Source organism: Hippoglossus hippoglossus, chromosome 4 (assembly GCF_009819705.1).
Source record: "Hippoglossus hippoglossus isolate fHipHip1 chromosome 4, fHipHip1.pri, whole genome shotgun sequence".
Lineage (NCBI taxonomy): Eukaryota > Metazoa > Chordata > Actinopteri > Pleuronectiformes > Pleuronectidae > Hippoglossus > Hippoglossus hippoglossus.
The window spans coordinates 5,477,474-5,597,273 of NC_047154.1; the positions used below are offsets into that span (position 1 = coordinate 5,477,474).

The window sequence follows — 119,800 nt, forward strand, 5'->3', positions numbered from 1 at the left end:
ATACTGTGATGAGTCTCTCCAAGCCTCATTCACCCCCATCCCAGACCCCATGAGACTATCACATTCTCCGTCCATGTCCTGTCACTTGCTACTGTCTAATAGACGCAGAAATGGTTGAATTGTGTGGATGTCAGACAAGGAACCATGTACATTTCTTTAAAGTTTTTGATGCCCAATACATTCAGCAACTAGGGGTAGAGGACTGACTTTTAACCTGATCTGGTCTGATGTGGTTTCTTTCTGCAAACAGTAGCTAATACTATACTAGTGCAATTTTTGTACAGTTACACATCCATCTAAATTACTCATTAACCAAATGATAAGAGTTGAGCATTTGAATTCCATTCATCCCCTTTTTCTCAGACGATTGTTTTGATCGAAGTTGTTTGGCTCTGAGTTGGTATGTACTGTATCCACTGCACTTTCATGCAGCCAGTACAAGAGGCCATGTCAGACCTGCTCACCTCATAGACATGCTGTTATTGATGAGCTCAAGCCCAGCTCACACGCTGCATACCAGATTTCATCCACAACCTATCTCAGAATGCTGCACCTCCTGACAATCTTGGCAAACCCTTGATCTATGTAAACATTGGGCTGCTATGTTATCGCTGCAGAATCAATAGTCTCACAAAGGAGTGTATTACATTGTTTACTTTTAATGGTGTGAAAACAGACCAGTACTGGCTGTTTTGCTCATTCTAACAGACTTACTGGTTACTCAAACGAAGGAAATGAATTGTAGTTTGCAGCATTTTGACTTGCATCCAATTCGAGAATAAAAGAGGGGAATCTGGTTAATGTCAGTTTATTTTAACTTGAACTTAATGTCTTTCCCCTCGTTTCCTGAACACATTTTTTTCTGAAGTTGTTTAGAAAGGGCTATGGCAGTAAATCGCGTCGTGTTTGCTTTCCAGAGTCAACTTGATTTGTCGCACCTTTTTCATGACTTTCTACTTCTGGAACTGATATTTTTGTATGTGTTGTTTGTGTCTTACAGCACCAATGGGTGCTCATTCTGACAGCTGATACTTTTACATACAGTAGGAGGCAAACTACAGTTGATATAATTCATGTAGCATACAGTAACTTACAGCCCTTCCTGGGAGCCACATATAGGTATCTATAATGTGCAGCAGAGAACAGAGAGCAGTAGCAGACCAAAAAGCTGTGGTATGTTTTAACAACTGGCACTAGGGTATAACAAAACATAAATACATTTCAGTCAGACAACTCACGTTCAAATGTTTATTGCAACAGTAGAACATGTTAGTGTTTGGCGTCTAAGCTCCGACTGAATCACTCCCCCCGATATGATAACATTGATATGATGGAAGTGATGAGCAAATACTTGTAACCCCCCCCCCCGTCGGAGCCTACAGGTGGATGCTGGGATGGTGGAGGGGCTGAAGGAACTGGCAGCAATAGTGACGCAGCAGCGGGGCAAGCAAAGGGAGTGATTGGAAATTGTATCTGCTAAAATAGACCACCTATAGGATGGGTGTGTATTATATATAGATGATTGTGGAGTGTGAGTCACATGTCACATGATTGGAGCAGCGCAGCTCGAGTTGGCTGCCTGAACTAGTTTGCAACCGTTGCTCCATTTTCATTATTCACAAATAAACAAAAACTATAGAGAACTATTGGCTGGTCTTGTTCCTTCATTCTTATTTAAGGTTCTTAAGAGAGGGGTCTTCAAATAGGTCTTAGAAATCCTCTAATGGCACGCCCTCCTTTCTGAGCAGCCCCCTACCCTCCCATCTCCCCACTGTTATTTGTGCTGCAGCTCCCTCCTCTGTACTCATCTTGCTGGACCAATCAGCAGCTGTTGATACAGTGAGCCAAAGCATCCTCCTATCTGTACTCTCAAATATGAGCATCTTGTGTCTTGGCAGGTACAATCCTCTTTATCCCATCCCTTCCCCACAGGGGTACCCTAACATGCAGTGCTGGAGCCCCTTTGCAATATGCACTACTTTCTTGGGTCCAATTATCTGTTTACAGAGTCTCTCATATCACTGTTATGCAGATGATGCTCAACTATACCCGTCATTCCTGCCAGATGACCCTATAGACTCGGCAAGGATCTCGGCTTGTCTTTCCGACATTTCCAGAATTCTTCAATCAGCGTAAAAGGTTACATGTCACTTTGCTGGTCATTGGCCTCCACTATATGCCCATGGCCTCCAAACCTAAACTCAAGCCACATATTGTTTAAGATTGTGACATCTGGATCTGTAAACATTGACTTGAACTCTATTATACAGGCTTTTTTTCTCCTCCTTGGCACCTGCATTCCTCCTAGGTACGTCGTCTGGCACTGCCATCCCTGCACACAAGGCAGTCACAGTCCATAATGTTCTCATTTGTGGTTCCCTGATGGTGGAATAAGCCACCAAATGCTATCAGGGCAGGGGTGTCCCTCTCTATCTTCAAGAGACTCTTGAGGACTTATCTTCTCTGAGAGCACCTCCTCTCCTAACACCTCTAACACACTAACATGCCTAACTGGCGCTTACTGTGCACGTTTGGTCCCGTCTTTACTTGATCTCCTGTACTTTGTCTTATATAACAGCACTTGGTACTTACATCAAGGCCTCCAACTGTACGGACGCTTTAGTGTTAACACTTAGAAAAGATGACTGCCAAATGTAAATCTAACACAGTGTGCAGTGGTAAGAATATACAAATAAAGCAATGACCCACTCACCCCACAGTCATCATTTTATGACTCATGACCAAGTGACACTGAAAGTACTGCAGTGGACTTCAAATCATCATAGGATTCAGCTAAATCTGAGCTAGTACTAATAATGAGTTAGATATTTCCCAATTGTTCTCAGAACCAGAGATTACCTAGCTGTACAGGTTAAGGCTAGTTTTACAGTATACTACTACACTGAATAGACTTTCTTTTACTTTCTGTTGAGCCTCTGTTCTTGTGTTAAAAATAAAATGTTGTACGGTGTGAGCAGAAAACCAGAATATCGTGGTTAAGTTATTTAGAAACATATGCTGGGGTGAAATATATTTTCTTGCTGAGGCTGCAGGAGCGAAGCTTCCTTTTAAATCCCTGTTTACTGGTTTTCAGTCTGTGATTTGGTTGTGTTTGTGTTAGTTGTATCCTATTCCACTTTGTTACCCATATTACTACATATTAAACACATTGTTAGTTCTTCTTCGGCTATAATCTGGCTTCTTGTTAACATTAGAGTGTAACAGTGATCGCACAATTTTAAAATGGCTCTGGTTCCAAAAGTTAAAACCCCATTCATTTTCTCCATTGACTTTTTAGAAATTCAAAATAAAGAGTTTTAAGCAGGGAACCAGGCCAATGACTTCCAGCGTGCTTCTTTGCTAATTTTACGTTGTTGTTAATATAGTAAGCAATATATTGTAGTTTGTGTCTTGAATATATGTACGTTTATTGCGTTTCATATAGTGTATAGTTGTAAACTATCGTAGTAATGCTGAACGATCCGATCGTAGCCGATTCTAGTGGTTGTGGGAAACATTTACAGGGAAACAGGTTGCTCCACCAATGAGAGATGTCACGTGAGGCTTGTGTGTCATGTAGTACTTCTCCTTGACATGTTTTTCTTAAAACGCAGTTCATAATATATGGACTTGTGGTCTCTAAGGAGTTCATAACATTGTTTCTCAATCTCGTAGCTTGTGGTAAGTCTACCTTGGATGTTTAATATATTATGGATGATAATCAAAATCTATAAATTTTTACTTCTGGAACCATGCTGTTGAGCTCTGCATCAGCCATTTTGACACTACAAAAATAAACACTGGTGTTACTAATTGCGCGTTCCATTAAAACTTGGAGCTCGGAAGTTGCAACTGGAAGATGCAACTGGAACGCCCCCTCAAGTCGGAATTTCGACTTGGAAGGACGAAGGGATCTCACCAACCCCGACTTCGAAATCCAAGATGGCCCCTCCGTATATCAACAGTAGTGAAAGCTGTAGTTTTTACTGTCTAGTAGCACTTCTGTCATTAAATGTGTAGTACACATAGTACTGTCCCATTAGTGACTGTGTTCGATATACTACGGTTTTAGTATGCATGAAATGCTGCGTAATGCGTGTCTTAAACAATGGGTAGCTGGCTAACGTAAGCGTTTTTCCTGTGCAACTGGAACTCTATCAACTCAGGAAAATAAAAACATAACAGACCCTTCATTCATGGCTGCCATGAAAAGGGTCTATTCTGTTTAGATTTGAAAACCAGTAGCTCTTTGCTTATATTTAACACCAGTAGCACTGTCTTTGCTTGTATTTAAAACAAGTAGCACTGTCTTTGCTAAGATTTTAAAACCAGTAGCACTGTCTTTACTTGTATTTAAAACCAGTAGCACTGTCTTTGCTAAGATTGTAAAGCCAGTAGCTCTTTGCATATATTTAAAACCAGTAGCTCTTCGCTTATATTTAAAACCAGTCGCACTGTCTTTGCTTGTATTTAAACCCAGTAGCACTGTCTTTGTTAAGATTGTAAAGCCAGTATCACTGTCTTTTATTGTATTTAAACCCAGTAGCACTGTCTATGCTTAGATTTTAAAACCAGCAGCTCTTTGCATATATTTTTAAAATCAGTAGCTCTTCGCTTATATTTAAAACCATTAGCACTGTCTTTGCTTGTATTTAAACCCAGTAGCACTGTCTTTGCTTAGATTTTAAAACCAGTAGCTCCTTGCTTGTACTTAAACCCAGTAGCACTGTCTTTGCTTAGATTTTAAAACCAGTAGCTCCTTGCTTGTATTTAAACCCAGTAGCACTGTCTTTGCTTAGATTTTAAAACCAGTAGCTCCTTGCTTGTACTTAAACCCAGTAGCACTGTCTTTGCTTAGAGTTTGGGCTCTTTATATACAGTCTGTGGCTCGGGGCCTTGCTTTGCCACCACAGTAGAGTTTGGAGACTGGATGGGGTGGAGGACACTGGTTGCTATGACAGGGTTTAAAGACGACAGTTGGACATTTTGTGAGGACCCTGCTCACTCGGTAGTGTTCTTGCCTGTAACACCCCCTCTCTCTCTTTGCCTCCTCCCCCCTTCTTTCGCCTCTTACGCAGAAAGCAGCGGAGGGTTGTGATTTGCCGGAGCCCCCCTCCCTCTCGGGGGGTAACTTATTACTGGAGCCGGCGGGCGGAGCCGCTTCCTCACACGGATAAATTGTGTGTGGTACAAGTGACGGAGACGGCTACGAAACGGTCCTTTCGCATTTCCTGTGGGGGACAGTCGACTGCATTCTGAGCTAGAAGTTGCCGGAGCCACAGCCGCGAAATCACACTCAAGTGAAGCAGGTGGGGGACAGTACCGAGGAGCTAACATGTCTGCAAACAAAGACAGCGACGGCGGATGGAAGAATTTTGTGTGGAATTCAGAGAAGAAGGAGTTCCTGGGACGAACGGGCTCCAGTTGGTGTAAGTACTCGTTCGACTGGTTCCCCGTGTTTGTCTGTGAAATGAACGGCGCTGTGGCCGGTGTGTGGCAGGGAGGGGACGTGTCGGTGTTTCGAGGGTTTTCTTCGGTCTGTTTCTGTGTGTGTGTCCGGACTCTCAGCACCTGTTAGAGCCCAACGGCTCCGACATGCTGCGTCGTGACTTCGCCTTTCAATGGAGTCTGTGGGGAGAAGTTGGTCTGTTAAATCACAAACTCCACCGTGGAACACGAACCCAGCTTCTCTCCCACACACATGCTACAGGTGGAATTTTCAACACTATTCAACACTTAAGATTATAACTAGTTATAACACGAAACTACTGATTTACACCGACTGCTATGTGATGTGTGACATTTAAAATGGACATGTTTAATATATGCTAGTTGGAGAGGTTTCCCTGAGGCGGTTGCACACATGGAGCCGTTCGTTAATAAACGTCCTTTATGAAAAGGTCACCCTGAAGGACAGTGGGTGCAGGGCCAGGACTTTTCCAATCAGCCGCCTGGTGAAAGTTGGCTGCTGTGTGTTCTCACTGGACCACCTCTTTTTTAAATATAGGAGGAGAGAACCCAGAGGACATTTTATTCCTCCGTGTTAATGAACAGAACCGTTAATCTGTGGCTCCTGTACAACAGGGGCCCGGTTACTCTTCAAGCCGCCTTTCACTCAAACCCCAGATCAGCGGCTCTCGTCGTTCTACAGGCTGTTTCTAACACTTTTAAGACGAGCCTGCTGGAGAGAGTTGATTTGACAGGATAACTGCACATACTGTTATATAGTGCCCTTTAATCTCTTTAGACCGGTTTACCAATTAGGACTCGCTTTCCCCTCCTTCCCCGTGTAAAAGACAGCCGGGTGCGTCCAGGCACCGCTTGGCAATATGGTGCTGTGAACAGATCACGACTCACATGTCTCAAGGGCCGCCCCTCCTTCTCCCTGCTATTATTCATATATTTCCCCGTGAAGGCGAGGGAGACGTCGATCGGCGCGTTTTCACCAGTTTAAACCTTGCATGCCTGATTCCATATGTTAGTGTAAAGCTAAAATGAGCAGTTTGATGATTCCCAGTATAATGATTCCTTGTGTGTGTGAACCAGGTTGGCAGGAAAAACCTGATTCTGCTGTAGTTGTCGCCCTCGTATCTGCCCTGTGCTCGTCAATGGCGAACTTCAAGCTAATTAAATGTGGTGTTTTAACATTGAAGTGGTGCTACAGATGTGTCAGTCAGCCCGTGAGACTCAGGGAGAGTGATGTCGCACTATTCCAAAGTGAGCCATGTTGTTCTAAAAAAGCAACAGGTACGCACGTCCGTGCCCTTGAGTTGCTGGAGCCATGGCGGCGGATCAATGCAGCCCATTGGAAAAATGAAATGTGCATTCATCAGATTGGAGTCAGGTATTAGTATTTCCGCTGTTTTCGATGCGGGAAATGGTTGGAAATGTCAGCCGCGCTCATTTCTTTACGCGTGTGTGTCCATGTCGACGTTTGTAAGAGGCAGAGTCTGAGGGAAAACACCGCAGAGCTGTCGAAACGTCAAGAAAAGACGTCAGTAAAAGTCTGGAGACATGAGTGTGGCGTGGACGTGGTGATGGTCCCTTCACGAGACGCTGCAGCAGTCTGGTGGGGGAGGTGCTCCCCATTCAAACTGCCTCTCACCACTAGTAGGCCAGCTCCTGCGCTATTTACATGTGTGGGCAGCAGTGTTGATGTATGGCCTCTCTGACTACAAAATGGTGTTGCACCCACACCTAGCCCCACACGTGTTCTGACACAAAAATTGATCCCTTGTCCTGTTAAATCTCAAAGTAATTGGCTATAAATGTAATCGTGCCGCTTCAATGCCCTCAGAGGCAGTCAAATGAGCGGTCGCCGGGCAGAAAATAGGAAACACTGACACCTTCTAAGAAACGGACACACTCCTGATTTTCACTTCCATACAAAAATGCAATTTGTTTTTCAAATAATACAACATAGGCTGATTGTAATAGTTTTTTTCTCCTCTTATTGGATCACATGTAAGTCTGCACAACTCTTCAGCACGAGTCAGTCAGTCCAAAGTTTCCCCCTGAACGTGCAACACACAGAAACCACGTCATACATGAAGACTGTGTGATGACAGTGCACTGCATGGAAACATGCCAGAGTCAATTCAATTAATCAATCAATCAAGTATAGTCATGTTCACAAATTGCAATTTGACTCATAGGTTTGAAGGTGCTTGCGACATCCTCTGCCCTTAACCATCAACAAGAGTGAGGAAAAACTAAGAAAACTTTTAGCACAGAGAAACCTCAGAGAGAGCCGCAAGTGAGGGATCCCTACCCCAAGTGCAATAGATGTCGTGCGTCAAAAGATTTGAAAACTCTTGGAGGGCACTATTAATGGCATTTGTTAAACAAGCTTCTCTATGCATTAAAGGCTATTTGAATTAAGAAGCAGGTTTTGTGGCAAACTGTGGTGCAATATTGAAACAATGTGTGCAGCATCTGAGAATTAAACATAAGGATGTTGCTCTCCATTTTATGTGCAGGAAACACTGCTCACGTGTTCTAAGTGCAAACACTGGCAGTCTCAGAGCGGCATGGACGGGCTAGGCCCGAGTGAGTCTGAGATGAATTTCCTCTCCACATTTTACAGTCGGTTTCAGGATGTTAGGCTGTGGAGCTGAACCTGTGATCAACCAGTCAAACTGGTTTCACAGTTGCTGTGGTGATGAAAGTTTTACTACTGACATGTGACACACAACCTTCCAAGATCACACATAAGAGTGTATTTCTCGTCCACTGATCTTGAATGAGAGTAGGCAAACAGGAAATGCTAATTTCAAGTTTCTCTCTGCAACATTGACGTGAATAAAGCCAGGTTCATTTATGTGAGCTCAGTGTTTTTATACCTAACCTGTTGTAAGTGGTGACAAAATGGGGGAAGGGTCTGCTGTGACGGGAATGACTACTGACTCATCCAGTTGTACCGGAAACTGTGGCACTCCTGCTGTTGCATAATTGGGGTCAAATTTAAATTGGGTGAAACAACTTAGCATTGTTCTCATGTGGCTTTGACAATGAGGAAAAAAAGGGACAATGTGTGGAGGCTGTTTGTCGAGGACCTAATTAATGCCATTCTCATGGTTCTCAAGTTTTTTTAAAGATTTGGCACAAGTGTAGTGTCTATCTGGGATAATGAAAGCTTTACTCAATTGTTGTCACATCTGGTATATTCTCTTCATTCAAGACAGGAGTTGATCTTATTCTAAGATGTTTAATTTAAAGCTCTCACAAATATTACTTTTTGTTCTCTGATGTTTATTGGTTATGAATGAAAACTAGTTTCTCTATTGCAATAGTCAAAAAGTTAATTTATTAATTGGGTTTACTAGAATGACATAAACCATGGAATAGCAGCAAACTGTCACCTTTGAAAAGCTCAAATCAGAAAATGTTGTTGTATGCCCCTTCACTGGATATAGCCGTGGCTGGATGACTTATTGTTTTGGCTCGTTCATCAATCTGTCTGTCTCATGAACACGGTATCCCAGGCACGCTTTGAGGGAATCTTTTCAAGTTTGTCACAAACGGTTTTTCGGGAGTCAAAGATAAACTTGGGCCAATTTCACTGTAACCTAACAAATCGTTTTTGGCCATAACTCAAATAACAAAATACACTTAATACCTTTTTATTACATTTCTTTAATAAATGACTCCCCTACATACTACATGAGTCTGGAGAGAGGCATACAACCACAATGCAGTAATTCTAGCTGCTTAAATTCCTGAAGCAATGAATCAATAATCAATGTAGTTGCTGATAGATCAGTTAATCTACATTTATGTTATTAAACATGTTTATATTTATTTAAGCCCTTATCATTGTACATGGATTTTAAAGACATTCATTTTCTCCTCTACAGTTAAGATCTTAGCGTTCTACGTGATATTCTACGGATGCTTGGCTGGAATTTTCATCGGGACCATTCAGGCTTTGCTGCTCACATTAAGTGACTTCAAACCCACCTATCAGGACAGAGTGGCTCCCCCAGGTAAATATAATCTAAAATGATTTATTCCTCTACCTTTGCCCTTTCAAATCATGTGCAGGATTGTGAAATGACCTAATATTTGTGTCCGTGGCTCACGCTGTTAAAAATGACTGTTGGGGTGTGCCTTTAAGCAGTTACTCTATCAAGTCTGTCTGACCTTAGATAAGTTCAGCCATTTTGTCCTTCACTACTCTCTGCCAGTCAATGTTTCCCCCCTCGGGCAACAGGGGAACCGTTGAAGCTTACACCCACTGTGACTGAAACAGCTCACGTGTGCTCTGATCATGCGTCACAGCCTGCGTGTTTACATATTTACATATTCATGCATGGCAGCCGGAGTTTGTAAAGAAGTTTGTAAAAAAAGGTTTAGTTTTGTCGCAGCTTAGAGGCCACTAAGCTTGTTTAGCTGGAGGAAAATTCCAACCTGTAATCTTATGAGAACAACACCATTAAACACTGCTACAGTCACACTACAAGAGTTTCGAAATATCCCGCAAGCTTGGAGACGGTGCAGATTTTTTTAAAGTGCCGAGCCTTGTCTTGTTTGCACAGCACATGCTGTAGCCTCAGTAGTATTTTTAGCAGCCATTGTAAATGAGTGGCTGCATGCACACGAGTTAGTTTGCCTGGCGTTTTGTCTATCATCTGTCCACGACTGTTAACAATCAAAGAGCAGCCTGGCAAAGCAACAAAGTAAGTGTGGAGCGCTTTGAGCTGAAGTGAGTTTCCAGCAGTGGCATGATAAAGGAAGCAGAGAGTCTTTTTTTTTTTTTTTCAGAGCTCAAGTCTGCCTCTCACTCTAGGGCTAAAAGTTTCCATTGTGAGAGAGACACACGTGAGTGTGGCGGGGTGGGGGCAGGGGATTGGTGAACTTTCACAAGGCTCCAAGAGAAATTGTAATGACTAAATGTTAGTTCTCTCTCTCTCTCTTGTGCACATTTAACGTCGATCTCGCTCATACCTACAGCAACAAAAACAGACCCAATAGTAAAGCTGGAAAAGTTTCACTAATGTTCTGTTTCCTTTCACTCCTCTCACCCATCTCATTCTCTTCATGCCACGCCTCACTGAGGCCTTGTGCACAAGGCCTGTGGAAAATTACTGCTACAAAGAGCTGACAGAGACCTTCTGAGGAAATCCCCAAGACCCTACATTGTGTTACATTGTAAATGAGCAGGGACCAGTATCTCTGGGTCTGACAAAGAACAGCTCACATGATATAGAGTGCAGCTCCTGTCAGGAAATTCCCTCCTTTTATACGCACTGCCTAATATATATAAATATATATAATTTCTCAAGTTGTTGCATCAAGTTCTCTTTGAATCATTGCATTTCCCTTTATTTTGTTGTATTTTATCAAAATAAACTATCTGTCTTTCAGGTCTGTCACACACCCCACGCTCAGAGAAATTTGAAATCTCTTTCAAAATGTCTGATGAGACAACATATCATAAGTACACCAACAGCGTGGACACTTTCCTTCAACAGTACAACGAGAAGAACCAGACTAATCAGACGATATTTGAAGACTGTGGAGGCAAGTATAAGCCAATCATCATTCAGGGATTGTCATACTCTGGCTGATCCCTGATGGGTATGTAATAATCGTCAAATCAAGATTTCTCACTGATATGCATTTAGATCCATTAACTAACTCATTAGAGTGCATACCTCCGCCAAGGCCCACCCTTATGAAACCACCTTTAAATTCACAAGATTCTGAATTTTATTTGGATCCTCACCAAATTGAACACACTCATAAGTAACTCACAGTTACCTAAATATGATGTTTTTGTCTTTATCAAGATCCATGAATTATTCTCTAAGAAATCAACAAACATATTGAAAAACTCCTCATCAAAAATCCTGGATATTCCCCCTAATCCGGATTCGGTTCTTCCTTGGGTCATGTCCCACGGCTTCATAAAATTTCACGGAAATTGGTCACGTAGTTTTTGCATAATGCTGCTAACAAACAGATGAAAACATAACCTTAGTGGAGGTAATATGTTGTCATAAGAAACAGTGATATTTCTAAATATGTCATCCTAATTTTGATCTAAATACAAGTAGGTTTTTGAAAAAGATCTAATATATTTACAACATCTGCAGACGTTCCTGAGACGTACATGGACCGCGGACCTCTGGAGCATGGTGAAGGAGTGAGGAAAGTCTGTCGCTTCCGCAAGACCTGGCTCGACATCTGCTCAGGGGAAAGCGATCCCTTTTATGGCTTCAAGGAGGGAAAGCCCTGCCTTATTGTCAAGCTCAACAGGATTGTCATGTTCAGACCAAAAGTAGGTATACACTTCCAACACAACAGCTCTGTGGGTCTAACAGACATTCTTTAAACATAGAGTCTAAAAGCACTCACCAACCTGATGACACATCTGTTGGGATCAACGGATGAACCAGGCATTGTTCACACCTGTAGCACACATCCTGGGTGTTTAATAATTAAAAAGGCATTTCTAGATCTCTTTGAAAACCTCAATGTAGTATAACAGTAATTTTCAAAGTACATCGTTTCTGAAGACCATGCAGACACTGAAGGTTTTTCTGAACATGAGTCAGTTCTTTTAAAGGGACATTTCACTGATTGTACATATAAAAGTCTGTTTCCAGATTCACATTTTGTTTCACCAGAGGAAGCTGTCTGACGAATTACCTCAAGTGCTGTCATTAGAGTCAGAATTGGTTGGTTCTTAAGACTACAATTTTGAGAATAAAAACATTTTATTAAGAATGGACTGAGCTGACCATACATCCATAGCTCGCCTCTCATAGCCGTTTTCAAACATGACCTGCGGGTAAAATCCGGAGAATTAGCTACTGAGTTTACCCAGAGTTTTCCTTTCACACTTGCACAACATAGTGGGCGGTTCTCTGCACAGACACATTCACAACAGCAACAGATCCTCAGTATTATTCAGGTGAGAGTTGGAGCAGCAGGCAGAGGCAGGAAGTGACGTATTAACTCCGCTGCGGAGATCACGTGATTTTCTTGACACCGGCGTCAGCTCTTATCACAATCTCCCTTGACATCTTCGTTGGTGTCTTCTATGTGTATGAAACCTCTTTTTCCCAGGGAGATATCCGTTTTCTTTTTCTTAGTTTTTTTTTTAGGGGGTTTTGTTTTATCAAAATATAATACTATATAAGCCAAAAATACACATTCAACTCATTTTATAGGGGCTGTTTGTGTCTTGTCTTTTAAACACCAACTAAAAAAGTTGTTAATTCAGGCTGTTTATCTGATCACTGGTGCTTCCCTTGTTCGATTAATGATAAGGAAGAATGTGTGGAACAAAAAAGTCAATATGTGCACTTCTGCAGCATCAATATTTTTCATCCTGCACTCTGAGTCTGACACTGTTACCGAGGCGCAGTACTAAAATAGTAGACAACTCTTCTATAAGGACAAACCTTGGGATTAGCAACCACTAATACCTCAAATTGTATTATATCCTCAATAATTAATTAGTATGATCCATTGCAGCAAAGTAACTGTGCTGCATTCAAGGTGGCAACATATTTTCTAAAGCCCCGTTTTCCACTGGTCATAAAACCCACTAACATCAGAGTTTTTTCTGCAAAGGGAATGGATACAATCGATGTTCACTCCCTGGTCAAATGACTCTGCAGTAGAAACAGAGTTTCTTTAGCTTTGGTTCCAATCGGCAGTTACGGAAATGCGACACCCGGGTGAACGTGCTAATTTGGTGAGACAGCGAGATGAGAGAGCACCTCAGTTCTCGTTGCGTTTGTGACGTTGAAAATGAAACACTGGCGGGAAAAACAAAATTCATGGGAAAGGACTTTATAGTCTTTTTATAGAGTGTAAAAAATGGTGTAAAAGAGGTATATGTTGCGTGCTAGTTGCAAGATTTAAAACCACTCCTACCAGCGCTGTGTTCCGCTAACTTAACCACCTACTCAGGATCTGGCTAAAATACTCTCTCTTTTAGGTTCCCTCTAACAATCAGTCACTCCCAGAGGCTCTGCAGGGCAAAGAAATGCCCAACCTGATCCCCATTCACTGCAAGAATAAGGTACGTTTGATGCGACATCTACCCATGATTTATTAGTCCACTGTAAAAAAGTTTGACCTAAAATCCAACTATCACATTTGTAGAGACCAGAGGATGCTGACAAGATTGGAGAGATCAAGTACTTCGGCTTAGGTAAAGGCTTTCCTCTCCAGTACTACCCGTACTACGGCAAGCAGCTGCAGCCTCGGTACCTGCAGCCTCTGGTGGCCATCCAGTTCACCAACATCACTTTGGACCACGAGCTCCGCATCGAGTGCAAAGTTTATGGAGCAAACATTGACTACAGCGAGAAAGACCGCTACCAAGGACGTTTCGATGTTAAGATCACAATCAGCTCGTGACCTCAGCCGCGACGAGCACTCTCATTTTAAAAAACTAAAATAAAATGTAGAGAGAATTAAAGAGTTCAGATATACACCACTAGTCTTTGAACATTCATAATATACAGGACCTACACTTAATCTGTGTGCTTTACACTAGCTTTTCTGTGTGTTTGTCGAGGGTTAGAATGTAAAATACAAAAAAGTAGCAATAGCAAATATTTATTCTACTGTAAATGAAAATATTCCTTGAGCCATGGGATGTGTTCATCTATTACTGTAAAACCGCGATTCCACTACTGACGTGTAGCGAGCTGTGTTTCTGTCCCCAGAGTATTTCATCCTGATGTGGTTGCTATATATTTTTGGAGTGTCCAGTGCTGTAGTCTTGTCCTGTTGTAATCTCTTTTGTCTTATGTCAGCTTTAGTGGTCCAAGGTGTGTGCGTGTGCGCGCTCGTGTCTGTGTGCAGGTGTGTTAGTATATGTGAGCGGGTGGAGTGTTTGTTAATGTGCTCTGTTAACTGAAATACTAGCATGGTACTCTGAACCTTTAAGGCCCATGTATGAGTAAATGACTGCGCTCCATGGAATCTTTTTGTTGTTGTTTTTGGTGTGTGTTTGTGTTTCTTTATCCAAGTTGTTCATGTTGACAGTGGAAGGATACACGTGTACACCTTTTCTTTGCCGTTCACTTTAGCTGTAGGATTTGGTTTGATGACATTTCTGTTTGATACTCTTGCATCTGTTCATTCTTAATTCTTAGTGTAGAGCTTTGTGGGTCCAGCCTAGAAGACTGTCACCTCCATGGAAACCGTGGCAACTCAGTGCTTTGAAATCTGTCTTGCTGGCGACATCACGTGACGTGATGCAACTTACTATTGAATGTTTTAGCCATTTTCATGGTGGAAGAATTTTATATTTATGCAGTTGTACATTTTTTTTTCAAAGTGTAATGTATGAATCCAATACCAAAGTCGCTGGTCAAAAGGTTAGAGAATATCAGAGGCAATGCAGTATCCCGTGTAATAAGATGTGTAGTTGGTGTGAAAATACTTAATTCAGTGTTGAAGATCAAAACACTTGTCAGGAGTCTGCTCTTGTCACTATTTAATCTGCATAAGGCTGAAACAATAAACAGACAACTCTCAAGTCTTTGTGTTTGAAGTGAGTGTTTTATCTTCTGCTCATTCGTCCAAAATCTTGAAGAAATACTGCACCTAGAAAAAGAAATAAGAGTTTATTTAACAGCACCCACTGAATCAAACCTTAACCTCAAAGTATCAGTTAGTCATCCATTGTGCTGCAATCAGAGCAGTCAAGTTTTACAGCGTCATTTCTCCTCTGGACACAAGCCCCTTTCTTGGCCACTATGTCTAAGTCTTGGGAAAATGGCAGCTCAGTCTGGCTAATGTGTAACAAGGGGGCATTTGTCCAGGCCACAGATCAGGAGTTCTCCTGAACAATGACGCTCAATGGGTCAGACCCACTCTCCGTTAAACAATGGTTTTGTTTCAAATTCCTCTGCCATTCTTGTTCTCCTCAAAACCAGTGTGATCTAAGGTTGACCCAGCCCACAGAGCGGAGTCATGAGACTCGGCTTCACAGAGCTGAGGGGGTTTCGCTCTTGGCCGAACGCAAGGTAGTTACTTATGCATGAACTGAACGACAATGAGGAAACCTATGTGCAGGGGCACAACACAGTGGGTGTACTCAGTTGTACAGTGTGTATGTGTCGGTGAAATGCCACCCACCTCTAGAACACCGTCCTCGGGGAGGTCCGTGCAGTGGACGCTGTTCTTCACTTTGTCTTTGCCATAGAGAGCACGCAATGTGGCTGGACGAAGGTGCCGCGCAATTTCCTGTTGAATGAAAACATCTGGATTGATTCACTGATGAAACTGACAAAGTCACATGTATTAGATTCAACTAAATATCCCAATATCAGGTTCACAAGAAGGTGTTTTGAAATGGAACATCCTGTTCTGTTGTCTGTTCCTCACACAGTGATTACTCAGCAGCTGAACATGTGATATGTAGAGGAAAAGACAAAACACTGACACTCTATATTTTACACTGAATGTAGGAAGATAGATTAACATGACCTCTTCTTACATTTCATAATGGAAGACAAGCTAACATCTAATACGGCGAACGGGTATTGATAAATGTCCTTTAGTACTAGTAAGATAACTATATGATTAATTACATATTCCATATTAGTTTATAAATATATATGAGATTTTCTGGAGTTGCAGCTTAAAATGTATGTGTGCCTCCACCTTCTAAACAAACCAGACACCATTCCATACGGTTTAGTAGGTTCTCATCACTACACACTAAAAATATAACTAGTTGTTTATTTCACAGCTAAGCACAGACTCCGGAGTTCTGCTTTATATTGCTCGTAAACATTCAGCACTTCCTCTTCTCACGCGGCGTGTTTCCTTTCAACATGAGACACGCCCAAGGTCAAAGCTGGGCTCTGTTGCCCTTTGCTACTTGGTGCCTCCAGGAAACGCGACCCTCCCACAGGGTCCACCATCAGGGGAGGGACAATGTGAATAATTAATTCACAGAGATGGCTATTAACTCCAAAGGAATGTTGACATTATGTAACATAGTGCTTGTGTAGTGCTTAATACATTGGGGAAAGCCATGTTTCACACGCAGGTTAAAAGGCTGGCAAAGAAAATACACTGAAAACCGATGAAGACGAACCACTGTGAATGGCTTAAGTCTTTTTTCAGTTTTTCAGAGATAGATATATACAAGATAGAAATACAGTTGTTAAACACCACCAAAGAGAAAAGAATCTGACGGGGGCTTGTGGCAGCGGAACATTTCCTATGACAAGCTCTTTATTCTCTGGAGGTTTATGAGAGCGCACACAAAAGACAGGAATAAGGTTCAAGGTCATAAATCCACTGAGCCTTCTTCTCAAAGCCTTATTGTCTTTTAAAACGAAAACCCTCGAGGAAAACATTCTCCTGGTTTAAATAACTGTACCACACAACACGGAACTGACAATGACACAAAGGATCATGTGAACTGAGGAAGGATCCTGGGAACTGTGGATCGCCGGGATCAATTGGGTTCTATTTTAAGTGTGGGAAAAACATTATTTTCATCTATCCATCCATAATCGATATGGCTTATCCTGTAAGAGTCGCAGGGTGGATGGCTGGAGCCAATCCCAGCGGCCAACATCGTAGACAAACCACCATTCAGGCTCACATTCACATCTACGATCAATCACCCCTTATCCCTCCATGGGTTTGGACTGTGGGAGGAAGCTACCCGGAGAAAACCCACACAGACGATGGCGAGCATGCAAACTGGTTGTGAGACGACAATGCTAACCACTACATATTTTGTATATTTTATTACAATGGCCAATAAAACACAGTCTCACAGAGCTGAAACTTTTCATCACTGTCCGTGATGAAAAGGTGCAGCGGCCAAACAATTTGTCCGACAACATATCTACACATTGGATAGTATATTAATTGGTATAATTGTAATTATCACTGAGGTTGTGTGATTAAGTAAGGCAGTGAGAAAGAGGAAACAACAGCAGGACTCCCTAAAATGGTGGTTCAGCTGTTTAACTATGGTGTTTTTTGTCCTATCTTTATTCAAGGCTTTCAGTTTGAGAGCAGGACTTATTGATTTCACTCGCACTCAAATATACCCTGCCTGTGCTTGGATTTCCTGTGCTCAGCTCTTCTCTCCACGCTCACGCTGCTTCTGTGCACGTGAATCGTCTGCCTCCAGACTTCTTCTGCTCTCAAATCTTTTTGCGCAACAAGTCTGTCAAAATTCCCCAATCAATAGAATGCCAGGTGAAGAGATGACGAATAAAATGACCCCGCCCTCGTTGTGGCTACTTTTGCTGTTGGTGGCCATAAAATAAGAGGGAAAGAAACAGGGCGACGTCTCTTTCTAAGCACAAGCAGGGTCAATTTGAATGCGAGCGCAGGGTTTTGAGTGTGAGCATTACAAACTGAAAGACCACGCTCTTGAATCAAGAGAGGGAAGGGAAAAAAAAAACACGAGACATTCTCATAATACGGATACAAGTCTGTTCAGACTCAGTTTGTGTCTGACAAAGCTAAACACAACATCCTGTGCAGGAATATCTGCAAAATGTGTCCAGGCAGCAGCATGTCCTTTACATGTCCCCTGCCACGTGAGACTGAGGCCGAACACAGCAGGGGGAAATTAGGGGGAGAGCTACCTAGATAAAAGAACTCTTTTCGAAGCTGCATTCTGTGTAATTGAATCAGTTTCCCATGAGTGACCTGCTGTCAGAGTTTAATTTGATTTTAATGAGTCCCATAGGGTGCTACACTGATGTCCATGTAACAGACTGGCTTTTGTGGACAGTGATGTCTGGGGCAGAGTGACTTGTGGTTACACGACCGTCCATTAAAAAGTCTGATGTCCGGTCCTGACTGTGTGAGGGAGACACTGAAGCCTATAACTGTGCCCTTTTCTACTGGGAAACACCTGTGTGAGGTTTTTGTTTGATGTGATATGTAAAAACCAAGCACTTCTTTATCAAATGATTCTCCTCCCCCTGGTCCAGGTACTTATACACATACATTGCCCCCCCTCCGTACATACTGGTAAAAGAGAACCGCTGCTGGAGACATTTAAAAGATTCTGGTTTCCTCCATAATGTAACCAAACAAAGGGTGCTCCCCCCATACTTCACAGAAGAAATACCAAGGCAAGCCTACAGCGGAATAAAAGTATCACTGACATCTCAACGACATATTTCCTACTTACACATAAAATGAATGTGAATGTTGTACAAATGCTTCATAGAGCATTATAACTGATAACGCTTCTTTTAAAGAAAGTAATAAAACATCCTTTTTACTTGTGCTTTTATGACCATTATATTGTTTTTATTCATTTATTACTACCACTACTACAACTGTTAGCATATTGCCTCCTCCGCACATTTTTATTCCTCTCAGTGACTAACTGGATAAAGAGCCGCAGCCTGTTTTGTTTTCTGTATACAACATGATGTGAATACAAAAGCCTCCTTATGAAGCAGATATTAAGTCACAGTGGAAACTATTTATACTTACTTGACAGTAGTTATAGTTTCTCTTAATCAGCATCATATTGTTGGTTTAATCAGAAAAAGTCTACTTGCATTTCTACTCAGATGTATTTTTGAGACCAGAGCACTAAATTTAGCACAGGAGCCACCGGGTTTCACAAAAGCATCACGCAGATGGATCAAAAATCAATGAGCAAAACATATTTAATGTTGGCCTCATATAACAGCACATTTAGGGCCTACTTGACCATCTATCTCTGTGAGACAGTGAGGCAACACAACATGTTTTGACCACTGCTAATAGAAATGTTTATGTTCTATTAAGTGGCTCATTAAAAGTTTGTGTAGAAAAATAAAACCTTATGGAAGAGGCTGGGCCAGGACTGTCTAACAGAGGACTGCTGTGTCCGTCCACTCTGATATCAGGACACATCACAAGACAGAATACACTAGGATCCTTTATTGAAAGATGTGTGGCCCCTGTGCTGATTACTTCTTATGTCATAAATGTTGATTGCATCTGCTCGCTCCTGTAAAATAAACACAGCCATTTAAATAGTCCACCATCAACTCCAACATGATGAAGTGTTTGAGGTCACTTCATCCAAACGCCCAGCTGTACAGTCATACGTTTCTTCACACACGACCTGTGCTATTTATGGATTGGTTGTTAGTCAACTGGAACGGATCAATATCCTGTTCTCATCACAAAAAGCAAACACTAAAGCAGACATAGACATTCTGACCTCTTCATACAGTCTGAGGTTACACTGATTGTCCAGTCCAATCTGTCCACATGATAATGACGTCTGGAGTGTCGGCACACACACCAAGTTTAAAAACAGTCTGTACTTTGGTATTTTATCAGAACAATGTTACATGGCGTCACACATGTGCCCTGCTGGTGACTCATCAGCTCGCCTCTCCCACACTGATCTAGTTTGTGACTTCTCTTATTTGGAGTTCTCAGGGCTGCTGTGACTTTCCGCTTATCTCGTGGATCAAATGACTGAGCTCCGCTGAAGAGTAGGAGTGTGAATGTTTAGGTTATTTGTAAGATAATACTGAGGTGAGTCTGAGGTCGTGGCAGGATCGACCTCGCAGTTAGTCAGTCAGTCAGGTCTGAAGCAATCAAAGAGGTTACAGAGGACGGAGAGAGAGAGGGCTGAAAACAAAGTGGAGCAGCTGAAGGAGGCCAAATTACGCACATTTAAACATTCATTTATAGTTAGAATAATATTGTTTTAATTGGTTTTAACAACCCACTGGATTAAAATATAATTTGTGGGTGCATCATTGTGATTATTTAAATGTTTCTATCAATAATAAATGACACTGTCATTTATAACACAGGGTTGGTAATCCTGGAAAAACAGTGAAAAAATGCAACAGATACATCCCACCCCCTCCCATTGGTCCTCTCGTCTAAGCCACGCCCATATGAACGCTCACTGCCTGACAACTGTCAGAAGACATATTTTCTTTCTTTTTTCGCACACAAATGTATTTATTGAGGGGGATTTCAACAAATAAGATAAAAAGTGTTTCAGAAACAACTTAGCAACCCTACCCTAAATCTAAAAGATGCAATGATTACATCAAACTCTACACACACGGGGCTTTACAGTGCAAACCAGGGCCAGGTCTGATGTGGGTGACTACTAAACAGAGGGCAGTAGCAACGGCTTTATTATTTTGGCGTCAATGAGGTGTAGGGTCATGTGACCTAGAAATCATTAGCTAATTAACAAAGTCCCTTCCTACTCAGCAGCTTCTATGTCAGTAACATTTTGTCTGTGGTCTGCACGGCTGATGGTTAAGCAGAGAATTTCTATAAACAATGTGACCAAATAAAAAAAATAATCACAAACAGAAAGGAAAGCTGAGTCACAGACAAACACTGAACATGTAGGGGAACTGTGCAGGTGGGTGCAGTCCCTCATTTTTAGTGTAAGCACACAATGATTAAAGGCAAAGCCTCTTATCATTAGATTTCACATCACGCACCGGCACAGCCCTGCAGCACTGGTTCCACAGCACCCAGGAACATGCATGAATGTGTGTTTTCACGCACACAAGCACACACTGGCACCAACACACACACACAGTTTATTTCACAAGCCAACTCTTATCTAATCGCATAAGCCACAAAATGTTTACAGCGTACACTACACAAGGGCTAACAAAAACTTCCAGTTCCTCACAAATGTCGTCTGATACACCATTTCTTTAAATGAATGAGCTTGAAATCAAATATTGAGATCAGCTCAAATTCAGGAATGTGGAGCTCCTCATACACCTACTGGTCTGTTTTTTTTACTGCAGATTTATCCCAGATTACATAAACTCTGAACATGTAGCCAGGCTTATGTACAAGACAGAAGGGATATATTGTCTGCTCTGGCTTCACTCACATTCACAAATAAAAAACAAGGATCTGTACAAGCCTTAAAACAGGACAATAAAAGACTAACACAGCTGATACTTTGATTAAGGTTAACTAAAGAAATGTACGCAGTAGAAGAAATGGCTGGAAAATATTAGCTCTGAGGACCGACTAAACGTAAGAAACATGACAACCTTCACTTGTCAGAGAAGCATCTAGTTTAGAAGAGAGTGAGGAAATAAGAGACCATTTGGAATATGTTTTGACTCACTGGATCAGCAGGGCCACAGAACTCCCTGAATGTCTGCGGCGTGTCAGTGCCATGGATCTCCAGGACCATGCAGGGTCCAGAACATAGCTGGGTCACCATACTCTGCAGGTGGAGGTGGGAATACAGTCAATACTGTGATTATGTGACTTTTTATTTAAAATAAAGAATTATACTTCTGAGGATAATAAGCTTCATGAGGCTACTGACAACATCTGCCACACTTTTAGTGACTGTTTAAGATCCTGACAAAAGAAGAGATGTTTGTATTTGCATTACCATCAGAAGTAGCAATTGTCAGATCTACGATGCAGGTAGCTGCCATGATTGCACAACAACGTAGTGTTTATACTCACAAGATACTCTGTCACAACACCTTTGTAAACTTCATAGAATTCTTCTGCATTGGCTCGGTCCACATTGAACTGTCAGGATATAAAAAGAGTAGAGGAGGCAGTGAACTTTTCTTAATCAAGCGAGAAGACTGTGTGTTTTGAATTGTAAGAACAGTCCAATTATCATAAAATAACTCTTGTAGTTTCCATAATGCATTAAGAACATCAAAGATATGAGATTGGATCCTTAGAACAAATGTGCTGCATCAATCAAAGCACTAATTCTAATCCCATTACATTATCCCTATGTGCTACAGGGATTGATATACTTTTGTGCTGCCGACCAGAATGTGCATCACATCTGATGTGGCAAAACGAATGGACTGTGAGAGGTCACCGTTGGCAGCAGTGACGCTGACTTCCATTATGATGTCAGGCTGGGTCAGAGCAAATCAATACAGGACACAAACAGGTTACATGAGTATAGCTGAGATATATGTGGACGTATGAGCAAACTAATTAACTTTAGAGCAGATTTACATGAACACAATGAAAGGATGTATGGCAGATCAAAGCACAAAGACATGAAAAGTTAAACTTTTACCATCTGAAGAGCTGAGATTTCAAATCCAGCCGCAGATATGGAGTTTAGGATCTTCCCCGTCAAACCTGTGAACACGTCAGAGCTGTTGATGTCTGTGAGCTTTTATGAGCTTTTCTACAAGTTAACACATAAACTGACAAATAAATAGTTTAGTGCTTTAATAAACTCTTCAGTGTGATATATAAACAAGTCTGTGGAGCAGCAGTCACAGTTCTCATTACACAATGAAACATTGTTCTTATTCTTATTGAATCACTTAAGTGGTAATTATCGAATGTGCTGCTTAAGAAGTGATTATAATGCAGTATTATCATACAGTGCAACCACCTCACATCTCAGTGTCTCCTTTGGAAAACAGATGTCCCGTCTATCAGAGGAGACATTATTTTTGTCCAGTCAGTCAACACATTACAGATAGAGAGTTTTATCTCTCGACACTGTGGCCATGCATTAATGTAAAATTGGTGGAGCTGCAGGGACAGTGAAGGTCAGACTGCTGCAGACACACACACACACACACACACACACACACACACACACACACACACACACACACACACACACACACACACACACACACACACACACACACACACACACACACACACACACACACACACACACACACACACACACACACACACACACACACTAATTGAAAGTGGGTGCTAGTCTCATAATCTCAGCCAGACATCGTGATAACAAGTGGCCTGCGTACTCGTCAGGCAGCACACCGACTGTCTGCATTTTCCGTTCTTTCTGGAGGCGGCTGTTGTGTAATCGTGACTTTCCGTTTGGACCAGGTGCCGCACCAGCGTTGATGAGCTTCTCTTATTTGAGTAATGGTTCAGTCACAGCTCGGTTGCATGTGTTGGAGGCAAGTAACCACCCCCTGAGTCCTCTGTGCCCTCCCCAGGCAGCAACCTGCAGAGGATAGGCACACACTCGACAGCTCCCAAAAGCAGCTGGTGCTGTTGCTAGGAGATCCTATTCTGGGTGCCTAGCAACAGAAGCTTCTCTATTCCAGTCATGTCTGATTGCATTTTCAGACACAACTTCCTTTGTCAGCACCGTGATTGGGTGCGCCCTGCACACGTAGCTGTGGCGTACATTAGCCTCTTAAGTGATCTTGAGGGAAATCAGAGAAAGCCTTCTGATTGTGCTGGTCTCAGAACTGATTTACGATCCCAGTTTGGGCTCCGCTCGACCAACCACCCACACTGAGTTACTATTTTGGGATTAGACCACAAGTGTCAGCACACGTCAGAAGGTAAACAGTGTGGTCAAATTAAAATATAGAAAATACTGTAATCAGAGCAATTTATGACCTTTCAACGATGCAACTCAAAAACAAAATAATTAAGTCCTCCATTTTCAGCTTGACCTTTTTAAGTGAACCAACAAAACTCTAAAAACAGAAGTAAACAAGAGAGAGCTATGAATATATATTCATATGGTGACACAAATCCTAATTTGAAAATTGTCAAATTTGAATCACTGATACCATGGCGTATGTCTACTCTATGTTTTGGAGAAATGTATTATGCAGGTGATTTCGAGTTCGTGCCCTGCAGCAGAATAAAACGTGTCTTTACTTGTGTTTGTTTTTTAACGGTTCCTCTCTCAAAGTCCTTTCTCACACGAGACATTTTGACTTGTCAAAACAGGAAAAGCACAGGTGTAACTCCAGTAATAACACCAATCGTGGGACCATTCCATTTAGGTGTGGTAGAAAGTCATTTTCAACTAGCAGTGTGCACAGGATCAGGGTCCTGGCACACCTACATATACACACGAGGAGGAATTAAAGATTACACAACATTAAATGGTCCATTCACATGAATACTAATATCAAGTCAATTCTGCTTAGTCCTTTTTATTAATGTATTTCCTTTCAGATGTCCCTGTTAAATAGACAGCTCAAGCTAGGACAAAAGTCTCCTTATTAAAATGTCTTCTCAGCTCAGAATGTTCAACTTATATTTTGGCATGTGTTCTTTTGAAAAAAAGAGAAAAACAAAGCAAAAGAACATGCGAGGAGACTAAATATAAACCTAGTTCCAATCCTATATCAAAGAAATTACTGCCGAGGATAAACACTCCAGGATAGGACCATAGGTCAGATTAATTTATATGGGAGCAGGCTGAGCCTCTTGACTTTAATGAACTGTGTCTGGTCTCAAACTGTATGTCATGAAACCAGTCCAGCCAACCACTCTTTGTGTGCATACTTCAGCTCTATACAGGGACTTTCACATTTCACAGGTCACAGCTCCAGTGGCATGCTCCATGAACACGGATCAGTGCAGGGATTTGGAAAAATCCAAAGTGAAATTTGGTAACCATGTAGTGCCTCTGTGTGACACAAACACATTAACAGCCACAGGTAGAAGAGCTTATACAAGTCAGTGGAATTCGTTTTATACAACATCTAAATCTGAAACTGGGTTAATTATGGATTTTTACACAGCTGACATTTGTGAAATGAGTAGGTAGATGTATAGGCATAAATAAATACTGCTAGTTTTAGCTGTAGTATTATGGATAATGAAAATCTTTTTACATTACTGTAAGTATATGTGCTCCTTACCTTCTGATATGGCATGAGGTTTGATGATGCAGCATGTGCAGTCTGTATAGAGGGCTGTGTTAGAGGGACCATGGCCAATTGTGGATGGGAAAAAAAATTCAAGCTCCTAATAAAAAAAAGAAACAGAAAAAATGTAGGTGACAATATCTGACAGTGTGGAGCATGGGCTACATGGGCACATATGAACATGAACATGTACTTTTGCTGCTGCAGCAAGTGAGTCAGAGCCGTGTCCAACGTTTTTGATGCCATCTGTTCCAAACTGGGCACGGGCACTCTGCGGTGCCTCCCTCCGTGCCACAGCCGAGTCTGTGGGTCCCACGAGCTTCCTCCAGATAGACATGGCCTCATCACCCATCAGCTCCATGGCAACTACAGGCCCCGAGGACGCAAACTGCACCAGGTTACTGCAAAACAAATTGTTCATTTAAAAGGGCATATTTACAGGCAGTAGGCCAGCTGCATTAAATGTGTCCAAATGTCACCACAATGTCATCAGGATCATCTTCACGGGTTCAGTTAATGATACTGGCCGGCTTTAGAAAATCTTCTATTGCTGTTCGTACTCGCTCAGAATTGGAAAATCATTTACAAGGGCACTCACTTGAAGGAAGGCTTTGACTGATGTTCCACATAAAACTCTGCCGCTTCTTTCCTGTCATTTAAGAAAACCATAAACCACGGAGTTAATAAGTGACCAAATTATCTCAAGTAGTCAGTAAAACTCTGTGTAACAAACTAATGACAAAGACATTAACAAAGGTCAATAGTATTTATGAGTGGAATTGGATTCGACTTTCTTAATAATAAAAAGAAAGATGGAACTGAGGTGACAGTACTTAAATAAAACGTTTTTTTCTTTACCACCACTCAGGACTTTGAGGTCATGTCCTCAGATCTTTGGGGTGAATTATGGCAGTTTTAGCAACCTGCTGAGAGTTTACATAGTAAACACTTTATTTCAAACGTTAGGAGATTCTACCTTTCTGGAAAGAGATTCTGTAAACTGGTACTAATTATAGAGAAAACTGAGATAATATTCTGAGAAATTAGTTAATTATCTCAGGTTTATAAGAAGTTAGTGATTTCAGAGGAATTGCTAAAATATTAGATATGAACCAGAGTTCAGATCCTGTAAAATATCACAATCTAGTGACTCTAGTACAGGCAAATTTAAGTTAAGTTTAAGTTAAGGAATATGGCAATATATACTTAAGGTCAAAAGTCCTCATTATATCAATTCACATTTTAAAGACATTTACTGGTTCAACAAAGCAATTACATCACGAGTTAGAAATTAATTAAATGCTACCATTGTTTGGCCCTTGCAAAGCCATATGTTCCTAATGAGTGTGAGACAGCCGAGCCGTCCATCTGTTTATGTGAGAATACTGGCACCACACAGCCTGTCTGCCTCTGCGACAAGAGTTTGTCTGATACTTCACTTGTAGTATCATTAGACTCTGCCCAGCGGGACTTTGCCCTTACCAAGTGAGCTTTGTCATCTTGGCTTTGGTCACAATCAGGTTGGAGGAGTATATCAGTTCAAGGACATCTCCGATCTTTGTAACTACGTCTGGCTTTATCAAAGCAAGAGTCCTAGAGAAAAAGAGAGAGAAGGAAAAATACGCCACATAAGGAGAGAAAATGCATCAGGGCGTGAAGGGATCATATCTGATACTACACATAACAGGAGACAACTTATCATCTGACATCATGACAGAAACACTTCCACGCTACAGTAATATAAATATATTTTGATTTCATAACATATTTACATGTTTATTTATCCATTATTTAACCAGGAAAGTCCCATTGAGTGTCAGGGAATCATGGTCAAGATGGGCAGCAATGAAATAAAACTTTTCAAATATGTATTACAAACAGGGACAAATAACACAAAGAAATAACATAATAAAACACAGCAAACATGTAGAGATTACTAGTATTATCTGTATTTTACCTCAATATACATTGGACAGAAGTGTCAGAGCATTTAACAGAGCATTTTCACAAAATATGTTGCAGCCAATCAAGAAATGAAATTGATTTCCCGGTGTAACAGGCCAAATTAACCCCTGCCCAGATTAAACCTGGGTATACTTTGGCCCAGGCCAGAGTATACCCCGGGGATAAACTGTCCTAGGCCAAACTATACCCGGGGGTGTAAAATAGCCTAGGCCATACTATACCCCTCTAGGCCAAACTATACCCGGGGGTGTAAAATAGCCTAGGCCATACTATACCCCTCTAGGCCAAACTATACCCGGGGGTGTAAAATAGCCTAGGCCAGACTATACCCCTCCAGGCAGGGCCGGTCCTTCCTATAGGTGACAAAGGCGGTTGCCTAGAGAGCCACCTAGAGGGGGGCGTCAAAAACTGCGCCTAGCAGTCATCAACAGAACATGCACTTTATCTTGAAAACAAGCATGATCATTTTGATGTTGTTATCAGTGTTTAACTTTGAACATTTATATTGTAGCGAAGACTTGCTAGTCTTAGAAGTTGAAGTTTCAGGACGTTATGACTTTTATTATATTATGTTACAATTGCATTATGTTTTGGGTATGTGCTTTTATTTTAATGTGTAACACTACTGAGACGTGTTGTAGTAATCTTTGATCTTTGTGGATGTTTTGATGTTGTTATCAGTGTTTAACTTTGAACATTTATATTGTAGCGAGGACTTGCTAGTCTTAGAAGTTGAAGTTTCAGGACGTAGTAATCTTTGATCTTTGTGGAAGTCTAATATTTTTTCAGTTTTTCTGGTTGAAGTAATAAAAGTCTATGTTTTAGAGTTTTAAGATTTAAGTCAGTTAGCTTTCTCACTTAACTTACCTGACAAAGCTGAACCCCCAATAAAATGTTGAAAAATTAAGTAATTCTTGTGTATATCACTCAACACTACTGATATCATGGGGGTATAATCTGGCCTGAGGGGTATGAATTGGCCTCGGCCAATTTATACCCCAAAGTATAAATTGGCCTAGGCCATAATTTACCCGGGGTATAATCTAGCCTAGGCCCCTTTAACCCCAGGTATAGTCCGGACTGGGGGTATACTATGGCCTGTTACACCGTCTCTCACCATTCGGGCATAGTACACTGAACAGAACATATAAATAATGTTCGAAGAAAGATTATGAGCCACACTTGAAAGGTTTCATTTCAAGTGGCATGTAACTGGAGGATATTTGGATAATGTGGACTTATCACATAAACTAAACAACCATACCTTTCTTTTTTGCTGCCAAGTTTGTTTGCTGTGTACTGGTCCCCATAGTCAGTCAGATTAAGCTGTCGTGAAAAAACGTTCACTCGATTCCCAACAAACAGGTCCTCCTGATGGATGTCGTCGTATTTGGTCCTTCTCAAAAATACTCGCTGGTTCTTTACATCAAACTACAAAAAACAAAATCATTGTTGGTGGTTTTAAAAAAAATAAAGTACTTCAAAATTCAGCAATAAACATGACATCTTGTAAATCTAAAATCTGTCCTCATGCTGTCAGATGACATTTATATCTTGTTTGGTGAACTTCCTCTATAAGTAACAAATGTATTGTTGAATGCAGTAGTAAATATCTACCATTTCCACTGAGCCATCTTTGGGGTAGTAGAACAGTTGGTAAAGCCGCAGGAGAGCAGCAGTGGGGTCATACCACTCCGCATTAAAAGCAAAGCGTTCCTCCTAGTAAAGTTAAAGACAAGATCAAAATCAGATTAATGAAGAGGCACAACATATCTAATACACAGGTTTAAAAAGACAAAAAGTAAAAAAAAAAACATGAGGCTCTGACTCAGTAACAAATATGATTAAGATTTTTATATATGTTTAGACCTCAGTCCCAGAAAGAGATGAAAAGTCATTTCACAATAATCTTAAATGAGAACAAGAAAAACACTGATTTGTGTGAGTCAACCATTTGAAATTTAAGTGATATTCCTGTCAGGGTAAACAGCTCCATGTTTTTTGTAGTAGACTTACCAGTCCTTTAAGTTTGTAATACTAAGTCCTTTAGTTTGTCAGTAATGTTTGGGAAGTTTTATTTCATTTACTATAACTCACATGTGCTTTACATTGCTGTGAATTATTTTCAATGTATTGTTTTGGCATTTCATGTTTTTTGACGTGTCTTTTAGCCTCCTTATCATTAATCACTTCTGAAAATCTATTTCAGAGATGAAGAGATGAAACTAGTTGGTACAGGACAGTGAACACCATGTTACTTTTAGAAAATACTGTAGTAGACTTTTCAATCTAACAATCAACTTTACATCCACAGAGCAATGACTAAACTTTCACAGAACTAAAACGTACAACTGATGTGAATTGTGTTAGATTACATAAGAAATGCAATGCAAGTTGATTTAAAGCATACAAAAACACCAGTATGTTCTTTAAAGAGCTAAATTTAGTCACGTAGCAGACTAAGGCAGGATTTCTTTATTTACAGTAGCATGTCTGGGTTCTTACAAACTCAAGGTTAAAGGTTTTTTTAAAATCGGCCTACTTCAAATCAAAGAGATGCTATCAAATGACATTTGTTTTGTGACCGTTAACAAGTTAGAGTGATTAAGGAATTATCTGATATGAACACTTGTGTGATGACAGATCTGACATGATTTGTATTATCTACCAAAAACAATTCGGAATTGTTAGCACTGTCACAGCGGCCTGTGTTTGGTTCCCTGCACCGTCTGTGCAGACAGTCACCATGGGAGCTCTCGTTTCTTGCCACAGTCCAAAGTCACGCAAGTCAGGTGAATAGGCGACTTTATCCTGACCCTGACCCTCGTGTGAGTAGGTTTGTGTCTGTGAAGGACAATGAGTGTCCACAGTGCTTCCTTGTATTCTGCCCATTGTTAACTTGAAAAAGCTCCAGCCCCTATGACCTTGAGCCCACAAATAAAATAAACAACGCCTCTCTCCTGCTCTACAAACACACTGGGATGATCGTATTGAACTGACTGTCCAAGAATGAGATGTTGTGTCTAGCACACACAGATTTACAACCTATTGGGGATATGTTGTGTTTTATCCTGTTCAGTTTATCCATTATTACAGGAGAGTCAGAGTTAATGCACACTGAAGCCACTGCCTTGACATCAGTGTCTTGCCAAAGGGCACTTCAGCAGAACAGGCGCTCTTTGTGATTGTGTTGCTTCACTGAATCAGCCACATGTTTTCTTTTTGTCTACAAGTTCCAATGACTATTAGTGTTTGCCTGCAAGCTAGCTAACTGCAACAGTTTGGTTCTTTGCAGTGAAAACCATGGACAGCCTGACCGACCTACGTTGTTTTGTGGAAGTTACGTGGTAACATTTAGACATTAAGATAAACAAGAGATCTACGTACACGTCAACGTGAGTAAATAATGTGCAGATAGTAGCTTATTATAAGCTTTTGCTATTATTTACCACCAACTGTTGCTGTTGCAAAGATGCATATTAACACTGTGTTAATTAATTCAGTTACTCCAAAATGCTAATATTGATAAAGCATCTAACTATAGAATAGCCTAGAGTAGTTATAAGCTAAAAACTAATAACATTAGCGTATCTGCTATGTTATCCTGTGGTTGATATGCTAACATTAGCAAACAAGCTTCCGTATAAGCACACCGCCGTTTCTCCCGGTATCGTATAGTTCACAAACTACGTTCACACTATAATAGACGAACAGTGTATGTTAAACTTACCATTTTCAGAAAGTAGCGACCAACTACACCACGATCTGTTGTCACGTTGCTAACGTTACCAGTAAGGGCAAGCTCAAACCGTGGCAGCGGCAGCTCGTAGAGGAACTTCCGGTGTCAACAGAAACTGCCACTGATGTGTAAAGGAAGCTGCCTTTGGTGTCACACTGTTTAAAGGCAGCTGCCTCTGATGCCACACCGTTTGGAGGCAGCTCTCACGGTTGCCACAAGTGTTTGGGGGCTGTTGTAACTTCGAACAATTGGAGGCGGGAAAATAACGATGCAGACGTGAGGAGGGGAACTAAAGCAGATTATTGATCCACTTCATCATTAACGTTAAAACCAACTAAGTTATTCGTGCTCGTTGTATAAGAACCTTCAATTGAAAAAGATATAAATCAACTAAGTAAATTAGGTTCAGAAAAACAGCTGAGCCATTAATAGTGGAATCAATTCAAGGGTTTAAATACTGACACCACCTTGTTTTATCCGGTCTGGGAATAAAGTACACAAGTATCTTTATTAGAAGTACAAATTCATTCAAACTCCAAAACACCTCAAATCAGAAGAATGTTAGATCATAAAACTGTTGGTTTTATTTTTTTTATTTCCCTCATCCTCGTGTCTTCTATAAATCTTGTCTTGTAAAACGTGTCCTCGTTTGATTTACAGAAATTCAGTCACTGAACATTTCAAACAGGTGAAAACTGAAAATACTCATTTCAATACAACATTCACTTGAAACACAATACATTTTTGGAGAGAAATGTGTTTCTATTAAGTTTCTGCTTCGTCTTTCACTTCTTTTTCTTCACAGACGTCTTTCTCCTGAAAAACATAATCGTTCATATATTTAAACGTCAGTTTGAGGGAAACTGTTGCTGCTGAGTAGAAACACACAATTCACTGTTTAATATCGGAAAACCTGAGGACTTCATGTTCTACTAATCAATTGTACCTGGTGGTTCTAAGGCTGAATTTAAAACTTTCTGAATTTGAAATCTTACTTTTTTAATTTCAAATGATAACAGTAAAGGAGGGTTGTTGCTCCACATGAGTAGAATGCTCCTAACGGTGTGAAAATATGTTTTAAATGTTTTATGAATATCTGTGTTTTTTTGGGGGTTGATTAGTTTTAACCAAAAGTGTCTACAGTCCTGCATCTGGAAATACAGAACAAAGGAGGACAAAGGAGGACCAAGGAAAGACATGAGCGAACGAGGAGGTGAAGCACCTGGTTTGATTCGTCCTCCCTCTCCTTCCTCCTCCTCTGCTCCATCTCCACCATGCTGTAGAAGTCGTTCTCGGCTCTGACGATCAGCTGATCAGGACTCTCCTCTCCCTCCTCCTGACCTCCTTCCTCCTCTTTGCTCTGCTCCGATCGACTCCTCTCCTTCAGACGAATCTCTCTCTGTCGAGCCTCCAGGATCTTTTCTCGCTTTGTCTCGCGCTCAAACATCTGGAAATACAGAAACACAGTGATGCCTGAGATGTTTCAGCTTGTTTCCACTTCACGGTGGAACATCTGGGATGCTCCACAGGTTGTCCTGCTACAGTAAGATCTATCATTTACAGTAAACTGTCCTGAGCTTCACTCCTTGTGGTAAGTGAAGCCGTATTTGAAGCCGTAACAGTTTCATCACTTTTTCTCCGAGGCCTCGTCCACATGGGAATTAATAAAGATGGTTCTGCATCGAGAAGAGGGAATGGATTCTGATGCAACTGTTTTTCAATATAGTGAAAGAGTAACTGTACATTTGAGTGTAGAGCACTTTTCAAAATCTAAGTTTTAAAGTGCTTTACAAGGGCAGCAAAATAAAACAGACCACAGCAACTAGGACTCACAAATATTAAAAGACATTATTAATTTAAAAGACAACATTCTTTTAGATTAATTTTTTTAAATTTCAGGTAAAATCAGGAAAGGCTCTCTGATAAAAGTATGTTCCAACAAGGGATTTAATTAATTTAATTCCACTGACTCAACTGACACTGACTCAGCTGACCCTTTAGCTTTTAATCTGGAACACACAGAAGACCTCTGCCTGAGGTTGTCTGGAACACACAGACGACCTCAGGCAGAGGATCTCATTGTACGTGACAGCTCATAAAATAATAAAAGGTCTGATATGTAGCTGGGAGAAAAGCCATGGAGACCTTAACATTTAAAATCAGTAAAATCTTTCTAAAACATCAGGGAGCCAGTGTAAAGACGCTGTTGAGTCAAGGCGTGATGAAATAAAAGTATGTAAAATCGATTAAAATTAACTTTTAGCCTTGATGTGACCCAGGGGGAGCATGAAAATAAAATTGGACCCAAAACCGACCCCTGGGGCACACCACTAAAGCGCCTCATGTAAACAAAGGAGCACACTTGGACACCACAGGCCAAAACCTCAGTGTTCCCTCTCCAAACGACAGCACTGACATTGAGTTTCTGAACATCTTCACCCTGGACGCAGTTTTCCTAAAGCTAAGATTAGGGAATTAAACATGTATCTGCAGGTGTTTCAGTGTTTCTCACAGCAGCCAGCAGATTCTTCTCGTTCTTCTGGAGCGTCGACAGTCCAGAGCAGATTTCTAGCAGCGTGGCCTCGCCCTGCTGAGAACCACACGCCACCAAACGCCCGTTATCCTGAATGCAGAGGCTGTTCAGAGCCTTGTCACACACCTAAGGACGACCAGGGACAACAAGAGCGACAACATTAACAACAAACAACAATGACATTTACTTTTTTATGGGGGAGATAAGAGCACCTTGAGACTGAGTGTGGGGTCGTTCTGTTTGAAAAGGATGTCCCAGATGTCCAAGACACCATCCATCTTTACTGTGAAGAAGACAGAGGGTCTGACTGGACTCCAGCAGGCATCTGTCAGGAACGACATCTGATATCTGAGGAAACAAAACTGGATGTTAAAATCTTGACCTAGTTTGACCCAAACTGAGCAGGAGGTAGAGTGGAGGGTCTGAGTCCTACTTGGTCCACATGATGGATGATTCCTTGATGTCCTCAGACCAGATTCTGGCCGTCCAGTCCCCCACGGTGAGGAAGTTTTTGGGAAAGAAGGGATTCCTCTGCAGGGCGTAGATGGGTCCGTGGTGACCATCGTACGTACAAACAATTTTCTCAGCCGGTGTCTTTGCCTTCCTGTTACAGGAGACGACGACACCCTGCTCTGTCCCCACCATGAACTTAGTGGGCTGCAGAGACATAGGACAGAGTAACAAAGACAGAAACACAGGGTCTGAGATTAAACTGCTAAAACTAATTTTAATCTGTTGAACTACTTTAATGCAACGTTTCATCAATTATGTTTTGAATCTCGTTTTTTTTAAAGATCTCTGTTTCTTTTAAGTTATAAGGGCTTTCTCTTTTTTTCAAATGTTTTCTGGGTGTTGGTAGAACCAAGAAAATCTATGTTATCCATTATTGTGTTTCCGTCTGCATTGATCTTTCTTTATTTTTGGAATATTTACATTTACAAAACATTTATTGAATTTGTTTACCATTTTATTTACATCTTAAATGTCTGAATTGTCTTTAATTATATTGCATTAATAAGTTATTCCTCTACTTTCTGCTAATGAATCGTATGAGATGACAGCTGCTTTTGATTGCTCTGCCCTCCTTGGTAATGTGTGACAAATAGATATTGCATCCCTTTGAATCTTTATGTTCTCACTGGGCAGAAATCCCATCACTTTCTCAATGAGATCTACAACTATTAACTCACAGCCAAAGGGGGGCTGGAGCTAATCCCAGTGTACAGTACATTGGTGGATCCTGGGCAGCGGCCCATCTCAGGGCCAACATACAGAGAACAACTAAACTAACTAAAAACAACCATTCACTCTTATCTTCTTACCTAACCCTATTCTCTTTGTCCTTGGTCTGTGGGAGAAACTCCACACAGAAGGACTCCGGCTGAACCAGGATTTGAACCAAGAACCTTCTTGCTGTGAGGCAACAGTGCTAAAGGACACAGTACATGGGGGACTTGTCACATCTTGAGCTCCATGCTGGGTAGAATAACAGAAACTCACCATGGTGGCTTCAAATTCCAGTGAGATGGCTCCTAAAGCCCGATTTAGGTTCCCCTCCCTGCCCAGGTCCAGAACCAGACGCTCTGTGGGCTCGCTCAACTTGCGAACATCCCACCACAGAACCTGACGGATAGAGGAGACTTTTAGTAGAAGTCTTTTTTAAAGATTAGTTCCCTGGTCCTATTTAGGCCTCTTCAGCCTAATAGGCTAATTCAAACAATCATGAGTCTACCTGTCCGTCCGTGGAGGCAGAAAATGCATCAGTTCCAGTCTTGGACTGCAGCCAGACGATTTTGTAGACCGGGTCCCTGTGACTGTGCTCCACAGAGGAACACTCCACAGGCTGGCTGCCTCTCCGGGTGTCCCAGTAAGCTAAAACAAACACAGTCGCATCTTTATAAACCTTGTCACAGACAGAAAATCACTGTCTGTCAGTCTGGACCTGAACGTACCGATCTGCCCATTGAAGCTGCCTCCTACCAGAGTGTGTGAATCTTTGGGATTATAATCCAGACAGATAAGTGGAGATGTCGGCTTGAGTGTCATCTCTGGTCTGTTTGGGTTCTCTGAAACATACAACATCCATCTGTGAACAGACTGAAATCTGTGGTGCTTTTGAATTCAGCTGCTTTCTGACCCACCAATGTCCCAGATGTAGGAGTCCAGGCTCATGTCTTTTGAAGTTTTCTGGAACTCGAGGCAGGAGTAGGCGGCCGCCAGCTTTCTGCCGCTGTCCGGATGCCATGACAGACCAGTAATGGTACGTTTCACCTCATTAGGATCTCTGTAGGCACAAAGGAGAGGGAGTGCAATGAACAAAACAACCTCAGCGATCAATCGGTCACCGTCTGTACATCAATTTGTTGCAATGACAGTTGCACCTAAAAACATTGATGGTCTTGGCGGAGGGCGGCTCCTGAATTCCCTCCTCCTCTTCCTCGTCCTCCAGGTACTCCTGGTAGATGTCCACAGCATTGTTCTGTCTGATGCAGTGCTCCATTACCTGGACCAAACCATGACATTACATGGTGACATCATACAGTGACATCACGGCCGTAGACACGTTCCTCTCATCTGCTGACAGCCACTTTACTCACAGTGAAAGTAAATTAGAGCAAACCAAAAGTGACTCAATGTCAACTGAGGTGAACTGGGTGGATGTGGACTGATGTGGACTTGGGTGGACTGAGATAAAGTGGATGAATGTGGACTGATGTGGACTGAGGTGGACTGACGTAAAGTGGGTGGATGTGGACTGATGCAGACTGAGGTGGACTGAGGTAAAGTGGGTGGATGTGGACTGAGGTGGACTGAGGTAAAGTGGGTGGATGTGGACTGAAGGGAACTGGGTGGATGTGGACTAATGCGGACAGAGGTGGACTGAGGTAAAGTGGGTGGATGTGGACTGAGGTAAAGTGGGTGGTTGTGGACTGATGCAGACTCAGGTGGACTGAGGTAAAGTGGGTGGATATGGACTGAAGTGAACTGGGTAGATGTGGACTGATGCAGATTGTGGTGGACTGAGGTAAAGTGGGTGGATGTGGACTGAGGTAAATGTGGACTGAGGTGAACTGGGTGAATGTGGACTGAGGTAAAGTGGGTGGATGTGGACTGAGTGAACTGGGTGGATGTGGACTGATGTGGACTTGGGTGGACTGAGATAAAGTGGGTGAATGTGGACTGATGCGGACTGAGGTGGACTGAGGTAAAGTGGGTGGATGTGGACTGAAGTGAACTGGGTGGATGTGGACTGATGCGGACTGAGGTGGACTGAGGTAAAGTGGGTGGATGTGGACTGAGGTAAACTGGGTGGTTGCGGACTGATGCAGACCCAGGTGGACTTAGGTAAAGTGGGTGGATGTGGACTGAAGTGAACTGAGTAGATGTGGACTGATGCAGATTGTGGTGGACTGAGGTAAAGTGGGTGGATGTGGACTGATGTGGACTGAGGTGGACTAAGGTAAAGTGGGTGGATGTGGACTGATGTGGACTGAGGTAAATGTGGACTGAGGTGAACTGGGTGAATGTGGACTGAGTGAACTGGGTGGATGTGGATCTTACACTGGCCAGCTGCAGGACGCTGTTGATGTAGCTCTCGTCTTTTTCCACCTTCTTCCTGAAACGGATGGTTTGCTCCATCTCCTCAGGGTTGACATCTTTGGGCCACCCCCCCTCCACATGGTTAATCCCACAGCTGTTGGACTCAAAGCGCTCCGTGTTCACCTGTAGAATTTTACTATTTAATACAGAGGTAATCTATCACCTGTCATTTCAAGGACATTAATTAATTTCTCCAGGGTTTGACCAGCCATGTCCAGTCACTATTGGTGTTTCCCAGGGCTCTGTCCTGGGGCCCCTTCTGTTTATAATCTACTTACTTCCTCTTGGCATATCTTCTGTAAATTTAACATTAATTTACATTGCTATGTGGATGACACCCAGCCCTACCTGTCCTACCTGTCCAAACCTACTCCATCCTCCTGCCTACCTCCCTCACTTTCTGAAACTCAACAGTGATAAAACCGAGGTTCTCCTTATTGGCATCAAATCCACCTGAACAAATCAGAAAGTTTTTCAGACAGGTGTCTGTCACACAGTGTGTCACACAGTGAGTCTCACCTGGTGCTCGGACATGTCGCGGCCCACCTGCTGGGCCTGTTCTCTGGGGGTTTTCAGGATGAACTCCTGACCCAGACTCGGCTCCGGGAGCACGTCCACCAGCAGCTCAGCAGGCCGGTCCGAGAACAGACACTGGCGGCCGAGCTCCCCGCGGAGCTTCGTGTAGACGTGGACGATCTCCATGGAACCTCCGGTACCGTTCTACCGTTCCACTGTTCCACCGTGACCCGCGGGAATGCTATGCTCCGTTTCTATAGTAACGGTGTTGAAAAGTCGAGGTGCGTTCAGGACTCACTGTAACGCTCCGTTCAAGATTTGGAAATACAACTCAACTAATGAAATAGCTTTAATATACATGAAGGTTTTATATAAATAGCAACAAACATACTGTAGCATCCGTACATGTTAGGCTCCGTTAGTAACATGTACATAGAATATAAATGAAGTACATGCGTAAAGAAAATGTCACATTTGGGAAAAGCCCGACTGGAAGGTGCTGTGGTCTTGTTCACGTGGTGATTTCACATGTCAGTGACAGAAGTATAAAGTCACAATGATTCATTCATTCATGAGCTGAATTATATTATGATAAAACACTGTTCGTCTTCCGCATGTGTCACAGCATTGTGTAATGCGACATCTAGCGGTGATACGGTACAAGTGTGAAGACCGGAATCGCCTTAATATTTAAAGTTTCGAGCCACTGTAAACGCACCATTTCCCCCTCCTCTGTAACCCGGAACAACAACAGTTTACAAAGCGACCTCATGTGTTTGATCCATCTCACTGTATGAAGTCAGAGTGTGTTTGTCAGTAGTCTGTGTTATGATAATAGTTACAACCCAGACAGACGTAGATAGAACCAGTGTTTCTCTATGGCTTCACGTCTGAGAGCTGACATGGCTGATCATCAACCTCTGATTCTGGATGGTGGACTAGCGACTGAACTGGAAGCACAAGGAATACATTTACAGGTACAGCTTACTGCTCCATACATAAACACTCTTGCCTCCCAGCCAGCAGGGATTTCACATTTAAATATGTATGATCTTATTATGCAGGTAGGCTGCACTGCACAGTTTCATGTTTGTAACCAGCTGTTTTTATGTTATTAGGCCAAAATATCTCTGTGCATTTTAGTACCCTTACGTCAGATATAGCTACATCTTTATAAATTCAAATGTGGGATTATGCACTTTGTATTCCTGCTGAGATGACCAAGTAAACACTGCTGGAACTAACTCAACACAATGAGATAGCATAAAGCTGTGTTTCAATGGTAAAAGTCAATTTGAAATAGTAGAATGACATTTTTAAAAGAACTATTAGGAAAATTCTCTCAAGTGTAAATGGCAATACCAGAATCTGATGGTGAAGCATTAGAAGTAAATGTTAAAAGTAAAACTTCTAAAATCTAAATGAAATGTGTAAATATTGATAGGAAAATGTAGCTGAGCTGTAGAGTAACAGTAAAAGTACTCACTATGCAGCCAAAATGGCTCTGTCAGTGTTTTATTATTGCATAATACGGGTTATTAATATTGTTGGTGCAGCAACATGTATGCTGCTTTTTATTGTTTTTTCCTGCAGTACAACTAATATTACTCTGCAAAGCAACTACAGCTGCTGAAATTTGTTTAATGGAGACAAGATATAAAGTAATACAAATTTGAAATGTCAAGTATGATGCTGAGCTACTTATTCTGTATTTAACTTCAGTAATCAAGTAAATATAGAGTAGTTACGTTTCACCTCTCTGAAAGATAAAGGGCTGCATGCTTCCAATGATAAAGGTTCAAAGGTTGTTCACTTACAATAAATATCACCCAGCTTGTGGTTGACTATCAGCTAATATTGTTGAATATGATGCCATGTAACAATTTTATATGCAAGTAGATATGGCTGGGCAATAAACAATATCAGTTATTATTGTAACAGTAGCAATATAACAAAGGTTCAATACATCAATACAATGCTTATGCATTGTGCAAACACAGTGAGGAGGTATAATACATCATTGATCGACCTCCGATTTCTAAAATATTTTGCTGTTTGTCAAGTCTTTGTCATTCTCTGCTCATAAAGAAGAGCTTAAAACCACAACCTTCACTCAGGAGCAAAATTCTTTCTTAAAACTTAAGAGAAATATGACATTTGTTGTGATAATTATTGATATTGACTGATATGAACAGCTTTATCTTGATATAATTTTTGGCCATATCGCCCAGCACTACAAGCCAAGACATCCAACTCTGTATAGAAAAAGGGATTAATAGTTTTATATCATCAGTGTTTTAAGATATAGACTGATGCTTCTTGTGTGTCTCACACATAGGGAGATCCTTTGTGGAGTGCCAGACTGTTGCACACTAATCCCCAGGCCATAAGAGAGGCTCATTACAGGTGGGTCCACGGGAAGTAGTCTGGTAGCAGAGTCAGTAGAATAGAGGTGTATAAATAATAATCAACTGCAGAAACCATGTGTTTTTTATTTTTATTTTACCACAGTTTCCTCCGCAGTGGAGCTGATGTTATCACCACAGCCACATACCAGGCAAGTATCACAGGGTTCATCACTCACATGGACGTGAGCTCTGAATGTGCCAGAGAGCTGTTGATGTCTGGTGTTCACCTGGCCAAAGAGTCAGTGAAGAGATTTGTCTCTGAGAGCCGTGCAACAGGTACAGACTCAGACACTCTGATATCCTCTGAGCTGAGTGGACCCAGTGTGTCTTTGTGCTATTTGAATGTTGTGATTTGTTTATCTCTTAAGAGCAAAAATGTCCCCTGGTGGCCGGCTCTGTTGGACCATACGGGGCTTTTCTGCACAATGGTTCAGAGTACACTGGGGCGTATGCAGAGAAGATGAGTATTGAGGTGAGTGGTTCTTCTTACTGTGCTCATACTGGTTCATTTAAAGTCCTGTAGGTACTGAATCGAGTTCAGGTAGTTCAAAGGTGACACAATAGGTGGATGGATGAATGGATGGATGCATTTTTTAGATAATAAACAACATAAATATTCATAAACTAAATAGTAAAATATACAGGAAGTTACCTTCATAAATGATGTCAACAAAGCATCTGAAGACACATTTCTCTCACATATGTCACCACCAAACGTTAGGGGCCATTAGGAACTAGTTAACTTCAAAAACAAAGTGAGTTAGGGTGCATAATAGACAGACATAAAACAAAGGGTAGAAATAAATTCCTAAACAATTGGCACAATCAATTTAAACAAACATACTGGTGCATAGCAACATGTTCTCAAACAAAGGGATTTACTTGGATACAGCCACACCTTAAACAACCTCCCCTTCAAAACTCCTCCCCTTGCCCAGACCCTGACCTCACACAATGGGCCTAATTCTTGCTTGAGATTCATTAACAGGGTTCCTCCCAGGCCCCTTCCACCATGTTTCATGGAAATTTGTTCAGTATTTTTGCATAATCCTGCTCACAATTAGAAAATGCACAAGGATGAAACATGAAACATAACCTCTTTGCTAGAGGTGACTGTAACTTGATAATGGTGTAATTCCCTTGATTTTCAGAATCTCAGGTTTTTCTTTTCTCCCCAAAGGAACTTAAAGTATGGCATCGGCCACAGATTGGTTGCCTAGCAGCAGCAGGAGCTGACCTCATTGCTTTTGAGACAATCCCAAGTATCAAAGAGGCAGAGGCTCTGGTGGAGCTGCTGAGAGAGTTTCCCAACACCAAAGCCTGGCTCTCCTTCTCCTGTAAGGTAACCATTGTACATGAAGAGTATAAAGTTAATGTTGATCCATTAGTGTTTTAAAGTGACTCACAGTCTGTACAAAAACTGTCAGGATGGGAGGTGTATATCAGACGGCAGCCTGTTCACAGACGCAGTGAAGATTGCTAACACATCCACACAACTGGTCGCTGTAGGAGTCAACTGCTGCTCTCCAGCACTGGTGGAGCAGCTGCTGGACTCTGCAGGCTCCCTGCTGAGCCCAGATATGAGCTGGGTGGTGTACCCCAACAGTGGAGAGGAGTGGGACACTGAGCAGGGGTGAGTCCGAAGTCATGAGCTGTGTCTCAATTCAGGGGCTGCATTTAAAGACTGATTACGTCTCAGCGGCAACACTGGCCCATTTTAAAGGCTCCTTCAAATGCAGCTGAGAAATGAATTCTTCCATCCACGAGAAACAAAGGATCCTTCCCGGCCCAACCTATCCCAGGATTCATTGGGCTTCAGTGACAAACCCTTTTCAAAGAGGTAATGGCACTGGCAAGCAACGATCCTGATACTCAAGCACGTTAGCATCAGGCTTCATCTCACCTGAACAGTTAACAGTACACGTGTTAAAAAAACAAGGGGCATTAAAATGATTTCGTAGTGTTCAACTCCAGCTCTGTTGCTAGGCAACCACAATCTTTTTCTGTCGACCAGACCGTCTCATTTCAGTGGGGACCCTGAAGGAGGCAGTGTTTTTAGGCCAAGTAGACACATCCCCGAAGGATGCAGCCCCTGAATTTGAACAGCTATGGAGTTTTAATAATAAAGTCACAGCTTTAACAGCCTCTGTATTTTTATCAACAGATGTGACATGTCAAAATTGGGCTCTTGTGTAAAGGCAATGTTTTCCTCACCACCATAGTAGCTAATTACCCCTGTATCAGTCATTCTGCGTTTTAACATTTCAGCTATTGATTGAAAACAGATCCCGAACTAAGAATCTCATTCCATTTGGTGAATAAGAGACTGAAAATCTTTCCCTGAAAATAATACAGCATCTTACAACAGGATAGTCAGGAAATCCATTAAAGGAAACTTGAGATACAAAGATGTTGTTAGTGAGGCTGCTCTCTGACTTGTTTACTAATTTGAACTCATTTTAACCCAAACATGCTCTTTGCAGCTACATATTAAGGAAAATACTGAATAAAATATTTCATGATTCTCTGTATCAGAATATAGTTAAAATCAAATGATCAGAAATCTAATTTAACTGCCTTGTGACTTTCCAATGAGAAATCCTACATATCGTTCAGATTTCTTTCAGTCTGTCCTTCGATTTTCTCGACAAACTTCCATCCAATCAACTAAACTTACTGGGTGTGTTACCAGAAAGTTTTTTTTTTTTAAATACTAAACAAAATTGAAAATACAGACTTGAGGCAGATAGTGCAGTAACCAGCGACGTCTCAGAATGTTGATTTGTGAGTTTGTGAATAGCAGCCATTTTCCTTAGACTTTATTAAACAATGCCACACACTAACAGACACATATTCACAAACCACAATTTGCCTCATCGGGCTCAACAATCTGTACAAGGTGCGACATCCTCCTGTCTTAAACCCTCGACTAGGGTGAAGAAAAACATACTTTTAGTTACTATTTGTCTTTTCCAATGTGCACAGAGGCACACAACAACATCCGTTTCTTTTTTCCTACAAAGGTGGATGACTCCAGGAAAAACATCAGCATCAATACTTGAACTCAGTCATACATGGATGAAGCAAGGTGCCTTTTTGATAGGTAAGAAGAACTGTTTTCTCTTCTCTTTTGTCTTTTCCATCAGTCTTTTACTCTGAAGAGCTTCTCTCTCTCTCTCTCTCTGTCTGTCCATTAGGAGGCTGCTGCCGTATTGGTCCTGCTCACATTAAAGAGTTACGACAACAGTTAAAAGGAAGTTGTACCTCTGCCGCCTCTGCAGTGTGACTGGACTGAAACTGTAACAGTGATTGTGACAAAGAAGTCTGTCCTGGGAGTTTGTAAAAATCTTAATTTATTGTAAAATAAATTAAATATACCACTACATCAAAACCATGTGGGTACACGATGACATCCGTATTGGGTCAAAGACAAGGACCTTCTTGGTAAAAGTGTAAGAATAAATTAAATCTGTACATAAACAGAAAAAAATCAAACCATGTAGTCGTTCACATTTTGTTTTAGAGTCCGTGAAGGATTCCACCATCACTTCTGTACAGATCCTGTCTTTTAAAAACTGGAAGGGTCTATGCAACTGTCTCACTGAAGGTTTCACTAAGCACAACAGCTGCTTGAACAACACTTGGGACTGGATGGCATTTCCACTGAACTAACCACTGTACGTCAGGCACAAAACAAGCCCACTCACTGTACCTCTACTATGGAATATGGAAGGATGATCTTTGATCTGAATTTACAGCAAAATATGTCATTGCCATGTTTCCCAAGACAGCATGAGTTGAATATAATGTACTCTAATACAGTATCCAAGCAGTGAGGTACAGACGATGTGATAGAAACATAACTAAACACAAAGAAATGGGTTTGATAAAATGAAAATAATCCTGTAGTGTGACTGTCACATGGGAATGTAAATACACGGGTGGACAAGATAAAAGAAACACCTTCCAGTGCTGTAGAAGTGTTGATTCACTGATCTTCATTTTTAAGGGTTCAATGTTTGGTTCAGGAGATATCTACTGTCTCTCTTTAACAGTGAAGTATTCTTCTGTTTGCAATGTGTCACCAGGATTTTAAAGAAAGACTGCACTATTTGAAACTGATGCTCAAGCAATCCAGACAGCAACCATCTGTCCTCCATGGGCCTGCAAGGTGTCTTCCTCCGCCCTCGAAAGTCAGACAGTAATAGTTCGATCGATTTAATACGGCTCACGTGTGTAGCTGATTGTGTAACTGTGACTTGTATATGGTTGCTGGTGCATCAGCTCCAAGTTTACAGCCCCTCACCAACACTACCTTCCACAAAATATTAAATTCAATGCAAATTATGTTACAGCCTCAAACTGACAGTTGAGTTGAATCTAAATCTAAAGTTAATATTAAAAGAAATGCTTGTGTATCCAGAGCTCATGCCTCTGTACACAGAACTCTATTATTGCTCAGATATGTCAAACGTTAATTCATTATAATGAACATATACAGTGTCGTTTATTTTGCCATTATGCTGGGGGGGGGGGGGGATACCTGCAAAAGCATTAACTGTATTAATCCACTGCTTAAAAATTGTTCTTCTGTTCTTCTTCTACTTCTGTTTAAATATAGTTTGATTAAAAACTACAAGGCCCAGTTGTGGTAGGACATTAAGTTTTGAAACCATATATTAGTGGTGCATTTTTTAAGATTTACATCTTCAGTATGAACTTATGGGTTTGGAGTTAAGTGCCACAAACAGGGTAGAGAAGCCAGAACGTACAGACCGATGGACTGATGTTGTTTTGGTCATATATTGACGATAAAATACAGAACAACTCCAGACTTTTTCTGTAACTGTATATTAAGGCTACTGAATTGTTTTATAATGTCTGTTATTTCGTCCTCCCCTGTATGTCCCGCTGAACCTTTTCAGTCTGTGATGTCTTCTTGGAGGTCGCTGTCAGGGGAGCTCTTCCGTCTGTACTCTGTGGTGTTGGACAGGCGTTTCCAGCTGGTGTCTTTCTGACTTCCCATACTGTGCGAGCGTCCCAGGTGGGCCAGGCGTTTACTCGGCGTCCTCTCCTCCGTGTCCTCTGAGACGTGTCCGTGGGCCCGCTCCGTGCTGGAGTGGTGGAAGTCGTGGCGCAGGTTCTCCAGATTCATTGTCCAGGGGCCGAGCTTCTGCCAGTTCACCCTCTGGAACGCCATGATGCAGTGCAGGTTGCCGCCCACCTGCGAGACAGGGAGAGTCTATTAGTTCTATCCCACATGTGTTTACTTAAAGAACAACATTGAAAACAACAGATGTGAGGGGAGGAACCTTTTTGGTTTTGCGCTGCTGGATCCCCCTCTCTGTGTGACGAATGTCCAGGTATTCTGGGTTCTGTGTGTTGAGGTCAGTCACAATGTCCAGCCACCTGAAAAGAGTGGTTTCATGTTACAGAGCGTAACGGTGAACGCCCACTTTGCTCCGCCAACATGATTTTAGTGGTTGTGGTAGACATTTCCATGGTAACAGCTAGCTCTACCAATAAGAGACGTCACTTTTACACTTGAGGATTGTGGGTAGTGTAGTACTTCTCCTTGACATTGTGAATAAAACAGTTGATATTATACAGATGTTTGGCTTCTACAGGATTTTATAACATCGTTTCACAATCTCATAGCTTGTGGTAAGTCTACCTTGGATGGTTACAATATTAGGGCTGGTAATCAGAATCTGTTTTCAGAAAATAAATGGGATTTTTATTTCCAGAACCACACTGCTGAGCTCTGTTCAACTCAACAACAGTGCTGATCAACTTTAGCAGAGACTGAGGAGAAACAGAGCTTACTTTTTACAATGAATAGCTGGGTGTTTCCTGCTGGGCTCTCCGATGAGGATCCAGTGCTCCATTTCATTTGTGGGTTGAGGGCCCCTTTGCACAGCAGAGAACAACTTGTCTGTTTATAAACTGTTATTTATACAGTGTTTATACACTCAAACAAATATATAACATCAAATTCAAGACCTTTCCAGGCCGATAGGTTGAGACACAGATCAAGGTTAATAAGAACATGCAGAGCAAAGCCAATCCAAGGAGAGAGAGGCTTGACTGTGAGAACATTTCTCAATTGTGTTGACAGCAGAGCTAGTGGTCTCCTGCACACATGCAGACAGCCGCACGTAGTGAAAACGTGACGTAAAAAACTTCTATTTTTGTAAGCACTTTCAATGACCAATGTCTATTCATTTCCATTTTCATAAACATTCCAGGTCTGGTTTTTTCAGTCTTTTTTCTGTAACCTTGGAGCCATCAGAAGAGAACTGGGTACACGAGCGGTGCACAGACAAAGCATGAAGGTTGCCACCCACTTCAAAGCGAGGGGCAAATCAGTCTTGTATGAGAGAAATGACATATCTGCAAACTCAATATGCTCAGAGGAAGAACTGCATAGGTCCTCAAGCAGACAAATCCCCTGAGGGGATGCTGCATTTAATCACTAACCTCAGCCGGCTGACACTCTTAACAACCCATATAGCCATATAGAACACTCATAGCCAACATGACAGGCAGATATGGCTACCATAAACCACTGTGTCCCTGTCTGGAACATCAGACAGAATAAGCTACAGCTGTGTGTGTGCGCCACCACCTTGGACACCATCCCTCAGCCCAAGGAGAGCGCTGCGCAGTGAGACAGTCGGAAATGAATCTAATGCCCCCAGACACATTGCCTGATGTATCTGGAGCGGGATGACAGAGCTCAGCGAACAAGGGGTACCAGCTTAAGCTCGATAAATCTTATCAAGCTGCGAAGCACAGAACCTGCAGTTCTTGGATGGGAGGGTTGTGGGTCCGCCTACACCGTGTTTATGGGGCACGGCTGGATGAGTGGGCAGAGTTGGTTCCATAGGTGGGGAATTGACCAAACCAGTCCTCTAAGCTTCATCCAAATCCAAAAATTGTCCATTTGAGACATGGGTAGACGGCAGCTTGTTCTATGTTGGGGTCAACTCCGAAAAAAAGTCGGGGAACATGGGCAAGAGGTTCTTTACCAATGTCGGCTCAGGAGGAAAAGGCCACAACACGACCAATTTGTCAGCTGCACGGCAGCATTGAGAGTACAACAATGTGTCATTTTGGCTAACTAACACAGTAGCAGCAGTATACTGGTCCAACGTCTCCTGGTCATCCTCCGACAAACCGTGAATATACAGACGGATGTCCAGCATGTAATCATCTTCATGATGAGCAGCTAGCTCAGGTTGTGGTTGGGTATCGCTCACCATGGAATCAAGCTCAAGCTTAAATAACCCCTCGACAAACTTGAGCTAACTTCGATCTGGAAGTAGCTATTGTTGACAGATGTATATAAGTGCAGGTGGGGCCTCAACACTATCATAGGTCACGCAGGGGCATAATATCCCATAATAATATCCCATACTTTATGTGTGGTACTAAGTGAGGGGCTAAACAACTAATTGATGATTCACAAAACTAATCAACACTCTGTAATGACAATAATCACAGAGGTGGACCTACCTGTAAGCTTTTGCTGCTTTGAGGGGTGTAGCTTCAAAGCCCACAGGGCAGAAGTAGTGGTTCTGACAGTGGTAAATGTAGGCCATGGACTCATCCTTCAGCCCTTGGGTCAGCTTCATCAACGCTCCTTCCGCTGAAAAGATTAGAGCAGTTATTACTTGTTTAAGCTCTTTATGAGCAGATATATATGGGGGGGGTTGGAAGCTGTGGGACTAACCTGTTTCTCCTGCAGTCTTGTGTTTTCCATGGGGTTTGTACAGAATGTAGGAGCAACCTCGCATTCTGAAGTTTTCGTTGATTTGTCTGAACCAACTGTAAGATCAAGTGCATTGATTAAGGAGTTGGGTATGTTTCCTGAGATGGAGTGAATATTTTAAAAGGCCAAACGAGATGTTTGTGTACCGCATTAGAGTAGCGTTTCCGGTGAAAGGACCAAACTTTATTTCTTCAAAAGGCGGCTGAAAGCCAAGAATATGCAGAGCCTCCTCCTGAGAAATGGGTGGGAGACTAGCAACACAAATAAAAGGTGCACATATTAGTAAGCGACTGCAACTTCAGTGCAACAGAAAAAATGCAAATCATCTCACATGATACCAGTTGAAAAGGAAACTGGTCCAGAACAATAGAACAGAACAACCGCTTTCAGATCACGCTGATCACGTCTCATCAACAGTTGATTGACGGGTCCGGCATTTTTTGACTGAAAGAGAGCAGTGTTCTGGGATCTGAGGGAACAGCCGTTTATCTGGAGCTGTAGTAACAAGTACTGGCTCATGTCCATGCTGCGTCTAATCGCCTTTTTTTCCATCATGTACACTGACAGCTGCAGAAGCTGTAGGGACGACAGTGGCCATGTCAGATTCTCAGGGAACACTGTGTTGCTGTCTCCTTCACATCCAGAGCAGGAGATTGTCTGTGCTCTTCCTGCTTTTTAACTGGTCTGATGACAACATTTTTAGAGTTGAATGTATCCAAAACAAAAGAACTGATTGCTAATATTAGAAACATGCAATCAAATTTGTTTTAATTTTTGTTTCTGTTGCATGTTAGAGACATCATCAACATGCCTGCTCGCTGGTGAATCCTGGGGAGGATCTCCTGCTGTGAACAGGGCTTAATTAGGAAATTATCAAACGTTTTTACCAGGGGGCTGGACGGAGACACTCTGGAGAAAGTCCGGAGGCTCTAACTTGGCCATTTCTCACCTTCAAGAAGTTATCCGAAGTTTTGTGCATGTCTGAAAGAAGCTAGAGAGGGGATTACTAAACAAGAGAAGAGCGCACTATTCTGAATTATTTTTAACTCAGTTCAGTTATTCCTCGTTTTTAAATCAGTTTGTAACTGAGATTCCTTTCATCACATTTCATTTGCTGGTGTGAGTCTGACATAGTCTGACCGAGAGCCTCAACTTTATTGATAAGTTCTGTTACAGCAGATCAAACTGAGGGATGTGACTTATTTTAATGTCAAGGAGGAAACCAATGAACACACTGTACCTACCTTACTTTGTCATGAGCTGTATTTTTACATGAAATCTGAGAGAGAACACAATGTGCAGCTCACCTTCCTGCACCCAAAGTGCTGTATAAAAAGTTCCAAACGGACACCAAAGAGGAGATTCCACATGAAGTCTTGTACTGGGGCCGACTGATGCAATACCTGAGATAATAAACAGATTCACAGAGTAAACCATTATATCACATTAACAGTGTGATGCAAAATTGTCCTTTCCAGTATAAAGTCTCTAAAGAATAACGAGTGAAAACAGTGCATGTTTACCAAAATGCCTGACTAAATCAGGTTTAATATAACTCCTCTCCCTGCATTCTCCAGTACAAGTTATGGTTTCCTGCATGTGCATCTGCAATTCTTTACTGTGCATTAATTAAAAAATGTTGGAACATTACCATCTTCTGAGGTCGAGCACTTTTCGCTGTTTGATCTCCTCCATGGAGGCGTGAGGAGGGATGTCTTGCAGATTGCGGCTGGGTCTGTCTGATGACTTCATCTTCTTGGTGCTGCATTTCTTCACATTGCCTGAAATGTAGTTTGAGATTATCTCACTGACAATTTTTTAAAATTCATATCACAGACTTTAGTTATGAGATCTTTCTTACTTGTTCTTATTTTTCTCATAAGCACGGCATCGAAGTCTACTGTGTCGATCTCCCAAGCCAGAATAGGTTTGGTGTTGCCAGAGGACACTTGCTCCATTTCATAGTCCCCGTCTGATCCCACATGGGCCCCACAAGAGCTGAAGTCAACTGAGGGTTTGGTCTTCATCAGCGTGGGCCCATCATCCTGCTTGTTCTGTACATCGTCCATGGCTGTGCTCGGGGGACAATACACCGAAGCAGCCTGGTTGAGGAGAGCATAGTCTGAGCAAACTGTGTAGAACTTTTCTCTGGAGTGTGTGACCGGGCAGGTCCATGGCAGGTGGAGCTCGACGCTGGAAGCCCTCCTCGCTCTGGCGGCGTCCCGGGCCAGGGAGCTGAGCAGGCCGCGGCCCTCCTCCCCATCAGTTGTCCTCTGCTGCCCTGATGGCTCTTCTGGCCCAGACAGGTTCCCTCCTTGAACATCTGATGTATTAGGCATTGAACAGCCACTTTAAATATATGATGGGTGGGAGAAACAGCTGAAGCTGACTGTGATGCTGAAGTGATAGCTGTCTCTTCTGGGGATGAGAAGAGAGGCATTTATAAAAACAGCACAGAGATTTAAAGGGAAGATATTGAGGAGGTGCAGTGACAACAGGGTTTCAACACACATTGATCACAAACACATGTTATCCAAGTCACAACCCGGAATATCATTGTTTAAACTTACAGTGATGTTAGATAAGAGAAAATAAGACTGTATTAATCAAGTCATTTCTTGTTCCAGCTTGCTCTGAGGTTACAGTAACACACTATAAAATACAGACAATAAAACGATATAGAATTAGGTCGAAAAAACACAAGTGTAGACAAAATAAAAGTATTTAATGAATTATAAGAGAAAATAAATACATGAAGTGTATTCACAGTAAATGCAGAACTAGTGTCTAATAGAATTAACAACAGAAATGAAAGCAATTAGTAAGTTACTTGAAAAACTGAACCTAAACTGGCAGTAAGTAATGATAGACAGGGGGGGGGGGGGGGGGGGGGGGGGGAATGGTAATTCTGCAGATGAATAGTTATTTTGCACACAAATAGTTGTGCAGATGATAAGTTATATTGCAATTGTATTCCAGATGAATAGTTATATTGCAGATGAGTAGTAATATTGCAGAGTTGGTATGGGAGTCTCTGACTATCAGTGGTCCTCCCTGCAGAGGGGTGAGGTCTGTGTCGCTCGTCGGTGGCCTCAGTACCACTGACGGTGTTATGGTGTGACACCACGCACGGGGACGAGAGGCCATGATGCTAAGTAGGACAGGATCGCACAGCATTACCTCTAACCTACAATAAGTCACACATTGAGGAAGCAGCCTGCTGCTGCTGTTGTTGTTGTTGTTGTTATTGAACATTAACAGACACCTCACCTGTGACGCCGCTGTGCGCTAGTCAGCCCGTGTACACACGCCCAGCTGTTACGTCTCCATCGCAGCGAGGAGCGAGGTGTCAGGACAGAAAGTGTCTGTGAGCTGGTCACACGTCAAACTCGCCTCACGTGCCTACAGCTCGGTGCACATGAACGTGGAACATGTTCAAATTCCACCATGTTAGTCCTGCACCGTCCTGCTGCTGACACCCACTTCCTGCTCCGCCTCACGGACCGTGCCATTCTGACGTCTGAGCAGGGGTGCTCTGGTGCTAGCAGATAAATATGGTAATGACACTGAAAACACTTAGCTGGAAAATAATGTGAAATACAAACGCGTATAATTCGCGTATTCACACCAGTAAATGGAATTATTGTTCAATTAAATTTAAGTAAGAAAATGGACGGCTTCTCCTCAGCCCGTATACCCCCCTGTTAGAAAAAAAATGGACCGATCCTGCTGTTCCAAACTAGTCCCAGCAGTCTCAGCAGAGTCTCTTTAAACTTCACTGCACACGGGAGGTAAGTGTCACTGTAAACACTGTAAACTACAGGAAGAACACTGTAAACTACAGGAAGAACACTGTAAACTACAGGAAGAACACTGTGATCTGACGACATGTCGCAGCTCAAACACGGAGTGATTCACCGGGAGCCAGAGGAACAGGTGTTAGTCTCAGGAGACATGAGACAGGTTCATTAGACCTTCCTGTCACTTTGACTTCACTGGGCTGACTTGATATTTAATGGCAACAGTTGAGCTCACAAAATATGTCTGAGCTCATTCTTCACAAAGGTGAGGCCTTTTGACTCTGTGAAGTTACAATAGATGTGTACATGTGTATGTGTATGACAGAGAAGGAGGAGGAAAAGAGGAAGACAGGAATAATAAGGAAGCCAAAAAAAATTGGGGAAAAAGGGGAAGGGGTAGCAAGAGAAGGAGGAGAAGTAGGAGGATGTAAAAAAATAGGAGAAAAAGGAGGAGAAGAGGAAGAAAGAGAGCGAGAAGAAGAAGGAGGTAGAAAGACGAGGAGAGGAGGAGAAGAAGAGGAAGAAGGACTATAAGAAGAATAAGATAGGGAAGAGGAGGAAGAGAAGAAGACAGAAGAGGAAGAGGGTTGAGGATGAGGAGAAGAAAAAAGGAGGAAGAAAGAGGAGCAGAAGATGGTAAGAGGAGCAGATGGAAAAGGAGGAGGAGGAGGTGGAGAAGAGGAAGATGGAGGAAGAGCAACAGAAGAAGTAGTTGTAATAGTTGTATTAGTTTCCTCTAGAGCAGCTGAAGAACCACAGGTTTATATTAAACCTTTAAAAACGATCACATTTCACTGCTGCTGAAACGTTGATTCAGCTGTTTTCCTCAATACATTTCAGGTGTAACAGTGAAAAACCAGATGGTCACTGCGAGCACCTGACTCCTTATGACCACTCGTTGCTTTAGGAGTGATATTTTTGGCAGGAGAAAATTAAGAAGGAATGATTCACTTTCATCTTGGCACGGTTTTGACAGTGATTTCTGAAATTTGAATCTTACAGATGACCATGGCAAAGAAACTGGTGATCATCGACACAGACTGCGGCATAGATGATGCTCAGGCCATCATCATGGCCTTGGCAGCACCGAACATCCAGATCCTGGGCGTCACCTGCGTGTTTGGAAACGCCGCGGTCGACAATGTGTGTCAGAATGTTTTGAGGGTGCTCTCCGTCTGTGAGCGTGAGGAGGTACTTTTACCCAAGACACACTACATTTCGACCGTCGGATCAATAATTCTATACCTGAACGGGAGGGATAGAGGATCCAGGATCAGGAGAATGTAAACATGGGTCATTTTAACACTTATCAAAAAGCTCATTTTGATCCAGGAACAAATGTGTGGCTGACAAACTTTTTCTTAATGCAACATGGCTCACAGTATGTATTGTATTGATATAAATCAAACATATTGTATTGATGTTATACATCAATATCAACCACAGACAACACCAGAGTTATCGATTTGAGCCGAACTGAGCCCTTTACAGACACATCAGTATATAATATGAAAACTTGTTTTTTTAATATGTGCATTTTAACCCTAAAAATATGCTTATTTTCTTTATTCAAGTTCTACATATTTGGTTTTATTTGTGCTTACTTTTGATTATAGTAATTTATAATAAAGTTTAGGGTTAAGCTGTCAAATATAAAGCCTCAATTACTGAGGTTATCAAGGGTTTGATAACGACATCTTAAGAATCATATATTTATATCAGATTTCTTTATTTCCTAATAACGTTGTCTACATCAGCCCCCAACAATCTTTATTGTTAGGGCTCCATTTTCAGCTAATCTGGCTCTGGATCATTCACTCAGTGACCACAGGAAGATAACAGCTGTAGTCAGACGATTATTTACTCAAGTAAATAAACAATAGAATGATACTTAGTAACCTAGAAAGCTTTTAATGGTCCATTTGGTCACTGTAGTGTTCAGGAAGCAAAGTGAGTTGATTAAAACATGGTGACATTTTATAATAAGGTTGCATGAACAGTAGGGGTTAAGCTGTCCAATAATTAAAGTATGTTGGACAAAGAAATCCCAGTAAAAACTGCACTAATGGGAACTTTTTTTCCTGCAGATTCCAGTGTTTCGAGGCTCTGGCGTCCCTCTGGTCAGAGACAGTAACTCAAGTACTGACCACTTTGGCACTGATGGACTTGGAGACGTGATTGAAGATAAAGATCCACAGTGGGAGGAGAAAATCCAGAAGGAGCCTGCAGCCAATGCATTGATAAGACTGGTGTCTGAAAACCAGAACCAGGTGAGAGGCCTCACTGTGGTCTGCCTGTGATCTGCAGCTGCCCTCTGGTGGTGGTGTACTACTAAAACATGCCTTCCACAGGTCTCCTTGGTCGCCCTCGGCCCGCTCACTAATCTGGCACTGGCTGTCAGACTGGATCCACGCTTTCCCCAGAAGCTCAAAGATCTGTACATTATGGGTGGCAACAAGGAAGGTAATACCACAGCATGATTACAGTGTTTGTATTGCAGACATGATAAGTAAACATTTCTTTTGTCTTTGTAGGAATAGGAAATGTGAAACTGTGTGCAGAGTTCAACTTTGCAATGGACCCAGAGTCTGCCTATATTGTTCTTGAAGAGTTTCTCTGCCCTACATACATCGCAACATGGGAATATGCGTGCAGAAACGGACTGACATGGGTAAGATGTGTAGAGCTTAGTAAGTCTGTCTGACTGTCTCACTTCCAGGAGCCTCTCAAGGGCGTGGGGGGCTTCAGGCTAAAGGGACCTGAAGGGGCCTACATCCAAAGTTCAGTCAAGTTCACAGTTCACAACTTTCAAAGTTGTTGGATTGCTATGCAGTTTACGTAGACTCTGACTGGATTCCCAACAGGTTGGAAATCAGATTTGAGTCTGCAACGCAAAAAGGACCCATCGGCAAGGCTCTCTGATCTTTGATGAGTTCACACATAGCGATTGGCAACTGCCAATTGAGTGTTTATCTGGGTCTTTGTCGTCGATTAGCAAAACTCGACAGCAACTGGCTAATCTGGCCAAAAATCGTATAGTATGAACAAGGTTTCAGGGGGTTTCCTCCCATGGTGTTATTGCAGCCTCTGTACATAGTATCTGATCATAGAATTTAAGGAGGGTCTCACAGCAGTCTCCATGTTGCTATGGACTAACACAATCAACCATTCTCAGGCGCCTCAGGCAATTGCCTGCTTTGCCTTCCCTGTTCCAACGCCCCTGCTTGCTTTAACCTGATTTTACTTGTGCAGGACTTCTTTGAGGAGTTGATCAACCAGGATGCACCAGCCGCACGCTTCATGAAGATGATAACATCCAAGTGCTGGGCCTACTCCAAAGAGGGTTTTATGAACAAGAGAGACGTGTACTTTGGACCGTGCTTCGTCTCGTATGATGCCTATGCGATGGCCGCCTGCATTGACGGCAGTGTGGTGACGGAGAGCATCCAGTGTCCCGTTCGCGTGGAGCTGCAGGGTTCCATCGCTCGTGGCATGATGGCACTAGATCGCACAAACACGCTGAAGAAGAGTCACAGTGTGTTTGTTATGACTAGGTGTGATATGGCCAAGTTTGGTCAGCTACTAATGGGGTCTCTTAGGCAACCATGTAAGAAGTAATCTTTGGTGCCCTGATGGAAAATGGATATACTGCTCATACAAATTTGACAAATAATAGGAACCTCCTTCACCCGATGGTGTCATCACCCATGAGGATGCTCCCCCTGTATTAATACAAATATATATATACACTACCGTTCAAACGTTTGGGGTCACTTAGAAATTTCCTTATTTTTCAAAGAAAAGCACTGTTTTTTTCAATGAAGATAACATTAAATGAATCAGAAATACACTCTATACATTGTTAATGTGGTAAATGACTATTCTAGGTGGAAACGTCTGGTTTTAATGAAATATCTACATAGGTGTATAGAGGCCCATTTCCAGCAACTATCACTCCAGTGTTCTAATGGTACATTGTGTTTGCTAATCGCCTTAGAAGACTAATGGATGATTAGAAAACCCTTGAAAACCCTTGTGCAATTATGTTAGCACAGCTGAAAACTGTTTTGCTGGTGAGAGAAGCTATAAAACTGGCCTTCCTTTGAGCTAGTTGAGTATCTGGAGCATCTGTGGGTTCGATTATACTCTCAAAATGGCCAGAAAAAGAGAACTTTCATGTGAAACTCACCAGTTTATTCTTGTTCTTAGAAATGAAGGCTATTCCATGTGAGAAATTGCGAAGAAACTGAAAATTTCCTACAACGGTGTGTACTACTCCCTTCAGAGAACAGCACAAACGGGCTCTAACCAGAGTAGAAAGAGAAGTGGGAGGCCCCGGTGCACAACTCAGCAAGAAGACAAGTATATTAGAGTCTCTAGTTTGAGAAATAGATGCCTCACAGGTCCTCAACTGGCAGCTTCTTTAATTGGTACCCGCAAAACGCCAGTGTCAACGTCTACAGTGAAGAGGCGACTCCGGGATGCTGGCCTTCTAGGCAGAGTGGCAAAGAAAAAGCCATATCTGAGACTGGCCAATAAAAAGAAAAGATTGATATGGGCAAAAGAACACAGACATTGGACAGAGGAAGATTGGAAAAAAGTGTTATGGACAGACGAATCAAAGTTTGAGGTGTTTGGATCACACAGAAGAACATTTGTGAGACGCAGAACAGGTGAAAAGATGCTGGAAGAGTGCCTGACGCCATCTGTCAAGCATGGTGGAGGTAATGTGATGGTCTGGGGCTGCTTTGGTGCTGGTAAAGTGGGAGATTTGTACAAGGTAAAAGGGATTTTAAATAAGGAAGGCTATCACTCCATTTTGCAACGCCATGCCATACCCTGTGGACAGCGCTTGATTGGAGCCAATTTCCTCCTACAACAGGACAATGACCCAAAGCACACCTCCAAATTATGCAAGAACTATTTAGGGAAGAAGCAGGCAGCTGGTATGCTGTCTGTAATGGAGTGGCCAGCGCAGTCACCAGATCTCAACCCCATTGAGCTGTTGTGGGAGCAGCTTGACCGTATGGTACGCAAGAAGTGCCCATCAAGCCAATCCAACTTGTGGGAGGTGCTTCAGGAAGCGTGGGGTGACATTTCTACAGATTACCTCAACAAATTAACAGCTAGAATGCCAAAGGTCTGCAATGCTGGAATTGCTGCAAATGGAGCATTCTTTGACGAAAGCAAAGTTTGAAGAACAAAATTAATATTTCAAATAAAAATCATTATTTCTAACCTTGTCAATGTCTTGACTATATTTTCTATTCATTTTGCAACTCATGTGATAAATAAGTGTTTTTTTTCATGGAAAACACGAAATTGTCTGGGTGACCCCAAACTTTTGAACGGTAGTGTATATGAATGTAAAAATAAAAATAAAAAAGTAGTGATTTAGTAGCACTTAAATGGCACTTACTTATAGCACTTTGTAGTTTGGCTTTTTTGAAGAAATTGTACTTTCTTGATTCTTGTTGCTCTGGGTTTGTACCCTCATGGTTGAATGCACTTATTGTAAGTTGCTTTGGATAAAAGCGTCAGCTAAATGAAATGTCATATTTTCTGCGTGTGCCAATAAACCAATGAATTTCTCCACTCATCCTGCATCAAATGTAAGATTTGGTGGGTTGAAGAGATTGTGTCCAGCACTGGGGGATAAAGATTGAACCTTTACACTTGTGGATCATCTCCATGGAACACATTCCCATAATGCCCTGCTACACTGGTGATGGAGCTGGTGGTGGTTGAACCTGTGATAAACCGGAACATACACGATGTTGAGAAAAGATACAATTGCTGCATCACAGACTTTGAAGGAGCAGACATTGAGACTGGCCACTGTTTCTTCGAGGTTCATTTAAACAGTAGTGTGTCCTGTTGCAATAAATTGAACTAAGGTTCATTTGTAGCTTTTAATGACATAATAAACAAAAAAATGGTCCAATTTTAGAATATATATATATTTTTCCAATTAAACTTTAACTGTTTTTTTTTTATATTGTTGATATTTTATTGTTAAGGTAAAACTGTGAAAAGAATTTGTGTGACCTATATTAAAGAAGTTATGACCAGTCAGTCTCCTAAAAAGTTTAAACATTTTTGGCTCATATCTTCTTTAATTAGGATCTAAATCGCATTAAGTTTCAGTTACATAGGTTTCTCATGTGACCAAATCAGCATGAAGAATATCATTTGATGGACTGAGCCGTATGGACTTGTGTTGTTTTGCCATCTGTGACATGTTTGTGCACAACTATAACACCCTTAGACGGAGAAGTGATTTGTTTTAACCAAAGAGCCTCAATGCTGAAGAAATGAATTCATGATGCATTATTGTAACGTTTCAGTCGTTTTAGTTCCCGCGGTTACATTTATAAGTATTTGTCTCGAAACAGGAAACAAACCGTGAACAGGGATTCATGGTAATATTGACGACCACAAACTGCACCATGATGTTCTATAAACTGACTGTTCTCCTTCTCCAGGAGTCTGTGATGTACAGCACTGTGAACAAGTCTTCGCCTGACAGCTCTAGCTTGCCTTCATATCCACACCTCATTAAATGAAGTGGAGAACCACATAAGATCGGGACTGAAAACTTGTGTTGATTCTGCCCTCTAGTGTTTGACTGCTGAGATGCACTTTCCACACCAGCCATAGTTTTTGTTATTATAAAACAAATATGAAATATGAACATGAAGCAATGTTGATGTAAAATATATTTTTCACTAAAGTGACAGACAAAATAAAACCAAACATGTCACCACACAAACAACTTCAAATGAATGATAAGGTTAATGGCTCTGTGATTCCTGAATGTGGAAACAATGTCAGTGTTGCTCTAAAAGTTTGGTTCCACTGCCCCCAGCAGCCAAAGAAACCAGCTGGTGCCCTTTTTTAAAAGGAATAAGAAATATGAAAAACTGGTTATTTTGCTGAAATCCTTTATTTAAAGTGGTGCACCATACAAACCTCCGACTCAATGTATTCTTACAGAAGGTATTGACAGTTTCAGGGCCGAGGCCACTTTAAAATGGGGAACATAAACGTTCATGAAGCTTTCTGGGCTGCTGCTGTTCTGAAGAATCACATGTCAGATTATGAAAGATCTCTGCTGCCAAATAAAAGCCCAGTGCAACGATTTAAATTCAGAAAAATCAGAATCTGACTTTTCAAACAGAGTTTTATAAGAAAACCAATAAGACGCAAAATGATTTTTGAAAGGAAGATGTGGTTTAAAACAAGATGTCGGCTCCAACATTAATACTGATCTTTAGAGATTCTGCAGCGTTCCCAGCCTTACTATATCAACAAAATGTCTGCTCTGGCATTAGCATACCATGCCATTAACATTTTTAATTTCAGGGGCACCTGTTAAAACAAATCCAAATAAAACATAGCATTTCTGCCCCCATGAATAAAAGAACTGCAGAGAACTAAATGGCAGGGTTGGTAAGCTACAGCACTGGGTTACCAAGCATTTCAGGTAACGTTGCTTTCTGTTGGGATTCTCGGATTAAAAGAAGAATTTGATTCAACGTACAGAGTACATGAAATCCATGACATGCTTCTGTTAAGTGCCTTCAAGTGCTGTTTAATTGCCGTTGTCAGAGGAGCTAGGCCAGGGTTCGGAGCTACGCCTGCTCAGGGTGGGGCGCCACATGCTCCACGGGTTGTAGGTGCGACTCATCTCAGTGGAGGCTGGTGGCGACGGGGCGGAGCTGTTGACCAGATCAGTCAGAGTTGTGGTGTTGGTAGTGGGAGGAAAAGGGTGTAAGGCTGAATCTGCGCTTGTGGACCAAATGGAGCTGCCGAAGGGTGTGGTCGTGAACCAGGGACTGCGGCTGTTTCCCAGGAGTGACTAAAAAACAAAACATCATAATAGTAGCATGAACAGGAAGTGGATATGTGAGCTGCATTAACACTAAATAAGGGATCTTACTGCAGTTGGGGCAGTGGGTGAGCTGGAGCTGCTGGGCCAGGAGTGCAGAGAGTCGGTGCTGGGTATGTCCCAGATGGACGAGGGCACAGGGCTGATCTCGGGCCAGCTTTGCTGAGGCTCAGATGATTTTGGGAGATTCATTCCACTGAAAACTAAAAACAAAACAACACATTACAGTTTAGTCTGAGTGCAGCCAGTCAAGTATACACTGCTTCATCCGTGACTCTACATTCATCTTTGTGTTCGTAACCGGCCTGTGGGCCACACGCAATACCTCCTGACAGGTTGAAGGAATTGTTGGGCCCAAAAGCAGAGAATGAGTTGGCAGAATGGAAGTTTGGACTGCTCGCTGTGTCAATGGGACTCCATAATCCAGAGCTGTGGGAGTAAATACATATATTCAGCTGGGATTGGGTCTGGATGTCATGTGTGGGTGTATATACACAAGTCTCACGTTACCTGTCAGAGCTGTCACTTTCCACTGATGTCATGTGTGGCAAACTCTTTCCTTGGCTGTCAGTTTTACCTGGGCCAGAGCCACCTGACAAGACAATTTAATTATTACCTCTCTCTAATATACAAAACAATAACACCGTAAGAAGAAGGCATACTCTCTCAAGTGTCAACTGTTGCATATTCACCTGGGCTTTTGTCATAACCAGCAGCTACTGCAGCGAAAGTGGGGTTCCCATTTTTGCCTGGCAGTGGAGCGGCAGGAGACAGTTTATTTCCTGGGGCCTTCTTCTGGTATACCTCGCTGCAAAAATGTCTGGATTAGTTTTAGGTGTAGATAAAAATATATAGTACCAAAATAGTATGGTTAATTATAATAATTAACTTTTTTCAAAGAGTTGGGAAAATGAATATAGAACAACCCAGCTTTATAAGTAAATGTTAGTAATTTGTTAAACTCTGTCAAAGGAAAGTTTCCTGTTAAACTGCACCCAGGTGTCTTGCTGCTCTGTAGGCTGGAGATGAACTTTATAACACAAACCACCTAATTCCAAAAACATCTAACAAATTGTTCATCTTATCAGCTTTAAACTTGGCATGTATTAATGGCATGAGGAGGTGAAGTGTCAAATTTAGTGTGTGTGTGTGTGTGTCTGGATGTCTGCGTGTCAGAGAGACAGAAAGGGAGAAAGAGAAAGAGAGCGAGAGAGAGAAAGTTCTAGGACTAACTTCCCTCTGCACCATAGATGTTTATAAAAAGCTCTGCATACAATTTATTGGTGATGTTAGGTTGTGTAAGTGACGGTGTGGATACCTGTTACTGTTGAGCACACTGCTGTAGGAGCCTCGGGACAGTAAGCTGGGGGAGGTCGGTGGAGGGGAGCAGGGGGCGGATCTCTTCAGGAAAGGGTCAGCGTTTATTGTCTGGAGGGAGATCTGCTGAAGACTATCTGCTTCTGAATGTACAGGACAAAGAACAATGGGTTTTAGAAAAAGATCGGACCGGGTCAGGCAGCTACTGGACACGACAGGATGGATTCAGGTCTCGACTTACGGACGCTGTTTTTCGAAACAGGCACATCCCACTCTGGGGAAGCAAACTCCTTCTCGCCCTCAGAGCTGCTGCTGTGGCCCGGTTCAGGGACAGAGCCGCCGCTGGACAAGAGTTTGGCCAGCAGAGAGGGGCGCCCGTCGTCCAGCTTCCCATCAACTGCCAAAACAAACGTTTGATGTCAAAAACACAGCTCATATTGCAGCGAAAGGCAAAGTGACGGCATTCAAGCAGAAGAAAACTCACATCTCGGTTTCTGCAGGGGTTTGGTCTTTGGGATGTTGGTGAGAGGGTGGAGAGCTTTGGAAGTGAAGCTCTTACGCTGTTTGTTCTCCAGTGGTGTTATATATGGCAGCTCCAGAGAACTGAGGACAATAGTGATTTGTCAAAACGACGACAAAAAAGCAAACGAAAAATAATCGCTGTCACTTTTAATCTTAAGCAAACCTGGATTTTTCTGCTGGGGTCTCTTTCTTGGTGGTTCCTTGTTTCTTGGTTTTGGGCTTGATTAAGAAATTTGAAGTTTCTTCTTTCACTTTCCCAGTGTTTACTGTCCTGCCTTTCTTTGTCACTGGTTCCTGAAGGAAATAATGGGAAAGAGATTTAATTACATTCATATTTTTAGTGAATGCTGAGGAAGGCGTATATTTGATTAGGACTCGGACATTATAATTGACCTCTCTGATGTTTGTCTCCACATCTGGGTTAGAGGTCTCTGTAGTGGTGGAGGAGCTGTCGTCGTTGTCAGCAAGGTTATCTTTAAGCTCGTCTCCCTGAGTCTTTCCTGTAGATTTTTTCTCTTTCTCTTCCTTCTTCCTCTGGGCTTTTGTTTTACCCCGCAGCTTCCCTTTGGATTCCAACACTGCAGACAACATAAGTTCACACACATTGAAAACCTGTAAATGATTACACAGACCTCCTGCCCCTTCTACTATCAACAGGTAGAAACAAACGTGTGTGTGTGTACCTTTGCTTTGTATGGACTGAGAGCTCTGCTCCTGCAGAGCCTCGGCACTGAGTGGCTCTGGGCGGTCGAGGTCGTTGTCCATGGCTCCTACTAGATTGGCATATTCTGGATCGTCAGCGCAGAGGCCTCGGTGAGGCACCGACGACCCAGCTAAGTTTTGACTCTGGAGGTCCAGCTGTTTGGTACTGCGAGCCTTGCGGTTGGTTAGCTGGCAGGCAGCTGGAGGACCTTCTTGGCCTGAGGTTGTACTTCCTTTGGTCAGCTGGGAGGAAGCAGCTTGCATAGGTGAGCGGCCGAAGCCCATCCTGGACCTCTTGTCTTGGCTGTCTGAGTCGGACAGGGTGCGAGTGTTGCTCTGTCGGCCTCCGACCCGCGCTGCTCCGTTGCTGGACGCATATAATCCTCTGGAGTTCTGGGTTGAGTCACTGTACTCGTTCGATCTAAATGTTGACAGAAAGGTCTGTTAAATTTCACTGAACATGCTGCATCTGCCCTCTACAGTCACCTGTTCACAATAACTTTATTTAAACCCCTTGACATGATATTTACATATTTTTGTCATTGATTCCCACTTAGATCCACAAGCAGGGGATCTCCTAGCAGTGCCTCTAATTTTTATTTTACTTTAAAGTGACATCACTTAAGTTTAACATATGCATGTGATGCTAAAATAGAGCACTTTTATAATCTTAAGGGCCCTTGACACGCTGAGCTAACTTTACAGAGGTAGTACTAACAAAAGCTAATTTAACACCCTGCATTAATTACACAATACTAATTTCTATTTAAAGTTGAGTTTAAAAAGACCAAAAAGTAGGTTTGAACCTTCCATCTAGAGCCTCTATTCATCATCCAGAATACAAAGACAAGAGCTGCATTGATAAATTGATTAAGTTGATTGATAGAAATGCAGCTATTTAGATAATTGAATAATCTTTGAACTCATTATGTACAAATTCTCAACATTTTATGGTTAAAGATTCTAAAATGTGACAATCTTTGTAGTTTTCTGATGTTTTATAGACCAAACAATTTACTGAATATAATAAAAAATGAAAAAGATACCACTCTAGAAATAGAATGTTTTTCAAGTTTAAACCAGCACCATAAGGTTTTGCTTGGTGCAGCTTTTTAATCAGTCTGTGGTTTGTCTCTGGAAAAAAGGCAAATGTAAGGAGACGCTGTGCTTAATGGGTGAAATCACTGCAATGTCTCTCAGACAACCTCAGATTAAACATGTAAAGTAGTCAGTTATAAGGTCCCACTCGTGCTTACAGTACCAGACAAACCAAAAACTGTGAGCTGTGATTACAGCAGTGAGCCACAGATACTATTGACTTTTCTGTGTGTCAGAGCCCTTTCATCACAGAGTCAGTTGGACTGTGGAACATTAGTCCAAGTCTTTTCAGAACAAGTCTTTTCAGAGTTAATAACCGACACTCCATTCTCCGTGTTACACTTACTTTGGATCACTGTGAATTTGCACAATTTCCCTGAGATTAAATGGTCTCCCAGTCTCCAAGGTGGAGTTGGATTCCACAGACACTCGTCTCTTAAAAGGCTCCCAGATGCTCTGAGCCTCCAAGTAGGCTGTGGCAATCACCAATAGAAACATGGAACTGCAGAGACACGAATACAAGTGCGAACTGTTAGTCAGGTTAAAAAACATTTTCACTAAACAAAAACAGGCTAGCTTTTTTTTGTCTTGAGGTTACAGGTTTATGTAGAGGGACACTTGCCTCATTATGAGAGACACTATGATGTAGAGCTCCAGCTCCCAGCTCGGTCTGGGCAGGGTCTCTGCACACGAAGCTAACATGTGGTAGGGCAAGGAGGCATTCAGGACAAACACGAACTCAGAGCCTCCACATGTCACCAACTTGAGCTCCCTGATCACTCGAGACGAAGTGAAGTCGGGTGTAAACCTGCGGGGAAAAGGAGGTAAATGTCTTAGTTTGAACTAATTACAGCTACACAAGTGGTGGCTAATTGATCTTTCGTCGTACTAAGTGTAAACAAGGAACATGAGCGGTGGCTTATTAAACGACTACATAAGTGGGGGCTGGTTGGAGGGCCAGGCAGGTATCTGTAATTCAGGAACGTGTGAGCATCAGGAGGAAGTTGTTTTCTAAAATGACAATAAAGTACTAGTACTAGTGTGTAGTTTTCAAATACCATTTGTCTAGACAAAAACAATAAATGTCCTTTACTGGATGATAAGAAACCACTGTTTATGAGGTGAGCTGTGCAGTGCAGCAAACCTGGGAGAGCTGCATTTTTCTCATTATTTTCTAATGTCATTTTCAAAACATGCACAGTGTCCGGCCCATGAGTTGGTGCAGTCACAAAATGAGTTCACCTGTTAGAAGTAGGATGTTCATTCTGATAAAGAAACATACTTTACTGTATAGCTGCTTACAGACAAGCACCTAGATGAGGATAATCCCCTGATATTCTCCTGAGTTTATATCTGAAAACGGCTAGCATGTAGTCATTTTCTAAAATAACGATAAGGGACTAGTTCATCAGGGTGTGTAACATGACAACTTCCAAGCACCATTTGTCTCATCAAAAACATTTACTGGGTGTCAAGAAACCACTGTTCATGAGGTGGCCTCTCTCAATTCTGTCTAATGTTGTCATTTTCAGAACATGCATAGTGTCAGGCCCAAGAGCTAGAGTTCACCTATTTGAAGTAGGATGTTCACTCCGATAAGGGATTGTCCTTTAACTGTAAAACTTTTCTATTTTCTAACTGATCAAGTAGCTTATACTGATTTGATCAAGGCTTCTTGTGTTGTTTTTATTTGTTATAAGATGAAGGACAAGTATGTATTAATAGACAGAAATACAGGCAGACATTTTGTGACAGTTACTACAGGTACAATTAGTAATGGCAACATTCCATTTTGATGTGTCAGTATTGAGCCCTGCTGCTTCAATGTCTTGGAAACGTTCATAGACCTAAAGCGGTTGTTGTTGTAGGCTTCATTTGTTATTCCTACTATAATGGCTCAAAATGTCAGCTATGAGTAAAATCTTCAACACATTGAAACCTATTGGATTGTAGATAAAAGTAGGTGGGAGTGACAGGAGTGTGGGCGATGGTTGTAAACAGATAAAAACAAGAATGTAGACAAACAAGAAGTCCCACCCTGACTCTATGAAAGGCTGGACAATGAACAGCTGAACAAGTTTGCATGTAAAAGTTAATGTGACTGAACAACGCACGCCAATGGCAGTGAATGTGTCTCGCCACATTCTACATGGAAATGAGTAGGAAGCAACAGATGGTGTGACAGTATTATTTCTCATAAGCCACACCTATAATCCGTCAGACATCGACTGGAATCAGCCGTCACCTCCCAAACTGGATCTCTGTTAATGTACTGGATCACTACTGATGTATCCAAAAATGTGTGGCAGAGAAAATTTGGTGGGGGAATAATCAGGTTATGTTCATCTACGGCAATCACCATGTATTTAATGTAGGACATAACTTCTGTTAATATGTCAGAACTTGGACAAACAGACTGACTAGTACATCAAAATGTATATGCTCTGTGTTGGTGTCACTGAGTAAAATCTGATTTAAAAAAACATCCTGATAAATATATTTTACTAATATTTCTTATTAATTAAATGTTTTTTTTTAAACTTTTTGGGGATTTCTTTATAATTTGTAAAGGGATGAAAAATGTACAGCGAGTGTAAATGTGTCCATCCATGATATAGGAGGACTTAAAGTGATGATGAAAAACGAGACCTGCGGGCAGCAGGCAGAGGCAGCAGAGAGTCAAGTCATCCTCTTACTGAAGGCTTTCTCATCAGAGGCTGAGGACGAAGTATTAATAGAGCTTGTGGGTGGACGGGCAGAGGCACGAACACGCACATGCGCACACATACGGCCGTGTGTTCACTTACAGTATGATGAGGTCTTTTGAAGCATTTGGCTTAAGTGCAAACTCTTGACAGTTGAGAACTTTGAATCCATATCCTTCACAAGCTTGGCCATTGATTTCTGCTGGTCTGATGGTGATCGGGAGCAGACCTGTGTTCTCCACCCTGAAGGTTCTTTTGAGAGTGAAGTTCGGCTCTTTGACTTTTATCTCTGCAATAAACAAAGGGCAATGATTAATGAAGTAATAGCTGCAAACGAGAAAAATAAGTTGATTCAAAAGGTCATAAATGTATTTAGATTTAGTGTACTTTTATTTTAGATAATGCTTGTGGAAATGTATTTCCTACTTTTTTTCCTGATTAAATATTGTTATGGGGGTAAATATGATTAACTGCAGAACTGATGCACTTTCAACCATAGGGACTTTTCTGTGCTTTAACAGGAAATGCAGCATTTCCTCTATTTTTCTCACCGTAAGTTAAACTGTGAAAAAGCTGCCTTTACTTCCTGTTTTGGTTACAGCCTCTTTCCTGAGAAGTTCATTCTTTTCTTCCATCTGTACATCAGCGATCTATCATGTTTAGACGTGCCGTCGCTCACCCACTATCACTTTATGTATATGCATAAACACAGGAATTAGATTTTATTCCTTTCTAGTTTGGCTACAGTCACTATTCATGCTTGAATTTATTATTTTGGAAAGAGCTAAGGATATTAATGGACAGCAATCCAAGAGACATTTTAGATTATAGAGACATCATAAGAAAACAGTGTTTGCCTAATAATGAGGTGTAGGTAAGTCCTGAAAAAGGGTCTCATGTTCCTCTAATATGCCAGAATGATACAGAATAATGCAGAATAAAAAAATAAAAGAAATGCAGGCGTTCATGGGTTCTGTGTGTTACAAATGGTAATCACTGATAAAAATACAGAAAACTTTTCTCTGGTGGCAAGAAGTAAAATTTTAAAACAGTCTTTTGAAAATGTACTCATTACTTATGATCATGTTGTGAATGCTTAGACTTTCTGATGCTGACAGATTCTGTCTGAGGTAAAACAGACTCCATGTTCACACTGATCTGAGCCTCAGCAACACAAACTCACTCTCTGTGCAGTCTTTGAGAAAGGCCTCAGTCATCTTAAACCTCAGCGAGCTGCCTTGTCCCGGAGGCTTCCCTGCGACTTTGAGGCTCTCCGTCGTACCTCGCCCATGAAGTATGATTGTGTCAATCACGGTCAGATTGTTTCTTTACAGATTCCGAGAAAAGCACACAATGTTAGAAGAGAATCACAAATTTACTGAAGGGACTGTTTGGTTAGTTACTCAAAAAAAAGAAAAGAAAAAGGCCATTACCTGACTATGAGGAGAGAGGAGACACTGTGGTTGCTGATGGGAGTGAATCTTACACTGAATGACTTAACTTCCCCAGGCAGCAGGAGGAGGTTGTACACAAAGGGTCTGGTTGAGCCCTCTACGAACCCAGAACTGGTCTTCAATAGGGACGTCTGCCAAACAAATAGTGGTTCTGTTAGAGCCAAACACCTTCCACGTGCTGCCTCAGCTACAACAGGACTGTGGTTATTCCAGCCAGCTGATTCTCAAAATGAAGTCCACGATCAATCTTGTAGCACTCACTTGATTTCTGTGCACCTGGAACTCAAGCGTGTTTGTGTTGATGTTGATGTTGGACAAATTTCCCAATGGAAACCTGAGAAATAAAGTTTGTCAGGGTAAGATGAGGGGATAAAGAACAACAAATGTGCAGTTATTTGTGGAGATTTCTCACCTATCAGCCAGTTTTCCAGAGAACACTGAGGGGTTGGGTAACAGGGCCAAGGGGAGAACCTGGACATAGACGGGGACGTCGGAAGGATTTTGCAGAATCACCTCCTCGTTCTGCAGAGAAACCAGACAGATTTCCCACCTCAGTTTCAAAAACAGAACTTTAACAACACTTTTAAGAATTCCTGAGGTGGATTGATTCTACTCACAGAGGAGCTGTTTGTGTTGGTCAGAGGGAAAGTAATTCGTTGTGAGGAGTTGATCAGTGAGGGCCAGGTCAAGTGAGCGGTTATTTTAGCTTGCACATTTTTTTGAAGGTCTGTGTTGACTTCAAAGATGGCTTCGATCCTTTGGTGAGAAAAGAAACATCTTGTGACATTCTTTAAATGGTTAACCAATGCTTAACAAGTAATTTAACAGTAAAATCTGATAACCAAAGCCCAACATCACTGAATCCTTACTGTACTTACTTGTGTCCTGTATGTTCTTTCAGCTCTTTCCATCGTCTGAGCAGTTTCTGATGAAAATCTACATCAGCATCCCATATATCCTCCTGTAACGCCATCCCGTGAGGCTTGGACTCAGCTGTGGGAGAAAAAAAACATTACCATTTAATTTGGACTCTTGAGGCCTATTTAGATGCGATTGCATTAGAGTAGGAGGTGGGGAATACAACATTATCTGTGCTACATAACACATAGCCCTGAGCAGCATTTTAACATCAGGTATGTGGTCAGCTCATTACTGTCATTACAGCACAACCACAACAAAAAAAAGTAAACAAGGAACTTCCTCTTACAGTATGCCTCTCCTTCCCCTCCTTTAGAGCACATCCCCCTAAGGACCACTAGGGCCTGGCCCCTCTGAAGGCCAACCCTTGTATTTGGGCCTTCTAGCTCTTTTGATTCCTATTTTGCTTGGACATGAAAGAAATTCTCAGAGAGCTAAAGATGTAAACTGAACAAAGAAACTTCTAATTTGGTGCAGAATTAAAAATATTAAGGTAGGCCTGTCATGACAACAAATTTTAATGGATGATATATTGCCCCAGAAATTATTGTGATAATGATATTATTGTTGAGAAAATGTCATACCACTGAATTAATGATAATATTAGAGCATAATCCTGCAAGCACACCCTTAAGAATACTCAGTCTGACATTTTGAATTGGAATAAAAAATATTATAATATCCTAATAAATAAAACATTAATAAAATCAACCACACACAACCAAATCAATAAATAAAATGGACTCTCTGGCTCTGTTAACAAAAACTGCTTCAGAATAAATATTATACATCTAGAACAGGTTATATGTAACCAGCTCGGTAAACAGGGTGGGATGGTAATGATTTAGATATGATATCGATCATGTATTTAGTTATTAATCAATGGTGTCGGATAATGTATCTGGATCCTCCAATCACTAACAGTCCTGGCTGTGCGCCTCACGTCTCGTGAAATACTGAAGGCGATCAAAATGTTGACGAGTCATTTTTCATTATGTTTAAATGCAGCCTCAAACTCTTGAGCGAATTAAACAAACACTAGTAAACCTCATGTAGTAATCAAGTCCTAAAAACTTGTAATGAGTATTGGTGTTTATTAGATAAAGTGAGTGCAGGTCAACAGTAGTGTGGAGGGAGGAAACAGGAAACTCCAGCACGGTACAAACCAACCGGCGGCCCATAGAGGAAACCCTGTGTGTGTGTGTGTGTGTGTGTGTGTGTGTGTGTGTGTGTGTGTGTGTGTGTGTGTGTGTGTGTGTGTGTGTGTGTGTGTGTGTGTGTGTGTGTGTGTGTGTGTGTGTGTGTGTGTGTGTGTGTGTGTGTGTGTGTGTGTGTGTGTGTGTGTGTGTGTGTGTGTGTGTGTGTGTGTGTGTGTGTGTGTGTGTGTGTGTGTGTGTGTGTGTGTGTGCGCTCCCAGTCTGAGGAGTCTGGGAGAACAGTGACACACAAATTCCCACTCGCTCCTCGTATTTCACGTGATGGCTATATGATGATGATCTTTTTTATGTGGAGCATCTTTGCAAGTCTAGGTAGCGAAAAACATTGACATCTGCAATAATAACAGGTGTGGAGTGAACAATGATCCACAAACATGCTTAGGGTGAGATAAAAAATAAATAAATAAGAAACTAGTACTAACCAGGAAATGTGATGTTAAAAATCACCCCACATCCTTTAGAGAAATAAATCCAGTCTGAATATGACATTTGAATGTAACACACAGTCAAAAGAAAAAAAACAACACTTACATTTAAGCACAAATGGCAGCCCCACATAACAGTGATCACCACACTGCAAGCTGGCATCAAAATAAATATTTGCCACCTGGAAAAAAAAAAATATGAAGAAATTAAATAAGATCATGTCTATTAGTACAAATATGGCAAATTCACTGATTTGGCTCCTTGAAGTGTCACTACCTTAGATTTACGCCTGGGCTCCAGCTCGTCCTTGTTGTTGCGGAGCCGTTTGTAATAAAAACGTATATCCTCTGTCAGGGAGCGGATCTGCTGCAGCCTCACTTTCTGTGTAAAGGAGCTCTGTATGCTGAAGCTCTGATGAACAACTTTACCCTAAAGAGAAAAAAGAACATGTCAAAAGATCATGTCAAAAACACCCCGTGCGTTTAACAGGAAGATACTTTCACACTTGAATTCATTTTCTGTTGCCAGGGCTGAATTACATCTTAATGTTACTCACTGGAAATGAAGGTGGTAAAATGATGTGGTTGGGAGAGCTGTTTAGAGTGCCCACTGCAATGAGAGCTTTCACTGGGATGGTTAATATCTGAAGAAAAAGGACAGTTCACATCAGCATTAGGCTGAGAGCTGGTTGTGTAAAACTTTAAAAGAACGTCATCAAAACCACATTGACCACTGATAACCTACCTCATAATCTGTGGTTATGTGTATGGCTCCATCATATGTGCCCTCCAGTGCCTTGGCCACTAGTGTCACTCTGAATGCTGCATAGTAGCCAGATGCTAGTATCACCTTTTCAGAGAGAAAATGTTGAATGTTATTTTGTTGAATGTATATTTCTACCAAATTCAGCATCATTGTAATCACAAACCTAAGCCAATAGCTGCTTTGGAGTGACACTGTAAAGGTCTTACCGTTTTGTGATGGGAGGCTGAATTGTTCTGTAGCTCTCTCAGGCGATTCAGGGCCACTGTTGTGTTTCCCTTCTCCGTCTTCAGCAGCTCCATGGAAAGGCTGTCTCCTGTGACCAGCCAGGACTTGATCTCCAGCTGGAGAATGGACAGTAGAAAAATTATCTAGTATTTTTTGCACAGGGACTTTGATTTGTCCTTTTGCAGGTACACAGACTAAAGAAGGAAAGACAAGTTCTACATTAGCGAAAAAACCCACTTTGCCTGCCACAGCTGTGCTGAAACGCTAAGGTCTGACTGTCTGCATAGAGTGTAAAAGTAGTGAGTGAATTTAGGTAGGTTAAAGACCAGTCGAGCTGCTGCATTCTGGATGAGCTGCAGAGGTCGGTTGGCACTAGCAGGTAGACCTGCCAGTAGGGAGTTGCAATAGTCAAGGCGTGAGATGACCAGAGCCTGGATCAGAACCTGCAACGCCTTCTGAGTGAGAAGGGGGGCGTATTCTCCTGATGTTGTGCAGCATTTATCTACAGGAACGGGTTGTTGCAGTAATGTTGGCAGTAAGGGAGAGTTGACTGTCGAGTGTCACACCAAGCCTCCTAGCAGTCTGGGTGGGGACTTGTGGCTTGTGGCAGCACCAGTAGCTCGAAAAAGCAAGCTAGCATGAGTCATAATAAGAAGTGTTGAAATGTTTTGGTTCATAATGAAACTGTGGCTGGACAATGAATGAACTGTGGCTCATGCAAAGGGAGTTTCCCCCTTTATAATTGAGAAAATATCTAGAAATCCTGAAAAATCCTGACAATCATTTCATTATCAGTTGCACCATCTTTTTTTTTTACCTCTATTGGATTACTGTTGACAACCACAAATGTGATGCTGCTGGTGTCTGTTGCACTGCGGACACCGAAGTCCAGGAGGTTCTCCTTCAGACTGGGAGGCAGGACCAGGGGCTGTTCATGCCAGGCCACAAAGAACAAACACCACGTTACAAAGACATATCTTGACCAAGAAATATAATATTTACTGTCCTACAAACAAAACACAGGTACTACATAATGGGTCAAAACTGAGTTGAAACCTGAATTTGACCTCTTGGTATGTGTAACACTATATAATATTAGGACATAAAATGTATAAATTCTGTGAATACATATCAGAAACAATAAATACACACATTGCTGCCTAGGCTGCACTTATTATAGTCTGTAACTTTTAGAACAGCCAGCTACACTGCTAGAGCGCTATATCAGGTAAAAGCTACTGAGATATCCACAGCCAGTCAGTCAATAAATTGAGAAGGGAATTCAGTTTATTCCACAAATCCTACATGAGGCAGAAGTTAAACCCAGTAGATCTCAGTGGCTGCCATGTTATCAATGGCATTTAATGTGGTTTGGTAAAATAATCAGCCTAAAGAAAACCTTTCTACCTGCTATGGACTTTGTCAGCTAGTCTGAAAACTACACTTCACTGAATCAGCGGTCAGTATGTACCTCCAGGAAGCCTGTGTAAGCCCGGACAGGCAGGTGAAACTTTGATGCGTTTGTGATGAGCAGGATGTTGCTGTCTATGTGAATGGATGGTCGGACCGGCCGGAAGAGGAGGGAGAAGATGTACCGTGACTCATGTTGGGGGATGAGGATCGGTGCACTGAAGTTCTGCACCTAAAACAGAAAGAGGAGGTGATGTCATTTCCTTTCTACACATATATGTAAATGTATCTATATAATCTGAATGACGTCCGTTAAACCATTCTACTGGCACTCACATTAAACATGGTTTTGGCCTCTTCGGGCAGGGACACGTTGTGTATCCGAATTGCAAAGTTAAAGGCATTTGTGAGGAAAATGGGTCTGTCCACCGGGTCTACAGGACTGTCCCTGATGTGGAACAATGTCGCTGTGTGGTCAAAGCCCAGGTAGCTGCAAGAAGAGATGACATACCATGTTTTCTTCTATGCAGCATAATACATGAAAGGCACCCAGTCTCCATCTACAGCCACAAAATCACTCACCCTTCTAAAACCTCGACCTGGTATGGGATTTCAAGCTTGGAGTAGCTCTTCTCTTTTGCTTTAACGGTTATTTTACCAGAGAACTGATATGGTCTTCTCGCTTTTGAGGCTGCAATGGAAACACATGATGAATAGAGTAGATAAGTGAGCTGCAAAACGATACCAGGCTCTGCAAGAGGAAGTTGCACAACACTAAGCCAAAAGTGAAAGAAACTGCTAGAGTAAGGGCAATGTAAAACTTCTATAGCTGAAAAAGTCAAGAAAAGACAGTGACTCTAGATGTTTCTGATTGTATATGAATAAACCAGAAGAATTTTAAAAAGGATGTTGATACAAAACAGTGTTTACACACAAAACTCCCTCTTGACTTCTTAGAGAGGATTTTTCGGTTTCTGATGAACTGTGAAGAGGAAACTAACATGTTCAAAGGATCATTGTTAAGAGGCTGTGTTCAGTGGCAAATGTGCATGTCATTGCACTTCCTTAAGACATTTTTTTTCATGTTGTGTAGTTAGAAGAGGGTGGCAATGGAGAAAGTGTATGGTAGGTGCAACTTTGTCAAAAGTCGACACAGAAAAAGAAAAGAAAAAAAAAATCTTGAATTAGCGCCTTGAGTTTGTATGCCTCCACCAACAAGTCAAGTTTACATTTGTGTAAGTACAAACATATGTGGAGGGAAGACTTAATGAGACTTAAGAAGGGAACTTAATAAGTAGTGAGCACATTTTTACCATTATTACTATATTCATTCAGGAGTTATGGACAAGAGATATATCTGAGATACTGAATTCACCAGAAGGTGATGGAAAAATTACCACACATGATTTACAATATGTATGATTCAAGATACTTAACCACACATACATTTTAGAAGAGCAAATGTAAATTATTAGTACATAAACAAACACAAAACTTACCATCAAAACTAATACTTGCTACTTTGGTATATCGGCTCTCTCCTGCTTTTAGCGTGACTGCTTTGAAATCCACTGTGACTGCTTCATTTGATGGTGTTGTGCGTACACTCTGAAATTATAATCAAAGGAGAGGTCCGCATGAGGTAAGATAACAATTTAAGTAAATAGATTTTGAAAGTCTTCCAAGGAAACCTACTGTAATTGGAACATCTTTTGTTCCTGAATTTAATAGGTGTAGATTCAGCAGTTTTGGACGATCTGTAACAAACAGCAGATGGGAAACGATAATGAGCAAAGGAGGTCCGGAAAAACACTTATTGAAAACTGAAAAATGTAGCTTTGTCCGTACCTTGTGAACGCAGCGTACCAAAGTCAAGCATCTCTGTGGAGGAGTAGATACCAGGGGCTGCAGGGAGTGAACAAAAATAAAATATCAAAGCTGAAATACAGATAAAACTTCATTAGAGTTAAAGACCATAAGCCTCATTCACCAATATCGTCTTAAGAATTTTCTTAAATTTGTTCTAAAGTAGTTTTCTAAGAAAACTCTACATCAGATTCATGACACGTTTTTAAACTGCAGAATTGTTCATATCTGTCTTCTTATATTGATGAAGGACATGTCTTTGTAATTTGAAAGTGTGGGCCAGTTTTTACTGATTAGCATAGGTAAACGCCTGCCAATAAACGCCTGCCTATAAAAGGGCATGAGACTGCAGCACTGTGTGCGCACCGTGCAGCCTATGGTGCACGGGCAGAAATCACGGAAACTGAAAAGAAAATGGCAGGAACATAAAATGCCTCCATACTGCTCCTGTGGTGTCATCCAAGTGTTCGTAAGCCCCTGATATCCTCCCCTGGAGCCGCATTCACACCTGGATCACAGCGGACATTTAGGCTAAAAACATGGTGTAACTGACCTTGTTTCAAGTCGAATTTGAATGTTGGGGCTAACGGACACTTGGATGACACCCAAGGAGCAGTATGGAGGAATTTTATGTTTTTTTATGTTTGAACCAAAGTGTTTTGTGGACTCAAACACGTCACCCACTCCTCCATTGGCATAGTGGTGAGTAGACAATTAGTATACTCAATATTCATTTTTGGGTGAACTATCCCTTTAAGAACAGTTGGTGAATGAGGCCCAATGTCCTGTTAGTAAAACACACCTGACGTGACCTCCACCTCTACAGGCAGGATGATGAACTGGTCCTCGTTGGGGGCGTTGGTTTTAATTCTGATGAAAGCCGTGTGGTTGTCTGCATCTCTCGATGAGAAGCTGGCTCTCATCACCCCCTTGGTCTCAAACGGAGGGATCTCCTGAAGGCAGAAGTTCAGCATGGGTGACCTGGTCTCAACTGTCTGTCACCAGCTTTTGTCTTCAAATCGAAAGATAACTCAGGAACGACAAACAACAGGAAGCGGTGACATGAAACTCACCCATAATTTTCCAGTGCCTCCTTGTTGACCTGTGGGAAGCTCCAGATGTAGATCCCCACCACTGGAGTACATCTCAACAACCTGGAGCAGAGCAGGGGAAAGCAACACACACAGACATGACAAGTCAATCTAACTGTATATAAAAAATAACTCAAACACATGCAAATATAACCATCAGAGAGTCTCATTTCCCCAGGTTACCTGCAGTGGTTCACTGTATGGGTTGTGGATGTGTATTAGAGGTGAAAAGCTGCTGTTTACTGGGACTCGAGCCCCAATGAAGGGCCGCAATCTGTAGGGGTTTGGGATGCCGACCCCAAAAACCTTCCAGACAGAGAAGGAAAGAAAAGGATATGTTAGTAGCACTTGTGATAATAAAAAAAATACTTAAAAAAACTGCTTAATTCAAGTCTGTACCTGGTATGTAAACACTCCATGATGTGATGTATTAATAAATAAAGTGTTTTCAACATTCCCAACCACTCGAGCGAGAAACACCACATCAAATGATGTGTTCCCTCCTGGTGGAATTATCTGTTGAGAGAACAGATGACACACAGACACACAGACCAAAATAAAATCTGGTTAAACACTTTTTAACAAAGAGCAGATTAGCAGATGGTCTCTTAGAGTTACTCACACATGTACTGACCCCAAAACAGCTTGGCTAATAACCACAAAGATCTTAACACCTGACCTTAAAGGTCACTGCTAGGAAAACATAACAGCTACACTCTAACTTTAGCATTTCGGTGGTGACTGTGGTAGCAAGTGGTGTCTGTTCTAGAGTTTTTGCTGCAGATACCTCTGAATTCTTTCCTGCCAATTCCTACCAACATGAACAAGCTACAGAAAAAAGGGAGAAGCTTATTCAATCTTGTTATAAACACTCCAACAACCTAAGGCCTCTTGTCCTCATGTCTACATGTTGTCCACTGATTTAACAGCACAGAACAGAACAGATCTTGTTGTGTCATCGTCGCTGCTGCAAAATGTTCAGTCTCAAGCATGCAGATGAAGTGAAGGGAGCGAGAGGCTGGTGGAATTTAGAAAACCTTGTAACACATTTACTTCAGCATGAGAAACTCACTGCTCAGTAGATTAAGACTTGGAAGTGCTGACGTAAAAAGATACAAGTATTTATCTCAGAATTCTTATGGGGCACATACTGCGACATGAACACTGTTAGTTTATAACGGCAAGTTCATCATTCAGGAATCTTCATTTCAAAGGCTCCCTCTAATGCGGCAGACAAACACTTTCCTTAACCACCCCACAAAGGCTCCAAAAGGTGGATCCTTCCCGGCCAAACCTATCCCAGGATTCAATTGCGCTTCAAAACATTTTTTGTCCAATGCTTTAGTTTTACGCATCAACTCAACCAAACACCTGACATTACATGTGTTAAAAACCCCAAGAGGCATTCAAACTTTCTCATTATGTCCATACATATACTTCCTTTAGTTTACATTTGATTGAAGCTCTAGTGTTTTGTTCAAGTGTTTGTTTAAGAGAAAAGTAACTAGAGAAAACACTTTTTTATCTTCCAAAAAATGCCTCTATTATTCCCTCCAGGCTCCATCCGGCACAAACAACCTGGATCAACCAGTGAGAGAAGACTGCATGTAGACTAAAAGGTGAAACTAAGGGGAAAAGTGAAAAAAAAAAAGAGCACTCACTGCACCTCTTCCCTCTGCTCCTTAAAACTTATTGCTCTGGTTACAGCGTAATAACTGAAGGCAAATCAGATAAGCAGCATTTTATCTTCCATAACAAATCTCTACAAAAGGGTTTTGCTGGAAATGTGATCTTGTTCACACTAATGTACAAGGCCTTTGTACAAACACATCCCATGACAGAGGACTAGAGACCTTTGGTTGTTATCCTCCCAACCGCACTGACTTATTTTCCACTGGTGGTCTTTGTGAACTAGACTCGTGTGTCCTGCAGTTTAATTTATTTTTACATTCCACACATGTCTGTTGTAAGAAAGAATGAACACATTTATTCATAGTGCCATATCTGATTTAAGGTTTTCCTTTCAGTATGATTTTCCCCACTCTTGGTGTACATTCAGTCTACAATGTTAGAGAAAAAGTGCTGTCCATAGTTGCAATGTGTCTGTTAATGGGTGAACGGCAGTAAACTGTACTATAAAGTGCTTTCGGTGGTCAACAAGACTAGAAAAGCGCTATATAATTACAGACCATTTACCATGTATCTTAGCAATTGCTCAATGTGAGGTTTGCTAAGAAGTGTTTTCTTTCAAATTAAGATGCTTCTCTCATTGTGCAGAAGATTTTAATAGAATATACAAATATGTGGAAAAACAAGAACACACTCATGTCCCATATTACCACTTCTTGGGGAATTTATTGGCCAAAACGACACAATGTCATTGCCTCACTGAAACACGTATGCTATGTTTGCGGCTAAAGTGACAGAACAGGCCTTTCCTGTAAAGGGAGTCCTCACATGCAGCACAGAAAACATGATATATTTGCTAATATGTCTACATGACAAACTATATTTTGGAAAAGTATCAGATTACCGCAAACAACAAAATCAGTAAAAAGCCAAGTTCTATGTACTGGGGCCTTCACCTCAATGAATGCTAAAATATGTTGAAAGACAGTTTACGTAGATTTACCTTCCTAGTGGAGTTAGGTCGTGTGTTTAAATGGCAATTTAAGCAATTTTTACTTTAATACAACTTACATTGTGCAAAGCCAGATGCTTGACATCCCTTGATATTATTGACGTTTACTTTTTCTAGTTTTATTCACTGTTTTAACACTAACTCATCTTGAGTTCGTTGGTGTGGTCACATGTTTAAGTGGCTCATGTGATTTGCATCAGAACTCCCCACAATATTGTAAGTGTCTAAATGCGGCTGATTACTTGTTTGTTGTTCATACATGAAGGAGATCCCAGACTACTTGAGGTTACTCTAGTTTAAAGCAAAAAAAGAAGAAGAAGAAAACAGCTTCTTCTGCTGTTGTGTCCTGACCTGTAGTTCGTTTACAATGAATATACCATTTATTAATTAGTATTTAAAAAGTCTTATGAAGCATGATGATTAAATAACATGGTGCGATTAACACGCAGCCATGTGACTAAAGATCAACGGAACTGTTTTTCTTTCTTGGATAAAAAGACTTCTTATGAGATAAAGATTTGACAATTTAGCTGGTGACAAAAATCATTTTAAAAAGCAAGTTTTAAAATGATATGTACTTACCCTATTCTGGAAAAAGGATGCGTGAAAATGTGCTGTCGTCGCTGATATTGATATCAAACTAATTTCTTCTGGGCTAGGATTGTGTAAATAAACTTTCTCCATTTTTGGCATTCCAACAGGCCTATAAAGGAGGGTAAAAAACATTTGTAAGAGCAAATAAACAATACAATACAAAGAAATTTGAATTTAATCGAAGAATAACCATGCTGGATATCAGATATTAACAGACACTGATAACATTTTCATGCATTAAATTTACATTAAGATAAAAGAGTCAAATACACAAGATATTTTCTATCACAGCAGAAGAGAGGAAGAAAGGAAGGAAATGTCAAGAGGGGTCAGTAGGTTTATGTGTGTCTCAAAGGTTCCTAGACAGAGCTTTCTAAATTAAATGACCTCCCTGTGGAGCCACTTGACAATTGTGATTCATGACAAACTCGATGTTGCTATCTATCTTTAAATTCTGCATTTGATTTAAAAAAGGACAATAGCGGTGGTTTTGCATGTTATAACCCATCAGCAGTGGATACTGTACTTTGGTTTCTTTCATTTCAATGTGGTATGAAAATATGCAGGGACTTGAAACATGGCGAGTCTCCCTACTGCAAATAGAGAAGCTTGATGAAATAGCTCTGGCTGGAAAATAAAAGCCAATTAGCCGAGCCAATTTTCACATTGATGTTACTTCTGAGTCAATTAAATTAACCCTGAAATATCACCTGTACAGTCTTTTGAACAAAGTGGATAAAGAAGCGTGTGGTTCCCCCAGCACATCATCATCTTAACATATTTTACAGTGCATCTGAAGTTGAGCTTCTGTGCATGGGCTGATATTTTGACACTCCTAACTAAAATCCTGCCGTTGTTTCATGTGAATTGGTGACAGGGTAAGAAGAATTTCTCAAGGTTTCATTTTCATGTCCTCCAAACATTCACAATTGATAAGTGGCTCGTTAATTGTTGCAGAAGGACAGAGGAGGACAGGCTGTCGGCAGCTGGACTCCTTACTTGAACCCATGCCTCTCTAAATGCTACTGAATGATTTTCACTCTGCACCCTGCAAATGTACTGTAGGCTGCATTTGGAACAGGGAAATACTACATGGGTGTGCACCTACAGTCAAGAGCGGAATGTGCGCTAATAAGTAGGACCAATATGAAGCAAGGTGAAGCAAGGTGCTGAAGTAAAAAAAGTGTTGAAGGGCATTCCTTCTTGACTTCTGTTTATTATGGACCAGCTGAAGTTTGTCGCTCCAGAGTAACTCAAAAGTTTCACTTATATGCATCGTATCCAGCTGCCCTGACAGACATGGCAGCAGTCTGTCAACTGTCCAACTGGAAAATGTTGTTCAGTAATAATAAAATTATGCTTTTAATTATTTTTGAGAAAAAATATAAACCTTAAGAATAACCTCTTCATCTCAATAAAAACAACTTGAAAATGATTAAGAGCAGCAGAGTTTGTCACACAATGAGAAATGTTATCAAAGCACAGATGACGCATACACAAAATAGTCAAATCATGTAGGAAACAATGACACACTCACTGTTCGTGAAAATCCAACATTGGCGGTTCAAATCGTATAGGTCGACAGTTCCCACGGTGCGGGGACGTGCTGTAAAAGACAGGAACACATGACAGCAGCAGCAGCCAGCTAGGAAAAATACTATCCATGGTTGGGTGCGTTTTAAACAAATGAGAAGCTAAACGCACACGCAGACACCACAGTCTGCGTCCTGGCCTTTTTCACAATGCATTAAGCTGAGCATGGGACCACTCCCAACTGCGGTGCACTATTTCCATATGTAAAACCTCTGTGAAAATCCATAAACAGATTAGAACACCAAAAAAAAATTGAACTGCATCTCTTCTTGTCACCTTCGGAGAGCTGCCTCCCTCAAACAAAGGCAACAACTTTTGAGCCTTGGTGGCACCCGCCTAGTTGTAGAACATAACTGACCAAACCTGTTCAACAACAGGTGTATCTTAACAATAAACAAGGCTGTCCCTAAAGAGAGACAACTTCTCTTTGATGGAGCACAACTGTGTAATAAGAGCCTCTATAAAAAATCTCCTGAAAAAATGGCATTCATTGGCGATGCAGGTGTGGTGCATAACTGGGCTTTGACTCATTTAATGGTTGAAAAGGAAACACCTTTATTTCATGTGAATTCTTTTTACCCAGAATATAGCAAACTATTTATGAATATTACAAAAGATATGAAATGCGAGACAGAAATGTTTAATTCTCCAATTTTTTGCACAATAATGAATGCAGATCCTCTTGTACTTCACTCAAATGTATTTACTTTAACATCACCCCAGAGTCACACAATTTAGCAGGGATCAATTTCACCTATTTACTACCAAGCCTAACATGTACAGGGGCAGACAATGGGGTGGATTTCCATCCCCTGAGGCGCACAGCAATCCACACCGAATCCCAAACCATGCAGAGTTCATCCGGGATAATCTGTCATCTACAGCCTGCTGTCCCATCTCTCATTAATATAACAACTACTGACAAAATTCTTGTGGGATTAAGAATTTAGATGGATCCTGGCTGTGAATTCTATGAGGCCTTTTGCTCGCTGCTTCAGAGCTAATGTGTTGAATGTCAGCGTGTAATTGGAGAAGCCGAGCAGATCATGGGGAGGGCAGTGCCTCTTGGCCTCAGGATCAGCATATGTCCAGTGTCAGGGTAACATTAAGACAACTAGTACATGAAAAAAGGTATTGTGAAAAGCATTTTAGTTCCTGTGGAAGTGACAAGCGTGTTGAAAATGTCCTTTATAAAAGAGGAGCATACTGAGTAATACAGATGAGATAATTAACAAAAAAGGAATCCCAAACATGACACACATAATGGGGAAATTGAACAGTTAAAAGGTCTCACACAACACAGTCAAACGGCAAAATACCACCACCCTAATTTGAGGGAGTGGTCATGCAATGCCCAAGCAAGATAACCCTTTTATGGATTAGAACGATGTACTGTATAAATAGTAAAGGCTCACTGTATGTTGCACCCAGACAACACACGTGAAAAATGAAAGACTTGGGCTTATGACACGTGGAGGCTATAAAACATGATGAGAAAGGTTTATTTATAAAGTCACGTCATGTCGTATTGGATGTTTGTCTAAAACTGACATTTCAAAGCAAACAATAGCCCTGACTGTGAGGCATGTGACCTGACCATGAACACTTGTCAGTACCAGAGGTGAGGCAGTACTCTTAAAAAAAAAAACTAAAAAACAACCATCTGCCTTTCTGCTCCACTCTCAGCCTTGTCCAGTTAGCCTGCGTTAGCCTGCCCTGCTCCACTTAGCTCCAGGTAGCTGTAGAAGGACAAGGGCTGGTCCGACTGGACCACAGGTGAAACAAACTTAACAGTTTCCCTGATGTCAGCCATAACTAACAGCCCATGTTTTCAGAGAGTTGATGCCTTGTTATTTAATTTGGCTTCTAGATGCAGTCTTTTCCTGTACTGTGCTCCTTTCGTGATTATGATGCTCAAGCTTTTAGTTTTGGGTGTTAACTGATACTTTGCTGCAAACCAGACGTTCTGAAATTCCTGCTCTCTTCATTAGGCTTGACAAAATAACTTTTTTTGTGTTTGTTCATATGACCATGATGACTGATAATGCATTTACCAATTTGTTACAGTACAATGTCAATGTTTGCTACTTTTTTTGTGTTTGAGATGGGAGAATAATGAAGTGTGCTAGTATTATTTTGCTATGTCAGCCTAGGTCAACAACTCCTCAGGCAGTACTTAAAGTTTCCACGGTATATATGCGTTACAGCAAAACTTTCTTATGGAATTCTATTCAGCTACAGCGCACAGAAGATGACTGCACCCTAACTAATACATGGGGCATTTAAACACAAACATCTGAACTGGCTGCAAGAGTGGAAGATGTTTCTAAATGAAAAATGAAAACATACCTTTGTTGATGATATAAACTAAAATCAATGTCAGATTCTGCCTGTAAAAACAGAGGAATATGGAAAGTCATGTTTAACTGTGACAGAGGGCTGGCAAATTACAATTTTGAACATCAAGCAAATGACCTTATTTTTTATTTTTGTTCTGTAATATTTGACATCAAGGTGAGAATAGTAAGTAAGTTGACTTACCTGTAAAAGGCTTCCCTCGCCAAAATGTAGAACTTCTAGAATTGTGTCTGACTGAATGAATGCTGTAAACAAACACAAGGGGAAAATCTTTTCAGTACCTCAACCTTCATCATCATTGAAAAATGACAATCTGTTGATAATTTGAGTGGAGCATTTTACAGAACATGAAGCCCCACAGGTTAATTCAATAAAATGATGCTGTTAATTTATATAACAGATTTTTGAGTGGCATAGACAGAAACCTATTTTAGATGGTACAATGCAGGCAATAGTTCAAATAGTACAGAAAAAGTGCGCAGAGATTCTAATATATATTTTAATGTCAGATACAATAATTAATTTTTAAAAAAGCTCTCTTCTGGCAACTCCTTCCAAATCTCGAAAGGGAAGGTCCGATGTTCGCAGTCATCATATCTTCCTGAACCACAGAGTAATATACTGGTTGACATAACTCCCTGCTTGAACTTTAATCTCTGGTACTGTCAGTGCAGACAAGAGTCAAGAGAAAGCTGCTCCACATGGTGTAGAATTGTGGCGGTTCCACAACTTCCACAGTGAACACATAACATACACGTCTATTTCCGGACCTCACAAGGTGTCAGTCCATCACGTTTTTTTGTGAAAAAGGCTTGGCTTAAATTGTCTCTCGTAGAAAGGAAGAGCTCAAGTCAGTACACCCAACTATTCTTAAGCCGTATTAAAAAGGCAGTTTTACATTATCATCACCAGGACTTACAGGACCGGATGTTTCTCTGATTGATTCTGTCAAAGTTTGAATCTTTCAGAGTCTAAAACTAAACCTACTAGTCAGCATTTATTATGCTTTCTCTTTACTGAGAAGCTTTTCACCCGAGACCATCTATGTGCCCCCGCTTGTTTGTCAGGAGTGCATCCCACAAAGACAACATTAGACCTCTTCTGCCATGAATTAGCATTTACTATTTCTTTTCAATAAATTTCCACTTTCACATTTCAAGTTTCTCTCATTTAGGTAATCTCTTTTGTGTACGTATGCAGCGGTTAAAAAAAATACTTTTCCTGCTGTACTACCACGGTGAAACATACAAGACAAAAATGAAAAAGATGTGGTGGAACTTAAACTACCAGAGCACTTGATGCAAGTCCACGAAAAGAAAAACTTTACTTTCCCATCACTTTAAATTAATACTTCCCTTTTTGCACAGCATTTGCATCGAGGCAGACACAAAACAATTACTAGAGTGACATCGTCTCAAAATAAACAGCAAACCCAAAAAACAACCACTATTCATAACAAAAATAACTAACGTCAGAGCGGCTTTAACAAATGTAGTCAACGGTCACATTAGTTAGCCAAGTGCAGGGACACTACAATTGAACAAACTGAAAGGCAATCTCAGATTTTGATCATTTCTTCCCTGTGTCACTTCTCTTGGCATGGACCTGAGTAAATCTACCCATATTTGAAATAGTGAAGCCTGATTAAGAGTGATCTAGTTAACCCTGACTCCATTGTCTAGGCTTTGTAGTATTGTTAGTGTTGATGCTGGCAGAAGAATGACAAAGTTGGACTGTGGTGCAAGTTACAGGAAACCAGTGTAAACGATTTAAAAGGTCAAGTGTGTAGAATTAAGTGACATCCAGTGGTGAAGTTTCATGTTGCAGCAGAGTACCCCTCACCCCCCCTTCCAAACATGAAAGAGAACCTGTGGCAGTCATAAAAACTCAAAGGTGCTTAGTTTGTCCTTTTTAGACTACTGTCAAAACATGGCGGCCTCCGCAGAGAGGACCCGATCCTGATGTAAATATAAAGTATTTAAATATAAAAAGGGCCCATTCTTGGGTAAAGAAAAACAACAATTAGTACAATATAAATAATTACACACTAGTGAAAACATTACTAGGATCCTTTTATACTCATTTTCTCCCAATAGATCCCTCTCACACACTGGACCTTTAAAGACACTGGGCACCTTTTTAAAGTTGCCACAGCTACTGACCCGCTACCCACTGGTACACTGGATGTGACAGCTGAACACCTGGATAAATAACACGCGGCTGGTGGGTGCCAAGCTGGAGCAAAGCCAGGGTCAAATCAAAACGCTCAGCCACGTTTACAAATAACTGTCACCCGACGGTTTGAAACATTTCCTCCACTGAAGCCAGCATGAGGAAGTAATGCGAGGTGGGCTGTCTGCCACAGTGTTCTCAACAAGGTTCCCGATTTCCACATCTCTTCGTTTGCGAGCATTAACCTCACACAGATGCGAGCTAACACTCATACTAGCCATTGTGCTAAAGCCGCTCTTCCCCGTCTCTGCCCTGTGCTGTTTTGTTTGCTAGGCAGTGTTAGCCCAACTTAGCCATATATGGACGGGATAAAATGACATGACAACAAGCTACACACGAAGCTAGCGTTCACTGCAACGTTAAAGGCCACATAGAGCTAACTAACGGCAGCACTTTCAGTTTGAACTCAGATGTCCGCCCACCCCAGCCTTTAATGAAATGTTGCTCATAGTAAAATACATTTAACAAGGCTGGAGTTAATGTTAGCGGGCTAGCTGTGATAAAGTTGGCCCGCTGAGGTAACCTCAACCGACACTTGGTTGAAAAATGCCTGCGGAAGTTAGCGCTAGCTAATGCGGACGTTGGCAGCTAAGTTACAAACCTTGTTTATTCGCCCGCGTCGCGTGGATAAAAGCAATAAATATAATCCTGAATAATCCGATACACGGTGCTCTTCTTCCTGTGTGAGACTGGCGACAGCTCGGGACTCTGTCTTCACTCGCCATGCTGCTAATCTGTCTGTTACGATAACAACCGAGCGGGTGCGCGGACATGCCCGTGTAAACCTCTGCTGACTCTGTCAATCATAGCCGCTCAGAAACCCTGGAGCTCAGCGGCAGCAGAGACCAACACAGTCCTGAGAGGAGGAGGCTGCGGCCTGCGTCTTCTTCTCTTCCTCTTCCTCTTCCTGCGTGACGCGGCACCGCGCGGTGGGCTGCTGCCGCTGCTGCTGCAGCGGAGGCAGCGAGACCCAGCGCCCAGCACACAGCTGCTGCAGACAACTCTTCACCTGGTTCTACAGTCCAACACCGGGTCTGCTTCGTGGTGGAGCGGGTGGCTTTATTACCAGAAGCAGCAAAAGTCCTTGTAAATCAACACATTAACTCAGCTTTATCCAACTCTGATGATTTGGCTGATTCATCCAACTTGCGCAATGCCCAGTGACTGTTAGCTGAGATAGATAGACAGACAAACAGGCAGACAGGCAGACAGACAAACAGGCAGACAGGCAGACAGACAAACAGGCAGACAGGCAAACAGACAAGCAGGCAGACAGACAAACAGGCAGACAGGCAGACAGGCAAACAGACAAACAGGCAGACAGGCAAACAGACAAACAGGCAGACAGGCAAACAGACAAACAGGCAGACAGACAAACAGGCAGACAGACAGACAAACAGGCAAACAGGCAGACAGACAAACAGGAAGACAGACAAACAGGAAGACAGGCAGACAGACAGACGGACGTATAAATATAGATAATTGAAAATGTGAGGTGTTAGAAGTAGAATACGGTAACACAAGTAACTGAGCCTGACTACTGATACCAAACATAACTACAGATTTAAAGATAAATAACTGAAGCTATACAAAGTTGTGCATTAGACTAACATAGCCTGTAAATGATGGTTCAGCAGAGGTAAGTGTGTTTCAGTGTGAAAACAGTGCAATGCAGTGCAGCTTGATGCTGGTGGCCTCATTCTTTCTGAAACTGTAAAAGTGACCTGCAGTAAATGAGCCGTGGCAAGTAAAGACCGACTGCTGGACTCAGTCCTGATGCTGCACCAATGCTGCTACGCCAAAGTTCAACTGAGTACGCAGAACCCCAAACTGGAGAATCAGTCGTCATTGCCATCATCATGAACATGCCCACTGTTGTGAATACACTGTTGCTGTGATGGACAACATCACTTACGCTGACATGCTCTAAACTCAGGATAATCTCCTGACATTCTCCAGAGGGGCTCTACGTGAGAGCGTTAATGTCAGAGTGAGAGTGAGATTAAGAGGTAAAAACTCTTGATAATGTCCAAAGTATAGTGAGAATACAGCAGGAGAGCTACCAGAGGATTCACCACGAGCCAGAAGGCGTTGTGATGCTGTTACTAACACGCAACAGACATGCAAAAAAAAGGAACACAACATCTCAGGATGAAAAATGTGTGCCATAACACGAAGACTCAGACGACGATGTGAAGAGAGCTTTTGGTGATAAGTGACGATACCAGTGTCAATGTGCTGCAAACAAAAACACGTGATCACCACAGCACAAATAAAACCTTATGTCCTGCCTCTGCCTGCTGTGCCACACCTTACCTGAACGCTGTGGAGAGTTCTGTCTTGTAGTGATGCGTCTGAGGATAGTCTCCTGCTGTGACTGGAGAAAGTCTGAACCCAATTGCAAGGACATTCTCCTGAGTTCATGTTTGAAAATGGCTTTACATTGTTAATGCAGCTGGTGGCCTGATCGTTCAAAGTTTACTAAAATTGAACGTTTCCTTGGTCGTTAACAACCCACATACCAAGTGTCAAGGTGATCAAATGACGATTGTCTAGATATGCAAGCCACAGTCAGACAGAGGTTTCTGGATTGTTAGATAGATATCTGCTCCTCCATCCTTGACCATATTGCCACTCTCAAACTCATTCATGAAAAGTTCAAACCCTTCCCCCATGGCTAAATGAATATGCTCAGGCCCTCAAGAGAGTATTCAGAGAAGCTGAACATAAACAGAAGCCTGATAAGGTACAAGTCTACCTTGACATCGTAAAAAGTCACATGGTCTGCTATTGGGCAGCTAGATCAACATACTTGTCATGTTTGGACTCAGAACTGTTCAAAATTCAAAGTTGTTATCTAAGGTTATTGATTCTACTGTTTACAACGCCACTCCGAATTCTGAACCTAAACCTGAACTAGCGGAGGACTTTACTTTGTCAAAAAAGTGGAGAACATTTGGTCTCATATTGTTCCAGACATATGTATCCTACCCTCTGCAGTGCTGACTACATTTTAGCCAATTTCTTTCTCAGTCCTAGAGACCATGTTCTCTTGTATTAAGTCCCCCCCTGAATTGATATAATCCCTTCTAAACTCATCGAAGGCGTATTGACTACAGTCATACCATACATGTTATCAATTATTAACTGTTTCTTGGAAGCTGATGTTTTTCCTTCTTCCCTTGAATATGGAACTGTAGAAAACCTCTTGACTTATTCTCTCACAGAAATGACCTATTTCAAAATATTTTTCTTATCTAAGGCAATGGAGAAAGTTTTAGCTTCTCTGCTGATTTCATTTATGATTGTTAACAATATTTTTTACAACTTTCAGTCTGGTTTCAGCGCCTTACATAGTTCCTGGTCAGTCTTGCTTAAGATATGACCTAAAGTCACACCAAATTCTAATCGTATATAGACGGCAACTCAGAAGCCATATAAATCCAGGGTTTTTATATAATTCTGGCCTTTGTTTTGACGACCAAGTACAGTAGTTCAGTCGTGCTTTTTTAATTTAAGTTAGTTTAAATTCTTAAAACTTTACTCGCATTTATCTTAACATCTTAACATCATAGCTTAACTAATCCTTATCCCAAATCCCAAATAGGTTCCTGTATTTGGCCTCTGTACAGACATACTAGTCAGACTTCCCTGTATTGCCTTCAGTTGGTTTTCACCAGTCAGAAAACATAACACCAATTCTGGCCTTGCTGCATTGACTTCCTGTAAATTTTCAAATATATTTTGAAATAAAAATGCCTTAGGATGTTTGAATTTGTCTCTTTAAGTTGATTTTCTGGTATTGGTCACTTGTTCCCTCCTGTTGTTCCTCTGTAAACTGCCCATGCTCTCAACTATTTGCCCTTGGGCATAAAAGAAAGTTGACTTGTACTGTGAGGTGAATTTTCTGTGAGTTTGAGTTCCTATGTTTTGTGCTGACAATATGTTAGGTATCACTGGAATCTACCAAAACATATGTGGCACCTTTAGTGTAGAGGAACAGTTTAAATCCACGTGCAGCAGACTATATCGTCTCAGAGCACTAGAGGCAAGATAACACTGATAAATGTATGGCTCGTTTGATAATAACAAGGGTGGCAAAGGTTGGTTATTTTATGCTGAGTACTACACCTTCTCTGATTATCAGTGCAACATCCTCAGTATTCTTTTACAGAGGAGGGTCAACAATGATTCTCAATGATTTGCTTTATGAGCTTTGGTGCTATTACTGGCCTAACTGATGATCATATGATTCGGAAGTATAGGGTACAATGTTCTAAATGATGTTTTTTTAATGTACATGCACATAGATATGTGCGAACATAGTATATGTGGAGCCAAATCAATAATACATAATTGTAGTCTAATTAACATCTCAGTATTAACAAAGTTTGTTTTGGCAAATTGCATGTATACTTACTTACTTACTTACCCCCATTTAGAAATATAAAGTTTTTGAAATATGTCTCAATCATCACTAACTAACAAAACTAGATATGTATAATACATTTTGGGGTTTTACTTGTCAAATTTAGTCAAATCAACATATAACAAATCACCATAGTCATCACAAATAAAAAAAATACCGGGAGAAAGTGGCTTTAATGACTGTCTTTGATTAAACAGTTAATTCATTTTAAAACCTAAATTTAAATGAACTTGTTTTCTGTAATTCAGTTGAATTAACTCAGTTTTACATTTTCAAAACTCATAAAACAACTTTAAACTAATTATTTCAGCTAATTCACATTTGTAAGGTGGCAGGGCAAATTATTTAGACAGGCCACGATTAAATCTGGTTATGTCATTTCCCCTCCGAAAAGACTGCACCTTTCTTGGTTTTTAATGAAAGACAATGTGCGATTATATATATATATTTAGTTTTCATTTAGTAACCTAATCCATACAGTCAATTTCATATGAGACCAGATGAGAACATACACTTCAGGATGTTCCAAAACAAAATAGATTTCTAATTTTGACTGCATTGTTATTTGGAATCATTGTGCCAAACATGCTTTACCACTACAAGTTATTACATAATTCCTTCAACGGTGTATATCCCACAAACAATAATAATTCATTGAAATGTGTTGCTGTGAGCATCAGTTCTGTGTTCTACCTGAACAAGCACAACTCTGCTTCGCTTTAACCTGTGTAAGATGGTTGCCTTTGAACCTATAAGGCACTGAAGGTAGTATCTCAATCTAAAGGGAGAGTGTGGGAAATGCCACATGTGCCTCTTTTTTCATTCTCTTTTCCCATCACCACCTCCATAAATACATTTTATTGCTTGCTGTAGAATAATGGTCAGTGTAGTTCATTGATACAGATCTAAACAAAGGCTGAAAATTGATTTTGACTGTCTGGTGTGTCTGGACTCTATGACATGTCGAGCAACCCAATCTTTCCATAGTTATTCTTTCACCACTGCTAAGAACTAAAGGCCTCCATTACACTGGCAGAGCGTAACTTGTGTCAGCCCTGGTACCAAAACATTTTACAATAAAAAATATATTTATAGAGTACAAAGTACAATTTTTAGGTATTTGTTTTTACTATTCTGTTTTAAAATTCTTACCAATTCTTCTTTCATAGTTAGCATGAACACAATTCATATTTTTGGAAATAAAATTAAAATGGCCACAAACCTAATAAAGAGTTAGCATTCAGTCAGTAATGTTCATTAAGAACAGCCAGTGAGTGACCTGGTGGATGAGGCCCTGCAGAGAATCAGACTCTTTGACTGAGCTGTCCCTATGGAGATAGTTTTATTATTATTGTGGCTGCAAAAATATGAGTAACCAAAAAGTTTGAACACATTAAATCAAGATATCATCCAGTCATAAAAGATTTTAAAAAACAATGCAGTGCGATTGCCCTGTGCAACTTATCACATGACACTGTCCAAACTGACATTTACGTTGTGACCTGGGGTCTGAATTTGCTAAATATATTCAGAAATTTTTTGTTTTACACGATGTACACAATGTCAAATGAATTTGAGACCTGCTGCCAAGCTCCATGCAACAGGTTGAACCAGTTTTTTCAACGTGGTGCAAGTTGAAACTGTTTCAACTGGCACCATAGAATAGTATTCAAACTCTAGTTAATGTGTTAATGTATGTGTAACACATTACCTTTTTGTATGATGGCAAACATGCTTGCTCTTCAAGAAAACAGAAAATTAAACTGATACATTTGAGTAACTATTAAAAAAATGTTGTTAAGTGCCTGACCTCATGTCTGACATGTTGACCTGTTACGCAGTCATTACCATTGCTACCTTTATTTACCTAATAACCCCATTAGATCATTGTCCCTTTTCCAGGGCTGTTATTATGTTGGTACACATACTGGGTCACTAGCACACCAACATGAACCTAAGCTATTATTTATGTTTTTTGTCCTGCTGTGTTAGGACCAACTATCTGCTGTGAAAAAGGTCTATAGGTCATGCTTACGTCTGGACCAGTGAGTGTAATTTCTACAGCTTCCTCCAGAGGGCAGAGATGTAATAATGTGCATCCTCCCGAGCTGCTCACACAGTATATACATACAGTCTATACACACACACAACGACCACAGTACCAATGCACTACGAATAGAATACTAGTCAAGGAAAAGGTTTATTCAGACCAACTGTTACCATTGTTTTTTACTATCACAGTTCTCTGTTGACTGTTGACAAACTGTTGTCACCCGAATAAAAATACAATTTATTTGAGCTCTTATAAAACCTACATGTCTTTGTGTGTTTGTATAAACCTGGTTCTATTTCGAACACAGGGATAATCAGTGCTTAGATTTTAGTTTATGTTTAGTATGTAGTTAAAATGTCAGTGTTCTTTTTACTTTCCTGTTTTTCCTGTTTACCTCTTTGTGTTCCTCTGTTGGTTTTGGCAGCGGTTAATGCTGCCATTTCACAATGACGTTATTCAAATACTTGTCCGTCTGTCTATTTATACATTACAGTATGAAACCTCAGTCAACCCCATCATATCAAGGGCATTTTTAAACTTGTCATAGCAGCAGAAACACAAGGGATTCTAACAATATGAACAAAGGCCCTGTTACGCTCAAGTGTCCCAGTGTGTGCAATAACAGGACCCTGAAACTGAAACAGCTAAATGGGATTAAACTTTATGAATCTTGTTATTGAAGCCTCTTGTTTCCTACTGTCACATGTCAAAGCATCTTCCTCTAAAAAGGCATTTCTTTGTGAATGTGCCCTTTTTCTGTGGCCTTGATTACAGCTCACTCTCTCCTCCATTCACCGTGTCTGAGGCCTCCGTTCATTCTTTGCTGTGTTTCTCACCCGCCTCACACTGACCTGCACATAAACCCCAATGAAGTTAGAGTGAGGGTGCTCAACGGAGGAGCCAATCAGCCAATCACGCACCCTTCCAAACCATGTAATTCACGTGATTGGAAAGGAGAAGTGTGAATTTACATGTAAGTACACACACTAACACTTGTGTTGTCAACTGATTGCAAGTGGGAGCGGCAGAAGTGAAGGTGATTACAGCACAGCTACAATGGCGGCACTATCAGAGGATTATGAAACAAAAAACCCCAACCCAACAGAAAGCAGCACACATGCAGCGGCTATCATTTCCTCATATCTGACATTCTGTGTTTCCTGTTGGTTGTTATAGCGACCCGTCTTAAGTGTTTGGTGCAGAATAAATCCTTCTCTCTGTTTGGAATAAAACAATGACAAGGTTCAGCTAATCATTCGCAGCATCTGATGAACAAGGCACAACTCATTAGCACAAGAGGACTCACAGCACTGACATGGCCACTTACACTGACACTGGCGGCCAAGGCACATCTGAGGGCCCACTTGATGATGTGGCTTGTGCTTTTACTTCGTAATAACGGCATTTATGGCACTTATTTTATGTTTTGTTACTTTGTGTCATTGAAAATAATCTAATCTTGTGTTTTTTCTAGTTCAGATTATTAAATCATACGTACCACAGATTTTACACATTCCCGTCAATTCTTTGTTGTTATTTTTTTGTGCTTATTTTAGTTTTGCGCTCTAAAATCCCAATCTTACCAAAAAAAGGACTGCACTAAGGAACCACCAGCTATTCTGCATCTCCCAGCACATTCTAAGGATGTACCAGTCTGCATGGCAACAGAGGAAAGTAATGTGTTTGCTCTCCAGGTCATTGGACACCTGTCAGACAGAAACATACACAGATTGGAATGACTGTGTCCAAGACTAAGCATAATATATAGACATGTATATACACACCGACCATCTCTCTACACCAATCATAAGACATGATTTCTCCCCGGCTGTTCATTTATAAATACTATAATTTTTTCATACATTGGTTCAATAGGCAAAGGGAAAATCTTCCTCAGTTAATTCATCCATAACTGGACATGATGATTGTACCTCTATTAGAATGGAAATGACTTTCTCTTTAGATGATTTTCAAAGCAGTGGAGTTAATGTAAGAGTTACAACATATGAAAATAACTAATTGCTTTTTCTAAATTAGAGAGAATATATTATCAGATACTAATCAGACCTCTTACAATATACTGTATGTCAGACACCTTCTGGGACTCTTCCCTCTTCCTTCCATTGTGCTGCCAGCCGCTCATCAGAACTGATCACACACTCATCGCCATCAGAGCGCTCTTCTGCTCTGTGTTGAATGTCTGAGTGTTACACATGAAGAGGACGCAGAGTGTGATTGACTTGGAAATGCACAGGGAAGCTGGAGATGTGCTGGAGACAGTGTTTCACTGTGTCATGGTTGCGTACTGGGAAAAGCCAGGGTTTAGGGTGCAGTGATTACCACATGCCTTCTGGCAGAGATGTAAAGAGGCTTTCAATAGATCTGTGTGCACCTGGAGACAGTGCTAAACCTAATGAGGTTCAGAGAAGGGGAGAGTGATTGGTCAACCGCTGCTTCTCTTAACATAACAGCCTTCAATAAAACAGAGCATTCTAACATAGGAAGAAGAAGAATCAGTTTGACACCCTGACAACAGGACTGCATATATGTTCGGTTGTAAATGTACATTAGATCCATGTTGCACTTACAGTGAATTTGGGATTATATTTAAAATGGTTGGATTAGTGTAAAGAAATGTTATTTCTGGATGTTGGTTTCCATGGACTCTCTGGAGAGGAGGATTTTTGAGCCATATTCTTTAACTTTCTCTGTTAAGATATATTCAATTGTAAACCAACTGTTCAATCAAGTTAAAAAAAACTGACGTTCAACTGTTCATGAATTGATTGAAATCATCAAACAGAAGGAAAACACTGTCCAAAAGTGACATATTGTTTTGAGTGAAGGGGCATTAGGTAGCTGAAATAGGTTCTCAAGTCTAAGCTGGGATTAGCAGTGCAGCTCCGTATATTGCCAAGGGATTTCTGTTTTAACCTTACGCCTCGGGTGATGCCGGGGGATGGGGGGGCGATGCTGTGGGAGTGAGTTCATATGGTGACAGGGGAGAAACACTGTGAGGAAGGAACCTCTTCATCACTTCAATTGTTCACCTCATTTGTTGCTAATGAAGAGGTTCGATTCTGATCTATTTCGCAATTCAGGATGTTCCATTCAAAAGCCACTTTATGTGTCAACAAACTATTCCACATGGTCCGTCTCCTCAAATCGAATGCCGACATATAATTAATTATGAGAAACCAATGTGTATACCTGAAGAATTTGAACTATTTCCTTATTCTATAAGAAAGAGCAGGACGTTTATTGGAGCATAATAACAAATGAATTATGACATAAAGTACATCAAATATAATACATCAATACAGGTGGAAGATGTAATGATAAATTGTATTACTCCACCATCTAGTGTGTGTGTGTGTGTGTGTGTGTGTGTGTGTGTGTGTGTGTTTGCGTGTGTGTGTGTTTGCGTGTGTGTGTTGTGGACAGTGATGGACAGGACTCCTCCCCTCGTCTGATCTGTGATTGGTCAGCTCTGTCTCCTCTCTCCTCGTCCAGCAGAGCTTCTGGACTAATTATGGAGAGAAGACGTCGATATTTTTGGTGACGTTGTGCGCGAACGAAACGATCGGAAGAATATTTTGACGAGAGGATTTATGTTCTACTGGTGATTTGAAGATGGATTTATCAGGAGGTGATCAGAGGAGAATGGCTCGTTCGCTCGGGTTGGAAAAGTCAGTGTGAAGAGGCTTCAGACAGGTGAGTGAGAAAGTTATGCGTAAAAACGCAGCAGGTATTAAGTAGTAAAATCTTTTTGTTTTATTTTTTGGATTAGGAATCAATTAAATTATTAAGTGAATTAATTACTGTTAAAATGTCTCAAAATGTACATGTGGTTACAGCAAACACAAAATGTAAACTGGTGAAACAACATTTACTGAGTCTTGACTGAGAACATATTGACTGATAGATTTAGATATGTACATAATACCATATTATAATATCATGGGAATAATTAAGTTATTATGTCTTTGTGAAATGTCCTGTTTCCATTAAACAGATAATGCATGTGTGACACATTGAAGGCCTGTAGGTGTGTTTGAACTGTGTACAGTGGGCCTTGATCTATACAACATTATGAAGAAACTACCAAGCCACACAGTCAATTTACATGTGTAAGGGGCTTTAATGTGGATAATGAGTTCTTGATATATTAGGGTAAAGGCTGTCTCTGTGAATTCACAACTTTACCAAGACACAAGCCTCTTAGTGGGTCTTGACCCATGGTGCTTCAGAACAACTAATCTCCAGGAACAGAAATAACAGTAAAACTGTGAGACTCAGATTTTTATTTCTAAGGACTCTATTACGACAGAGACACTATTCAAAAAATAAAATGATGGAAGTGTCAGCATTAGATTTTTAAACATCAGTTATGAGTGAGGTTCAGGTTCTCTGCTTCAGTTTGTCCAATTTCACGATGAAGAAAGCAAACAAGTGTGAATAACCACGATTCTTGGTGGAATCAAACCAAAACCCTCTCAAGGGGCAAATATTATACAACAAGAGTTGGTTATAATGTTTGAAAGTAAGTTAATGTAACACATAGCTACGTAGATAAAACCATAGAAAAACATAAAGGTAAATCAAATTATAGTCACATTGATTTTTTTGAACAACTTTTAGTTCACGTGTATTCTCAGTATCAGCCACACACACTCTGATCCTTCAGGCACTCGGCTTCTTGGTGATTCTGTCAGCATAGTTTAGTTCAGTGGGGGTTGGATAACTCCCTGGAATTAGCACTAATCTACATGTGTGCACGTGTTACAAACATTGGTGTTCCCCAGAGATCAGCAAGTCATTATTTACCAAGGCACACGCAAAGAAAATCAATTTTTTAAGGTTTGAAAAGGAAGATCTCACTTAACAAGTTGCATTTTGAATTTTAATTACACAGGAATTTTCACAAGAGCCTAAAAAACGTCTGAGTGGTATTAAAATATAAAAAGAATAGTTTCTTGGGATGTGGTTTTACAGGAGCTGATGTGGCTGCTTCCCCAGACCGCACTCAGAACTGAGAAGGGTCACTGCCCTCAGCCACGAACACTTGTAACTGTTCTTTATGTGGCGCCCTAATTGACTTAACAGGCCATATGCAAGAGCAAACATAGCGACTATAGTCTACCTGTAAGCCATAGCTTAGTTATTTTAAAAAGCAGCTGATCGTTCACAGAGCGAGGGGACTGATCCTGTTTAGTGTTAAGGACATAATGAGGATGTATTTTTAGGTTCTCCTCTCAGACAGACTGTGAACACTGGTACTCAGTGAAGACATCAACAACACAGCTCTCAAGAGTCAATGTTTGATCCATGATTTCTGGCTTGTAAAACCTGCTTTGTGCACCACCATGTTTTCAGCCTCACGTTGTGTTATTTTTGTGTACCTGTGTGCTGCAGGCTCGCACAGCCAGACACGACAACATGGCAGAGATCGAAAAGTCCCTTTCAACCAGACAGCGTTTGTCCTCCAACACACCTGCTGATGAGCTGGCGGTCATTGAAAATGGAGACAGCAGGTCTGATATCAACATAAGAGTCTAAAGATTCAGTTAATACTCACTGTGGTAGTTTGCAGGTGGGATTTTAGGAAGTAACTTTAACCTTTACTGCCATATCAGGAACGATTGCATTGATATTCAATACACTTCCACTATGAAACTGACCATACATTTTCATGAGCTGTTTCGTGTAGTTTGCGTAGTTTAATATCAGGCTTGTCACTGTCACTTTTTCCGTCCTGCCGTCTTCCACTAGAGCTCACTCTCTTTGTGAGGACGTCTCTGAGAGAACAACATCCTCAGAGTCCCACAGACGCTCGTTTACAGGTGCTGCAGCAATGGCCAGGTAAACTTCGGCAGTAAGTGGGTATTTACCAATGGTGGAAAGTTTTTTTTTCAACCCTTTAGGGGGGACAGACCTCTATACTATACTCCCAATGGTTGGTTGTTGAATTCCTCTCCAACACATCTAAGTCCCAACGTTAACAACTTCCCCACTGTTTGAAGCACTCGCATTAACCAAGCCTTAGAGATTTCTAAGGTGTCAACATTACAATGTTAACTGTCTTGAGATAATGGATGCTGTGATTTGGCACTATACAAATAAAACTGAATTGACTAATATAGGCTATATCAGGTAAAAGTGGCTTCACCTCGAGCTGCTACAATAGTAAAATGCTGTTTCCAACAATTCAATAATGTCATACATGATCATATCCTGTATGAGTTTTGTCAGATATTCATCTGTAGAATGAGCACCTTCCCTATTCAATTTTTTACATTATTGGTCTGAACACTTCCCCCACCACTGGTATTTACATATTAAATATGAGTAAGTATGACCAATAGTTAGTTCCTAGTGTAGTCACCTTGTGCTCTTTGACCTCCCACTGACTCTTTAGGCTCTCTTACTTCTTCTTCATGCTGCGAAACTGGGCCTCTCACAGAATGCACCCAGAGACAGAGAGGCACGACTCCTTCCTGGATCGCTTCAGAGGCCCTGAGCTCAAAGACGTCGCCAGTCGAGAGAGCAACGCCCAGTCTGTGGGTCAAAACGACGCGGTCCGTAAGAGAAAGTAAGTACTGGACTGTGAGACAACACCGCTGACGGTTGACTCCTAAAAGTGAACATTTCTTGCCTCATCTAATCTGATCTACCTCACATGAGGAACAACCAATCGCTCACTGTGCGAAAACCGTGTCCTTCATTTCTTTCCAAAGTCTCGCCAGTAAGTGGCCACTGGCTACTTACAACATGAATAACTGCAACAACACAGACGAGTAAGTGTGTGCACATCAGAAAATAGAGGTAGATTCTTAGAAAAACAACTTAGGAATCCTGTTGGATGTTATAGTATCGCTGGTGAGCTGTAGCCTGCAGTAAATAACATAGCCAATAGCATAGAGATCCCTGACACCACATTGTCCAATCCGCCATAGTTTTTGCTCCCTTTTCCTCCTGGATTACACAGAAAAAAATCCTCCCTTTGTTTACAATAGGGATTTTTTTTTTGTTGAAAGTTATGATGTGGGTTGTACAGAAGTGTATTGCATTCACTTGAGAGGGGTGCCATCTGCTGGTATTATGTATGACCTGCACCAGATCTTCCAACACTGTTTTGTGAAGCCTCCTGTGTAGACTGCGTCCTCGTGTAGTCTGGTAGCCAGTCTAGCCCCTCATAGGCCACCTCCGTTCCTTTTCACCACCATACAAAGTAAACTTGTGATTTATAGCAAAAAAGAGGACAAGAAAGAGGAGATTAAAAAAGATGAGAAAGACGAGAAGGATGAGAAGAAGGACGAGAAGGATGAGAAGAAGGATGAGAAGAAAGATGAGAAGAAAGATGAGAAAAAGGATGAGAAGAAAGATGATAAGAAGGATGATAAGAAGGATGATAAAAAGAAAGCGGAGCCCCCGTAAGTATACCAGTAGATAGAAATGGAACACGTCTATTGGTTGTGGGCAAATGAATCGCAAAGAACATGTGTGTGTAAAAACATGAACAAAGTCTTTTAACAGGAATTCATTCTGAGTTGTTTTTGTAGGAAAGAAATCTGGATTATGGATCCAGCTGCAGACCAGTACTACAAATGGCTGACTGTCATCGCAGGCCCAGTATTTTATAACCTAATGATGATCGTAACAAGGTATTTTCCATTGAACCTGCATCAAAACATATTCTTCATTAAGTGGGATGTTCATAAAATCTGACAATAAATCTCTTTGTTTCCTAGAGCTTGTTTTAATGAACTCCAGAACTCTTATACAAAACTCTGGCTTTTCTTGGACTACACCTCAGACTTTATCTACTTCGCAGACACATTTGTCAGATCAAGAACAGGTTGGATTCCTCAAAATGTTTCAAGATAAAATTTAGAAAAGGAACAATTTGTGTCATTTGGATACATTTTTTGTTGGATTTGGCTCCTAATTTTCATGTTTGTCTCTCAGGTTACCTGGAACAAGGGCTGCTGGTAAAAGACTCCAAGAAACTGAGAGATAAATACAGAACAACATCTCAGTTCAAGTACGACATGATTTCCATGATCCCCACTGATCTGCTGTTCCTGAAATTCGGATACAACAACCCGGAGTTTAGATTCAACCGTCTCTGCAAACTGTCAAGGCTTTTCGAGTTCTTCGAGCGGACTGAAACCAGAACCAGCTTCCCGAACATGTTCAGAATCAGCAATCTCGTGCTTTACATCCTGGTTATTATCCACTGGAATGCTTGTATGTTCTTTGCCATTTCAAAAACAATAGGTTTTGGGTCTGACACGTGGGTGTATCCCAACATCAGCCACCCAGAGCACGGCCGCTTGGCCAGAAAGTACATCTATTCCCTGTACTGGTCAACACTGACCCTCACCACCATCGGAGAAACCCCTGCACCAGTCAGGGATGTCGAATACCTCTTCGTCATCGCCGACTTCCTCACTGGTGTCCTGATTTTTGCTAGTATCGTCGGTAACGTCGGTGCCATGATCTCCAACATGAATGCCTCTCGTGCTGAGTTCCAGGCAAAGATCGATTCTATTAAGCAGTACATGCAGTTCCGAAAGGTCTCCAAAGACCTGGAGGCCAGGGTCATCAAGTGGTTTGACTACCTGTGGACTGAGAAGAAGACCTGTGATGAGAAGGAGGTGTTGAAAAACCTCCCTGACAAGCTCAAGGCTGAGATCGCCATCAATGTCCATTTGGATACTCTAAAAAAGGTGCGTATTTTCCAGGACTGCGAGGCGGGTCTCCTGATTGAATTGGTGCTGAAGCTGCAGCCGCAGGTGTTCAGTCCTGGAGATTACATCTGTAAGAAGGGGGATATTGGCAGGGAGATGTACATCATCAAGGAGGGGAAGCTCGCCGTGGTGGCCGATGATGGAGTCACTCAGTTTGTGGTGCTCAGTGATGGCGCGTACTTTGGGGAAATTAGTATCTTGGGAATCAAGGGCAGTAAGGCAGGCAACAGGAGAACTGCCAACATTAGAAGTGTGGGTTATTCCGATCTCTTTGCCCTGTCCAAAGATGACTTGATGGAAGCACTCACCGAGTATCCAGACGCCAAGAAGGCTTTGGAGGAGAAGGGGAAAGCCATCTTGATGAAAGACAACCTAATCGACGAGGCGGTCGCCAATGCCGGCGCGGATCCCAAAGACATGGAGGAAAAGGTCATCCATCTGCAGAGCAACCTGGACTTGATGCAGACGAAGTTTGCCCAGTTGATGGCACAGTTCACCTCCAGCCAGATGAGGATAAAGAACAGGATCACCGACATGGAGTCCAAAGTGAAATCCATACAGCCGCAGGACCTCTCTGAAGTGGTGGCCGACAAAGACAAAAAAGTGCAGTGATGTGAGCGACACCTCAGGACTTGACAAAAAAAAAGACGAGATTTTTCATTCATAATAGAACAGTGACACTTTTTGAAAAGGCCCATGTTTCTATCTATTTATACATCATGTTTGTTCATCTTAATGTGTCAAATTGTGTACAGTGTATGCAGCAAATTTATATTTTGTGTGCACGCTATGATTGAGAGCCAGTTTCATGTTGTCATGCTGTTGAGTATGAAGCACAGTGTATGCAAACAAATGGCTTTTCATAGCCTTAGGAAAATTGTTTTCTTTTTCGGATCAGTATTGACGTCATTTTCCCAGGAAATATCTTCTAAAGTACAAAGGAAACTCTTTCACAATTTCCCAACTTCAATATCCATTTGATCTTGTATGTACAAAATAAACCTACATGCCAGGTCTGTTTGTAAGTTATTCTCTGCAGTTGTAAATCTGCAATGTTAATGTTGTTAATGTGAATAAACATAAAAAATGTGCGTATAACAGATATGACAGACTGTAGGTGTTTATACTGTCATTTTACAGGTTTTCTGCAGCAGTGAGAGCATTAAGACGTTTTGTTTCCCTGCTTGTTTATCATACCTTTAAAGACCCTGACAACTGAAAACTACAAATCCTATGTGAAAAAAGGAACCCGACTCATCTAATAATTCCACAAATGTCTGTGTGTGTGTTGAACAAATTAATCGCAAACCGTTCATCTTATCGGCTTCACACTTATGTTTATTGTAAATGGCCTAGGGATGGGCAGTTTTGAATTTGGAGTGATTTGGACACAGGATACCTTCAATGTTAATACAAATTTAATAAAAAGGGGACCAGCGCTCTGCAGCAGTCAGTGGGGGTGGGAACGTTTTTTCTTCAGTCTGTGGACCGAGTTGAACATTTCTTCTACGGATAAACTACAGCAGCAGTTGGAAACTGGCGGCCTGCTGGTCAAAATTGTTATTTTGATAGTCTGATTATTTGTATTTCCTCATATAAGACTGATACAGACATTCATTGGTGTCATGGGTGCTGATCTCCGTCATGGCAACAACATTCATTGAATCCTAACAGTGTCTTGAAGGCAGTTTGAGTTGAGATTCACTGCAGCATCTGGTGATACATCTTTAACGCATTTGTCACTAAGATCGACCCTTTTCACATTATGCACAGTCGTGTGATGCTTTGCTATTATAAATGTATCGACCTCAGCAGCTTTGAGTGATCTATACCATGTTATTAGTAGAAACTCTTTCAATATTTAAGACAAACTTTAGATTTTTTTTCACCTTTTATTAACTTTGCATAATTCTTTCTTTACAGGGGATTTTCACATTATCTGCACATAATTGATGTACCTGAGTTATTTGGCCTAATAAAAACATTTAATGTGACTCTTCTGCTCCAACAGGCGTTACACACGTGGTGATCACACCCACTAATGTGCAGTCACTGGCACTTTACAGGAAACAAACCGAGAGAAGAGAAAAAAACCTTTTTGAGGATGTGAGAGTCTGAACCGACAAGTCAGTAAATACATTCTAAAACATTATCCAAACCAAAAACGCATACTCGGGTTCACCATTTCACAACACACAGTATTCTTTTCAAACGTTACACAACACAGAAATACTTTAAAATAACCTTTCGGTTGGAGGTGAGTTTGTTCTGTGACTGGCAGGAAACAGTTCAAATATATAAGCTCGTCAGTGAGGCTGTAATAAAAAGGCTTCACCTCGATGACATTCATAACCAAGAAGCACCGTTACGCCCAGTCCACTCAGATGTAGGAAGATGGGCTAAGGACCGACGACTGCTACATTATGAAGAACTGCAGAAATATAAGACAGGTCAGACTAAATCAAAAGAATAAATGCATGTGCTGGCATTCCCTAAAACACTGTGTATAAGTGCACTTTCACAGTTTCACAAATATTTCTTTTTATGTTGGCTCAGAAACAAAACACACGTGGAAAAGAGAACGGATGTAAGTGCCATGTTAAAACTCTTTGGAAAACCTAATGTAAATGAAACTGACTCTCAGAGGAAGAGAGGCCTCGGAGTGAAAGGCTGACACTGGAGCTCGACTGATAGAGGTGAGTTAGGCACAGGGTTACTGCAGCATTTTGTGTCATGGTCTCATTTCCATCTGCATTTCTGCAGCATTCCCTTTTTTGTTATAATGCAGTCAGAAAACTCTCTGTGGATCTGTCACAGCATCCCAAATCCTTTGGCGTAAGTGATGGCCTTGAGGAGTCTTTCTTTCAGTTTCTCTTTGGAGGTGTACTCTGGGAGCAGCAGTGCATTAAAGCAGGTGTGAGAGGTTGGTAACCTGCAGGAGAGGATGGAAGTAAAAAACACTGATTAACATGCAGATGACAGCAAGCCACTAGGCCAGGAATCAGCCTAACCATTGGGAGCAAGCACATGTAGCCATGTAGACAGGAGGAGCTGGGGACTCTGTGATTAGCTGACAACCTGCCTTCGACACAACTTATCTTAAAGGTACATTTAAACAAATAACAACAATAACTGTGTAAGGCTTTTGCATCTTATTGAGTTTTGGTTGCTGAATCCTGTCAACTAATTCCACAAATCTCTGCCTATATGTGGAACGAACATGGCTTCACACTTGCCATGTGTATTATTTAAGGCCCAGGGAAGTGCAGTGTCACATTTGGTGTGATTTGGACATGCAGTCTGTTCAATATTAATTCCATTAATAAACAGGGCTTTACAGGGGGGGTGGAGCCTTTGATGGCCAGTTTGCAGGCCGAGTTGAACATGTCATCTTCTATGTTCTCAGATAAACTACAGCAATGGGAGGCAACTGGGAGCCAAAATTACTGCCATATCATGTTGATAATTTCATAACTTTTATTTCACCGTATCAGACTGGTGTTAATATCCATCATGGCAGCAAAATGTATTGAATTGCCAGCAATTTGTCAAGAACATAAAAGCACAATGTTTGTTTTGTTGCTGCAATGTTTTATATCGGTGCTGAAATACAGAGCTTTTATTTTGAAAATGCACCACACTCTTCTGTACCTGTCTGTGTCTGAGCCGTTCTTGGCGATGATCATTTTTAATTTGCCGAGTCCGCCAACTGGTGCTCTGTCTGTGCCGGTAGTAAACTGAAGGAACAACCTCTTCTGCTCTTCAGCAAACGAGTGAATCGTTTCCCAGAAATATCTGTGAGCAGAAAATAAAAAGTAACTCTAAACAGCAATGACCTGTCAATTCTAAAATATGACCTGCTTCTTAAAAAATGCTATCAGATTCCAGTTAACGCCAGACTTACTTTATAATTTCACTATCTTTGCTATAACCGCCATCATATTCTGTGGTCTTTTCAAGTGCCTCAAAGTCAAGTTTCTGTGAAATCACAAGAGATTTATCTGTAAGTCATAAAACACCGGCTACAATAAAGCAGCAAGGAGTAAAAAAAAAAAAAAAGAAGAAGGTTAACTTCCTCACCCTGCTTCCACAGATAAGCAGTTCCACTTCCTCTGGTCTGAACAAATATTTCAGTGGGGACTCGTTTGTGACCATTAGGAAACCTTTTTTGAAGGCTCTGAATTGTCGTTCCACGCTCTCGTTCAGTATGTATTCAGCATAGAGATCCACAAACTCCTGTGAATTAGAAATGTAAAAACACCTTTTAAATGTACAGCAAAGCAGGCATTCATTTTTGTGAGTCACTTAATTCTGTGCTTTTAGGAGGGAGATGACAATTTTAAATTACATTATTAACAGCTCATTCATACACAGTGTTGTGAAGTGTATATTTCAACCAAAAGAGGAACAACTAATTGTGTCAGATATTTTTCCTCTACTTAGTCAGGAAAATCCAAACTTGATATCAAGTTCCTGTCTAGAGCTCCAACTTCCTCTATAAGTGGTTTACTGCAGCTCTTGCAAGGAAAATGTATCAAAATCATACATAGTCATCACTTACATATATAACTGTTGTGCTTTAACACAAGATTATGTAATTTCTAAAAAGGGTTCACACGTTTTTGGCCTTATTTTAACTAGTATGATCAATACCTGTAGACTGTATATGAATATGAATGGCATGACAGCTCCCCGAAAGTGAAGCCGAATTATATTTATCGCCCCCTGGTACCTGGCTGCATTATAAATCATAATCCCTGTCTCCTCCATGTTAGAGGATAGGACATGGCACAAACTAAAAACTCTTTTTTTAAATCAAAGATGGTTTCTGTCATTTTAGGTCCTTACTACTTCGATTCACCCCGTTGTTTTGACTTGATGCTGACGATTGCCAAGTGTGTGCATTGGTGGGACCTCACTACTCAGCTCCATCCCCTGAGTGCTACTGCATAGATTCTGGCTACAAATTACATTTTTGGCGCAAGACATTAAGACCATAATCTTGTGCTTGTCACTTTTGGCCACATCAGCAGAAATTCCCCAGACTCATTTTAAACACAACAGTGGATTTCAAACACTGCACCTGTCTGTTCTCTTTGGTAACAGGGATCTGGTCTCCCTCCTCCTTTAGGTCATATAACAAAGGGTTTCCAAAAAGGTCTGTGTGTGATATCTGGAAGGTGAGCGACATGTCTTCCTCCACATTGTCGGTGTATTCAAGTAAACCCTTCAGACTTTGGTAGAGAGGCTGCAACAACAGAAACATTTGCTGTCAAGTTCTGCAGTGAACCTACAGGAATCAATCATTTTTACAAACTGCTGCATGACTGGTAAAACATGATATCTAGTCTGTTTTTTATTAACTTAAGAGAAAGTTACTATACTGGATGTGAGTCAGACAGGTCCAAGTAGGTCCCCTTCTTCCCCAACAGTTTCCTGTAGACGACCATAGGGAAATGGACGTCCAGGATGCAGTTGTTGTAAATGGCGAGTCCCAGGACGATTCCAATGAGTGTGTACTGCGCTTCATTCTCCAGTGAGGACGAATTAAACCAGAAGACTTTTGTATCATTGTCGTAGGTGAACATTCCTGTTCAGAAAAATCACAAAATTGAGAAAAAAAATGAATAAAAATGCATTTTTGAAATACACGTATTCAGTGAAACGCTTAGTTTCAGAGATCGATAATTTCAGGTCTGTTTGTGAAACATGAAGACAGTTAGCTTAGTATAAAGACTGGAAATCTGACCAAAATTATGATGTTAAATCTTCTGTTTTTTGTTTTTTTCCAGGCAACCAGGACAAACACCAGGAAGTAACTTCTCCTCGCCAATAAACAGCTCAACAAATATCCTCTTGTAAAACCCCAAATTGTTATTTTCAAACTTAGATTTTTCTAGGAATGTATTAATTGAGGTATAAAGTGCTCTGGATTTGTTACCTTTGGACAGAGCCAGGCACACTGTGTCCATCCTCTCTAGTCTTTGTGCAACAAGAAAGTTACTTTTTCTAAATGTTAAACAATAACTTGAATATGATGTGACACACTGATGCATAGGAAGCAAATACAAAATAAAAATCAAGCACTATTAATAGGGCTTACATCAGCAATCACAAACTCCCTCTCTTTTCCTGATTGGCTTCTGACGAATCATGACGTTGTATACTTGTTGTATAAACGAATCAATTACAGAGGCTTGGTAATCACTCAACAAACCTCCCAAACCATCTACACTGATATCCTGTGAGTGGCCTGGATCCAGATTTCTTTCCTTTGGCTTGCCCTTTTTCGTTTATTAATTATTTGGGTATATTTTGTGCATTTTACACTTCTCCGATAAATAAAAAAAAATTATCACAAAAAAGGAGACAAATAAAAACATTGTAAAATGGTCTCACCGATATCAATATTGAAAATTTCCTCCAAGACCAACAAAAAGAACTCCTTCGACACCCCTCCTTCGTCGACACCTTGCTCCCCCTCAAACTCAACAAACAGCTGCTTCTTCAGGTCAGAGGGGTTCTCCATGGAGATCATCTCCAGCTGCAACACACAGAGGATTCAATGAAACTACGTCACTTCAACACAACGCCCAACACTAATGTGACTTCCTGGGACTCACCCTGACCAGGGCGTCATCGATGATGTGATCTCTGCGAACTTTGAGCTTGAGATAGGGGTTGGGCTGCTGTCCCTGCACCATGCTGTAGAGGGCGGTAAGGCGCCGTTCACTGTACATTCTTATCCTGTTGTCATAGTAAAGTCCTTGGTTCTTGGTGATGACACTGAGGATGAAGGGGCAGCTCTGAAAAGAGAACTTGGTTTCGGCGTTGACCTTGAAGAAGGTGAAATCTTTGTCCATCTCCACTACATCGTTCACTGACTCGTTGATAAAATCTTCATGGGTGATGAGAGGTCTTATACAATCTATGGACCGAACCCCCAGTTCTTTCTCCAGGGGGTCTGTCCGAGGACCCTTCTTATAGAGCCGCTCCTCACCCAGCAACTCGTGAAGGCTGAGCTCATCCGACTCAGAGTCATCGTCATCCTCCTCATTGTGCTCGACGTCTACGTCTCCGCCCAGGATACTTGCATAGAAGGCAACCTTTAAACACTGAGTAGCAGCCACCACAGTCTCATCATCGTTGACCAGATTTTCACCATCATATTCGTTGCTGACGACTGTGAAAGTGATGAGCTGCTGGAAGGTCTCCATCATGCGGCGGATGTGTGGGAGACCGTACGTTGACCAGAGCTTTGACAGTCTTGCGAGAGCAGTGACCGGCAGCTTGCTCATTGCCTTGCAGAACTGCGGCAACGCCACCTCAAGGTACTCTGGACTGTGAAGGTTACTGTTCTCCAACACAATGATGAAGATATTCAAGTAATCTGGGTTATTTTCGTACACATCAAGGTAATCTAGGTCAAGTTCCATGTTTGGGGTGAGGTAAATAAGAGCATTCACGAGAGCGGTCTCCACCTGGTCGATGGTTAGAAGTCTGTCGTAGACTCTCCTCACGGCGTCAACGTCCACAGTAACCTCACAGGGGTCGAACATTTCTCTAGGAGACTCGTCTGGAAAAGCAGCTGCAGAGGAAGCACCGACCTTTTCCAAGGGTGGCTCACTCTGCTTCTTGTGCTTGTCCACATCTGTTGGTGTTAAAGAGTCCAGGTCATCTGTTGGATTTGGTTCGTCCTTCCTAAAACTCTTCATCAGGGTTTCTGCAGTGGAGAAAATTCTGCCAATGACGCGGATGAGAGCAGAGTAGTCTCCCTGCTCCTCGCAGAAACTCAGGATCGTACACACGTTGTTCTCTGTGAGATAATGCACATCTGCAACAAAGCAACACATTGAAAACGGAATTAAGACAGTTGACTGTCAGTTGACAATGTCGGTGTGCAAAAGAATCCTGGAGTCTGCTTACCTGAGAAGTCCTCCTTGTCGGGACAATGGTCCATGTCACTCATCTTCTCGTCAACCCTGGAGTCTGGGTGCAAGGTGTCAGATTCTCTCTTGGAGGGGTGAGGACAGAGTTTGGCGTTAATCTTAAACATCTCCAGCGCTTTGGCAGCGGCTGAATTGTTATCCAAAGGTTGAAAATTGCAGCATGATGCGCAAAACTCATTCGTGCAGTTGCCATTTCCACAGCCTTCAGTTAACTGCTGAAAGTAGCGCTCAATGAGATGCTTTGCAGTCGTTCTGTTCCTGTGTATGATATTCAAACAGGAAGTTTGCCGCGTGAGTCAGTGTCATCACTTATTAGCAACAAGCACAAACACATAATTGCAATGCAAGTAATAAACCCAGCAACCCAGCAGAAGTTGATATTGAACAAGTCGTGAAAGGGGTCACTTACATTCGGCTGGATTCAAGTTTCCTCCTGCAGGTCCAAAGGATGATCCTCTGAAAGGAAAGTTTAACAATGATGTTATACCATTTTTACACTGTATATATTCAGTTTACATTATATATATTGTATACGTCATTGTATCAAACACATATTGCACGTTTACTATTTATCTTATCTTAGTCTTAGTGTAGGAGCTATTTCATTAGTTTGATATATTGTGATAATTATTATTTGTTATTTTTGCATTTATATTTGTATACACCAGGGGGAACTGAGCACTAGACCAGGTAGAATTCACAATGAAGGTAGCAGGTGTGTTGCTGAAGGGAAGCACCAGGAAGGGAAATGGTTTTTTACCAGAGCATGGAGCCACTACACTTAGGATATTATTCCAGAAGTGATAAACAACCGTATTGATAACAATGGATATTGGGTGTCACATTTCAGTCATTTTATATGTATTTGGCAAATAGGAATTTTGAAGCTAATGCCAATATCGATATTTGAGAATCTGATATCTGAACCATCTTCACATAAATACAACAAAAATAAAAATAAAAATAAAAACTGAGATCAGTTTTTTGAGAGCTGTGTGCGAGATATTTGTTCGAGTCTGATGTTTTACAGTTTAAAGATCAGAGCTCAGGAGTGACACTGCCGCTAAATGACCTGAAACATCTCTTTTTACATTTGTCTATTGCAACACACACGTCTATAATATCAGCTGGTTGATCATCTGGGCTCTACTAAGTGTGTTTAATAAACACGATCCTTCTTCATACAGTTATCATACTGGGGACAATATTAGACAAATGTTTCAGCTAAAAGCTTGTTATGAAATGAATGGCAGCCTGAGGTAAAGATACTGTGAGGAAAACTACATGAGTTAGTTTTCACAAATACACTGAGGGAGTTTATTCAAAGATTTGAAACCCTGCTCATATTTTACTGTCAAATACTTAGTCACAGCTGAAAACAACAAACAAACAAACAAACAAACAAAAACACACAACACAGACAACAAGTAATAAACAAAACAAATCGGAGAACTCGGGGCTGTAAGAGAGATGTGATTCAGCAAAGTAAAGAACGACATTACATCGCTGGAGTTCAACACAATTCTCCAGCATGATGATGCTAAAATCGGACACGCGAGCTGTCACATTCAACAGCAACGTGACAGCGCGTCAGAAAACACACCCGTCCGATAAACAAATCAACAACCTTCCGAGCTGCATGTATACAAACACATTTATAAATAGTTGTGACACGTGCATCAGTGCGAGTACCGACCTGTGATTTGAAGGGTAGCTGCCTGTGCCTGTGCCTGTGTGTGTGTGTGTGTGTCAGTGACGGTGCAAAAAGCAGCGGTGTGTTGTGTCAGTGTGTCCGCGGCTGATTCTCACTCGGGCCCCTTCGCTCTCTGCGGCTCCGCTTCGGGTCTGCTCAGCTCAGTCCAACTCAGCTGCGGCGACACGACGTGAACAAGACTTTTAGTCAGAAGATCAAAACAACACATCCTACTCTGCTACCGTGTAAACAAGAGAGCCTCGTATCCCGGCATGCAGCGCGGCGGCTGTCAAACATCCAGGCTCCCGCCCCCTCCTCCTCCTCCTCCTCTTCCTCCCCCTCCTCCACCCACTGACATAAAGAAACACACCACACATCATTACAGCTGCACACATCTGGACCTGGTTCATTTAGATGGGAGATGACTTGATTAGGGCCCGAGCACCGAACAGTAGGAGACAGTGGGAGGCCCTATTGAAATTGAAAGGATTATTATTAATTTTTTTTTTTCAGGCAAATGAATTGGCTTTTTGAGGGCTTCAACATGCTCAAATCGTTACCAAAGTTTGCAGAAAATTAGAAAGTGGTGAAAATGTACGTATTCTGGAGTAATTTTAATTATCATTTACTTTCCTCTGAGGCGATGGAGCAGACTTCCAGAGGATCTGACTTTATTTTATAAACTAAACTAAAAACCTGTCTTTTTCTTCCGGCTTTCATGTAGTGTTTTATCATTTCACGGCTTGTAACACTAGTTTTATTTATTATGATATACTCATATACTATGATATACTAAAAGTAATCTTATTTTTGAGTTATTTTCTAATATACTCTATATGTTTTCATTCTTAGTATAAGAAGTATATGTCTTTATTAACTTTTAACTAGTTAATTATCATTTGTTTTGTTATGTTTAAAAATGTATGAGTGAATTGTCTTAACTCATGAAAGTTTTTTTTTTTACATTTTGTCAACTGCTTGTCAAGCACTTTGTACTGCAATTTATTTGTTTGAAAGATGCTATATAAATAAAGTTTGATTGATAATCTTCTTATTATTCTAATCTGTTTCTCCAAGAGAAATATGAGCAATTTAAGATCTGCCTAGCTAAGACAAGAGGAAGGCTATTTCCCATGAGCTAGATTTAAGAAGTATGAGAAAGTAGTGTAAATCTCATATTGATCCTAACTTGAGCTTATGTCAATGAGAAAATGGCAATATGAAGAAGAGATCTTAGTGTGAATTTGAATTTCCTCTAATGCAGTTATGTTTGAACTAGAACGACAACTGAAAGAGTAGAATAGGACAATATCAGAAATCACATGTAGTGCCGATAAACTATCTACACACATGAACCTGCAATTTAAACACATGGCAAAGAACTGGGAGAAACTGAATGAATAAGAAAAATGACTTTATTTAGGGATGTTACCAAAACCTATGGTATAAAACAGGTCGCAGGGTAAAGACTAGAGCTAGAATGGAAGAGCTCCATCCTCACTACCCTGCTGTCTGTCACACACACACTGTTCAACTAAAGAGATTCACAATCAAACATCCGAAATGTCTAAAGTTTAGACTAACAAAAGTTGATGAATGCTGTGGGACTAGCTTGTCAAATACGAGGTGTTGAAATGGCAAAAGATCCTGATGATTTGAAATTTGACCAATAAATAAAAAGTGTTGATATCCTGTGTAGGTTTAGGTTATTGAAAAAGAGGCTTTTTTTAAAGGCTGGGCCTAATATTCATAGATCTTGGGCAAAGTTGAAAATGGGGTCTTTGCTTTCAAAACTGTTCGGGGCAAAATTGAGCCATTTTGCCTCAATCATGCACCACAATCATAAAATATATACTTTTTCACTAGACTGGACAAGTGTACAGACTTTTCTTTTCAAGTATGTTCAAAAATGTGTCAATAGACAAACAATTAAGGGAGCAATAGGAGTTTCCTTTCATTCATTCATTGAAACATTGTGATTTAAGTTGAACAGAAAGGAAATAGGATCTTCGCTGTTTGCATTGTACTGTATGTTCCAACCCATTCATATCAGTGAGCGTAGGCTGAATAGGATCACCTCAATGAAATGAGAATTCAAAATCATCATTAAATGCAGTCGCCAAAATCCAAACAAAGTTGAATCAAGAACTCTCTAAATGAGTTTCACTAAAACTGAATATTAAACCCTTCATGAAGGAGATTCTATTCCTGGACTTCTGTGTTGGACCACATTAGTTTTAGGTAGGTGTACTTTATAAACCTACAGCTGAGTGTAACTATATACACAACCACTCAAAGGTTTCATATATGTTCTAGACTTGAAAACAACACACACCGTTACTGTTAACTTTCTGCTACAGCTAAAAAAATGTGCATAAACTCCAGATGGAAATTAGCTGATAGCTAAATCTGGCATAAATCATCTCTTCTCATTTTGAGATTAATGTTTTTGTACGTTGTCCTTGTTTAATAAAATTTTTAAAATTTTTAAAAAGACAGCACTGAGCAGGACTTTTCTCTTTGATGACTTCCATTGAAGATGTGTGCCAGGTGAGGGAAGCTGGTGGGTGAGGTGAAATCAATCCAGATCGTTCTTTTATTAAATGGGAGGAACGTGTTGTTTCACCATTCTCTCCCAGTCACATAGTGGTTTACAGCCCATCCAGGACGCTGCTCTTTCCACCTTCCTCTCCCCTCACCTCAGCTCCACAGAGGATATGTATGACCTCCAGCACATGATCAGAGGTCCCTCTTGGACAAAATGAATGGCTGACATATCGTGTCTGCAGGAGACTGTCAGGGATGGATCAGGCTGCAGAAGGATTCTTCCTCTGGGTGTGATGAAGAAAGGATATACGCTGTGATGCAGATATGAAGCTGTGGCCAAATGCAGATGACAGGATATGTGTAGTGTTGTATTGAATAGCTGGAATTATTGAATTATTTCAAAAATAAAAATGACAACTGAAGCATTTTGTTTTGTTGTAAAGGAATTTCGGTTTAGGCAAAAATAAATAAATAAACTGTGCTTTAACATCAACATACATAGTGCAGCATAAGGTAATGCTGGCTGTTAGTGTTGTTTTTAGGTCATCAGTGCATATTGGATATGAGATGACTGCTGAGCTGTGTGTTGAGAACTGTATGAAGAGTTTTGAAAAGTGGCCTCAGTATAGACAAATATGGGTTATCAATACTAAAGAAAACTATAATACTGATGCATTTACGTATTTAAATTTTATAGTAGTTGGTCAAAATGTATCTCATTTTGTGTAGGCCTACTTCAAAGACTGTTAGGTGGTTTAATCTTCAACAATACATCATATATTAGGAGATGACATGTAGCTTGTGTGAAATCTGTGAAGTAAGAATTATTATATTCATTACATTCCACCACTTATTATGTGCATGTGTCCCAGGAATTCATCCAAACTTAATGTATATACAATATAATGCTCCTTAATTATTCTTATCTCTAACTATTGTATTATTATATATTCAACATGATCTATATACATTTATATAATAAATATAATACAGCAAATTCCATTTTACTGAAAACACACACACAGAAGTCACAGAAGTCGGAGTAAACCAAAGCTGGAAAAGCACTAATCATGTTCCCTCGCTGTGTTGATGGAGGCCAACACAGAGAAATCTCATCCATAACCTCTAAATCATATTCATAAACCATAAACCAAACCTGACGTACGAAGCAGGTAGTCAAACCGCTGCCATCTCATTCTACAACAGGGCCTTTGTAAATTATTCATCATCTAATCCGTGTGCATTGCTCTCATGGTGCTGAGGAGATGTTTGTTATTCTGTCAGCATACAAGCACAACACAGTGTTACACATAGAGTGTGACATTTAGTTTCTGTACATATCAGAGTGTCTCACTGCAAACTGAGATGGTTTCATCTTCACAGATTCACCGCAGGTCAACATTAAGTAAATACAGGAGTCACACATTAGAATACAGCAGAACCCTAAATGGAAAGAAGCCATACTCCTAAAATGACTGAGTACATTCATTTGTCCCTGAAAGCTATCAAGCTACTCCTGCTACTCGTGAATACACAGAAGCTAAAGTTAGTTTCAGTGTTGAACGTGGGGACATTTGAAATAAATATGTCATGTTGAATAAAAGAATATGACACACAACATTAATTACCAACACTTTGTCTCACTTTGAGCAGGTAGATTAGACATCACTGCAGAACAGGGCTGCAGTAATGTACATGAACACTGGGAGACGCTGTAAGCACACAAAGCATCAGGCTCACAAGGTCTTTTGGCCCATTACACCATTATTACATTATACTATAGCAGGGTTTAAAGAAAAACATGTATATAAAATATGTATATTTCCAGTGGTGGAAAGTAACTAAGCAAATTATGCTGAGGTACTTGTACTTTAATAAAAATACTCCAGTATTACTAATAACTATTCTCTACTCCAAAAAAACATTATAAAATATAAAAATAAAAATTAAATAATCTTAATAATAATAATAATAATAATAATAATTATTATTATTATTACAACAAACTTTTCAAAATCCATATGACAAAGTGCTTAAACAGACAAGTCATACAATCATCAGTTTTCAAATGGAACAGGTATAAAAATTTGAATTTAAAAAACCAATACGGTATGTGAAAACAGAAATAGGGAAAATAAAATGTTAAAAAAATCAGGGAAAGCTTCTTGACAACTGGATGTCTTAGGAAGGAACTTAAAAGGAATCACTAACTCAGCTGACTCCTCGGGTCAGTCGCACCAGAGCCTCGGGGCCCTGACTGCCAAATCCCTGTCCCCTCTGGTTTTCATCCAGGCTAAGACTAAAGACTAAAGACCTCTGCCCGAGGATCTCAAAGTATGTGCTGGTGCATACAGTACAAAAAGGTCAGAGATAAAATGTAAACAGAGACCATGTAGAGCCTAAAAAGTATTCAGTGACATCTTAATATCTACTCCATCCAAATCTACGCCAGTGTAAAGAGGCTAAAACAGGCGGGATGTGCCTTTATATTCATAACATGCAGCTGGTCAAGACAAAACGGGCAAATATTAAAATGTTTGCTGTCTGTGTTAATGATATTACAATTATGTGATCTCTACAATAACATTTGAAAAAGTAGATAAATAAACACAATTTATGAGGTATGACTCTCCCACCAGTGTGTGATATGTTTGATCTGCTTTCAAAGGTTAGGAACCACTGATCTAGACGACAGTATTTTCCTGAGCTCATCAGAACTTTGTCTAGAGTTGAATAATATGTAGGATGTGCATTTTAAAAATAGCTTCAATGCACAATATATTATTCTGATAGCCTACTTTTTGGGGGACAACTTTGTTGAAATATGGAGACGCATACTAGGGATGCATATTCAGCACAACCTAAAATATAGCAATCGTGAAACATATGATGCATCTATTCATGATGGGGATTGTGGGTAACTTTGCATCAGCATGAATCTCTTTGCCCGTTTTACTCTCATCTGTTTGAAAAGATGTGAAGAACAGAAAGAGAAATTTACAGGGTTTCATCATTTCTTAGAAGTCTTTCAACGTGGGTGGTTATGTTTTATGTTTCAAATGGAGGAAATGATGGGTTTATCAGCCACTGATTCAGGTCAAGATCTAACACTGGACATTAGCCGACACTGGCGGCGATGATTTTTCACTGTGTGTGATAATATGTGGTTATATCATTGGCCTCCCAGCCATTTGATATGGATTAAGGGCGCCTAAAATTGCCATCATCACGGCATTTCTCTTTTCCTGGAACATATCAATTAGCTTCAAATGTATTGTTGGCAATCTGGGAATGTGACTGCAGGGTGGTGCAGAGTTCAGGAGAGGACGCTGAAGGTTACATGTAGGACAGATGTGTAGGATTTTTTTTATCATGGTTGTTAAGTGTTTCCTGGAAGTGTGTCATACAGAGACAGGGGTCAGTGAGGCAATCAAGACAGAGCAGATGTCTTCTGTGATCAGGGTACATGTCCTACACAGACATGGAGGCCACGTCTCTGATCAGCCTTCTCACTTCTGGCTCATTGTCCAAACTCATAAACCCGGGGGATCTTCTATACTTCAGCAGAATGAGATGTCATCACAACAAAGGGGCAAATGGTTGATTGAAATGTCTATGAGGCAAAAACAAGGAATTTGACTTGGTATTGTTGCTGTCTTAGCTAACCTAGCCGCGTGGCTCCAGGGATGACAATAATGATGATGACAATGAGGATGTATCCTGTTGACTGTGGTGATCACCTGAGTTTTCATCTTGCACTGCCATGTGGCTGACACCTTGATGACTATTGGATGTATCCTTGGTCCCCATATGATAAACCCTAATGAACCCTAATGAGTTTTAATGTAGAGCAACTAACAGCCCAATACATATTTGTACAGACATTCCTGGTCCCCAGTGGATAAACCCCTTCAGTGATCCCTTGACTTTTTATCTACTGCCACCATGATGTCCACATACCTGATATTGTGTTAAATGTTCTTGACAACTATGTCATAGCCATGAAATTGGATATTCATGCTCCCCTCAGGATGAACTGTAATTACTCTTACTTACTTTGACAGGTTACATTTTCATCAAGTGTTATCATCAGGTCAATTTTTTTACATGTTCAATATTATGATTTATGACCAAATACTACACAAACCATTTTGCTGATTTGTATCATTTCATTTGTTCAAAGATACTCAGACTATTTGTAGTTTTTTCACTTATTTTCCTAAACTAAATGGTCTGGTCATCATCAAGTACCTCATTGTGAATCTCAGTGGAAGAATGCGTGACTGTACGATGTTTGTTGCTGATTCTAACTGTTTTAAGTTGAGTAGTTTGTTCAGTCTGTCACTAGTTCTAGATGTTACTTCAGTGTTTTGATTACATTGGATTATTAAAGAGCAATTTAACATCTCCTGAACGGCTTGTTTTTACTGTTGCACTGCAGTGACCCACAGGTGTACTGAAAGACATGACATCACTGATCGGTCTGGTCAAACGTGCAACTTCTGACCACAACCAGCAGGTGCAACACAAACACGGAGGGCAGTGAAAACACTGCTTTACTTTTTAAGACATAAACATAAAGACATTATGACATACATTTAAATCGTTTTTTTCTGAGAACCAGGAGCCTCTCTCCACCCACAGATACAGAGGAAGAAGGGACAGTCAGTGACTATAGGTGTTTGTCTATCTTTGTGTGTGTGTCCCTGCCGTTTCTGTTGGATGGTTTCCCGTGTCTGTGGGAAGTTATCCTGAAAAAGAGCAAAAATGCTTTGGCCTAGCTACTCCTACGCAACGTGCAGAACGGAGCCTTACAATGGCTCCACCACCTGTAAGACAGATGGCCCAGGATTGCAGAAAGCCTTCATGTGTAATTTTGAAGTAAAAACGATGGAGTAACCTCAGCATATCTTAACAAGTATAAATGAACAAGCAAAACTCAGTTATTGGAAGAGTGGAATGGAGCTGTGAGACTTTATAAAAAACTCACATAATCCAGTTATCTGACGGCTTCATCGGTCCAAGTTATTTACAAGGCAGCTTTGGAAATTGAAAAAGCTCTGATTTAAGCTTGTTAAAACAATGTGTCATGAAGCGGGTCAAGGCCACTGTAATGACCAGAATCAATGAGGCTCCTCTGTGATAAAATGCAAATCAAACTCTATTAGCTTCTGCAGAATAAGACTCCTCTCTGTCTTTAGACTGCAGGTCATCAAAAAAATAATTAAAGAAAATGAAAGACGACTACGAGAAATCCTTCATTTCCAGTGTGGAGCCTTTTTAATTATATTATCAATCTTTCTCATGAATTCTCATAACACAATATGTGACACGCGTGACAAAAAACCATTATACTGCATGTGTTGCTTATCTAATGCCACAGAGAGCAGATGAACCCCCCAAAATATTGTTGTGTGGACTAAAGCTTTGCACAATGGCACAAAAGTTCCACAGTGCCTCACACAGTATGCAGAAAAAATAGCTGATCAATTTGGCTGGTTTACACTCGGGCTTTGAAAGAGATGGACCGAGCAGCCCTGCAAGGGCAGAGGAGTCATCATTATCTCTGTGTTTAGACGAGGAACCTGCACTCGCAAAGTGCAGTGGCGGTCAGTAATTGCAGCGCCTCGCTAAAGTCAGCATCAGCAGAGGCTCATCTGTCCCTTTTCCCTCATTGTACCTTAAAAGAAACATTAATAAAGTCCACCGTGTTGACGATGTTATGCACACCAGGCAAAGACAAAGTGCTGCTACACCAGGCCAAAGATCATCCATCTTCTGAAGGACTTTCACCTCACACCTTAGTACAGATGTGAGTGGATGGGAGCAGAGACTCTGAGGGCTGAAGTTATGCGCATGCACTGTAAATCACTGAGACATTAGACCACTAGCTCCTTCAGAGCCTGGAACTGCTATGAAAAGCTAATGGACTCATGTGAGCTCAAGGTTCGAGTCATGTATGTGTAAGTATGTCAATAGTCAGTCAAACTGGTGCTTGTTTCTGTCTGAAGCACATAGGAACATCAAGAGACGTTTTCACTTCATCAGGTGTGTTGGACCTTGAGCAAATACAACCCCCAACCTTGTTACTGTTTCATGATCTAACCACTGGGCTATTCACAACTGTGGTGCTGACTTTGAAACTAATTTAAAGGTTATCGTCTGTTATTCTAGTGGCAAAGCCCAGTGCAGTCAATAATGTACAGACTTAGTCAATATTGTATAGACTTGCCACGTTTATGTTTACGTTCAGAGGTCAAATACTTGTGACAGCAGCCATTTCAAAGTCACTCTCTTTCCAAAGCTGTTCCACTGACCTTAAATGGAAGTTTTCAAGTGTTAACTTTTGCCGAACGGGGGCAGCAGTGGCTGAGGGGATAGAGCGGTTGTCCACTAACCAGAGGGTAGGCGGTTTGATCTCAGTCTTCCCCATCTTCATGACGAAGTGTCCTCGATACTGAACCCTGAATTGTTCCTTGTAAAAAAAGGGCTCCCCCTAGATGCACCATGGTGTCAATGTGTGTGAATGGCAATACACTTTACTGTAAAGCACTTTGAGTGGTTCATAAAGACTAGAAAAGTGCTATATGAATACAGACCATTTACCATTTTAAACCATGGGCATTGTGGCCGCAAGTGGCAACTACAGGTCAATTAGTCTGCTTACATTTCCCAACCTTGTCTTCAAGCAACGTTGCTTTAGTGAATATTTTAATATTCACAAAGCTTGGTGTAATATGAAACAAAAAATTCTGATTAACTTAGCCATTAACAAAACCCACAGAGAATTATCAACTGCCACTGTGTCCCTTCATCTCTACAGAGTTTAGCACCTTTAGGCTCATATTGTTTTGGTTTTACAGCTCACAAACGTTTTGCTTGTTATGTTTTATTTTTTTAACTGTGTTTAGCAGTAATGCTCTATTAAACTCACGGCTCTGTCGGCTAACACCTAACAGTTGACAGAAAAAATGTGTTAGCTGGTGAACATAATGGAGTGAAGAACAAGTTAATTCCCAAAAACAATTGACAAAAACAGAATTAAAATGAAAGGTGACATCAGACGTTTTTTCTTAAATTTAAAATGATGTTATAACTTTTGTCAGACAACAATATTTCTGCAAAGATAGCAAACAGACGAGATGGACACTATGACAGTTGCAGTAATTAAAGAATCAGTTAATGCAGGTGTAGGAAAATCAGAGGTATAAATAATACTCACTGAATGTGACTTATCTGCTTTGGTTTGAGGGCTCTGGTATTACACATGCTTGGACACTTGAAAAGAATGGAATGTCAATGACGTACCTGTGCTTTCACAACAATAGGTTAAAATGTTCTGTTCTGTAACAAGAAAAAAATCTAAAATCTCAAATGACATTCCGGTAACATGAGAAAAACATTACATTTGGGATGAGTCCCTTCAGACTGTATTTTATATATTCTTGAACTAGTTTCTTCTTTATTCCACTGGGATATTAAAATAAATCTTTTGGCTCAGTTAGACCGGGACATTGATGATACTCACCTCAGCATAGCTGCAATAACACAAGATTTATTTTGATGCTCAACTCCAAAGCCCTGAGGGCAAATTAATCTATTATTGCCATAAGCTCATAGTACTTAAAGGTTCAGTGTGTAGAATTAAGTGACATGTTGCAGCTGAATACCCCTCACCTCACCCTCCCCTTTCAAGCATAAAAAGAGAACCTGTGGCAGCCTTCACTAGTCATAAAACTCAAAAGGTGTTTAGATTGTCCACTCTGGGCTACTGTAAAAAACATGGTAGCCTCCAGAGAGAAGACCCTCTCCAGATGTAAATATAAAGTATTTCAATATAAAAGGGCCCATTCTAGGGTAAAGAAAACAACTATTCATGCAACTTGGATAAT

At 41.1% G+C, this 119,800-nt stretch overlaps 9 protein-coding genes across 13 annotated transcripts; 4 read left to right on the top strand and 5 right to left on the bottom strand.

Annotated features, from left to right (window-relative positions):
- Positions 1–5,102: 5,102 nt before the first annotated feature.
- On the top strand, positions 5,103–15,010 carry atp1b1a (ATPase Na+/K+ transporting subunit beta 1a). Its single transcript, XM_034583578.1, has 6 exons — positions 5,103–5,429; positions 9,357–9,485; positions 10,867–11,022; positions 11,598–11,782; positions 13,454–13,537; positions 13,621–15,010. Exons 1-6 carry the CDS (start codon positions 5,336–5,338, stop codon positions 13,876–13,878), a joined length of 906 nt encoding a protein of 301 aa, XP_034439469.1. The 5' UTR covers positions 5,103–5,335; the 3' UTR covers positions 13,879–15,010.
- On the bottom strand, positions 14,475–30,958 carry nme7 (NME/NM23 family member 7). Its single transcript, XM_034583574.1, has 12 exons — positions 30,820–30,958; positions 28,707–28,808; positions 28,354–28,520; positions 26,607–26,717; positions 25,723–25,773; positions 25,318–25,525; positions 25,119–25,224; positions 22,529–22,593; positions 21,946–22,014; positions 21,593–21,694; positions 15,610–15,717; positions 14,475–15,075 (listed from the first exon to the last, which is right to left on the bottom strand). The coding sequence occupies exons 1-12, from the start codon at positions 30,820–30,822 to the stop codon at positions 15,043–15,045; spliced, it is 1,125 nt and encodes a 374-aa protein (XP_034439465.1). The 5' UTR covers positions 30,823–30,958; the 3' UTR covers positions 14,475–15,042.
- A 430-nt stretch (positions 30,959–31,388) lies between these two features.
- On the bottom strand, positions 31,389–37,804 carry LOC117760494 (dynein intermediate chain 2, axonemal-like). Its single transcript, XM_034583572.1, has 12 exons — positions 37,481–37,804; positions 36,923–37,084; positions 35,743–35,864; positions 35,503–35,645; positions 35,314–35,427; positions 35,094–35,233; positions 34,862–34,984; positions 33,795–34,018; positions 33,574–33,709; positions 33,341–33,487; positions 32,051–32,275; positions 31,389–31,644 (listed from the first exon to the last, which is right to left on the bottom strand). Exons 1-12 carry the CDS (start codon positions 37,661–37,663, stop codon positions 31,594–31,596), a joined length of 1,770 nt encoding a protein of 589 aa, XP_034439463.1. The 5' UTR covers positions 37,664–37,804; the 3' UTR covers positions 31,389–31,593.
- A 419-nt stretch (positions 37,805–38,223) lies between these two features.
- Positions 38,224–43,397, top strand: zgc:172121 (uncharacterized protein LOC337599 homolog). Of its 2 annotated transcripts, XM_034583577.1 has the most exons (8): positions 38,224–38,454; positions 39,816–39,883; positions 39,989–40,161; positions 40,254–40,357; positions 41,066–41,227; positions 41,313–41,518; positions 42,909–42,988; positions 43,083–43,397. In XM_034583577.1, the coding sequence occupies exons 1-8, from the start codon at positions 38,356–38,358 to the stop codon at positions 43,169–43,171; spliced, it is 981 nt and encodes a 326-aa protein (XP_034439468.1). In that variant the 5' UTR covers positions 38,224–38,355; the 3' UTR covers positions 43,172–43,397. The 2 variants fall into 2 exon arrangements, 1 of the variants encoding a protein (XP_034439468.1); XR_004613683.1 differs by lacking the exons at positions 42,909–42,988; positions 43,083–43,397 and adding an exon at positions 41,671–42,609 and having other exon boundaries at positions 41,313–41,619.
- Positions 43,398–44,400: 1,003 nt separating this feature from the next.
- Positions 44,401–51,115, bottom strand: LOC117760496 (basic immunoglobulin-like variable motif-containing protein). The gene is made up of 11 exons (XM_034583573.1): positions 50,930–51,115; positions 49,521–50,077; positions 49,311–49,440; positions 48,967–49,062; positions 47,806–47,910; positions 47,621–47,715; positions 47,404–47,536; positions 45,712–45,795; positions 45,198–45,294; positions 44,774–45,109; positions 44,401–44,715 (listed from the first exon to the last, which is right to left on the bottom strand). Exons 2-10 carry the CDS (start codon positions 49,996–49,998, stop codon positions 44,807–44,809), a joined length of 1,521 nt encoding a protein of 506 aa, XP_034439464.1. The 5' UTR covers positions 49,999–50,077; positions 50,930–51,115; the 3' UTR covers positions 44,401–44,715; positions 44,774–44,806.
- Positions 51,116–51,273: 158 nt separating this feature from the next.
- On the top strand, positions 51,274–55,205 carry si:ch211-201h21.5 (uncharacterized protein LOC555526 homolog). Its single transcript, XM_034583575.1, has 6 exons — positions 51,274–51,450; positions 52,462–52,650; positions 53,547–53,729; positions 53,811–53,922; positions 53,994–54,130; positions 54,712–55,205. Exons 2-6 carry the CDS (start codon positions 52,462–52,464, stop codon positions 55,075–55,077), a joined length of 987 nt encoding a protein of 328 aa, XP_034439466.1. The 5' UTR covers positions 51,274–51,450; the 3' UTR covers positions 55,078–55,205.
- A 3,181-nt stretch (positions 55,206–58,386) lies between these two features.
- tmem131 (transmembrane protein 131) lies at positions 58,387–85,631 on the bottom strand. Its single transcript, XM_034583571.1, has 41 exons — positions 85,086–85,631; positions 82,436–82,497; positions 82,244–82,284; positions 79,839–79,907; positions 78,290–78,410; positions 75,466–75,582; positions 75,250–75,372; positions 75,049–75,129; positions 74,778–74,928; positions 73,958–74,014; positions 73,805–73,866; positions 73,609–73,717; positions 72,692–72,800; positions 72,446–72,599; positions 72,171–72,341; positions 71,517–71,627; positions 70,681–70,815; positions 70,454–70,558; positions 70,266–70,352; positions 69,986–70,138; positions 69,815–69,890; positions 68,027–68,141; positions 67,766–67,904; positions 67,561–67,670; positions 67,410–67,482; positions 67,128–67,279; positions 66,878–67,020; positions 65,797–65,983; positions 63,612–63,797; positions 63,336–63,491; positions 61,873–62,312; positions 61,583–61,767; positions 61,353–61,483; positions 61,152–61,270; positions 60,909–61,064; positions 60,669–60,810; positions 60,043–60,158; positions 59,861–59,942; positions 59,676–59,779; positions 59,402–59,553; positions 58,387–59,320 (listed from the first exon to the last, which is right to left on the bottom strand). Exons 1-41 carry the CDS (start codon positions 85,255–85,257, stop codon positions 59,054–59,056), a joined length of 5,421 nt encoding a protein of 1,806 aa, XP_034439462.1. The 5' UTR covers positions 85,258–85,631; the 3' UTR covers positions 58,387–59,053.
- An 8,856-nt stretch (positions 85,632–94,487) lies between these two features.
- cnga3a (cyclic nucleotide gated channel subunit alpha 3a) lies at positions 94,488–101,157 on the top strand. 4 transcript variants are annotated; one of them, XM_034583897.1, is made up of 9 exons: positions 94,488–94,680; positions 96,382–96,500; positions 96,739–96,828; positions 97,385–97,558; positions 97,704–97,763; positions 98,217–98,399; positions 98,529–98,630; positions 98,718–98,824; positions 98,935–101,157. In XM_034583897.1, the coding sequence occupies exons 2-9, from the start codon at positions 96,406–96,408 to the stop codon at positions 100,329–100,331; spliced, it is 2,208 nt and encodes a 735-aa protein (XP_034439788.1). In that variant the 5' UTR covers positions 94,488–94,680; positions 96,382–96,405; the 3' UTR covers positions 100,332–101,157. The 4 variants fall into 4 exon arrangements, with proteins under 4 accessions (XP_034439788.1, XP_034439789.1, XP_034439792.1 ...); XM_034583898.1 differs by having other exon boundaries at positions 97,430–97,558; XM_034583901.1 differs by lacking the exons at positions 97,704–97,763; positions 98,217–98,399.
- Positions 101,158–101,591: 434 nt separating this feature from the next.
- On the bottom strand, positions 101,592–109,661 carry ube3a (ubiquitin protein ligase E3A). Its single transcript, XM_034583307.1, has 11 exons — positions 109,365–109,661; positions 108,078–108,124; positions 107,646–107,926; positions 106,343–107,553; positions 106,119–106,263; positions 105,104–105,309; positions 104,803–104,967; positions 103,800–103,955; positions 103,624–103,697; positions 103,371–103,514; positions 101,592–102,651 (listed from the first exon to the last, which is right to left on the bottom strand). Coding segments are annotated over exons 2-11 (2,505 nt in total). The 5' UTR covers positions 108,080–108,124; positions 109,365–109,661; the 3' UTR covers positions 101,592–102,530.
- Positions 109,662–119,800: the final 10,139 nt, after the last annotated feature.

What these genes read in the sequence shown, in the direction of transcription:
- si:ch211-201h21.5 (XM_034583575.1), top strand. Translation starts at nt 52,462, where the DNA reads ATGACCATGGCAAAGAAACTGGTGATCATCGACACAGACTGCGGCATA. An exon ending in CCGTCTGTGAGCGTGAGGAG is followed by an intron (nt 52,651 to 53,546) that starts GTACTTTTACCC and finishes TTTTTCCTGCAG; the next exon opens with ATTCCAGTGTTTCGAGGCTC. An exon ending in GCAGAAACGGACTGACATGG is followed by an intron (nt 54,131 to 54,711) that starts GTAAGATGTGTA and finishes TTACTTGTGCAG; the next exon opens with GACTTCTTTGAGGAGTTGAT.
- atp1b1a (XM_034583578.1), top strand. Translation starts at nt 5,336, where the DNA reads ATGTCTGCAAACAAAGACAGCGACGGCGGATGGAAGAATTTTGTGTGG. An exon ending in GATATTTGAAGACTGTGGAG is followed by an intron (nt 11,023 to 11,597) that starts GCAAGTATAAGC and finishes CAACATCTGCAG; the next exon opens with ACGTTCCTGAGACGTACATG. An exon ending in CCATTCACTGCAAGAATAAG is followed by an intron (nt 13,538 to 13,620) that starts GTACGTTTGATG and finishes TCACATTTGTAG; the next exon opens with AGACCAGAGGATGCTGACAA.
- cnga3a (XM_034583897.1), top strand. Translation starts at nt 96,406, where the DNA reads ATGGCAGAGATCGAAAAGTCCCTTTCAACCAGACAGCGTTTGTCCTCC. An exon ending in GACGCGGTCCGTAAGAGAAA is followed by an intron (nt 97,559 to 97,703) that starts GTAAGTACTGGA and finishes TTCTTTCCAAAG; the next exon opens with TCTCGCCAGTAAGTGGCCAC. An exon ending in AACTGCAACAACACAGACGA is followed by an intron (nt 97,764 to 98,216) that starts GTAAGTGTGTGC and finishes TGTGATTTATAG; the next exon opens with CAAAAAAGAGGACAAGAAAG.
- LOC117760496 (XM_034583573.1), bottom strand. Translation starts at nt 49,998, where the DNA reads ATGCCTAATACATCAGATGTTCAAGGAGGGAACCTGTCTGGGCCAGAA. An exon ending in GGAAACGCTACTCTAATGCG is followed by an intron (nt 47,716 to 47,805) that starts GTACACAAACAT and finishes TTGATCTTACAG; the next exon opens with TTGGTTCAGACAAATCAACG. An exon ending in AAAGCAGCAAAAGCTTACAG is followed by an intron (nt 45,796 to 47,403) that starts GTAGGTCCACCT and finishes TGCTGTGCAAAG; the next exon opens with GGGCCCTCAACCCACAAATG.
- zgc:172121 (XM_034583577.1), top strand. Translation starts at nt 38,356, where the DNA reads ATGGCTTCACGTCTGAGAGCTGACATGGCTGATCATCAACCTCTGATT. An exon ending in CACAAGGAATACATTTACAG is followed by an intron (nt 38,455 to 39,815) that starts GTACAGCTTACT and finishes TCTCACACATAG; the next exon opens with GGAGATCCTTTGTGGAGTGC. An exon ending in CAGAGAAGATGAGTATTGAG is followed by an intron (nt 40,358 to 41,065) that starts GTGAGTGGTTCT and finishes TTCTCCCCAAAG; the next exon opens with GAACTTAAAGTATGGCATCG.
- nme7 (XM_034583574.1), bottom strand. An exon ending in AAGATGGCTCAGTGGAAATG is followed by an intron (nt 28,521 to 28,706) that starts GTAGATATTTAC and finishes TGTTTTTTGTAG; the next exon opens with TTTGATGTAAAGAACCAGCG. An exon ending in AAATCTCAGCTCTTCAGATG is followed by an intron (nt 22,015 to 22,528) that starts GTAAAAGTTTAA and finishes ATATCCTGACAG; the next exon opens with TTCAATGTGGACCGAGCCAA.
- LOC117760494 (XM_034583572.1), bottom strand. Translation starts at nt 37,663, where the DNA reads ATGGAGATCGTCCACGTCTACACGAAGCTCCGCGGGGAGCTCGGCCGC. An exon ending in TGGAATTTGAAGCCACCATG is followed by an intron (nt 34,019 to 34,861) that starts GTGAGTTTCTGT and finishes ATGTCTCTGCAG; the next exon opens with CCCACTAAGTTCATGGTGGG. An exon ending in GGGAGGACGAATCAAACCAG is followed by an intron (nt 31,645 to 32,050) that starts GTGCTTCACCTC and finishes TATGTTTTTCAG; the next exon opens with GAGAAAGACGTCTGTGAAGA.
- tmem131 (XM_034583571.1), bottom strand. Translation starts at nt 85,257, where the DNA reads ATGTCCGCGCACCCGCTCGGTTGTTATCGTAACAGACAGATTAGCAGC. An exon ending in AGAGGTGGAGGTCACGTCAG is followed by an intron (nt 74,015 to 74,777) that starts GTGTGTTTTACT and finishes CACTCCCTGCAG; the next exon opens with CCCCTGGTATCTACTCCTCC. An exon ending in CTTACACAGGCTTCCTGGAG is followed by an intron (nt 71,628 to 72,170) that starts GTACATACTGAC and finishes TGGCATGAACAG; the next exon opens with CCCCTGGTCCTGCCTCCCAG.
- ube3a (XM_034583307.1), bottom strand. An exon ending in TTACCAAAGAGAACAGACAG is followed by an intron (nt 103,956 to 104,802) that starts GTGCAGTGTTTG and finishes TCTAATTCACAG; the next exon opens with GAGTTTGTGGATCTCTATGC. An exon ending in AAAGATAGTGAAATTATAAA is followed by an intron (nt 103,515 to 103,623) that starts GTAAGTCTGGCG and finishes TTCTGCTCACAG; the next exon opens with ATATTTCTGGGAAACGATTC.